At 43.4% G+C, this 103001-nt stretch overlaps 2 protein-coding genes across 5 annotated transcripts; one reads left to right on the forward strand and one right to left on the reverse strand.

Moving 5' to 3' along the window:
• Positions 1-31981: 31981 nt before the first annotated feature.
• LOC118302385 (semaphorin-4B) lies at positions 31982-82253 on the forward strand. 4 transcript variants are annotated; one of them, XM_035628461.2, is made up of 15 exons: positions 31982-32226; positions 51692-52127; positions 64544-64704; positions 65078-65140; positions 65760-65858; positions 67954-68065; positions 68320-68436; positions 68930-69087; positions 73258-73439; positions 73904-74054; positions 74572-74782; positions 74993-75108; positions 76007-76164; positions 76980-77074; positions 77797-82253. In XM_035628461.2, the coding sequence occupies exons 2-15, from the start codon at positions 52007-52009 to the stop codon at positions 78567-78569; spliced, it is 2517 nt and encodes an 838-aa protein (XP_035484354.1). In that variant the 5' UTR covers positions 31982-32226; positions 51692-52006; the 3' UTR covers positions 78570-82253. The 4 variants fall into 4 exon arrangements, with proteins under 4 accessions (XP_035484354.1, XP_035484353.1, XP_035484355.1 ...); XM_035628460.2 differs by lacking the exon at positions 31982-32226 and adding an exon at positions 40231-40693; XM_035628462.2 differs by lacking the exon at positions 31982-32226 and adding an exon at positions 41634-41748.
• A 7151-nt stretch (positions 82254-89404) lies between these two features.
• serf2b (small EDRK-rich factor 2b) lies at positions 89405-91259 on the reverse strand. Its single transcript, XM_035629141.2, has 3 exons — positions 91102-91259; positions 90221-90329; positions 89405-89839 (listed from the first exon to the last, which is right to left on the reverse strand). Exons 1-3 carry the CDS (start codon positions 91106-91108, stop codon positions 89761-89763), a joined length of 195 nt encoding a protein of 64 aa, XP_035485034.1. The 5' UTR covers positions 91109-91259; the 3' UTR covers positions 89405-89760.
• Between the last annotated feature and the right edge of the window lie 11742 nt (positions 91260-103001).

The following is a 103001-nucleotide window of genomic DNA, read 5'->3' on the forward strand; positions in this document are numbered from 1 at the left end:
CTCCATCTTTGTCTGTCATTCTTTGTCTTTGTTTCTGCCAATCCCTCTGTCTGTCTGTCTGTCAGCCTTTATCTGTTTATTCCTTCAGCTCCATCTACTGCTGAGTCCCTTTTCTGTATTTCATATCTCTCTCTCTCTGTGTGTCTATGCCTCTCTCTTTCTCTCTCTCTGCCTTTGAATCTTTTGCTCTTCTCATTTATCAAGTAAGGTTTAAGAGTGGGGTAAAGTATTGGAGGATTGTTTCGTGCACAGACTCAGATGCCAGTATGGAGAAGAGAGAGGGGAGAAAGAGATGGAAGGTGACTGACAAGGAGATGAGCGAATAGAAGAGAGAGAGAGAGAGAGAGAGAGAGAGGATTGGAGATTGGAAGGAAAGAATGCTGAAGGAAAGGAGAGGGGAGGGGAGGGGAGAGACAGAGAGAGAGAGAGAGAGAGAGAGAGAGAGAGAGAGAGAGAGACTGGGGGATGGGAAGAGTGGAGCAGAATGCGGTAAAAGAATAAGAAGAAATGGAAGATGGATGAGGGGAAGGAACAGACAAAATGAGAGTTAACGGAAGAGAAAAAGGTATTGTACAACCGTAATCGTAATCAAACAGCATTATGAATCCTCTCTCCTGGCCTCTCAATCACACACACACACACACACACACACACACACACACACACACACACACACACACACACACACACACACACACACACACACACACACACACACACACACACACACACAAACACACACACAGGGCCCGCTGATTGACGCCTTCGAAAAACATCAAGGTTCAAGTGCGAAGAACTTTCATCTCTTTACTCAAGTCATCTTGTGACCGGCCTGCGAAATAAGGGATGCGTGGAGAGATGAGATCGCCGTGGAGCTGAGACGATGCCAGCGGTGGCGTGAGAGTCCACAAAGGTCAAACACATCCTGCCAATAATGACACTGAGACAACACACAAGCTGCAAAACGGCCAAGCTGCTAAAATCAATAATTCAAAAAGATGTATATTGAAAAACTATACATATGAAACATATGCTCAACCTATTGTCGTGTATGTTCGTTTTGAAAGAAACACTTTGGTGGTCTCGTCTTGCCTATAAAATTAAATGTAATACACTGCCCAAAAAAACAACTAATGTAAAGTCATAGAAGACAAATAAGTAGCACATTTTGCAGCTTGAACCAGTGATAAAAAAAGGGATTTTAACTCGTAATAAACAATTGTCATGACAAATTTTTCGACCGTTCGCGTCAGCAAAAAAGAAATTCATTTTTTGTGTCATTTTGTTCTCATTTCCTCAGACGATGGGATTCTTGTGAATGAACAGCTGATTGAAATTGTAGATGCTAATGCGCACTGTTAATCAATGTGCGTGTGCCAATGTGTGGAATTCTGTGTGTGGTTAGGTGTGTTCGCACTACACTGTAGTAGCCACAACAATAATGTCCATGACTTTATAGGTCAACCATGCATCCTCTCATCTCACAGAACACCGCTACAGTATTGGTAAGATTGTCATCATTATTGTATAATAAATCTGCGTTCACCTTTGTCTTTACATCTTAATAGAAAAGTAAAGACACAGCTCTGCATTTTACTATGGGTTGGCCACATAGCATCTTAGCATTGCCCGCTTTCCACCGCTCCACAGAGAAAAATACAGTGAAACACTTTGACTCAAGGTGCAGGTGTGTTTTAAAACAAAATGTTCAGCAAATAAAAACACACAACTTATCACTCACGCAAACAAGGGTTTGATTGAAAGACAAGAAGAGGAAAATGGAAGTGAGAAACTTGAATGAATTCATAAATAAGGAGCAATTAAAAAGTAAACCCTGGGAATTTCATAAACAGTACTGCATATGAGACTAAACAGCTTAACATTTTCAAAAAAAGAAACCGTGACAATGCTTTAGTCTGATTCACTGACTAATAGAGACTGAATTAGGTTTTGCTCAATTAGAATCAAACTTTTGGTTCTGGACAAAACAAGATATTTGCAGACGTCAACTTGGACACCAGGGAACTGATGGAAATTGCCCCTTTGATTAGCTGGTTGAGTGTTTTCTAAAAACCATGCACAAATAGTTCATGAGTAATATGTGGATTTTATTTGTCTAATAAAAGTCATTATTTTTAACCACAGAGCAACAGATATTTTAATAATAATCTCCGATGCAATTAAAAACATTGCACCTGATTTTCTCACAAAGTTTCTCACCGTTTCCTGTGAGAGCGCACATTCAGAAATACTGCAGGAGCTGAGATGTGATGAGGTGAGGGTATCATGGTCTCCACTTTCAGCTGCACTGATTTCCATGTTTCCGTCAACAAAATAAAACTGTCACAAATACTTTATGTTCTCTGTGTGGTCACCGCTACAAACCACATCCTGTCAATCAAAGTCACTCAGTCAACCTCGCAACAACACAAGATGCTTTGCACTGCATGGCCTGTAAAATGTAAAGTGGCAATCTTGGAAGATTTCAGAGCTTTGTTAATTGGGCGACACCTGCAGTTACTGGTGGTAACAGAAAATTCAGTTGGCCTTTTCTTATCAATCTGTGTGCAAACAAGATCTCACTTCATGCTGCACAGGTCATGATTCTGTGAACAGCGGGGAACAGTGAAAGGAGCTGGTTACCTCACTGACAGGTTGCAGCTCTTCATCAAACAGCCCCAATGTGGCTGCTCCTGACTGTCCCCTTACTCCCAGCAATATTTCAAACTCATCCAAAAACACTGAAATTGACTCACTTTAATGTAATGATCCATGAAAGCAAAAGTCAACGCAAACACATTTGGTTAGACTTTGTATCTGATGCACAACATACACACACACTAACTACTGCAAACCTCTAATCTAGCTGGATGACCAGCTACAAACCTCTTTCTCTCCCAGTTGCAGGTTAGAAGAGATAAAATCCAGTGGGAGCAGGAAGTGAAACATGAACAAATGTGGCCTGTGAGACGCTTCCTGATCGCAGGTGTAAACTGCTCTCCGTCCAGCTGGAAGCAGACCGGCTCCAGATGTAACTGGATAAAAGTCATGGCTCGGACAGAGGAGGCCGCCGTCGCCCTGTGAAGACTATCAGAGAGCTGGTGATAAACAGTGTGGCCGCAGCCACTGTGGGTCTTGTCAACAGAAAACTAATAATCAAGAATGGTGATATTTGCTTAAATCATTTATCACGCAAAAAATGGCAAACATTCACTGAATCCTGCTTCAGCAATGTGAGGATTTGAAATTCAGTTGCGATCAAGTGTTTCCCACATTTTTTTTAAAGAATATCCTCAATAAAAACACAGGACTCTCCCAGATGAGGTAACCATCTGACTGGTTTGTGTCACGACCACCAGTTCTAATTGTTGACTTAATTTCAGAGGAATCATATTCTGTCCGTCAATAAAGCCTGGCCCATCAAAATACTTACAATACCCAACAGCCTTGGTCACTGGCGTAAGAAGCCAGTAAGAGCCGCAATCTAAATATGTCTTTAAAGATGCGAGTGCACGCTAAATTCAATAGTAATAAAACTTGATCTGATTTCCGCTTTAGATGGTAAAACCACTTTTCCCAAAAGCATTTTCTTTAGCAGGGAATAATCGTATCACTGTTTGGATGTAACGTGTCAAAATGCACAATGGGAGCTGTAGTTAGTGGAAGTCTGCTCATATTTATATTAAGTCTGGCTTCAACTTTTTAATAAAAGAACCTGGTGTCTTCATCTAGTTCATCTTTTCTTGTTTTAACCAGGGGATGTTCACACTAATCCAAGCTGTAGAAATGCTCCAGCTGTGAGCCATTTTGCATTTTCTATTTTGACATTCTAACTTTGACATCCTGGACCATGGTCACCCGAAAAAGCCACCCTGCCACTCTGCAACTCTTAAGGAATGAAACATTTCCAAACCTGACCCATCCCAAGCAGCAAACGCTTACATTTAATGCCGAGTTCACACTACACGATTTTGAGCCATATTTTTGTCGGCCACGCAAATCGGCACTCGATCACTAGCTGAGCTACCAACGACGCGATCCAAGTGGCTCACCGAGGCCTCGCCGTCATTTTTCAGATATCTAGCAGGCTAAATATCTGGACAAGTCGGAGGAAACCATCTCCTGCAGCGTGAGCTGTGATGTGACAGGCAGTGAGTGCGTCAACCTGGAAAAACCCAGGGGAGGAAACGTGCAGTAAATCCTCAACCAAGGATCAAACGGTCGCAGCTTCCAGGTGTGCAGGAGCAACAGTGCACCTCATGAGGACATACTCTGAACCTGAGAGGTGAGGTGGTCACATGGTTATATTTCCCTGAGGATGATGGCTGCCATTTGTGGTCGCCTGTGGCCCAGCATTTAGCAACTTGTTGAGTATGAACAAACAGATTCAAGCGCCCTGTTGGGGTAAACGGCTAACCCCTAACCCTTGAGGGGAAGATATTTAGAGGTTGCAGGCAATTATATATCAGGTTAATGACAGTGATGGAGGCCAGGATGCACGGATTAAGTAAGAAACAAATATAAAGTGATGAGGAGGGAGCTTTTATTTGAGAAATAAAACTGTTTCTACCTCAAATGTTGTTGGGGTTTTTTGGGTCAGAATACAATTTGTTTTTTTTATAAAGTTTGTACCATAAATGTCATGGGGGAGTGTGGTAAACAACCGGATAGAGAGAACATGGAGGAAAGACCGAGAGAAAGAGAAACTGCAGAGGACAAAATGGGGCGTAATAGAGGAAGCAGAGAGAGAGAGAAAGAGAGAGAAAGAGAGAGAGAGAACAGATGATTGCATGGAATGAAAGAGGGATTGAGGGGGGAGGGAGGGGAGGAGATAAAGAGAACAGGGACGGGAGGGGGAGTGAGTGAGCGAGTGAGTGAGTGAAAGAGTGAAATGGAGAGAGAGAAAATGAGAGGCAGCAGTGGGGGAGGGGAGGATGTAAAGGGAGAGCAAGAGAAGCAAGAGAAGGAGAGACTGAGAGCGAGACAGAAAAAAGATAGGGAGAGACAGACAGGGAGAGAGAGACAGACATAGAGGGAGAGAGAGAGAAAGGGAGAGAGACATGGGGCAGTGAGCAACGTGAGAGCGAGAGAGAGGGAGGGAGGGAGGGAGGGAGGGGCAGCATGTGCAACGTGAGAGAGGAAGAGAGAAAGAAAGAGAGGGAGGCAGAGAGAGAGGAGAGGGAGGGGTAAAGCATGATGGAAACCGAGAGCAGGAGAGCAAAAAAAAAAAGGGAGAGAGAGACAGAAAGAGGGCGAGAGAGAGCGAGAGACAAGTAGGGAGGGAGGGAGGGAGAATGAAAGAGGGAGAGAGGAGGAAAGAGAAACAGAGAGAGGGGGAGGGGAAGAGAGCTAGAGCGAGAAAAACAGAAAGAGGTGAAAAAATAGGGAGCAAGAGAGAGGGAGAAAGAGAGCACAAAATCTATCTCGCTCTGTTTCATGGTTTCACAAACATGGATGCAGCAAAAGAAGAAGAAAAGGCCTCTCCCCCCCACACACACACACAAACAGTCACATTATAATACACCAACATCAGTTTTCATCGGCCATGTTAATCACAGGAGGGTGAAAGCTGCTTCATTCAGGTGTATTGTGTTTAAAGGCCGTAGTCCTTCACCCGCCACTCAACACTACACTACCACAGCACAACTGATGTATTGGTCAATTTTATCTGATCACTGATAGATTGATATCAGTGTATAGACAACCGCACCCCTCCATCACCCCCCTCATCTCTTCATCGCTCCCATGGGCAACAAGTGGAGTCACGTTTAAGCCTCTTTTCTTTTGGACAAGTTTGCTCGATTAAAATGATGCATGATGCCGATGCTGCCTGTGCTAACTTAGCATGGCTAGCATTGTTAGCATAGCCATGCCATAAGATCAAGGCTAGAGGTCTAAGAACGTATTTTTGTTTTATTTTTATTTGTTTGATGATAGCGTAGGAGCTGCTTCCTGAAGGTGACAATCATTGCCATGCAGTACAGTAATGTCACAATAATGTCATACATTTTTTTTCAGTTCATCATATTCGAGACCTGCCTCAATGCTGCATTCCAGTTTACCTCGGAACTCTGAAGTCAAGTTTATCGTTCCAGTATGATCTCGGAACTCCGAATTACGACCTCCGAGTCCAAATGGAACGCCCCTGCGAGTCGGAATTCCATCTTGGGATGTCGGAAAAAAAACACCAACCCGACTTCCGGGGTCCGAGTTCCGAGGTAAACTGGAACGCGGCATCAGTTTCCCATTTGAGGCTATTTTTGTTTGAGCTTTCCATTGGCATCCACTGTCAAAAGTGAATTAGCCACTTTTCAACGCCTGCGCACACAAGGGTGATAAACAGAAAATGTCTAAGGAAAGTAAAGTATTTTTATAATTTTTCCAGAATTTTGATTTCTTCATCATTATTTGTCAACATTGTCTTTGTTTAAATTAATAATTAGAGTGCAGCTATACTAAAGCGAACAAAGGCAATGCAGAAGTTAAAAAATAATCATGTTAAATAAATGTCCTTCTAAGTATGCAATATTTTAATAATTGTTGTTGCACTGTTGTATTATCGTTTAGTTCTTTTTTAACAGAGGCAAATCACCCATCAGCCAATCAGCCACCCTGTTCTCTAAATAACAGTATTCGCTTTTTGAAAAAAACACATCTGTCAACTATTGTTCTGGCTCTCACACCAATCAGCACCGTGAGGGGAAGAAGTCCTCTCATTATCAAATATGCACTCAACATCAACACCAGCTCTGGCATATGAACTGCCAATATGCCTCCAGTTTTAATGGTAGAATCAAAGCGGTGAGCACCAAGGTCGAGCGGCAGGTCAAACCATATTGACCTGTACTTCAGTGACCCATAAACCTCTTGAGCTTTACTTTATATTCCCCTGAATGAAGTAAACACAAAGTCAGAAGAATCAGGGCAGAGAGTCTAAGATGGTCAACTAATTGTGTTATATTTCTCTTTGTTTGTTTGTTATGGGAGCCAAAAATGGGAAAAACACAATGAAATGAACATTTGCAAAACTAACTTTTGATACAAAACCAAAATTGAATTAGTATCTATGATGCAGTTTGTGCCATCACAGCTAGCAGGTGTAAATAGCAGATTTAAGTTATTCAATTTGCAGCACTTGAGGCAAGTATACATTGTATTACATTAATGAGGAGCAGCCCTATGAGAATAAAGTCCCCAATTTCCCAATGTTAAAAATGTGAGCCGTTTCCGGTAATTCCTTATCTTTACTCTCCTCCTCCAATTTAAGAAAATCTGTTTCATGATACTGTCCGTCTGTTCAACTGCTCAGTTTCTTCATATGTGAAAGAACAGACTGATGACAGATTTAATTTAATGTTTAAGGGGTGGTCAATCCAAACCAAACGGCATTAAAACATCAGCGCCAGATGTCCTTTTATTCATACCATGTTTCAGCCTCATGCAACAGCTTAATTTGCAATAGCATAATAAAATATCATGGGCATGAAACTATCAAACAGAATCACATCGACTTAGTTTGTTGAATGCTGCTGTGGGCAGACTAGTTTGTTCCAGTGTTTTGTAACTTAAAGTCCAAAACTACATTGCTCCTTTATCCTCATCTCTCCCATCACTCTTTCCTCATGTTTCCATGGATACACAGTTACACATCCCCTTTTCCTCTCACTTTACCCTCTTTTCATCACTTCTCTGCATTGGAAAGTGGTGGTCGGCAATGTGAACCTATTAAGCAGAAAATAAGAGTTGTCTGAAGATCATGCTGCATACACCTCGTGAAGCAGACTTAAGATTTTACAATATTATTCGGCATACTTTATCAGCAGTAAACAGACTTTGCCAGGTGTCTGGATTCTCACAGAGAATTAACACAATTTATTTTCAACGAAGTGCAACTGATGCTGTTTGGACTGTATGTCGAAGTGACGGTCATAAACCAAGGTATTGGACTATTTTAAAAATGAAACCTGATGATGGCACAGGGTGAGAGGTTACTGGATTTCCACAGTAATAACTGTCCATCCTGAGGGGGGACATACTAGAATCCATGACAATCCATCCATTGGAGCCACAAATGTGAACCTCAGGTTGGTGCAGGAGGTAACGTCAGGGGATGATCCAACTCGACAGGATTCATCCTCTGAGAAGCAGGAATATCTGCCCAAGACTGTGCCAGTCCATTTGATAAATGTGTCAGTCAGGATTATAAAGAACGAGTGAGAGCGTAGACCTGCTGGTGGCACTGGAGGAAAAAGTCAGGGGATCATCAAAGTCACAATGCTTCATCCTCTGGGGACCATGAATGTAATAAATCTGCCATCAGTCTTCTTAAATTATCAGTATTAGTAGCACAGGTCAGTTCCCACCCTCTGTTTTCTTGTTGTTTTTCTTTTGGATAGCAATCATATGCAACATGCTTTTCCAGATGGCGTGATTATCGTGGCGTTTAAAAGGGCCTATACATTACACTCACACAGCACGCACAAACAAACTGGCGTTACACTCTAGAGGTCGTTCAGCATGGCTGTAACCAACAGGCTCTACACTACACATTAGTCCTTTGTGCTTCGAGAAACATCAGCCTCTTTTTCTTTTTTTCTTTTTTTTACCCTGCCTGCAGCACGACTGTGCACTGCAATGTGCTGACACCATCATCAGCTATTCTAAACCTTTTACCACAGTCACATTCCCACATCTAGAGAAAGAAAGGATGGGGGGGACAGAAAGCTTGATTTTCAATTATTTTACTTAAAAAAGATTCGTCTAATATTCAGCGTCTGCAAAGAGGATTGAATGACTGTGGATGTCCTGGTGTGCATTTTGTTTGGCCCTGCTGGACCTCGTTCACCACGCTCACCCTGCCACTGATGATCCATGGATGAACGGCTTATGATCCCCTGAGTAGCATACAGATCATGTCTTAGCAGCAGCAGTGTAATAACACAACATCGATCCAAACTTGGGGGAAATTCATTCATCACTGTATAACTCATGCTGACCAAGACATAAAAAACACACAGTTGAACTTGGAGGCATAAATTCTGCAGACAAAGTATGAGCCTGGAATTATTGACAACTTGCCAGATGCCTTTTTGATGGTCTTGACCAAATTTTCAGTGCGCTGTTATTAAATTAAGTCGTGGGATCGTCATACATAATGTCATCTACAATTATATCATCACTAAGCAATTTGGCAATACTTCGAACAAAGCAGTCTGGTCCAAATACAAACACCAAATGTGTGCATTGGTAAGCACAACGCATGGAAATCACAAGGGCAGAGCAAATTCAGCGAGATGGTCCACTGACACAAGGTTAACACAGAAGACAACAAATATAGCAGCCAGCCGAGAGACGGAAAGTTTGCAAAGCAAATTAAAATGTGCGCAGATGCCTCACAGCGAAAACAGACTGGAGATATTATCATCAAACGGGGGGAAGTCAAAGAGCCTCGAAACTAAATTCAGGGAGGCAGAGCACCGCGATCATGACAGGCCATTCACTAGAGCTGCTTGACAATTCAGGGAGGACAGCACGGTCCGAGATGAGAGATGCACACCACAGAAGAAATAGGTGGAGGTGGACACTATGCAGTGACAAAATACCAGGCCGGTATCCGGTTGACATTCACTCATCAGCCAAGAAAGGGAGACCCAAAATGACCAGGGATGCTCAGTCTTAGACCCGCCATGAAATAGGATCTTCTGGGGAAGGGGCTACTGTGAACGCTAGAGAAGGGCCGAGTTGGACGGCAGTGGTTGACGCCCTGCGCTCCCCCGGGCGCCGAGATATTTCAAGTCAGTTAAAAAGTGTAATTTCAGGACTCTCGTCTGTTCAAAGTGATATCAGAAGTGGGTCACTTCCAAAAAAAAAAGAAAGCCAGACAGCAATATCTGCAGCATGAATAAAAAAAGAATCGGCGTGGCAGTGATACCTCATTGAAGGACGCTGAGTCATTTGAATATCTCCATCTAAACGACCATCAATCAGACGACCTCAGAATATCCTTTTGACAGTTACAGTGAGGATGCACTGACACTGACCTGCATCAGAGAACATCTACAGTCCCCGTCCCCTGGGGTCGCCAACTGGTATGCAGCTGCCTCGCTGCTGCTGCTGCTGCTGCATGCGGTGCACCATGCACAATATACGATGAGAGACAATGCACGGCAGGTACAGTATATGCACGGGGTCAGCGGTCTTATCACTCACTCCGGCTTTGTGTTACATTACATTTTTTTGAAGAGATAAATGGCACATAAACCTCAGGACAGCCACAACCTCACATGCACGTCCCCCCCGCCCCCGACAGCCACGTGTTGTGGTGCTGGTGGCGGGCAAAGTATACCTGTGGCCTGTCAGTGATCTGTGGTGATAGTGTGCGTCTTCCCTCCACAGGAGCAGACGGGCCGGGGCTACAGGTTAAATGCTGCAGTGCATCTCACCGAAATGAATCCCTCTGTGCGGGATTGTGACCCCAAAAATAATAAATAAATGTGCCCCCCCCACACACACACACACACACACACACACACACACACACACACACACCACAGCTGACAGGGACGGACCTCATGTCAACATTGGCCACGTTTGACAGCTCAAAATGATCCCTCTCAAAGGAAAGGAGGTTGGGAGAAAAAAACGGTGCACTGTACCTTTAAATAAAAAAAAAAAAAAAAAAAAAAAAAAGCCAGAGCCGTCAAGTTAAGGGTGCAAACTTTAGTTGCAGACGGGCCTGCACGAGACACACGTCCCGGTGCCGTGGCTCGGGGAGGTGGGCTGACAGTTTGACATGGGTGATGGGCAGCCCCGGGCCCTACGGTGGCCTGGTGTCGCCCCTTCTCCTCCTCCTCCTCCATGCGTCCCTTTCCCCCTTTCCCTCCATCCCCCCCTTTCTCTCTCTCCCTCTCTCTCGACGCCATCTGTTTGTGGCATGAGAGAATGTGGAAGTAAAAAGAAAAAAGAAAAAAAAAAAAAAAAAACCAGGGGGAAAAGAAAAGACGACATTTTGACTGTAGTTGCTGACCTACATCGACCATTTGTTTTCCGCGCGCCACTGACAGCGCCGAGCCGGAAAGAGACAACCCGTCCGAAATATCACCAAAAACGCAACAACAACAAAAAATGGCCATACATATGACGCGTACGTTTGGTCCTGGTCAGGAGGAATTTAATAAGTTACGGTTGAAGCACCGCTCCTCCTCCTCCTCCGCCGCCGCCGCCGCCGCCGCCTCGCCGGGCCGGACGAGTCAACGTGCCGAACCCGTCCCCCGTCGCCGAACGGACAGAGAAAACACAAACAGCATATTGGGAACTCACCTGATTCCAAAATCGGTTTATGGTGGCGACGTGACCCGCGGTTGATTTGTGATGTGGGGGGGTGAAGGGGGGGGGGGGGGCAGTTTGAACGGCGGGTCCCCGTTGTGTGTGGCAGGAAGGAGGGAAGGGACGAGGGGCTGACGTGAATGAATAAACAAGTGAGCTCCTCCTCGACGCCACAAGTAAAAGGCAGGACCGCGAGTCGACTTAGTGCGAGTCGACCCGCAGCCGTTCAGCATTATTATTAATATCTACACATCATCTTGGGATGCTGCTAGGTTTTTTATTTTTATTTTTAATTTTTATTTTCAACTGGCTTCCAAACATTTCACATCCACCACTCTGCCCTGTATGAAGGTGCTGCATGGTTTTACAAATATATATATGTATATATATATATATATTCTCTGGATACTTCCATAAATCTATATTTGTGTCATTTATTGTTGTCGTTTTTCTTACATATCAAACAACAGAACACCCGTTTCGTAATTTTTGACTGTAAAACATCATGTTTTTTATGACGCTAACTAAAACCACCAGGTGGCGCTATGTCTGCAGCCTCCCGACAGGACCGGAGTTGATGGCCTTACTATTAAGACACATACAACACTCTGCTTTGAATGGTAATGTTTTTTGTCAGACGTTGTTCAAAGAAAAAAAAAAGTTTGATAAAGTACTTGTCCTCCACTTTGTGCAACAGAAACATTCTCAGAGTTTGTGGACTGGATGACTCAGACTTGTACAGTAGAGGTTTTGTACCCGAACACGAAAAGCTTTAAAAATCTGTTATAATCTTATGAGTAAATTCTTGACTTAAGCTCAGATTTAACGTGAGCATAGAGAAACTCTCCTGCTTCAACAGTCGAAGGTGCAAACAGCCTTACCGTTTTCAAACATGGAACATACAGCCAACCTTCTGCACACTGAAGGTCAAACATCCAAGTGAAGTAGCAATGAGCAAAACGTATTTTGGGGGACTTGAGTGACTTTAAAAAAAAACAAGCCATAACTCCAAAACTTAATCATTTACTGGTGTCCCTCAAATGGGATGTCTCCTATACCTCCTATATCCTCCAGTAATTCATATATTTTAACACAGATACAGAAACCTACAATTAAGAATTGAAGTTCTAAAAATGTGTTGCAATTATTAATTTCCTAAAATAAATGTACAACTCTGACACTAGAGGGCACACTCACTCCACTGAACTTGTGTGACTGACAGTTGAATATGTTTTTTCACTGCATGTCCCGAGAGGTCAAAGGTGTCGCGCAAAAACCAGCAGGAGCTCCCCCAAACATGCTCAGTTCACCCGTTATCTATTTACTCTGTATAGAGATGATCAAGTCCAATGTACATGAATTATTGAAGAAAATGTTGGATCCCATATCAGTTGGTAGTTCTGTTACCATGTATGGTCGTAACAGCAGAAGCCTCGACAAACATTCATTCGGCTTTTCCTTTTGGTTGTTTCTGCAAGATTATTGTGTTCATTTTCAAACATCACTCTATAACTTCTCTGCGTCCTTTAATGCCAATTTTATTTTAAACCCTTGGGGTAATTTTCATACTAAAAGAATAAATCAAAATATGGTTATTTAATGTTCATGTAAAACACACACACACACACACAAACACACACAAACACACACACATCCATTAGCCTTAGCTTTGTACTGTGGTTTGAACATGAAATTTGGAAGAGTGGTGACTTGTGATTAAACATAAACTTAGCAAATACATATGCTGTTTGCATTTTCTTGTGCAGACTGTGAGGAAACACTCACTGGCTGACTCTGTGGTCCAGTCCCGTGATACCCTGGAGGGTCCAGTCTTTACCCAGTGAGTGCGGGGGAGGATGTGACCCACATTGTCGGACCCACAGTGCCACACTAGAGAGGAAACATCACACAAGCAGTGAAGATGAACTAAAGAGCAAATTAATACTAAAGAATCTGATACGTGAAATTTGTTTTAACCCTGACATCTACTGGTGAACAGCAGAAACTTTACTCGCCATCTCTTGCCACAGTTGCTGTCTCTTGAAATAATCATAACAACAATATTATTATTGAGTCACTTTTATTTATATATTAGGCAGAATAGTTATAACTTACAACATGTATAGAATAATCAGAATGGCTGGGAGAAATGCTTGAGAAGGAAAAAAGGAAAGTGTGAGTTAAAAAATTGGCCTCTTGATATGTCATAATGCCTCGTGCCCTTCAATCCAATCAAAATGGTTTGACTTACTCCATTAAAAGCTATTTTTTCTATCCTAACACGAGCTGGTGTTGATATTTCAGTAAGATGAACGAGACGTTCGTGTCCCAGAAGAGTAAAATGTCCAACTCTGACCCCTAGAGGGCACAATCACTCCACTGAACCTGTGGGAGCCTCAAGCAGGGCCTTACACTGTCCAAATGATTAATTTCTCTCAATTAATTCATCGCTGTTACATCAGTGTTCCTGCTATAAACTGTCGGAGCAGATCGAGGCAGTTCGACTGCGGCAGCTTGAGACCATGCGATAGTGGAGCTCTTCACATGCAAAGGCACTGATACCCTCATCACGGGAGGTCGCTGATAAACCTAATGCGTCGATAAGGATCATCATTAATCATACAGGTTGTGTTATGTAATTGCAAACAATGCCTCTGGTATTTGCCTGTGTGTCCTAGCAGTGGCTTCCTCTCCTGTTGTGGCTACTACTGTGCTGTCAGTCCACACAGAAGGCCGTGCAGCCCCTGCAGCCTTCGATCATCCAGCGTTGTTAACAGACTATGCTCTTTTGCATGAAGATGCTCCTGTGCCCAGCAACTGTCCAGAGGCCCATCAAAACAAAATTCGCAGTGATTTTAAACGTTTGACAGTCGGTGGTGTCAAGCGAAGATGAGTTTTTTCTATTGATTGCTATGTAAAAGACTCAAGGGTACGGACTCACTTGTTTGGAGAAAAGTGCTGGAGCTTACAACAGACACCATGAGGGTGTTTTAGGAAGCCCTGCACTGAATAACAACCCGATCTTGTTAAGAAACCGGCCATTTCAGGCTCGCCGCATCTTTCCATCTATCATAGTGCAGGCGTCTGTCTGTCTGTCATTCTTGTCAGCAGGAAAAAGCGCTGCCCTCATAGCAGGCAGAGTATGTGTGGTAATATGCGGCAAATGCTGTGACTTACATTAAGCCATACTCCCCCCTTTTCCATGCGCACGTATTAATATTCTGGTCTGGTACTGTTGGTTCATCATGATGCGCTGCCATGATAATTTGAGTGCCGGCTTGAGTGCAGAAAATGTACAGTTGGAGTCTTTGAAAACAGCTTTATAATGTTGTAGCTGTGGGTGGTTGATTTAACAGTGAGGCCTATCTCTCCTCGCCTACCTCCTCTCTGCCCTGCCTGTCTAGACTGTGATTACCATCTGCTTCTTCACTTTGGATGGCGCTCTCTCTCTCTCTGTCTCTCTCTCTAACTCTCTCTCTCTCTCTCTCTCACACAAACACACACACACACACACACACACACACACACAAACACACACACAAATAAGATACTAAAGAAGAGTATTTTCTGCCTGATGTGCCCGTAAACCCAGACTCCTTTTATCCAAAGTGCATTTATCAAAAATACGTAGCGTTGGAAGCGGGTGTCCACCCTGTAAGTACAGTAATTCCAGCCTGAAGCACGAATAGTGTGATGAGTTCAGAATTTATGACTGCATTTGGAATGAGAAACATGTTTCACAATGATTAATCTGAAACAGACATTGACCGAAAGAGAGAACTGAGAGAGAGCACACACCATGTGCTGCTTGTTATGGCCTCAGCTAGCTGAGACCTGTTCCTGTGATCAAGTGTAATTTTCTTCTGAAACTACACATAAGAGGAACGGCGATGATGATGATGATGATGTCATCTGCAAGACAGTTGTGTAATGAGTTACTGACTAACTGCAGGGCAGGACAACAGGAATCTGGGCACTTTTATTGCACAACACCTAAAAACATAATCAAAGGAAGTTCAGTTTGATCACTTTGTGTAATTCTGAATCTACATTTCGAGCCCACAAACCCACTTGAAGTCTCTGCAGAGTTGCCCACTTTGTCCCTCATTTACATAACAAATCACGTCCTTGATTCGCATCCAAGCTTGGGACCAGACTCCCTGATATTTATCACATTTTCAAAGAAGACAGAAGATGAGGTTTGGGTTTGTAGCAACATGGCTGTAAGGATGACAGTGTCAGTCCAAAATATCTGAGCAACTGTTGGACAAACTGCATTGACGTTCAAGTCCCCACAGGATGAATCAAGCTAAATTTCCTCTAGCACCGCCATGACATCGATATTTGTGGTTTTGAATCATTGAAACATTGCGATGATTTTTAGTATAAATATTCATACCCCAATCAGGATGTATACTGTAATCACTTTGCTGATTGCAAACACGTAGAACCATCATTAGCTGAAAGGTTGCTACTGTTAATACTGTCCACGTGCAACCCTCACTGTGGTACTATCATGGCTGTAGACTCTATGTCTTGTGTTATGATGATGTATGAAGAAATTATTCTCATAATTGAGCTAAACCCAGTGGTTTCTGTCCAGGACTCGGCATATAAGGTTAATTTAACCCTACACAAATTATAGAGGGCATAGAAGTGACAGAGCCGAGCATGCGCCAAATGGACTTATACTTTGGACTGCCATATGATTGCTATCCCTCCAAAGCAATGTAATACACTGTTTTCCCATTCACTTGACAGCGTGTTTTTATTAGGGTGTAACAGTATTACCTCATGCGTCCTCTGACAGCTCGCTCCAAGCTTTCAGTGCTTTCCAGAGATGTACAGGCAGGGCGTGTTGGGGCAACTGAAGTTCACATGTTCAAATTCAAAACAAATCCCTGGGGAATGCACAAGCTGTTGTGCAAGACCCTTTTTTTTAAAAGAAATATCCACGTGTTGTTGTGAAGCATTCAGAACGCAGAGCAGTCCTTCTGGCCTCTGGACAGCTCTGCATGTAGGAGTAGTCACATGTGTATATTAATATCTTGTCTTTATGCGTGCTGTCTTTAAAAAATGCTAACATTTTGACTGCTGCACACACATTCCTCAGGGTTGCAGGAGGAGCACGTTGAACTATGACAACAGTGGGGTTGCCACAGTTGGGTCAGAAGAGTGTCTCAGGAATCCCACTCCAGTGAGGGGGTTTAATATAGCCTCAGTCTTTCTCACCCCTCGGTGAGAGAACAATAATTAGCACAGGGGCGACGCTCTCCTGCATGACACCCTGCCCCACAGCTCACCGGGACAACTTCTTGTGCCCACGTCAGGATACGTGGCTCCACTTCAGTTAGTTCAGGAGTGTGCAGTGGAAAACAAATGTATGAGAGCATGCAGACACGCTGTCCACAGACAGACGTCTTTGTCAGTAACTGGGTAGTAGGTCCACTGACCAGCCTCACGTTTTCAACATTTTTATTTGTATTGTTAAAATAAATAGAAACAGAAGAAAAGTCAGAGAACTGAATCTCATAAATCTACAATGTTGTTCTTAAAAGTGATTCTTCTTTGATGGGTACAGTCCACTCGCCCTGTGTCACAAGATGACTAACTCTTGAGGGAGAAAAAAATAATCACATGAACGTCCTTTTGAATAATGCACTTGATTTGATCACTTGAGTACAATAACACTTGATTTAGGATTGTTCTGCCAATTGTTCAGACAATGTGGTTACATCATTCACTTGGGGAGATAAATCAATTTATCTTCGTGCACTGTCGAAGACAATACGTCTGGTTTGAGCCTTTGAGTCCAGTGGAAAATGGGACAATCCTAAAGGACTCCTCTTAATCCTGACGAATGATCCGCCTGTATGAAGCTTCGAAGGGTGCATCCAGATAAAGACCACAAACTCGGCAAGTGGGCTACTGTAATATAAGGAAGCAGCACAATGCCAGGCAGCGTACATGTGTGTTTTTTAAGCTACTAAAATCCGACTGGCTGATACATCAACACATTTCCTTTAAATATTTAAATGAGAGCTTTAGCCATGGCCACACGTCCTACAGGTGTACTTGCATCAAAAGTCTCCCACCATGCATCACCCTCTCAGGGTTCAGTAGATCATTAGAGATGACGTAACAGCAGCTGCCTTCACATTGCTGGAGCACTTTGTTCAGTGAACACAGACGCTGAAAAGAAAACTGTAGAACAATAATCCAATCACTAAGTGCTCCCGCTATTCTCAAGACTGTCACCAACAAAAGTATCAGAAACTATCACATGCAAATGCATGGAATTACAATGCGGAAACAAAAGATCAGTATGCAAAAATGAGGTTTGAGCTCACACTAATTCTTTTTCCAAATGAAGTGTCTGCTGGTAGACTACTACTGCTTCTTGACAGACCAACAGTGTGCTGTATTACAGCTAATGTAAATGTCTCCTTCAAATGTGAATCTGAAGGATATGCTCATTACCCAGTGTTGAAAGTGGCACTGACCCATCAAGTTTCCTTGGAAACGGCACTTTTAATCAGCATGCGAGTGAGGCCAACGAATACTTCATTGTTCTCACGAAACTTTTCCCCTTTCCTTTCAGAGCCTTCTGGCTATTTTCACTTAAAACAAGCACAATAGCTCAAGCAGACCTGGGGGACATTGCAAAAAAAAAAAAAAAAACACATAACAGAGGCCCACAGTATCTTGATGCTCATACAATTTCTAAGAAATAACCTTCCAAAGGGATTATTCTAATCAGAACATTTTTTTGGGACCAAAGAGCGTTTTTAGAATTGTATGGAAACAGAGAAAAAAAATGGAGTGTGCTTTATCTCCTTTCTTGCCATAAGAAAAGAGAAAAACAAGAAAATCAGTATCTGTACTCATGTCACCCATTGAATCATTTAGATTTTGATCTATTAAATAAAACATAAGGAACTTAGTTTTTGACTCTGCTGAAATCATGAAACAGTGAATGTAGATGTCACCATCCAATCGATCAGTTGTCTATAACTGAGGCTGCCATACAGTTCAATACAATAACCATTATTTAAAATGAATCATGAATATACATAGCATTGCGCAGTGCTTTACCGTTCTGTGAATGTGCAAATTAAGTAGCAGAACAAGGTAAATAATGCGATGCATCATGCGCACTATCAGATTGTTCCTACTCCAGCTAGAACCCACAATGCTGACATGCTTGTTATGTGTCATCCAGCTGAAGATGTGGAGGAAGGTTGAACCCGGGGAAGCTGAGGCAAATACTGTGTTCAACGGTGCAGACGAGAGAATTCACTGAGCTTGTTTGTGGCTGTCCGGCTCCAGTACAAAGCCTTGATACAGCCCTCGTGATTGTGGTGGATGGGAGGATGGGAGCTGTGCACCTGTTTGGGGTTTCTCAGTGCTTCTTTGAGAAAAGAGTGTGCTTTGTAGCCCGAGGTGAGCAGCTAGCACAGGTGCTGCCTCCGTTTGATGCAGACACCCTGACACGGGGAAATCCACCGACCCGTATCCATCGTCACTGAAGTCTTTCTCTGTTCTGAATTCACACTGGGCCGTGTGCAGTACCTCCGCCAAGCACGAGTCTTTGCTCATGACAGAAAAGACGGAGGCTGTTACAGTTTGCAGCTGAGGTGACGTTAACCTGCCCTGACCTGAAGGTTACGTATACTGTAGTTCACAGGCTTTATTTAAAAAAAAAATATATATATATATATATATATCAAAGCTATTAAATCTCAGAAATCAGTCTCACTCTGGTGAAACTAACACTTTGATTGAATCCATAAATAGAACATATTGACCACACATTAAACACATTCATTTTTAGATCCATGAGATACCATGAGATGATGGGTGAGAAAACGGATTTAGGGCTTGAACTGGAATCAAAATGGTGCCAGGCCTCTACAGCATGTAGTGCTAACAGGCATTTTGTCTGGTTTGATTAAATAAATCAGTACCTGTTTTTTTCCCTTTACAATTTTCATAAGAAATGATTCCAATAAAAATGAAAATAGTAAAGAGACATTTAAAGTCATGTTGTTGTTGAGGTAAGTTGTTCATTTGTAGTTTTTCTTTGCTTTATCCACCACAACTATCACTCTGTGCATCCCTGTTGTACCGGGGGTTGCAGCAGTCTCAGCACTGGATACTTTATTTCCAATAATCATCAAATAAAACCTAAAATGTCTGCATGGTTTACTGCTATATAGGGGGAGGTTGGAAAGGGTATTTTTCTCATTATTTTACGCTATGGTCAAATACATAATGGCAGTTGTTATAATGTGAATTGAAAATCTAAGTTCTCAAGTGTCTGAAGAAACCTGTCTGTGCTGGGATTCAATGAAGAAGGGGCTTTGGTAAACAGGTTTTCAAACATTAAAAGCTGGACAAAAACCTTGAAGACTTTAACCTTCGCACTTCACATCAGCAAAAAAATGCCCATCCATTACAAGTCATTAAAGCACGACAGGCCATTGACTCATGTAACACAGGGACACAATTCTGTGAGACTGTTTCCCCCATGCTTTAATGTATCAATTAAATTGTCACCAGTCAAAGGTTATCCAGTATCTAGTGGGTCAAGAGATGAGCCTTGGATGATGCTTCAGCACATCCTGTTAACAGTGAGTCACTTTGGCACTGAAAGACCTATTGTATTCATTAAAGAGAAGCAAAATGTCCCAGTGGCCTTGTTGGTCACATATCTCTGACTTTATTGTGGGCATTCATGGCTTATTACTCTGCTCTTCTCCCGAAGGTGCATTTAGCCATTCTCAGCGCCTCACTTCACTGGGATGTTGAGTTTTTGATGTCAGAATTTGTGAGGTCAAAGATGCTTTGGCTGAAATGTGATTTTAATGGTGCCGCTGTAGAAATGTTTCCCGTCGAGTGTATGTACCGCCACTTTGCTATGAACTTGGGAAATTACATTTCCGCCGTGACAGCATGTTTTAACAAAAAAATATTTGCACTTTGCAGGCAAATGGGACATTCAATTTAACTGCAGGTTTCCTCCGAAAAAACAACAACAAAGAGAAACTTCCCGGCCTGTTGGGCGTTGTGCTAGAAAAACGTCCAGCACAGCTGAAATGCACTCGGTGCTTCATTCCAGGCTGCAACACTGGGACCCCTGCCATGAATCACACCATGTATGTTTTGACATGAATCAAGTCGAGATACATATGTTTTGGTCTTATATAAAGAGGTTTTGACCTCTGGATGAATAAATATAAACCTAGCGCTTTCTAAAGCACATCTTTTTCATCTGTTCTACCAGTGGAGGACAGAGGAAGCACAAAGCATCAGACAGGCAATGTTTATGGGGAGCTGCTGGTGACAATAATAGAGCACTGAGTAGCTAAAGAACTAGATCATTCAAGATTCTAGATCAAGTCAATATAGAAACAACTCTGAAAGAATACCCTCAGGAATTAAGTTCAAGCTGTAATCTGAATAGATAAGCAATAACTAATATGAAAGAGCAGTTGTTATTATTGTTTGGTCAATGTCGTAAAGATGCTGCAGTAGCAAGACTTTTCCTCAGAGCTACCGAGGAAGGTGTCAACGCTACATTGGCGATAGCGGAGATTAAGCGACAGCGTAAGCGTCATGGATAACTCACTGCCAGCAGTCTGGCCACTGTCCAAAATCCCAATTTGAACAAATAACCATGAGTTAAATGTCCAGTAGTATTAACAAGTATGCTGGTTGTGTTACTTTCTGATCTGGTAGAATGCCCGTCCGAGGGTCACTCTCATTTGGTTCCTTTGTCAACAGGATTCATTTTCTCATGCGTGGTTGAGTTGTTTTTGTCAATTGGGTTGTTCCGCCGTCTTTTCCATCTGGGGATAGATACTGGGAGAATGCTATTCGTAACCATGTTTTGGTTACACTTTGGGTAAAACTCTTGCTCTGTGCCGTAAACCGAGTCGTCATTTTACCACGAAAACCGCGCCCCCAATAGCATGTTGAAAGCAGGACTTATAGATGGTGTCGTTATTCTGTCGCCGTTACACTGTGCAACTGTTACAGTCAAGTTGATTTGACTTGACTTGACAATCAGTTTTTAACATCATTGTCAGGGAACAAGCACTCAAATGACAGACAAACACAGGATTCATTTAAAAAAAAATGTTTTTTATTCCACCCAAAGCATTCCAAAAAATACAAAGGAATCAAAAACAGGCAAAACTGAGTAAAAATTGGGCCCATTAAAAGAGGTCACCCAAACAAAACTGTAGTCAAAAAATACTGCTAAAAATGGCATTAACCCAAACAACTGAGAAAAGGGGGAAACTATATACTGGCCGATTAGACCAATTTGAAACAATAGAGGGAAAATAACATAGACCTCTACTAAATCTTTACACAAAGAAACCCCATCCCCCCCTGCTAATGAAGATCTCGGTCTGGTCCTATTACTGGGCCAGTGCATTTAAATTCACTCCAGCCTCATTCACACCTTTTGGCCAAACCAGGAAGGAGGATGATGCAGCGGACACAGTAACTCAAAGAAAAAGAAAACTGAATTACTACCACAGACAAAACGGTGTAAAGCAAATGTGCACGCCTCATTTAGATTACAGTGTAGTGTCAAACCATAATCAAGATACTAATGACTGCAAAGAAACTATCAAAACCTTTGATAGTGGTGTGAGAGTGTGTGAAACCTTAAACGTGTCTTGAATCTGAATTCTGTGTAGTGAGACTGAGTGAACGTTACTGTCTTTTATTTGAACTGTGTGGCTGTGGATACAGCCGTCACAAAGACAACTGTACCCCAAAAAGTTGTCTTGTCTGCTATATTATATATTCTTCAGTATCAATAGATAGATCGATAGATGATATGTAGTATAGTGTACACTCTCATGCTCCTTTCTTCCGACTCACCATGAGGCACCCAGGGACCTACTTCACAAAAGTCAACGTCTTGGCAGTAGAAATAATGTGATAGAATCACACTAAAGTACAGGATATGACGAGTGTTTCTGGAAAATGACTCAAAGCGCCTGTCATACGTTGCATCATATCCTTCTTTTCCCCTCTGGGCTGTCTGGTTTCAAATGCGATGGGCTCGGCCGGGCTGGACAGCGACGACTCTCCCACTCCTCACCAAGGTCAGAGCTCAACAGCGTTGGGAGTGTGAGACTGCCGTCTGCTCTCTCCTGGCCTACCTTCTGTTTCTCTCTGCCCCGTCTTCTCAGATGTGTCACACCATCAATGATTGATGTCTCCCCCTGGAACTTGACTCATCTTTCACCTGCAGCCTGCCTCACAGCTGCTCAGTGAGCTCAGCGCCAGCCCACATGCATGAACACAGCGCTCCGCACAGCATAATAGGAGGTGGTGTGGTTCGGGTCCAAAGACCGATGTATGACGTGCATCATGCTCTGTCTCTGCATGAATCATTTTGCATCCAGTATTTCTCTCCCAGCTGTGTTTCTTCCCCTGGCATGTTTAGAAATGATACAGATAGGGAGAAAATTCAGGAGGGAGTCCAGATGCTTTTTTGCCACTTGAATCTTTGTATGAGGATCAATGAATGTATTCAATATACTGTATGTCCCACCCTTCATTGCCATCATTAACACACAGAGAAAAGAGCACACTTCTCAGCTGCAGAGGCTGTAATTCCATGTTGTCAGAGCCTATTGTATTGCAGAAGCTGCATCTGTTCTCGTCTTGTATTGTGCACCGATGGTGTGGGTGCAGCAGATGACGCAACGGACACAATTATGCAGCCTCACAGACCAGCAAAACTGAATTTCCCTGCTTTTTTCTTTTCTTCTCTTTTCTGGAAGCTATAGGTGAGGAAAGGCTAAATAAATAATCTTATCCTCCTTGGCCATGGACCTCAAAGCTTCATGCCAACGTTCAGCTCCACATTGCCTACAGTAATATATTACATTACATTACATTCAGGTCATGTGGCCTCAGCGCTGGCTCAGTTCAGGCATCGTCTCTGTTAGTTTGGCCCTGGCTTTTTTGGTTTAAGGCAGGGATCATGCTTCCCGACAGATTTTAAACCAACATCCTTGAAACACAGAGAGCAGCGCGTGTTTGGGAAGACATCAAGAGAGCTGTGGAAGGGTAACTGTGTCTTTTAAAGATGTGAATGATTTATGCTTTATGCAAGTAGTTGTATTCGACGCAATTGTGCTGAGTTCAGTGACTGTTTCACAAAGCGGCCCCTTGAGGCAAAGCTCCACGTATTGCCATGTTGGAGAGCAGACATACGACAAAGTTGTATTGTCATAATGATGTCTGTATTCACACATAATACAGCGGAACATGTTCGATACTGTTACAAAGGAGAGTTATGATGTAACTCCCACCTCGTTGAAAGACAATGGGCCAAACATAGTGATTTACCCTGTTCCTGCACAAAACAGATGGCTGGCTGTTACAATAACAATGTTACATCTCCTCCACTGTTGATATGAAACAGGACACTGATATCCTGGTTGTTTATTCCAGCTTCTTTGGCGCAGCCCTCCTCCACTGTTTGGAAAAAATGCAAGGTTCAAAGACTCATAAAAGTTGCGACAATTATGACAGAATGAATTTTTCCTTGACAATAACTTGAAACCGCCAACAGAATCAGAATTGCTTTTCTGGAACAAGACAAACAAATGTCAGCAATGCATGTGAATTGAATTGCTTCTCTAGATGGCTGGTCCTGAATCAATCACCTCCGAGAAAACTGACGCAACCTTCTAAGAAACATGCTCCAACTGCTGTGCTCAGTCCCCGAAGACGGGTAAAAAAAAGAAAAGAATTAAACACTGCTTCACCTTTTCTTATACACATGTCACTCAAAATCGTTTCTCCAGATTCACGTTCAGCTTTTCCTCCCGAAATCTAGTTGTGTATAGTGTATCTGCTTATGTGTGCTGTGTGTATGAGGTGACATCTTGACTTTAAACACTGTTGTTGAAGTGATGCATACGAATCAAAACCTATTAATAATTGTTATGTCTACTTAAATCCTAATAAATGTGACGCTAGAGTAATGAATTTACTCATTTTGATGAAAACAAACCCTTTGTTAAGTTACTTTACTTTCAAAATGTAATCATCTTTATTGAATTTGATCAGAAACATGTTTCCTGGTTTACAGTTTGTTCAGGTTGTGTCCTGCCCTTGGACTTGAGATTCTGACACAAGTCAATTTTGCAGCGACTTGTTTCTTTTTCTTTATTTTGGCAAGTTAAAAAAGTGAAGGTATAGCCACATCAGATCAAAACACTTTAAATCACTGCATCGAAAACCGCTTTTCTCTCATAATTTTACTGTTAACTCGTGGAATGCAAGAACAGAGAATTAATGTCATCTTACTGCAATCAACAAACCAAGTAATGAAAACATTTATATAAAATGTAGCCCATGTCATACAGGAACATTTAGGTGGTGTGATTGAAGATTGTCAGAATAGTTGTAAAAAGTCGCTTGAGGACTTTGGTGCTGTAATATTGAATATTTTGAAGGTTGAACTCATATTGTTGAAGATGAGTTGGCTGCTACCAACTGTCCTCAGTTGAAATACTGGCAACGTGTGGCGTAAAGTTTCAAAAAAGAAATTGCAGCCATGAGTGAAATGAATGAAGTTGACCTCATCGACATGAGAATCGTCAGATGGCTGACATCATGGGGAGCCTATCCACCGCACTGATAAGCCCCCCTGTCACATCTCAAAGACTTTCTTCTTCCTGCTGTCGCTGTGTTGAGAGGTAGAATATACATGTATTCATTCCTTGACTGGCCGTTGCACAAAACACCATTGAGACACATCAGGGGCGTCCGCCTCCGGCTCCCCTTGACGTCACATTAGTAACAATAAGACAATCAATAGCCGGGCCGTCCCCTGTACAGGGCTGTGAATGGACGTCTGCCACCATTTGACAGGTCTTATTTGTTCTTGGGAGTTTAATGCCCTTAACATTTAACCAGACCCAATGTGGCCAGGCTGACATTTGCACATGACCCTGACAGATCATATACAACCAGTTACAGAGGGGGAACAATGAGGTTTTCACTCAGTGATGCGGACACCGAGGGGGGGTCGCCAGAGGATTTCCAAAAAAACAACTAGAAATAGAGTATTTTATCCATAATTAATTTAAAATATAAAAAGCAATAGTAGTTAGGTTAGGTTAGGTTAGGTAAAACAAAACCATGCAAATAAGACTTAGGTCATCAGCCGTTATCATCTTCTGTTTTCTTTGTACCTCATAAGCGACAGCATCAGATATGTACCAATGTCCTTTGTGTTCTTCAAATGTTTGAGTGGTTGATGGGGGCTCAGATTTTTAAGTGTCAGTGGTTGAAAAGTTTGGGAACCCCTGATATGCTGTATGTGATCCCTCTTGTTATTAGCTGTAAGAGTGGGGATAGGGTTGGACTTCTGCCTTTACAAAACAGTTTCCTAAATTCGCAACTCAATCCCCACAGGAAACAAATTTATAGATTCATTCATTCACTTATTCATTTGCGGCGAAGTCTACTCCTTCCTCTCTGAAATCCTGCTGAGCAAGTGCTTCACGTCTATGACAATATTTGTCCTCACTGAAGAAAAAAAAACCTTCGTCAGCATTTCCCCCCACTTTCTTTTATGTTCCCACTATGTCATCAGTCTTGTTGATGACTGGCTGCCAAGCTGTTTAATAGGCTGACAGGCTGGCTGGCCGGCTGCCTTGCAAGCTGACTGTGTTTGTGTGACTGACTGAGAGGCAGACTTACAGAATGAATGATGAACTGAGTGTACAATTAGCCAGCTCTCTAGCCGACTGCACAGCAAGGTGATCGACTGGTTGGTTTTACTGGCCGGTCGGCTGCTTTCACTCATTGCAGTGCCAGCTGAGATTAAAGATGAGGCTGGAGTCATTCTACATTTTATTGACAATCTATACATCTAATTAAATATCCAACCATGTTTTAAGCCTGTCAAAAATGTTCAGCTTCCACGGCTCATAAGTGGTTTTCAGCCCCAAAACAGTGGTTCCTGCTGAACTCATTTGTAAAACCATTAGTCACAAACATACTGTATACTCTTATGTTTAGAGAAGGGCAAACAATTTCCTAAGGAGGAAATGTTTGTTGAGGACTATTCTCAGCAGTGGAGTAATACACATGTGATGCTCCACTGAGCAGAACGGTGTATGTAGGACTGAACACTGAAGAATAAAAGTATATCAGGTTTTGGCCACACAGGCAGTACTTGAATGATCAATTCATAGTTGAATAGGAAAATACACAATATAACCAGAACTATACACTTAAATATGATGCAAAATTACTAACTTAGGGCAGTGCAAGTTCATGTGTATGGCCCATTTAACTGCAAGGCAATTCATAGTGCTTTACATGAAAAATGTAAAGCACTATGAAGAAAGGGGTTTGACGGGTTTAGGTCATGTACTGTATCTTTAATCTATTTAATCTGTGACACTCCACTTTCTTATTGCACTCTCCAAACAATAATAGGGAGTCATCAGTGCATCTCTGGGCTCAAGTCAATCAACTAGATAACATTATGTGAGGATGGGACGTGACTCTCAGGGTCCCATATAAGGTCCTGTTTGTAACTCTTTCGGAGCGGTTGTTCAGCAGAGCTTGGGAGTTCTCAACACTCGTGAAAGATCTGTCAGGCTGATGGAGGCAGAAGCAACAGGTCGGGAGGGGACAGATTGTCTCGTTTCCCCGAAGCATTCTACTTCAGTCGCCGTTTGCATGTATGATCGAGTGATTGTCTCATTAGCCTACTTTAGTGATTTGTGTCTTTCATTGCCATGTGCCAACAAAACAAGCTGTTCCGCAAGATCTGCCCCTCCGTCACCCCGGGGCAGTCACAGTCAGGGCGATCGCTCCAAGACAACTCCATATTTGTCTCTTTTTCTCTTCAGCTGCCTCGTGAGAGAGGGTTAAGTGATAGTTTAAGGCTGAGGGACATCCTGTTTCTCTCTTCCTTCCTGTCCATCTCTATCACTCACACATACACGCTCAATCATTAAAACAAGTCTCTGTTTCGAGGCTGTATCTGGGAAGGAATAAACAGCAACTACATTTTCTATAAAGAATCTATAACCAGTAACATGCCTGGGTATACAGTATCCCTCAGTGTGTGTCTGTGTGTGTATTGTTTCCTGAAAGGATGAACTTGAGACTGCACCTGCCTCTCTCTGTCTTTGTTGGCCTAAACTCTGAGAGGCCCTTGGCCAGAGAGGGTCCAAGAAACTGGAAGATCTTGTTAAGAGCAGAACAATTTGTTCTGCCAAAAGGGGACACACTCACACACACACACACACATGCACACACACACACGCACACACACACACACGCACACACACACACACACACACACACACACACACACACACACACACCAACTAGTAATTCAAAGACCCAACCAGGCAATTAAATCTGATGAGGAAGAGCCGAGGAGACTGACCACTCTCGCTCAAAACAGGACGTGGAAAAAAGGCCCCTCGGTCTGTACATATCACACCAAGTGATGATGGTGTTGTGGTGAATCGAAAACGACGACAACTTCTTTCCGGTAATCAACCTTGCATCTACTTTTGTTCGAGTTAAACTGAACAGGGATCTGGTCACAACAATTCTGCAATGCTCGAGAAACCTGTGTTGATGTAACAAACACCGTCAGACAAAGCGAATCTGTGTTGTAATTTTCTACTGTCACTTTTGAAGGAAGAAATCTTTATGCCGTCTGGAAAGTCCTGGCATTTCACTGAATCCATGATCTGAGGAGGAGTAGTGCAGACCTAATTACAACTCAGTTAATTCTCTTTTAGTCAGGCAAAGCTTGTTAAACCTCAAAGTAATACTTAAGCACTTTGGAGGGATGCGCTAATTCACTTTCTTCCACAGAAATGGATGAGAAGGTCGATACCACTCCCATGTCACCTCTAAAGCTTCCTAATTAACGTGCTTATTCCTGTTTATTCCGTATACAACTGGAAATGTGCTGGACCTCTTGTTTTGATGACCAACAATTTATCCATTGGTTGAGCGCTTCTCTGCCTTCCAAGTATCCACGTGACGTCACCAATATTGCAACAGCCGTTTTGAAGCCGCGAGTTTAGCATTTTGGCCAACGCCAACTTGTTTAAAGCAAGACTTCCCCACCCTGTACAACAAGCTTTGCTTGAATGAATGAGAAAGTGGGTGAACGCAAGAGAGACATATTTTCTATGGTCACACTTGATATTAATGTACCGTAATCTATTGTCAAAATGACACAGCACATTGATGTTTTCCCGCCTGGCCCACCCTTCAGGTTGGTCCACATTGCCCCTGAAACCCAGTGGAGTTGAGCATTGGACATGAGGTGCAGTTTTTACACCAACATATACGTACTTGAAAAAGCTTTCTTTGTTTTCAGAGCGGAGCTATATTATCCCGTTTGTGCTCGTGCAAGTGTCTCACCTTTTCCTCTGCACAACCTTAGTGAGACCTTCTCCAGCTGCTTGGGGGCAAGAACAGAAGTCCCTGTGTATCCAGAGAGAGAGAGAGATAGAGAGAGAGAGAGAGAGAAAGAAAGAGAGAGAGAGAGAGAGAGAGAGAGAGAGTGGCCTGCCTGGCCATAGGGTTGCCAAGGCAACAGGGAACAGTGCAGGCATGGTGGTGATAGAAGAGGGGGTTTGGGCTGATAGGGATAACTGGAGACGCCAGGGGACACCTTTGTGCATAAAGATACTCCACACTCCCTTCTGATGGGGAAAAGGAGACTTTTACAAAGCCAAGTAAATTAAACTATTAGGACTTCTGGTTAGGCAGTGTCTGAAAGTGAAGACCCCTATATCAGGAAATGTATCTCACAGGCGGAAACAACATTGTCCAGAGCAGGGTGAATTGGTACTTTGATTTATTTCTCACGTCTGCTTTATTCGATACAAAGGCTGCAGCGCACTGGAAATTAACACACTTGATCTTAGGTCTATTCCTCATTAATGCTATTTATGCTTCTACTAAAATACAAATCTTAACATCAGCCTGACATGCCTCATTTATTCAGAACCAACCAGAACATTATTGTGTCTGTGTCGCCAGTGAATTAAGTGTTGTTCTTACTTTTTCTAGGTTTTAAATGCGAAAATAATCACATAAAATGTGTGAAACAAATTGTCACATTGGAAAATATGTGGTTAATCTGTGTTATTTAATCTTACTGACTACAAACGATAGATCTGTCACCAACAACCACTGGCTGCATGAGCTTACTGGAGGTGGAAGAGGAGGAGGAGGAGGAGGAGGAAGAGGAGGAGGATGAAGAAAGGGTTTCATGAAATACATTTTACTCTACAAGTGTTAACATTTCTCCGTCCATCCACTCGCCTAGGCAACGCCAAGCAAATTTTGGTTAGGCTTTTATTTTTCGTTGAAGATATTTGCACAGTGGGAAAAGCACTGGAGTAAATCATTAAATTGATGTTGGCTGAATTCCATTTAGCTGCTTCAGATTCAATGTTCACGCTGGCCCATCATGTCTTACAGGGACACTTAAATAAGAAAATGAGTCAACACCTGGACTTTTCCTAATATGACAACGAAAGATGTTTGTTGTGGACCTAAAAATATTTCTAAATTTTTGAACGGTGTCTGTCTGAAAGTGCATTCTTTGTTTAAGAGGATCAAAGATTTAAATTGGAAAAAGCGGCTTGGCTTTCATTGCCACCCTCATGTCAGCGGTCTTAATAAGTGCAGCTGGTTTCCAGAGCCTGGGAACCCTGCCACCGTGTTGACTTTAGATCTGGGCACTTCCCAACAGGGCATGGTTTTGTTTTTGTAAAACCAGGGAGATACAGCTTCACTGGAACTTACGCACAACAGGCTTTAGTGGGCCAGACATGGTCACTCTTAAAAGCAATGAAAACGGTTCATTATTTGGAGACCATGCCAGATTTTGAATATTCATCCTATATTCCGACATCCTAATCCTCACTCCATATTGCATCATTGAAGCTAATCTCAGCAATACATGAATTAAGAAGCATGTTAAGATCACTGAACATCCCTCTAAGTGGTTCTGGTTCCCACAAGCAAACAGGCACCAGTGTAGGAAGTGCATGTGTTTGAAACAACATGCAGCCTAAATGATTCACTCACATGTGGACGCATGAGCCATTATCCTTTGCGGTGAGTCCAGAAGCACTTTAATGGCTCACGACAAACAAAAGGTCAAACCTATTTGGACCAGGTTGGAAAGGAAGAAGTGGAAAATACTGCAAGTTGATGAAACCAATGTATGCAAAAAAAAAACTGTTGCACTGTTACTCAACCTTTACAAGGAAATAGGTGTAATTGAGCTAAAAATCTGCAGCAGTACTACAGGAAGGGCATCTGATAATGATCACAGCTGCAGTCCAACCACAAGGCTTCGAATTTCTTGAAATGAGACCAAATGCGGATGATCTTTGACAACCCACCTCACAGACGATGACGGGAGAAAAGTCAACATTTGCCAGAACACTGTTGGTTGCCTTCTATTTAGAGGAGAGACGTGAGTTAGATATTGCCGCATCCCTAAATGACAAGTGCAACTTGACAACATGCTATAGGTCACACAAAAGCCCGCAGGGCTAAACACAGACACAACTTATGAAAATCAGCGAGGAGAGCTGGGACTTTATCATAGTGTTTCTGCCACCTGCACCCCTCCTATCTTGTTTTCTGCCCGTCTTGTGCCAGGGGTGCAGAGAGAGGAGAGGTGTGAGGATGACCCTGAGCTGTCATTGTTTTCCTTCCCACTGCCTCCTTCTTATCTTCCTTCTCCCGCACTCTGTTCCCTTTTTGGAGATGGCAGGCTGTGCAAAGTCAGGTGGTTGCTGCTGCTGCTATAGGGTGTGTGTGTTTTTTCTCTATTCAATTTAGAGATGTGCAATGTCACGGCCAGGAGAAAGTGTTTGGAAGCACTCACCTGAAATGCCAGTGACTTCCTAACAGGGTGTCCGTCAGTGCTTTTTGAAAATGACAAGGGAGCCATTAGCCGGCAGCTCTGAGTGTGTGTCCTGCGGTGAAAAGGGGAGGGATTGAGATTTTTATTTTTAAAACGCCCATCTGCAACAGACCGTTAGCCCTCATGTCATCCTTGTGACAAAAAAAGAAAGGGAACATAATTCAGCAGCTGGATTGCATCTGTACATGAAAGCTGTGACATTACTTATTTATAGTCACCAGAGGTTTGGGAACATGATCTATGAAATGTGGGGTGATTATTATACCTTCTTGATTATAGATGTTGTTTGTGTTCTGCTCATATAGACACACACACAACCACAGACACACACACACACACACACACACACACACACACACACACAGGTGCGGGCACCATGACGACAAGGCAATGTATGCAGCATGGACACAATCTAAAATCATCCCGTTGGTCTGCTGTAGAGGGAGAATGTACAGTGATGGTGATGCAGACACAAACACAAACACAAACACACACATGCACACACACCTTCCCCCACCAGTAGCCCACCCACTGCAAACGTACCTTACCCTAGTCCATGATGTAATGCTATCAGACCCCTCCTCTGCTGTCTCTCCCTCCCTCCCTCTCTCACACACTCCTCTCTCTCTCCTTTTCCTCATTCTATTGGTGGCTCCCGCTTGCATCTGCTGGATCAGCTCTGTCTCCCTGCACACACACACATACACACATACACACACACACACACACACACACACACACACACACACACAATCATACATACACACATCCTTGCATGCACACACTCACACACACATGCACTCATACACACTGCCACGCTCCCTCTTACACATACACTACCAGGGGGATTCCTCCGCCACTGCAGCCTCCGCTCACTCCACCTTGGCTGCCGTCTTCCGCCGTGGGGGGAAAGCACGGTGAGTCCCTCCCTTCTCTTACATGACAGCAGGCGATTGTGGCTCTCAATATAAGACAAAAGGATGAAAGGACGTTGAGGGTGGCGTACAAACACCAGGAGGCATTGCTGCTGTACTGCAGCCAGGGAGGAGAGGCTCACAGTTAAGTTTGTGTGCTTGGAGTAAGGAAGTGGTGTGCGGTTGCTCAGCTACTACAGATGCCGGTCATCTTGGTGCTGGGTGCCATGGCAATAGAGTGCATTCGGTCAGGGTCGTGGCTCATTGTGTGTCTGTGCTCTAGTGAGATGCTGGATGCTGGAAGACTTGCTGAGGTGCACGTGTGTGTGTGTGTGTGTGTGTGTGTGTGTATAAAATGCGAAATCTGTTTATATGCATAGGTGTGCATGTGCAGCCTGAATTATGAAGCCTAAATATGGTCCAGGGTGTTGTGTCTTTTCCGGTTTCCTCTTTGGAAAATGTCAGTCACCCTGCTTTGAGATAACACTGCAAAGGGAAAACGAGCTGAATCACGTGAATGTTAAACCAAAACTGATGCCGCATTAAGTTCCTGTGGTAGTTTGGTTTGTTCTGACTCCTGCCAGCTGGACAGGGAGGACATATTGGCTGCAATAAAGCCCTGACAGTCTCATTATGTTCATATAGATTGTTCCTGGTGTGTCACTAACAAAACAGGGTGTGTGCATGTGGCATGAACTGTGACATTTGGACAATGGCACCGCTCTCTCCAGTCTCCTCCTCATCTATTATGTGCACGGAGCTCTTTCACTGTAAGGCTCAATGACACAGGGTCTAATAAGAAAAGTAACTCTATTATTGCCATGGCTTTTAATGGCTAAATGACATATTTATGATAATGGAACTGGGCGAAGTCACTGGTGCAGTTTTCTTCCTGTGCTGACGTTGATCACTTTCCATTTTGTGAAGAGTCACACTGCAAACTAATCTTTTATACATCCAGCATGTTGAAATGTTAATATTTCATATGGCTGGTCTACTTCACATGTGGACACTCTCATAACTAATTCATCCAGATGTTTTTCCACTTCTATATTACATAGAGCCAGACATGATTCACTGCTTTTCTATTTCAACATTAATGCCCCAAAAAAAAGGTATCTCCATCTTGTTAAATTGATTAGCACATTGATGGGATCCATTATTTGAGCAAATAAGCCCGGAAAAAAGTGTGATCCATCAGATTTCCACCAGCTCGTTGGCACCAGACCAAACAACATATTTTCCACGCTAGATAATCTGCATGTCATTCTGCAATTAACCAACAAACAAATTAGCTCTGCTATGCCTTTCATCTCGCTCATTATTATCAATGATTGCAGCTCATACCACACACAGAAAGGAAGAAACCATATTTTGGAAGTCAGCTGGCCTTATTCAAATCCTCCGTATTCCCTCGTGGAACTGTGTGCGTGTGCAAATATGTTGGTGGATGTTTTAATCGATGATTAGCACATGAAACAGCTCTTCCTCGGGGCTGTTTGACAAACTCTCTGTCGGCATAAATGGGGCGTAATTAGGATGATGGTCAGACAACAAACTAATAAGCCAAGGGGCTGTGGGGAAGTGCAGTGGAAAGCCACTTCCCATTGGCTGTTAAAGCATTATTTGGGTCCTTAAAAGGTTAGCGTGTGGTCATACTGAGGTAGTTTATTGATTTCTCACTGTTCGGAACCCATTACAGCCGACAACAGACGCTCTGTCTCTCCACTGCCCCAACGGCCCTTTAAAAGAAAGACCAGGAGCTAACGTCGTAGTCACAAAAGGTGCACTTTGTGAACCTGGCACAGAGTGGAAATGTTAATATTGTCCCTGAAGCCGTTATTTGATCGTTCCCCGACCCTGAGAAGTCTCTCTTCTCATCTGTTTTGACGCAAAGTCTGACTTCTGAGCTTTGGAGAAGAGTAGCTGGTGAAACTTCTGTTGGCACAATTTTCACAGTGAGCTACCCCTCACCCGAGGCACTGACGTCAAACATCAACTGAGCCGAACGCGAGCACGCAAACTCACTCGAGATTAAATGGTGAAAGATTGGAAAGGCAAAAAGCAAAAATAGATCAATTCAATCAATATTGCACTGACTCTGCCAACTGTATAACCAATTTGGTTCCTGAAAACAGCACAGGCTTGGATTTACAAACCTCTTCCCTCCGATCTGTTACTGTTTCACTGTGCAGTCCACACACACAGGCTTCCACATGAACCGTGCCAGCTGTGGCTGTCTTGTTTTTAATCAGAAGTTGTGATTGTCTGATAGGTTTTTCCATTTGCTCTAAACAGAGGCACCAAACTGGGTATTCCTGAGAATAAGCATGTGATGATGTGGAGTCTGCTTATGGGGGAAACAGACACACACACACACACACACACACACACACACACACACACACAAACACACACCCTGGAGAGCTGCTCTGGTTCTTCCTTCCTATTCCATAATAACACCGACGTACACTTTCATCCAGAAAATCTCATGCATACTACCTTGGCACAGATATATTTTCTGGCTTCTAAATTTTCTCAGTCAATAAGTTGACTGGACTGAAAGAATAATGAACACTTGCAAAGTGCAGGCCCGTGTGTGTGTGTGTGTGTGTGTGTGTGTGTGTGTGTGCAAATGGACGCAGCTGAGAGCACAGGGACACCAGGCACTGGAAATGATGAACAGAAGGTTAAGAGCAATGGAAATATGGAGGATGATTCTCTCCCATAAGGCAATGTAGTTTGTCTTTTAATTACTAGTATTATTTTTCATAGTCTTCATGGAGTTCATACTTGCTGAAAACCAGGATCGCTAATGTCTTGCTTTGCTGCCCGAGCAGCTGATGGAAATTTCATTCTGTTTTCAATGAGCTGTTTTTCCTTAACATTCCACAAACCTCCACAGAGATCCACTGAAAGTGGAGTTGCTCCACGTTTTGAATTTCTGGTCTCTAATTTCAGGGAAAGAATCACAAAAACCTTAATGGATAAACCTGCCATCAGACCTCAAAAGCACAAAGACAATTTCCTACATTTAATGGTATTCCCCTTTAACCCTGCACCATATTTAATGTCAAGACGAGTAAACTGGTTTCCGCTGAAGATTTCATTATCATTTTTTTCTTCTTTTTTTTAAGATTCAGAAACTCATTAATTCATTTTGCGTGCCTGGAGGCTTTCTTCCTTCCTCCCCCCTCTCACTGTGCAGCTGTGCAGGACCTTCACCTATGCCCTCCTACTGCGGCATCCACAGACGCCCAGCTTCAAAACCCTGAAGAAAAGAGCCAGACAAAGAAAATCTGTGTACTGGGCAAACACACACACACACACGCGCACACACACACACACACACACACACACACACACACACACACACACACACACATACACACCAGTGTCTTCATTTGAACTGCACCACCGTCACTGATGTCACTTCCATCAGCCTCTGGGGGGAAACCACCAAACCACATGATAGGTGCATTCATCTCATGTCATCCTATAGTTATACGTCCTAGAATTCATATTAACACCACACGCCCTTCCCCCGGTGTGTGTGTGCACGGAGGCGGTCAGACTGCAGATATTGGCTCTTAGTCATTATAGAAGATGACCGAGACAGGCACACAGTTCGGCTGACTCTGGGACGTGCACGTGGCATCGAGGGTTCGAGTCCATTTTTCACGTCAGGATCTCGTCGTCTGTCTCCGTGTTCCTCTTTATGTGATTGTGTGCGTTCTTTTTTCTTTTCTTTCTGCAGCCTGACTGTTTACTAACACGAGGAGCAAAAAATGTACCACAGAGCTTATCCACAGACCGGCTGCACACATCATTCTTTCCCTCGGCATCTCCCCCCCCCACCCCCAAGCAGTTCACTACTCCAAACACAAATCAAAGAAGTTGGTCACAACATGCCACCCAGCACTCTGCAGAACCTCGCCGGTAGAATCCTCACAGCTCATTCGTAGTTTCAATCCTCCCGTCTTCAGCTCTCACTATTTTCTATGATAAGCTGTATTGACACGTGAGCAACTGTAACTTTAATTATATACAGGGACAAACTTAAAAAAAACCTAGGTACTCTGAGATGATTGAACATGTCAGGATTGAAAGTAGGAGACATGACATGATCTCCTGTTTAATTTATTTTCCCTGTCACCACGAAAACACAGGGACACTTGTGACGTGTGAGTGCCAGAGAGAGGGAGGGTGGCGGCTGTGAAGCAGCAGGGAAACATAGAAGCCGCCTCTCTGGACTTTGATATGGACATGCGCTATCATCTGTGGTTTTTTAAAAAAAAAGAGGGTGATATTTCCCTCTTCCACACTGTTTCTGTACTGTTTCAGAAATAGTACATGCGTGCAAACATGTCTATTCTCTCGCTTACCTTTAGTGGTATCTAACCATGCAAAACCTTTAAGAAATAGGAAGAAGTAGGAACTATTAGTTTGGTAGAAATTATAGTTCTAATTCCAATGGAGGCCCATGATGATTTTTTTATTTTTTTTATTTTTCTGCAGGGAAGGCAACATGGATGGGTGAGTGAGAAAATATGATGCTCTGTCATTCGGATGAGCTGACTCTGTAAACTGTATCAAGGTCCAAAGCATTTTACCGTGATGGGTTTGACAACCCAAGTTTGCAGACAGATGAACTGCGTTACCTTGGGAATGCAGCAACCATGCAGCAATAATGTACGATGATGTTTTTACATGTGCATAAAAGTTACTGATGTGCTTATTCTGATTACTATCTGGTCCGGGGAATATTGGTTCATGTCAGTTCACCAGGTGTGCGTGAGACGCGTGGCGAGAACTTTGATTTAAAGACATCAAAACAGCAAGTCATTCCTGTCCGTGGTGTGTGACCAACTTGTCAAAACAGACCAAACTCAGGATGATTTATAGAGGAGGCGAACGGGAAACTTTCAGATTGGCGTGCTGCCCATGGCTGGTCGTGATTCATCAGTGTGGAGAGAGAGAGAGAGAGGGTGAGTGGGATGTGGGGACATTTTTCTGGCTGTCGGAGCAGGACAAGGTGAGCACGCTGACATAAGTCGTCGTGTTGTAGGCCGTGCGTGAGGCACCAGCAGAGGGCTGCTCTGACTTCATCACACCGGTCAGGGAGTCGTGAGTTTGACCTTGCTGCATGTCAACAGCTCTCCTTCCTCTCGACCAGACACTTACTCATACAGCACTAAAGAGTTCTGCAGGTATTTGGTCATGAACCAAAGTGGTGGGATAATTGTGACCTGACTGTGGCTCCAGAGGAAAATCTATCAGATCACCAAAGAGAGGAGGATTCCTTCTCTGGGGATCATGGATGTCACAATAGTCACCGTGAGGTATTTCCGTCAGCACTACCTAAGCTGCTTTCCGACGTGCACTGGACATTTTCCTGAACTTTTGGGGCTGCGAGAACGCAAATGTCCGCAAATGTTGCTCCAAATATCATCCAGCACTTTACCTGCCAGAGTCTTTACCTGCGCCGGCCCTCGCCTGAATGTTCCGGAAAATGTCCTGCTGTTGTGAACACGTCTGACCCAGGCAATCCGCTGCCGCGTGCTTCATATCCACAGACCAGATATTCTGGACATCGTCCATAGTGGTGGACCTACCAGCTGACCCACAGTGCCATCCGTAGAGTCACACCGCCAGCATTCTGCAAAACCTATCAACCTCTTCTTGCTTTTACAAGGCCTTCATTTTTCTTGTCTCTGCTGGTAGCTCTAAGAAAAAATCATCATAATAGAATTGACAGACATTCGGGCCTTTCGAGGCTCGAGCAGAAGAAGACAAAACGTTGATATCATTGACATATTGGCTCTGCTTTGAGCTGCTGCTACGTAGGGATTTTGTTGAGTGGGTTAATCCACAAAACATTCAGGGGAGTCTCTAAATCTGGTGTTGTGTATTACTGAAAGGGTCTGTCGTACACTTGACCCCAATAAAAGCGCCGTGGGTGGCTGTGACCTTAATATGAATGGTTGCCGTACAGTGCGTTCGCATGCCACGACAGGGGCATATCAGATCAAGGGTGATGTGGTATATGACGAATCTTAATCTCCCGACACTGCCTTGACTGATGATTTATGTTTTTTCTGAGACAGAGATAATTTCTTTAAAGTGCAAAATAGTCAAAATAATCATGTCATGCTCATTACCAGGGGGTCACTTAATTCTTTGCAAAATGCTTAAGCCAAAGCTGCAGAGCTATTCAGCATCTTGTTGTGGCGCCTTCCGTTTTTTGAGTGCCAATGTCTGAGGACTGTCTGGCACTTTAATTGTGTGTTATCACAATTAAAGTGAAGTAATTTGGTTGTTGTGTTGTTGTGGTAATTTAGAGTTATAATGTTTTTCATCCATTTGTTTTTGGGGGGCACTGCAGAGAGAATAGAAGAGTATTTTTTCTCATCTTTAGAGGATTCCGTGCTGCTGAGTGGTCCATCCACCACCCCCGCTGTTCCGAGCCTGACTTTAGGATAAATTGGAAGATTTTAATCTTCTCAGAAGTAATCCATGATTTAATTTGGGGGATTACTGCGGGCTCGGCAGATAAAGGAGAGCGACTTTGATTTGGCGTCTGTCTATGAGATAAAATAGAGAAATGCATACAGTCAAAATAACGTCACACCTCCCTCTCTGGGGTGGGGGGTGTTGGCCTTTTGTCTTGTGGCACATTCACACAGGACCACTCAGACAGTGACAACGTTTCCAGAATAAAGCGCCAGTGCGTCTCATGATGTACAGCCTCAGGCCTTCATGCGCCTGGTTTGGTGACTGTCATCACATTTCTTGCTGTTGAAAGGCAAAATATCTGACAAACTCGCACATTGTCGCATGTCAGTGAAAACAAGAAGCCGCGGACTAATTATTAATATTATTTTCTCCCCTGCGGGTGTGAAGTTTTGTCTCATGCATGAGAGCTTGATCTGTTGCCCCTCCTTGTCAAGAAAAGAGGATGATGATTTAGTTTGGACGTCCTGAGCTGAGCAGAGGAGGGCAGCCATGCTGCCTTTTGTTTTGGCAGGCTGAATGAGATGACAACAGCCCTCAGTACTTGTTTATTCTTTTCTACTGGTAAAAAAAAAAAGACATTACATGAATGGTTGCGTCCGCTTGTGTTCAGGTCACTGCCGTTGCACATAATCCCCTGTAATTCTCTTTGTGGTGGACTCTGTCAGTTGTCATCCGTTGTGTGACGGCTGCAGGGGAAGAGGAACACTGTGCCAAGACAACAAAGCAAGAAAACTTTCTCTCTCAGCAAAGAAATCTGTCATTGCCTTCTCTCCTCTATTCTCCTCTTCTCTTTGCTTCCCTTCACTTCTCTGTTGGCAGTATTCTGCCAAACATCTAATATATTTGAACCACCTTGTTTTTTAGAGCCTTTAAATGTATTGCTAAGGCAATGCTAGCCTATACATTATTGATGCCCTACTCTTTACCTAACCCCAATTATGTGCAGCTAGCCATATGTTTGTTTGTCCATGATAACAAATTTGGCACCGTTAATGAACTTGTATAGGCTACTTTGGGCTCATATTTTGATGATACATACAACATATATTTATTTATTACATATATTTACATATACCTATATTTCATTTGGAGTAATTCTTATACTTTTTGAATAGTCTAACACAAAACATCTATATAATGCCATTAATGAAATACAAAAACAAACAATGAATAAATAGATTTTCCAATATGAGTTTGACTAATGTCCCAAGATAGTTTGGGGTCCTGTGCTTTATTACAGGAAGAGATGATAGACCTTTTTTCTTTTTTTTTGGGCCACTTTTTGCATGATTAACAATCTCCATTCTTTAATAGGATATTGTTGGTAAACCTCAAAGCGTTTTTGTGATGCAGATGAGTGACAGCAGTGTGCTGCGGGCCCCTCTGCTCCAGGCCCCCGGCTCGGGGCGCAGGCGGGCGGCGTGTGCTGTGGGAGGAGCTTAAGTTTGGAGGCTTGGAAGCGGTGTGTGTGTGTGTGTGTGTGTGTGGTGGAGGAGGAGGCTCGTCTGCAGGCGCACGGAGGCAGAGCTGCCTCACACTAACTAACTAACCGTGTCACGAAGAAGCCGATGTGCACTTTTGAAGGATTAAAATGACATTTCTGATTCATTTTTTTTCGACAATTGTACTTTCCCCAGCGGCTCTGGAGACCTGACCAGTGAATTGAGGCTTTCTGGTTGTTCTTCTTGCCCCGGCGGCAGCTCCGAGGCGGTGGAGTCTTTTCGTGCCTGCTCGGTCTTCTTCTACTTCTTCTTCTTCTTCTTCTTCTTCTTCTACTTCTTCTTCTTCTTCTTCTTCTTCTTCTTCTTCTTCTTCTTCTTCTGCGGATTGTTAAGGTTTTCGACACCTTTTTACAACGAGGAGAACCGAGCAGCTGGACTCCGTTTGGCTACAGTCACACTATGCATGGAGGGAGAAGACACTTTACGCATCGCTCCGGTCCGGCGGCACACACGTAAGTGTTTTACGCAGGCTGGGACTTCACTCCTCCCGCGCGGTGTGCGCCGGTGCTCACGTCGGAGAGCCGCGCGCGTGTCCTCCCGTGCGCGTGCTCACGGCTCCGGCAGTGATTTGCATCATCGTTGTATAAAGCGCTTAGTGAAGGTGGTGGTGATGATGATGATGGTGATGGTGATGGAGGAGGTGCAGGCTGAAGGACCGGCCCGTCGGCCCGGACCATGTGGACGAATCAGCTGCTGTTTTGCATCTGAAGAAACGACACGCGTGTGTTTTTAGACTTGTGTGCTTTATCTTCACCACACTTCGAGAAACCTTTGGTCCAAATCAAGCACACAGGTCAGCAAACACCACGTGGAGCCTTTTGGAATTGATTTCGTCCAACTTCTTTAACGTTTGCTTCCTGTCTGTTCCCTTCCAAATAGTCGCCTCTTCTTATCTGTGTTGTCCTGTTGACATATCTCCCATATTCATCATTCTATTTCTAGTAAACTAACAGTCCCCCCCCTGTATTCACAAGGAGGAGTGAGAGTGAATTTGCACTTTATCCTGAGCTGATGGAGCAGATCTGGAGGAATCCGTCCCGAGCCACAGCGCATAGTTCACTGTGTTTACACGGGTCTGCTTTGCCTTGCTGTGTGAATGACCAGTGGAGCAGTCTTTCCCCTCCAGGCCTCTGCTGTTCCTCTCCTCCCCTTTTCCAGTATGTGATGGTTCATCAATAACACTAATAACACCTGATAGTCCCATGCTCCGTTGCTGTAAACAAAGCTGCAGAACCTCCTCCAGTCCAGAGGCACATGCAAAAGCATCTTGACGCCCCTCTCCCCACCATCCTCCCTCTCTTTTTCTCTGAAACACACACACACATTATGCACCCACCCACACAATCACACACACACTCAAAACAAACACACAGGCTCCACCCAGCACTCCACCCACTGTAACAACTTCAGAGGACTGGTCAGCATGTGGAGAGGCCGTGGTACAGAGCTGGAAGGGAAGTGGAAACCAGGGAGGGGGAGACACTCTGATGCTTTTAACTCCCGAAAGGTTAGTGATATGCCATAAAGTGTCCAGAGGGACTGGAGGAGATCAGTGCAAGCTGATGGGACATGCGCAACTAGAGTCCCTAGTGCGCCTTCGCATATTGTGCTGAGACGTGGGAAACGGACGTTCCATTGGGCTGAAGCCATATTGTACCCAGCGACGGGGGAAGGCGCGGGGCCAGCATCGCTGTCTTTTCACCCGCCGAGTTCAGTTTGTGCACGGGATTTCAAAAAAAGAAAGGGTCTGTTGCCAGTCCCAAATAAAGAGAAGAGAAATGTGTGAAAATTCTGTGCGGATGTTGTTTGTTTGGGAGTTTTTTTTCCCAGCAGATTGAATATTTGTCAGTGAAGGCACATCAGTTCGAGGGACCTGTGAGAACTCTCGTTGCGTCAATGCAAACTCAACTGTGAGAGTTCACACGTCGCCTTTTACACATGGGCAAAGAGATTTTATGGTTCACATTTGCATTCTCTGAACCCCTGTTTGCAGACTGTCTCTGTCGTGTCTGCGCATAGCTGTGTCTGCCAGTCACGGGGGCCATTCATATTCAGTATGACCTGCAGGCCCCGTGGAAACGCTGGCCAGGCCCTGCAGGGGTCGAGGCGTCGGGCCAAAGAAAGGAGTGCTCTGGGGGCAGGTGATGTTCCTTTGAGGCCATGCTAATTAGCCTTAACATTCGCCTTCCTAATTTGACTCCCCGACTATCCCCTGCTGCACCCTGACATTACTCTCAGAAACAATCGTGATTTAGGATCAAAAACATCTGTTTTTGACACGTGCATTTGAACCTCTCATACCAGAGTGACTGGTCATGCTTGGTCAACCCCAATCTGTCACTGTTATCCCACACATAACACAGAATTACATCAGTGCTTATAGACAAACTGGAAAGATTTTTTTTTTAATTTACAGAATATCTATGGAGATAATATATAGCGTTTTATATATTTTATATATATTATTTATAGACTTTCCTATTGTCACCATAGGAATGTTATTTCCAAAGGTTTTTACAGTGTAATGGTTTTCAAGTAAGTGTGAGATTGAGCAGAGACATAATGGTTGAGAAGACCAGAATATCTTCTGTAAACTTAGATTTGTGCTATAATATTTACGTCATAAACCTGTAAGTGTTATAGAAAGTCGGCTTCACACACCCATGATACAGCTGGACAGTGACAAATCCAGGTTTGACTTTTCAAAACCAGGTTGGATACCACACATGGACCCATTCAGGTTTATTGGAAATGCAGGTTAACATTCACTTCACTGTGTCTGTCTGACAAGTGTTTTAAGTTTGTGTCCTCTGCATGGACCTGACCAGAGGTGGCTTGTCTTGGTTTGGAAATCTAATGTGTTCCTCTGCATAGAGAGAGAAATTAAGGTCTTCTCCTTTTTCCTTATCTTGTTTTGAAAGAAGCGGAGAGAAGAAGATAAACTGTGACTTTGTAATGGAAAACAGACTTTCCGTGCGCCTGTGTTTTTCCTGTTGAATCCACTGATAACCACATCTTCTGTTTCCGTGGGGACGATCTCCACACAGTGAAGGTGTTTTGATATTGTCTCGAGATTAGGTATGTACATGGGAAATTTCCAAGTGGGACCCTACGTGTCTTACATGTGGCATGTGAGACTTATAAGGAACTTGCAGTCAAATAAAAAGTGCTGCATTGCTACAAGCAGATAGAGATGCTGTTGTTAATGCTATAGTTTAATTCCTTTTATGGGTCACTACAAGGTTGTTTTGATTTTTGTGCAGACAAACCATTGGTATTACAGAATCTATGAAAATCATTAATATTTCAAATGCAAGAGAGTATTGTACATTTTTCTTTAGACCAAAGGAAGGTAGTGTAATTTTTCTGGAGAACATCATTATTTTTTTCCGTAACCTTTTTTTAGTGTGAAGGAAAAAGTTTAGGCCTTTCCCACCCAGATCATTTGTAACAGTCCTTTGCTCATGAAAAATAGGCCAATTTTGTCTTCTACTGCAGTTTGAGTGGAAATCAATTCATCGTAATGTTGGCAGTCTTTGTAATCATTTCCAATTACTTCCCTACTGAACTGTTAGAGTTGAATAAATTCATTATGACCCCGTTCCTCGCGGGCCCCACGCATCAGCTATTATCGGCGGGATCGTTGCCAGGGGAGACCACACTGTGGACTTACTGCTTCCTTTATTGGCGGCAACTGCTCGCGGAGACAAAGACGGAGCCCCTACCTGGCGGTAAACAAAGCAGAAGTGCTACAGCTGTTCCTTTTGAAGTCGACATGTTTGCCGAGCGTAAACAGCCGCCTGCCTTGAAGAGGCAAAACCCGACGAACAACTCAGACCAACTCTGTCATGTCTTCTGCTTGGGATGAGTAATGTGAACACTTCTGTGGTCAAGGCTGCGATGCGTTTACCGGCGTTCGTACTTGAACGCGCTGTGACCGCGGCGTCGGTCCAACGAGGGGAAGCCCGACACAGAAGATCGTCATCTGATATGCTTTTAAATCCCGTTGCCCTGCTTGTCGAATCCTGTAAGGATTGAGTCCTCACGTCAGTTAAACTGCGGGGATTAATCGTGCCCCCCCCCCTTCCAACTAGATGTTTAAGTCATGAGATGAATAACCTACTAGTCTTTGGATTTGATGGCTTAATTAGCGGATGAACTGTGATGCTAACACAGCGTGGTCCAGAGCTCACAAAGGCCTCTATTGTGTGATCGTATGGCTCTAAATCTTCGACTCTGCTTGGTCACACCACACACTTTGTTCACGGTGTTGACTGACTTCGTCCACCCAGCCGAGACGTAGTGTGTTGTGGCCATTCGCAGTTTTGATAGCAATTGTTCCCTATCAGTCACAAGGAGACACGAGGAGCCAGGAAATAAATGAAACGACTCCTTTTGTTTGTCTTCGGCCAATCATTCATTTGCATCCTGTCATTCTGCAGAGCCCTGAGGAAGGGGAAACTTCAATTCCTTCGTCTGTTTTTGTCGTGGTGTCCAATCCCGAGGCAAAATGTCCGACTCTAAACATGATCACTTCCTGATTCATCATCGGTCCAAATGGATTGAAGTTAGTTTTTCAACCCAGAAGCACATAATAAACAAAACGAGATTAGTGGAATCTATTTTCCAGTCAGTTTGCAGTCCAGTAGCAATTATTTTAAAAACCAGTAAAGTGATTTCCTCCGGAGTCGCTCGCACATCTCCAAAGGTTCCCACAGCTGCTCTAACCAGACTGTGATCTAGTGGAAGTCTGGGAAATGATGCCTCCCATCACACTGCGCCCTGATTGACATGCTCTGCTCATTATTGACGCTTTGCAAATTTTTGAAGAAGCGATCTCCCACTGTTCCCCGTCAGGGTTGAATAATTTGCGGCGAGGGCAAGTCTGTATCAGAGGGAATAGGGTGACCCCAACTCTCCTTTAAGTACTTATCTCCTCTGCCAGTTGTGCTTCACTCACCCGTCTGAAATGATAATTGCTCTTTCCTGAACGGGAAAAGCTGAGCAGTGTGTACTCTGTAATGTAAAATTCTTCAGATCACATTTGTGCTCATAGGATTGCACTCTGACGTGTCACTCTCTGCTCCTCCTTCCAACACTGTGTGGATTGAGCATGTTGGGATGGATGTCACGGAGACACCAGTCCTGTTGCTAACCTAAAAAGTACCATAGAGGAATGTAAAGTCTGAGGTCGTCGCTGCATTTTAATGAACACCTTTGACTGCGAGGCACGGACAGGATGGGATCACGGACACAGTGCAAGTACTGTAGTTAAACAATTAACACAGATCTGTCTGGAAGCTTAGGGTCATGCAAAGCCAATTACGGCATATTCGGTGCCCAGCCTTGGCCCTGATCACCAGGGGAGAAGGAGGCTTGATGCAAAGAGGCAGATTAGCCAGTGAGTGTGATTGTATGGACTTTACTAACTTCATTATGAGGAGATTAAAACATGGACATCAGGACATTTAGTCCGGTGCACCTTCTTCTCTCTTTTTTTTCAAAACTTTTTTTTTTTTTTTTTTTTAATTGTTTGAAAATGATCATCAATGCATCAGGGGAGCACCACAGCAGGATGCATTACAACCAGTCATCAATAGAAACAGGACTCTGTGAATAATTAATAATACTTGCAGGGGAAAGTCTCTCTGGGATCATGAGAATAAATAATTAAGCACTAAATCTCAAAGGTATGCAGAAGTGCATTCAGGGGTTGATCATTTAAAATGATCAGACAATGTCATTTTTATTTGCATCAAAATACTTTTTACGTCTCTCAGTAGCTTCTGATATCTTCCAACAAGCAGTGGATGTAATATTAAGTAAATCGCTCATTTTCTTTTTCACAGTCATTGCGACCCATTGGAAAGTGATCCAGTGTTCTACTCTCTTGCAGCTTATATTGTCAGCTACTTGCTATCATTAAGAAAAAACTCATTTGCATAGAGGAAAGAGGGATATGTTAAATCAATGTTGACTGATTTAGCAGTCAGATCTGTTTCCTTTTTTGTGCCATTTGTACAAATTTATCTCTTTGAGGAAGTTTGCCTTCAGGCAATGGGATCCTGACTCTTCAGTGTGCAGCTGTTCCATATTACAGACCTATAAGTCGGCGCTTGCGTCACGGTTTGATTTTACCCCGAGTCAGAATCTCTTCTGTTGTGTACTGACACAGAGGCCTCGGTTTCAGAGCCAAGAGAAAATCGCGTTAGAAATGATATTGAAGAGACAATATGACAACGTTTTCCTCTGTGTGTGTGCGTGTTTTCTTACAAACTCTAACCTGTGTGTGAAAGCAGATATCAAGCTGCTTTTGCTATAAAAAAATAATCTTCTTAAAATGTTTACATTTAATCAGCATTTCATTTCCGGCGTTGTAGGGATTTCCTCAAAAGAAGCAAAAACAAAACAATATCTTGATGGAAAGATGTTTTTCCAGGACCTGCCTTGTGTGCAGCTTGTTATGAGTTATGACGATGTGGTCCATATTAAAAACTACTAGGAGGCTGCTGTGAGAGGATATCCTGGAGATTTGCCCCTGATAGACGCGTTACCCATAAGCCGCTTGACATTCCTCAGAAAGCAATTAGCCGTTTTAGCACTTCTAGATAAACTTGAGATTTCAGCCATATCACATAGTGTAGTCTTCCTGTTTTTAAAATGTTTTTCAATTCCTTTCAAAGCTTTTTCCCACAGTTATTGGCCTGACGGCATTAGACCGGTACAGTGACCAGCGTCAAACACAGGCAAAGTAATTCACATGCTGGAAAATGATGTTAGAAGTCATGGTGGACAGGGAGCCTGGTCTGATTTTCTATTCTGTCCTGTAGTTTACAGTCAGTGACGTAGATTACTCCTCATTTGTCTCGCATCTTTCTCACTGAGCTCCCTCTACCCAGACATGCTGATTCATGCATTGACGTTGTGTTAACGCACTGAGTCACTGTGATGATGAATTCACTATGAGCTCTGCCAGCTTAGTAAAACAATTGCTGCTGCCTCGACTGCTATTGGGGCCTTTTACAGTTTATTTTTAACCCAGTCTTGATTTATTTAGGAGACCTCTTCCATGGTGCTGGGAACAGTCTGCTCAGTTGATACTTTCGCCTTTACTCCCTCCCCCTGTCTCATACGCAGATGGGCTGGACGAGAGCAAGTGTGGTACCCCGTGTACACACAATGTACCATACACGATGCTGTAACTTCCAACCCTGACATGGGGACTTCACTGAGGATTCAAACAGACTGATGTCAAAAATCTAACAGGGCCTTTATTTGATCGAAATCATCTATATACTGGTTATTTATCAGATGGACTGAATTGTCTTCAAGATTAGTTGGCAGTAAAGTAAACTTCAACTAGTGTTTCCAAATTTCCATTGTCGGTATACAATCATGAGAGTTTTGCTGGAGTTGAGGTGCGCTCGGGTACCTAGTGGCTAAAAGCTGCTGGTGGCTGGACTGCGACTAAAAACTCTGTGACTCGTTGGCCATGTAATCTTTTGAGTAATTGCTTACAATCTTCAAGGACTGCTTTTGATATATAATTCACCAGTAATTCCATCCAAACTGTGCAAAAGCTCAATCTGGGACAACTAAATATTATCATGAACATACTTAAGATGAAAGACAACGGTAGTCAGTCAATCATTTGATAGTCAACCATTGATTTTTATGTTTGGGGGGTTGTATTGACTCCCTCCACCCCATTCCCCTGCTTTAAAGCAATCATGCACTGCCCACTCAGCTAAGCAGACTGCAATAAGTGTGAATTATAATGACAGACACAGCATGGAGTCTCTGCCTTGTCAGTCACCTACTGAGGTCCTTTATGTCCAACATAATGGCTCCATAAATCCTCCTGAATACTCATCTAGACCAAAGGGGCCATGTTGTTTTTAGGGTCGAAGATGAACAAAAAACCCCCAAACCTTTCAATTTATTCCAAGACAAAATTGGTTATCTGGCCTTGTGAAAAGGATTAGTTTTTGGATGTTTCAGATTTGATTGCAGACGGGCGTTTAAACTCAAATGCTTTCATTTCACCTTGGTCTAAGATGCACTTTTAATACTGTTAATGGATTAGACTGTGGCCTTATCTAGCCCCATGTCAATATCTGTGATTGTTCTCTCATCACAGGATCCTGCCTGGCTGCTGATTTTCTTCATAAGTGCCTTGTTCTCAGACTTAAACTCACTTTTAAGAGATGAGTTACCGGGAGCTGGTCGTCAAGAGCAAAGCCTATAGTCGTTTACACAACGCTGGCCAAGTGGTTAGCGTTCTCGCTGCTCCCTGTCCAGTGAACTTGCCGTGACCCGGCAGAGTGCATCGTCCTCTGTATCCGGCACATCCTTTGTCTCCCTCAACAGATGCAGGTATTAATAGGGATCCTCTGGGTTGGGGGGCTCGAAAGGTTAATGAATCTGTAGCCTCAAGCAATATGGTACCAGATTCTTCCTTCGTGGATACAAGGAGCAGCAGACCCTCTCCTAGACAAGCAGATGGGTCTTGTGGCACTGACCATAGTGGGTCGTCTGTACCAGCGAAAAGAGCTCTAAACCTGTAAATCCTGCAACTGTTGATTCTAATAAGATCACTTTCTTTGCCAGAGTACTCGCTGTCAAATATGATTAAATGCTTATTAAATATTTCATATTTTTTCTTCAGATCCATGCTTCATTGGTCTTTAGAATGGATTAAGACACCATGATTACTAAAATACATGTACTTGTGACATGGTTGTCAGGCCAAAAATATTTAATTTGTAGTAGTATTGCATCAGTTTACTTGCCCTGCTTGCCCTCGCTCAGCCTGCACACGCCCCCTGGATTTTGGAACATCCGTCTTTTCCTCCTCAGGTGCTGGCGTCAGTTATATGAATATTTAGGCATCACACCCAGGAGTCATCCTGTTGTTGGATTCCCCAAATATCTTTAGTTTCCCAGTCTGCTGCAGGGAACTCTTTATATTGACAGAACTAATGTACAACTGAATACCTCAACTTTTTGTTTCATTGGCCCAATGTTTCTGTGAGGAGGAGGGCTAAGGGAATTTTCCTTAGCCGGCATACATGTAACTACAAAAACTAGGATTTATCAGGTAACAACTGTCAAAGTCATATGACATTAAGAAAAAGTTTTACAATGGAGGCGCAACTTAAATTCGTGGACGGATGATTTGGTTTATACAAGTTACCTCACCATTTGTACTTGGATACAGTAGAATTGGCAAAGTACTAAGGATGATTTATATGGTAATTTGGACCAAACCATGAAAACCAAATGTGGCATTTATCCAGGCCTCTGTTAAGTTAAGCACCTCTTACCAGGATATCATGTTCGTGCTATAGTGACCACCAAAGTCATTTTGTTGCCAAACTGCTTTTTGGGGCACTGAAAGGTCAATGTGTTGAGATACTGCCCAACAGAATTAGCCGACAAGAATTTGTCATTCACAGAAAACCCTCCCTAACAGCACCTGTCTCTTTTCATTAAAATTTGAAAGGCCTCTGGAGTTGCATAAGGACATGCCCTGGGCTGCCACGCATGTTGTTGTAGTCTCAGCAGGCATGAGAGGGACAAGGGGAGGAGGAAGATGTTACAGGAACATGGGTCGATTTTTTTTTTGAAGCCTCCCGTGACTCAGCAGTCACTGGAGCAGTTGGAACCAGAACAGGAAGGTAGTGAAGCAAAAAGTGACACATACAGGTTGGTTCACTGCTCGAGGACCTGGCAATGGTCAGAGACGAGGGTGTGACAGCGAGACACGAATGCAAAGATAACAGGAAAAAAGGGGCACCAATGTTTTATTCTGTGTTGCCATGCCAGAGGTGAGACGGATGACCTGCCAGCTACCCTGCAAAAAACCCTTCCCAGTAAGAGACAGTGTTGTAAACCTGTTTATGCTGCATATTGTTGTAGTTGAACATGGTTTACCAGAAGTTTAAAGCGGTCCACCCCAGCAGGGCTCCGTCTCACCAGACAAGCAGGGGCCACTCGCTGACCCCCGCTTGTCATGTGCTGTTGTTGGATTTATTAGCTACCGTAAATATTTGAAAGAGGCCCCGTGGGAGTTGTTGCAGTGAAGCAGGCTCCCGACCAGAAACGCCATGTGCTCTCCTGTGTTTACTTTATCAACGTCACCACGTATGTGGGAGCCCGGGGCGAGACGTGCAGCGCTGTCAGCCGAACAAGGAGTAGTGGGTTGTGTTCCATCGCAGGAGGAGGCCCTGTGTGTTTTCACGGAATTCACAGTCTGTGCTTATTTGGGATCCTGGTGACTTTGTAATATGTGACCGTTAAGTAAGTGTTTCTGCAGCATTTTGAGTTAAACATGGACTATGTTTTCAACTTAAGATGCTCCAGCTCAGCTGTTTGCGGAGACAATAACTGAGGTGGAAAATGAGTGAATATTGACACAAATTTTTGCCTGGTGGCTAAAACCATCTCCACGCTCCAAGTGGATGCTCACACGGATAGTGTGTGGATGTGAGCAGCTGTTTGCGAACAGCCTCTGGTCCTTGTTGTGTTCACAGTTGCTGGTTTTATGTTCATTATTAAGTTTCAAAAAAGGCTACAATGTTTATGTCCCTGTATTTCTTTTTTAGCAAAAAAGGAAGACGCAGATGGGAAGTGTTTTCCAAGAAAGCTGACCCCCTACTAAATAAAAAAACAACTCGGCATATATATCTTCATAACAGGCACATTATCTGCACACTCGCACTGAAGCCAATAAGAGTCAGAGTCAAGTTCATTGCGCCGCTTTGAAACAAATTACAGAGTCGTCTTGGGAGTCACTGTTCTTTCATTTCCCCACATAGCCGCAAAATTAGAGCCAGGCTCCCATACTATCGTCTCCACGATCTCTTACCAATTGTTGATGATAGCATAATTAAATATAGGCATTAAAACAAAATCAAACGGGCGCTTTATCGCACAAAGAAACTCTGCGGGCTGCAGTGCAAACAGGGAATCAGACATTCACTTCAATCATAAAGTTTCGAAACCCTTCAAGCCATACCATGTGATGAATGTGTTTACGTCAGCTGGCTGCTGGTCCGAATGACCCGTGAGCCAAGTTTTTCTTTGGCAGTGTGATGACAGTAAACGCTTTTTAGCACAAATAGTTGTTTTTGTCATCAGGGCTCACGCTGGAGCCACCGGCGTGCCACAGCTAAATACTGAAGTGTCAGGAGGACTGAGAGATGAGGCGGGTCATCTTTAAGCGAGAACTGAAAAAGGCAACTCCTGTTTGCTGTAAAATCCACAGCGTCCTCCGGATGAACCCGGAGCCACGAGTATCAGCTCTTTTGCTTTTGCAGTTGTTGGTTATTGCGTTAGAAGTTTGATATGGATCTGTTATTCAACCTTGTGTTTCATCTTTCATTTTTTTATGACTTGTTTTTGGATCAAACCTAAAGACACGGCTTCTCTCTCCTCTCTCTCCGCAGATGACTTCTACAACGTGGCCACTGGTCGGAGCTTAGCGCTGATCCATCGAAAGAGGACTACGAGTGGATGAAAACAAGCAGCCTTCAATCCAGAAAAGATTCCTCCTCTCTGCGATAAGAGTCGACTAACCGCGTGTAAGGACCACTGGGAGTACAAGAAACAAGTCAAGGACACGTTCACTCCCCCCCCCCCCCCCAGCCTGCATGAAGATGAGTGAAAAAACGATCCTCTTCAGTCGAGGAGCCTAATGAATACCAAGGAATCTTGAAAAAACAAGCAGTAAGAGTAAGTCTGTGCGAGAGGATCCAGCAACCATGTGGACATTAGCTCTGACTGTCCACTCGCTTCTCGCTGCTGCACTGCTATTGGCTAGCTACTTCCAATCAGCGATGGCCACCGAGGAGGATGTCACGCCGCGCATCAGTTTCCGACACAGTAAGTCAATACCCGTCACTCTTTTGTCAGGAATTTGCAAACATCGCTCGAAACATGACATTCAAATATGATGACAGTTTCAGAAAAATAATCAATGGCCTCAGCACAGTGTCGTATACGTCGCGATCAACTGCACAATTGTGATCACTTTCCATTGGTTGGTGTTTAAAATGAAGCAGCCTGAAAAAGAAAGTCATCCATGGAATGTGGTTTTTACCCTAAATTTCAGCAGAGAAATCCGCTGCAGCATTTGTAATTTCAGTGGCCGGCTAGAATTGAGAAGCCTACTTTTGTCTGTGTCCCTCTGAATTCAAGGATCCATTATTTAAAATACAATTGTGTTATTTGAGGGCTAAATCTGCCACCGTTTCCCCATGTGCCGTGCAAGAATGTGATGCTTGCAGGTGCAGCAATAATAACTAAGGGGACTGGGTCTGGCCGAAATAGCGATTCCACACAAAAAACATAATTGAGGTCAACGTTGAAGAAATGCAACAAACACAGCTGTGTGCAGTGTGTAGTGAAGCAGCCATTGCGACAGTGTATTCGCAGATACACAAGTGCCCGCAGGCCCCGGTGAACACACGGCAATTTGAAGACTACAAACACCACTTCTCATAAGTACAGGCAATTATTGGAATATTGTGGTCACTTTGTCACAATTTTGAGCTGTTTTTTTGTTGTTGTTTCGACACCCCGAGCCGTCACGGGATGTGCAGTATGTGCGGCAGACAAATAACATATAAGTACCAAAAAGTGCGACAGCTTGGGGCCACACCAACCGTTGTACCGTCTGGTGTCGTGCCTTCAAAATCACTCGGCTCCTCCTCCCTTTTCGCTCCTAATTGACCTTTTTGGTAATGTTCAGCTCGGTGCAACAATGGACCTCACAAATACAAACCTCCCGCTGAATCGACTGACTGAATGGACGACCTTTTTTCCCACCTGAATTCATCTTTGCCCGTAGTTAGTCACCACACGCTGCAGCGCTCGTCTTTATTATAATGGCCGTGGATTAGGCTTTTATAATGTAAAAGCAACTCCGCTGTTTCCCTCTCTTTGTTTAACTGGCAGCTTTTTTGGTGATTGATCGATGTATAAGGGGAGCTCATGACAAATGGAGGAGAGGGGAAATCGGCCTGCTGTTTGGCACTCGGGGGGGAAATTGACTGCTTTTCAGGGACGCGTCACTAAGCACTTAGTTAACATCCTGTGTCCTAGCTGTAAGAAAAGCACTGTTTATCATGATGATTCTTGAAATAAGCTCTCCACTTCCTACAGTGTTTTTAAAAAGAAATTCCTCCTGTCCTCGGGACTGTTTGTCAGAACTGTTCATACCGGCAATCAGGATAAGATGGATGTAGGGGTGTTTTGGCTGCTGTCAACCCTACCTGTCTCCCTCCCTCTGAAAACAACAGCCCGATGTTCCCTTCACTCCTCGGCCCAACGCGCTGAAGCCCACATGCACCATCTCACATTGGCGTTGCTCGTCATACCCAAGAACAAACCTTTCACATGCTGGAGCCATTGAACTTTGTTTTTCTCAAAGAACTAAATGGATTAAGTTGGCCCAAAGCCGGCTCCAGGCAACTAAGTGTTTAGCAAAACACTGATGTTTTTCTTCCCCCTGCTCACTTTGCTGTTCGCCATTGAGCGTCCCTGATCTAAAATTCATGATTGAGATCACTGCAGCTTGAGAGCAGAAGTAGTAGTGTGGCACAGCATGCTCTTCAGCTGATGATATGGTGTCGAAAATCCTACTTAGGCGTCGCTGACACTGATAGTGACCTGTTTTCATGAAGAATACAGCTCAATGTTATACATATAAACTAGCCTCTGCTCTGTGTACACACACACAAACACACAACTGATATGAAAGCAGGTCACCATTCTTCTTTCTATAGTCTGCAAGGAAACGAGGACCTGAGCTGGTTCCTCGAGAGATCGAGAGGACTCTTTCCTCAACACAACCTTTATTCCTGGACCGGCGTCCCTTTTCTCTTTGCCCGTCTTCCCTCTCCTCTCGCTCCTTCCTTCTCCCCTAATGAGCAGGCTAATCTCTCGTGTGCAATGAGTGGAGGTTTTTGTGGTCGCTGTAGTGGGAGAGCTCGTCTGTTTTTCATTATGGCTCTTGTGCAGAGAGGCAGCACAAAGGATCATGGGACTTGAAGCAGCGAGCATTGGTTAGGCATGCGGCATGTATATCTGTTAGTTATCAGAAACTACCCACGCCGGATGTTGAGATGTGCCCAGGAGATTATTTGTCTTACTTCATTTCTCTTTGACTGTGAGCAAGTGAAGGAGTTGTTCAGATTCAGCACTTAATAAGAACACGTTACACTAATGAGCTGGGGAGAGTGTTTGGCCAGTGCACTTTTAGTGTTTTTCCAGTTTAAAGATTTGACCCAAAAGCATGAACTGTAATGTATGTCTCCCCGTTGTCGCTGTGAATAAAGATGCCTTTTTTCCTTCTGCCTTGCAGAGAGTTTGATGGGGAGAAACAATGGCTCTCTCACATCTGCCTGTTCGGTAAAAAGCAAAATGCCCCTTTAAGCCGAGCTATTGAGCACGCTGTGAATGCTCAGTGTACACAGTGTCCTTTCCAGTTTACGTTTGGTTTATGTTCGCCGAATATTGTGCGCTCTCTCTCATGCATGCTAATCCGGTGACCTTGGCAGTGTGTGGATTGCAGTGCAGAAAACAGAGGAGGGGCAGCGAGAGGGGGGGGGGGGGGGGGGGGGGGGGGCGTCAGGCCAAATACTCGTGAGGTTTTAGACATGCTCCGATGCCCACCTAAAACCCGGCAAAGGACACGCCCACTGATCCTGAAAGAAAAGCGGTCTGCGGCTTCCAGCGGAGGTGGCACTCACAAGTGCCTGCATATCACGCCATAACAGCCGCAACAATGGAGTATAATTACAGCACATCGACTCCGTCTGTTTCAGACGTTTTAATGGCTTCGTCGCCTGCACGCTCCAGGGAATGTACAGAAAAGTTCAGTCCTTGCAGATTTCCATCAGGGACATTTGATCTGAAATAACGAGAAATAACGGTGCAGCTGTTAATTGAGATGGACAGAGAGGAATGTGAGGTTGAAGTGTCATTAGGTGTTTTTTGGATTGCTGTGGATGCACTGTCGGTTGGTCCAAAGCAACTTAGTTTTTTTGCCTGATGGCCATTGATAAGCTCATAGTTTTATAATTGTTGTGACGTGAACTCTTATCTTATGACTGAATTTGACTGTTTAACAATGACTTCATGATGAAGCATTTAGCATTGATATGGTTTCTGTGGCGATGGCTGTAAATCACTTAGTACTGCTCTTGAATAGAAGTCATACAACATAACTTGATATTTTTTTGAAATGCAAATAACCACTCTTCAGTAGCTGCTTAAAAAAAAGAAACATTTATCCACACAACAGTCATAATTCAAAAAGGTGTCCTTTTCCACAGTGCACTGTATTTCCTCTAAAAGCAGAATCATTATCTGACTTAGTTGGTGTTAAAAAAAAAATAATAATCAGGTTTTTCTGGTTTTACCTACAGTAAGTTACTCACCTTTTTCCAGGAACTAAAAGTTTCCAGCAGATTGTGGTTTCCACAGAGTTTCGACACTTTCTAAAGACTAGAGGAGGTTGGGCAAATGTGTGAACCACCCACGGCTGAAACAAGCTGTTCCACTCCAGTCCACCAGGAGGCAGTAATGCAGAAGACTCTACAACAACACTGACGCAATAATGATTGAGCAACACAACAACAGTAAACTAGAAGAGATTCAAATTGTGCTGCTGTTGACATATTCAAAACACCTGAAATCCTTGACTTAAAATAAGAAATGGATTCCATAAACTACAGAGAGATTGACTGGTTTTGAGCCAACCAGGCATCACCATCAGCTAATCCCATCTGGACCCTGGTCCCTGTGACAAAAACAAGACCCTGCAAAGGTTCCTAGTGTCCTAGTTTGCGTTTCCACGGCAGAAATGCAGCTTTTTACGTAACTATCAACAGTCGCACGCTTAGAGGGTTTTTGTTTGTTTAGAATATAACATGATGGTACTTTTGGCTCTTGTTGCTATCGTGGAAGATTCTTTCAAGTGCTGAAAACCAGGTATTTGAAACAAAAGTGATTCAGTGATATGTGGTCATATGAACATGTTTTAAAATTTAAATTGAAAACTAGCATAAAATGTTAATTCCATTTAAGATATATCACTGTCGCACACACACACCACAATGTTCTCAACACAACACAACACTACAAAAATAATACACTACAATCACTTTTCATTTCAGGTTTCACATGTAAGTTTGGCCAGAAGTGAAGGGGTTAAGAGCAGCCGTCTCATGTATCTTTCATTAAAAGTCTGAACTTTCCTGATTCAGTTCCAGTATGTTAATACACTCCACATGCCTCGTATTCCTACTTGTGGGTGTGTGTGAAAAGGGAGAGGGAGGTGTGTGTGTCCTTGTGAGGCCTGGTTGGTTGCCTACTCTGTACACCGAGCTGAAGGATTCAGTTTTATAGAAATGCTGTCTAAATGTTTTTGATTAATTGACTGACTGTCTGTGCCTGCAGGTGCGGAGTAAAAGGTTTGTTCTTATTAGTACGAGAAAGATGTGTTGAGACCGAGAGAGACAGAGAAACGTCTGGGCCGAAATAACGCTTATTAGCCAAAATATGGAGGCTATGCAGAAGGTGTGGAGGTCTTGAGCTTTCCTAGCCTCCTTATAGCACCAGGGATGTTCCGATTAATACTTTCAGTTAAACGTTTTTTATTACTCTGTGCCTCTGTGTTCCAGGGACATTGATACCATCTGGGTTGGATTTACTGACGCCGCTACAAGGACAGACAGGTCAATGTGTTTGTGCGCAAGAGAGAGAGAGAGAGACGGATAGAGACAGTGGGGCAAAGAGCGCTGCACACAGCTCGAGTTGGAACGTGAAAACGTGGCAGGACAAATGACACTATGGCGGCTGCTACGTTGTCATTTGGGACCTTTGGGAAATACCCTAGGTAATTATCAGGGAAACACTGTGTTGGCCGGTTGGTCTTTTTTTATCTCGTGTTACTCTGTTCACTACAGCTGCTGGTACATGATGATGTGTGAATCATTGGGTGGATTCGGAAAGTCCTTCCTAACGCATTTTCCTAACCACTTTTCCTTAACCTCAATGGAAGTTGTCATGAAGTCAAGGAAAGGAAGATTCATAGGACTTACATAGGAAAAGCCAACAGCGTTGCCAAGATAATCCGACTCCCCTATACTACGTAATATTTAATGCGATGGCCGATGTTATTGACGTGCGTCTGCCGTGGCGAAACATTTCTATGAAGATGGACTACAAAAACCTCAGCGGCTCAACCCAGCATTTTTCAGAGTGTATTACCACCATGTGACATCAGATGGAAATGCTCAATATGCAACGGTAACTTACATGATGACTTGCATCCCTTCTGGTTCATATTCATTCTCTTCTACTTTAGATTTAATCAGTTTGTGCATGGCGCGTCACGTTGCATATCGCTGCTGCAATGACTTGTGGGGCGTCTATTTCTCAATACCTCTTGCAAAGGAAGGTCCAGTGTACCCAATGCTAAAGGAGATAGGAAAGGAAGCATTGAAGGACCTTTCCTAAGCATTTTAAGAATTCAAACAGCTCTTATCATGGCTGCCGATGAAATACTTCCGGGTCATTTCACTCCGTTTGGAACTTTGAGAAATAGAAAATTGACAATTCGACCGCAGACTTTGTTCTTGTTTATGCTTCTGTTTGCACATGTGCAAATTAACCTTTGCTATAGGAAACGTTGTGTTGGTATATTTTGTATTGGTATATTTCTTCATGTGTCACCATCACAAAAACGAACATCTCTGATAGCAACATGACTACAGGAATTCAATGTGACTGTAGAATCACAACAGTTAAGGATTGTACTCGATTTGATGAAGATGTTTGTGTGCATGTGTGTTTGTTATTCATAAAGTAACCGAGGAGGAAATGTGGTCATCGCTAATGGCTTTTCATGCACGCACGCACGCACACACACACACACACACACACACACACACACACACACACACACACACACACACACACACACACAGAGTGAGTTTTGTGTCTGTATGCATTTGTAGAATTGACCTTGCAAAATTACCGGTCCACATTGAGTGCACTTAGTAAACTGGTGTGCTTAAAAAAAATCAACAAGTGTGCAAACCGAGAAACGGCAGCAGAGGAGCATCGACGTGCTGTGATGGGGTTCTAGCTGTAACAGAAACCATCTGCAGGCATGTGCACGCCAGCTGGATTTGGATATTTGCAGTGCCAACACAAATGACATTTATTTTTTTTCCTCAAGTCCACTCGGCCGAGCCGCAGATACCATGTTATTTATCAAGCCGATCTTCCTTGGTGTGCATGTGTTTTTCTTCTCCGTGTACAAGGACAGAAGTAACTACCATATAATCAAGAAAACATTTGCCCGAATACCCCGTTAGAGCGATAACGCTGGAGATTTCCATCCTGTCGTGAACCGCGAGGGCCGTTTAATGCAGCAGCAGATGGTCCTTTAGCAGCTGCCTTGTCAACAAGACAACAGAACAGTAAATAAATAGTGTATATGTTGTGTGCACAAAAACACATTGCATCTTCTGTGAGTGCTTTTCAGTCAAGCTTGTTTTAGCGGAAAACTTCATACAGCCTTGACACGTGCATGAATTGTCTCCCGTTGATTGTGATAACAATTTGAATTTGTTATGGGAACGGTGAGGCCAGTCATTAATGATGAAAACTACTATATATATCAGAAGGTAATTAAAGATTATTACACACATATTATAACATGTGATTATTCTTTCTGAAGTGAAAATGTTCAAGTCTTTAAATATCCTTTCATATCTTTTTTTGGTCGAGCAATCACAGTAAGTGCAGCTAAATTCACCAAAGCATACATTGGCAAATTCCATTTGAAATCTAAAGCAATGTTGCTCTCTCTCTCTCTCTCTCTCTCTCTCTCTCTCTCTCTCTCTCTCTCTCTCTCTCTCACTCTCTCTCTCTCTCAGCTTTTGCTTTGGATGCCAAATCTGCTTGAGTACAAATCGATCAGTGTGTGCATCAGATTCCAGTGACATGTACTGTCTCTCGCTCGAGAGAGTGGGAGTATGATGGAGAGAGAGAGAGAGAGAGAGAGAGGCGGAAGAGTCATCCCACACATGACAAGCACAGGCACGTCTGTTTTGAATACTGAGTGAGGAAATAATCCCAACTATCTGCGTCGCTCTGTTCCAGTCTGTGTTTGAACAACAGTCTCATACACCACATAGTTTCCCTCCGTCTCACCCGAGCTCATATCCAGCATTTTCTCTCTTTTTTTTTAAGCTCTCAGCTGCGAGAGACCAGTGTCCTCCATCACTCCGCTTCTTTGAGTGTTGGGGAGGTGTGTGCCAATCCAGAGTGCATCATGACGATACCTAAGAGCCAATAATTACAGAGTAGAGCACCTTGTCTGTGTCAGCCCCTTGTTATCTGCTTTTAGAGGGATGCATCGTTTATGCACTGACCTCATCCTTGGTACGTGTGTGTGTGTGTGTGTGTGTGTGTGTGTGTGTGTGTGTGTGTGTGTGTGTGTGTGTGTGTGTGTGTGTGTGTGTGTGGGAGGGAGGTGTTGTTTTTTTCTTTTCTTCAGAGGATGAAGGAGGCATTTTTTTGTATTTAGGGCTTGTACAGTTCAGACAACTGTTCCACATTTCCATGAACGTTCAGTCATTTTATGGTTGTCTAGTTTTCACCACGGTGTGTCTCTGCAAATTGCACCATCAACAGCGTTTAGCTGCATAATCCTCGCGCACAGCGAACACTGTTGGGCCCTGGCTATTATCTTCAAGGTGCAGCCGTCGCTCAGTGTGATTTTAAAACACAATACACAGCGCACACACACACACACACACAAAGTTGCAGCAAAGCCTCACCGTCGTTTCCAGTGATGACAAACGGCATGACACACATGAGCCGGATGGCCTGGTCTCACCGATAATATAGATGTAACATCTGATACTGATCCAGTGTTGCCAGCTTTTATTTACTGTCAGATTTTCTCTTCCTCACCTCCCCTCTTCCTGAATCTGACAGAAAGTCCACACACGAAGCGATTTCTCCGTGGAAAGGTCAATTAAAACCTTTTTTAAAACCGAAAAGGAAATATGTGCAAAACAGTTTAAAGTTTGCCCCCAACCCCTCCTCTCCAGTCTGCCCTCTCATCAGAGGTCTCGGTCCTCTGGCTGTGGAGACCATGTTTCCGTGCTGACTTACAGCGCAGCAGCAGCAGAGGAACGAGGTTGCTCTCCGGTTGCCAGTAGTCATCGGGGATGAAAACAGCCACCGCTTTGCCCAAATAGCAGCAGGAGCAGTGCTGCAATGACCTTGAAGTGACTTCTGTCAGGAGCTCCGGCGCAGTGATCAAGCCCATTGTGAAATCATGTCAGATAGGGAGCCTGGAGGCTGTGCGCTGTTTAGTAGGTTCGGCTGGTAGAGATAGATTGTTGTCTTTTCATATATATGTATATATATACATACATTTGTGTCTTGAATATGAGGTAAGCAGAGCTCGGAGTGAGATTAGTATCAGCCGTGCTACGCACTCCTCTCCCTTGGATCGTCTCCACCCGGCTGCAAGTGAACCCCTCTGTCCCCATTGCCCCCACTGCTTTGTGACTTGGCTGCGGCTCCTTTAGTAAATCTGGGGCATGTTTACAGTCGGGGCTTTTAGGAGTTTACTGGGAGGCGGGTATCTAACCAAGCAGCCAATCAATCGCCCCCCACCATTGGAGTACTTTTAATCCTTTAGAAAAATGTGTTTTGACCCTGCTCCCATTTTCTCTGAAATATGATGCCTGCCAAAGTGCTGGCATGAATTTTATTCCTGGGCAACATTATGTCGGCGAGCTGGCACCCTGTGATGACATCTTAGCTGTCGCAATGCTGAGGAGGCACTCAGCTGGGACGTGAGTGAAGAGATTCAGAAGCACTAAATCTAAAACGGTGTCACTGTGTTAAATTTGGTTGTCTGGTCTATCAGCTTTTGTTACCAAAATGCAGGTCTTGTTCTGAAAATCAGAACAGATTGAACATATTTCCATTGTTTTACGTACTTTTATATATTTTACTTCTACTTTTACAAATGTAATATTACCGTATAGTTTTTTGTCACTGCTCTTCTCCTCTTAGTTGTATATGTTTTGATATGCACCAAAACACCAAAGAAAATTCCTTCCACGGGAAAACCTTCTTGGCAATAAACACGATTCTGGTTCAGATTTTTTTATGTTCATCCCATGGTATCTGGTTCTGTTAAAGGAGCAGGTCAGTCCTCGGTCTCTGTCTACACAGGGTCCTTTCAGGCAAAGTATTGAGCTATAGTACTATTTGTTGTCCTGCAAAAATGCTTCAGCTGTAGCAGGAGAAAACCAAAATGCATTTTGTCCATGGTGCGGTATTTGAAATGCAACGTTGGCGCATTGGCACCAGCATCTATTGTCCACGCAGAAAATATTGTGTGTTGTACACATGGAAAGGTGATTCAGGCAACAACTGAACTCAAGCAGAAGTGGGGATTTTACCCCATTCTCAGGCGCAGATGAAAGACTTCACCTTGTGTGTGTCAGTTATAATTCAAGAGGTGTGTAGCTGTCTATTGCGTGTGCAGACAGTCAGACAGATTCTCGCTATGAAGCAAAAAAAAAAAGTTTCTGCGATCACAGAGCAGCTGCTCTCTCAAATCCGGATATAATTTGTTTCTGCCATCATTACCTCCACTGATTACAAAAAGAAAAGAGAGAGAGAGAAACCACTGAGAATAAATGCAATGAATAGACTGCCAAAATTGAATTTCACCTAATTAATTACTGATAGGTTTGTATCTGCCTGTGGAGAAAAGATATTCACTTCTTTAATGTTTGTAGCATTTCCCAATGTCTCAAAAGTGATTTTCATCTTCTTTTTTTTAAACTATTCCAGATTTTGACAATGGCCAATTTCTTTTCAAGCCTCTCTGGCAGCGTGCACACTTTCACCAACACAGCGAATTGAGGCAAATGGGCCCCGGTTTGACTCTCACGCTAATTCAGCCTGTTCAGCCTGTTTTAGACAACAACAAAGCAGCCGCACTGGCGGTGGGTGAGATGTGGTGAGCATTAGCAGAGGTCGAGGGCTCGGCCTGGTGACAGCCAGCTGATTAAACAGCGGGGTGATGAATGGACGTCGAGGCTGGCTGCGAAGGGGTGGGCAGCTGCCGCCGCTCCCGGTGGATACCCGGAATTCTGCTGCCAGGGTGTCAAAATGCACGAGTGACCCGCTGCACCTGAGAGGGCAAAAAAGAAGAAGAGAATCTCCAGATGATCCGGGCTCCGAATACGCAGAAGGAGAGCGGAAGCCCGGAGTGTCTGTTTGAAATCACTGCAGCTCGACACGCCGCTGACATTTCGTCACTGCCCGACCATTCAGCTCTCACCAGTGCTTTGAAATTAAAAAAAAATGGTCTGCATGTTTCCCCATTGGTCAACATCCTAATCCAGACGTCCTGATTGCCACAACTCCCCACTCAGTACCAGACCTGAGCCCCCCTCCCCGATCAACGACCCCCACCCCTCCGCCCTCCCCGCTAGCCCCAGCTGGCTCTCGGAGGAAAAGTTTCATGACTTTGCTCTCCTCCGCTCGTTATTTCATTGTCTTGTCTAACAGGATGTCACTGTGATTTATGTCGGAGGGGTTTTAATATGCCGAGGGAAGGCCGTTTTTTGGTTCCAGTGAATAGCCGAAAACCCAGGGGAGTCGTTGACAGTCGAGCTATGATATGTCCCCTGTTGAGCAGTGAGATGGCACTCCTTTGTCTGCCAACTGCGGGGTCCACTGGGACCGAGCATCGCTCCCGTTATGAGCATTTAAGACATTTCTAACAGACTTAATTTACCTTGAAATACAACCGGTTTTCCTCCACATGTGAAAACCTGTATTTCTCCCTGTCCTGAACGACCAAAGGATGACAATAGGAAGTCTTTTTTCTATTTTGTATATTCCCCCTCCCCTGATTTTAATGACAGGCCCCTTCTGTTCATCGACTCCAGATGTCACGACGTTTTGAACTGAAGGAAGCGCTGTTATATCTGGAAAGAGCCTTAGATTTAGATTTGTATTTTGTTTTAGACAAGATCTAGCTCGTGCAGCTGGCGTTCACTCCCACAAGGGGGAAGACGATCATCTGCCAAAGTGCCCCGAGTGTTAGACGAGACATTTGTTTGCGAGCATATTGAAGAGTTTTAAGTTGCATGGTTGTAAACATTTATTGCATTATGGTCCAATGCACCACTTGGAGTGTTGGAGATAAATGCACCGCTGCTTTCCTTTTCTGTTTTTCTTTTGCTATCAGAAGTGTCTCAATTCAGTTTGCCGGTCGCGCATGAGGGGAAAAGGCTTTAAGTGGTTCAACTGCAGCAAATATTAGTGTTTACACCCCCCAGATACGAGCCACTTATTTGGACAAGCAAAGGGGAGTGTGTGACCCTTGGGAGCGCATCCAAGTGTGTTCAAAATGTTGGGAATGGAAGGCGACGGATAAACATTCACAAATATGGTCAAAGAGCACAGAGTATGAAGTACATATGGTACAGTATGCACTGTATCCAGTGTCTTCGGTGAACAACATTGTCAGTCCTGCTGTGGGATATGAAGCGATAACGTCCCCCTCAACCAGACACAGACGGAGCCTGAAGGTCTTATACAAATCGTGTCCCAGGACTTCTTGGACCTCGTGTTGACTCTTAAATTAGATTTTTTTTTTTTTAAAGCAGTTCATCGCCTACTAAGTCAAACCGAAAAGTGACCAGCTCTCAGACCTCATGCTGCTTACAAAACCTCTGAAAACGTCACTTTCACAGTGGAAAGCAGCGGAAAGCTGCCGCCGAGTGGCTTTGCGAAGCTGATGGGGAAATGCAATAAAATCCCGTTCTCACGGGGCGACAGTAGCTGCTGGCTGCCGCTGGGCAAGAGGAGTCAACGGGGAGGACAGTGGCCTTCTGGGGTGAAGGATGGGGAAATGACAACATGCTCAATGATCGGCTCATGGGCCGGTTTGACTGGTGCTCAGCAGTTTGTGTTGTCAGGTACAGTAGTTGGATGTAATGTCACGTCTGTCCACTGTTCGCTCTTGTGTCCTGCTTGATCCGTGGATCCCTATATTAATTACAGGCAAACTTCACAACTTAACGTTGCAATTTGCGACCTCTTTACGTCCCCGAAGCAAATTTACGCGCGTCCTCATGTTTTGAGCATCGGGAAGTATTGTGCACCCTGCTCTTCCTCTCCGCGCTGTCCTCCTGATCTGCTCTGTGTGTTTATTTCTCCCGCCGTTTCCCCAGACGCAAAGGAGAGGCAGTCCAAGAGATTCTCCGTGGACGGGGTCTTCAATTACACCTCTCTGCTGCTCAGCCAGGAGGACGACATGCTGTACGTCGGAGCCAGGGAGGCGCTGTTCGCCCTCAGCCTCTCGGACATCAGCAAGACCAAGCTGCAGAAGAACGTGAGCATGTCGAGAGACTCAACGCTTCCACGAGCTTTTTGCTTGGAAACGTGCAGAACTGGGCTTGATAATTCCACCTTCGCCAGAACCAAGGTTGCAACTGGTGTCTTTAGACTCATTTCAGCAACAGTTGGAGTAATAATGCTGTTAAATACTTGTGAAATGCAAAATCGAATGGTTTACTGAGAGATAGTTTCTTCATTGGCTTCACACCACACACACACACACACACACACACACACACACACGCCAGTTGGTTGTGTACATTTTGATCTTTAAGAAGCAGTCCCCCGGTCTTCCCTCAGATGCAGCAGAGTCCGCGCGGTTCCCTGACGTTCACATGACTTATTCAGGGCTTCTCTTTCATCCGCAGCTGACGTGGGGCACTCCTGCTGGAAAGAGAGAGGAGTGCAGCTTCAAAGGGAAGAACCTGGAGGTGAGAGGCATCTTTTTACAAATGATAAATACGTACCAGCCCAAAAACATTTTGAAAATGACTTTTGAAGGATATTGTACGTGTGCTTGTTCTTTCCCTCTTCCGTAACTGGCTGTGGGAGGAGAACATGGGCAAAGAGTTTCATGTTGACAAACCTTTCCACCGGTTCCAAATAGATTTGTCAAGTGTGCGGCCTCGCCAGGGAATTGCTCCTTTCTCTTTCTTTTGCACAACTTCTTTCTCTCCGCGTGTCTGTTGCCCTGTTGTCATGCCAGCTGTTGTATCCCCGGGCGACAAGCCTCTGTAATCTGTGTTCTGCAGTGTTGCCGCTCTGGCCTGTGTATTCCAGGGAGCTCACCAGGCTACTGCCGTGTGATGCTGGGAGGTTCACCCAACAGTGTTTGAGAGAAGGGAATCTTTTTTTTCAGTTTCTGAAGTATTTGTGTTCTCTGCGCTCTCAACGGTTTTCTTATGACTACAAGTGTCTCAGGAGCAGATTTTCAGGAGCTTTCATGAGAAGCACATTCAGTTGTAATAATCTCTTGTGGATTCATGCATCTCTCTCTTTCTCTCTCTCTCTCTCTCTCTCTCTCTCTCTCTCCATTTGTTCCCCATCCAGACTGATTGCTTCAATTACATCAAAATTCTTCTCCGGCTGAATAGCACTCATCTCTATGTGTGTGGCACCTTTGCTTTCAGTCCTATCTGCGCCTACATAGTAAGTAAAGACCTCTTGATCTAACCTTTCTTCATTTCCAAGGGTGAAAAAACCCATCTTTTATTGATATTTCTCTCCAATCTGCGTGGAATTTTGGTATATCTCTTCAATTTTTTGGGAAACTCTTCATGAATCAGGCTCTTTTTTCCACCATGTCAGTATTGGATCAGCTGTTATCCAAGCGTAACCAAACCCCGCTGAGGCACTTTAGCCAGACGAGTCGACGGGGGGCACAGGAGATGTGTGGTTTCCAAAGAGGGAAGCAGAAGACCTGTTTATCTAGCGGAGGAGTACATCTGCAGCGAGCGCAACCGGCAGCAGGATGACATTGAATTCAGTGATGGGGGTGAGGGGGCGGGGGCTTGGCGACGGCGGCTCAGTTCTTAGAGCGGGGCAGTAAACTCTGGGCTTTGACGTCAGAGGGAACGAAGAAACACGGGACGTCTCAGACTGAAGACGACTTGGCAGGACGTTAGGCCCTGAACTGGGATTCCAAGCAAGTCTGAACCCGGCTGGTCTGGATGAACACTCATCACGTTGATAGAGTCCAGTCAGAGCGTGCGTGCGTGCGTGCGTGCGTCGACCCGGAGCATTTTTATCTGCCAGACCCTCTTGGAGATGCATAATATTAACATTAATAAATGTTTTGTTTTCACAACTCTTCTCTAAACAGTCGCAGAGGGTTTTAGGGACTGTGTAACAGGACACTGAAGTGGAGACACTAGACAATCAAACACGAGTTAAAACAAGCTCTGAGTCAAACAGAATCTTATAGTGATGAACCATGGGAAGATTTCCCGAGCAATACGGGCCCTTGATACTTTCCTGTTTGAGTTGATTATTAGAAAATGGAACAATGAATAAAAATTACTGAAAATTGCCCACATACATTATTGGTGGTGGGGGACAGAATCTGTTGTCTTTGTTCTGTTCTGTCTTTCAGTTCAGCTGCAGTTAATATGAGGCTTTTGCAGCCCTGACTTGACAATGATGGTCTTCTTTTCAGTGCCAAAATTGTGTTACTGTCCCTCCACTGCAGTTCAGCAAGGAAACACTGTCTGCACGACGTCCCCTTGACCACCTCACATTGATAACACGTCATGTTATCTTCAGTTGAGCTGTGAAAGTCCTAGTTCTGTTTTCTGTTCTTGAAAGCACTCCAGTGATTTCCACTAAACTGCAGGGCTTACAAGAGGCAGGTTTGAAGATGTGTTTTGATACATGATGTGTGGATTGACACATTTGTTCGGAAAAGAAAACAATTGCTATCAGTTTCATATTCCGTTCAATTATCTAAGTCAAAGTTCTGGGAAATCTGCTGGTTCTTGTTTCTCAGATATGAGTGTATGCTGAGTTTTTTTATTTTTTTTAAATGTATGTATATATATTTGTAACCTTCAGGTTTTGGACTATTGGTCAGACAAAACAAGCATTACAAAGACGTCACCCACACTTGCCATAATGTAACACAAGATTGTAATTTTTTTCCTTCCCCTCCCTGCCTGGTAAATACGAACATCCTTCAAGCTCCATGTCAAGTGTTCGTAATGCCACATTTTTGTTAAATTGCTCTCTCAGATATGGCAAACAGAGCCAAAGACACATTTTACATTAAACAGGATGAGTCATTGTCATTTTATCATTTTCTTATTGCCAATAAATTCCACGACAAGACCAAAACCAACAGTGCGTAGTTTTGAGTGAACATTGGGTTCACTGGAGTCAACATTGAATTTGAGGATTATTTTGAGGAAAGGATTAATGCACATTAGCAAACTTTATGACAACAGGACTCACAATGATCAAATAATAGTGCGTGCACAGAGGAATGAAATAGAAAGCTATGGTTACAGAGGAAATACTTTTCAGTAGATCAGTTTATTGTTGTTTTTTGTCTTTTTCGCGGGATGTAAGTCTTTTTTCACTATAGAAATAACATGGTCTTCCATACTGTACTGTATACTATGGTTAATTTGTCAGACAGAGCTACTGAATGTGTAAAATCACCGAAAAAGTCAGTGTTCTCCCTTCACTCTTTACTAAGAGGAGAATTTCAGTGGACTGTGCCTGAGGGACATTTGCTGTCTGTCTCCAGAACACGTCAACGTTCGCACTGGAGAGAGACGAAGTGGGCGAGGTGGTGATGGAAGATGGGCGCAGCCGCTGCCCCTTTAATCCAGAGTCCAAATCCACTGCCATCATTGTTGGTATGCTGACATATAAGACTTTTCTTTCTTTCTTTCTCAATGCTACAAAAAACATCTTGAGTCATACTACCGTGCAGCGACAATAGTTTGTTTTCATCATCCTTAACAAGCAATTAGAAATTGATTGAACTGAAAATCCTGTATAATATTCATAACTCTCACTCCAACTGTCAGTATTACTGCTCTAAAAGGCACAGGGGTCATTATTGCATTACAATGATAGTTCATAGTTTCAAATCCCTGTTTTCTTCCAGATGGTGAATTGTACACGGGCACTGTCAGCAACTTCCAAGGGAACGAACCAGTCATCTACAAGAGTTTGGGTCAGGGAACTGCACTGAAGACCGAAAACTCTTTAAAATGGCTGCAAGGTAAACGCCGCTTATCCCCTTCCATCATGTACCCAGCAGAGCAGATAAGCTCCAAAAAGTCGGGATCATTAACGAGGCACAGTCGCTAATGCGTGTAGACCGAGAGCAAGGACGAGCGCTGTGATGTTGCATGAGCTCAGTCCTATCTCTCGCCGCACATGCACATCAAAACGGCCTCAGCCGGCTGCCGCTGGTTTTGCCAGTGTAAGATGCACTTTGCGCACAATTAGGACCGCTCTTGTCTTTCGATCTCTCCCTAATTCAAGCGGAGTGCTCCTGATGAGACATCTGACTACAATTACACCGAGGAGGCTGTTTTCTCTTCTCTTCCTGGGTCGCATGACACGGCTCTTCTGCGTCGACTCTGACAAAAATTCTTTCCAAAATTCTGCTCCACGATCCGCTGAAGAAGTGATGGAGCTGCTGGAGAAACGGTTGTGATTATAACAAAGGCATAACACGTTTCCTTTTGTGTTTTTTCTGTTCACGACAGATCCCGTCTTTGTCGGGTCGGCTTACATTGAGGAGAGCCAGCCAATAGGCAACCCCGTGGGCGGCGACGACAAGGTTTACTTCTTCTTCAGCGAGGCGGGAAAAGAATTCGACTTCTTTGACAACACCATTGTGTCGCGGATCGCTCGCGTGTGTAAGGTAAGTCACCTGGGATTGGGGCGAGGTCATTACGCAAGACAGCCGAGCAAAAGTGAGAGGCACGGTTGGGCTCAGGCCTCCGCTTCTTAATCCTGGTACAATTACCTCAAAAGAAGGCGGGGCACTCCTGTGTCAAAGCACGTTTGGTAACATTTAACTGCACATCATGCCTTTGAAGATGCAATGGAAACATGTCACCGGTGCATGAAAGCTTCTTTTCTGTTTGACTGTACACACATGTTTGCAACAGATTCGGTTTCCCCTCGCCTGAATCATGCTCCCTCCCTCCCTCCTTCCCGTTTCTCTGCGGTATCTTCTCCCCGTCTCCTTCCATCTCCCTCACAATGTCAGCTGCACTCGTCCATCCCTCCAGCTCTTCGCCTTTCTCTGCCAGCGCATTGAGCTTTGCAGGCAGTATTAGTATTCAAGGGGTGCTTCGCAGCCATATGAAATGTGTCTCCCCCTCTACTGCTATTTGTTGCAGGTAAATGCAACTGTAGCAGAACGCACGCGGATCCTTGATGGATGCTGTTGACGTCCTGGCCTCCTCCAGAGTTTAGTTTGGTCAATCACCCTGAATAATCATCCTCAGACTTTATCCCTTTTCACCTGCTATCAATTAAATCAGCAACGAAGCCGCCCGATGCACATGCACTCAGCATCCTTCCCTGACGTATGCCTCTTGTTCACGGAGGCAGTAATGCGAGCATTCATGGGGACAGCATGTAATCTTAAGTGACAGCTTAATGACTTAGTCCTGCTCGGCTCTGGCACTCGGTGCTGTGACACCTCTCACAGCCGACGGAGGACCTCCGGGGTTCTATATATGGAAATCAGTGACAGAAAGGCCCCCCGTCTGTCTATGGCAACTTGCTGCAGACGAAGTGTGCAACACAGTAAGAAGAATGGCCTTTTCTCTGCTTTTATAAAGTGCCTTTATTTCACTGGAATGCAGCAGCAGTATTCCGTGTCTTTTCAGATGATTCTCTATGGCAGTACAGTGGCTGCACATAGGGTTTATTCCCCAATTTACTGGGTAAAGGCTGAAGAACATTAACACATCTATGCATTAAGATGACGCATAGGAATTCTTATTATTGTCCTGCAGATGTTGTCCATGTCCCAACAAAACGCCTCCTGCTGCTCCTCATCAGTTTATTATGAGTGAACAACTGATATTATCAAGATCAAGGCTTAGTTCTGCTACTAGTCAAACTTTAGATAGGCGTCCTAACTTTAGTCCTCAACAATTATTATTGGGACTGATTTGCCATGAATTCTGGCTGAAATAAGATTATTCTTTTTCAAATAATAATAATTGGGCGGAAAATGGCTGAATAAGCAACTACAAACATTTTAAAATTCCGGAAAATTTGGTGAAGATCAGTCAGTCTGGTCTGTTGTTTGAATGTTTAACTTTTTAAGCTTGAAATAAGTCAGTCTTTAGTTTTGTGGTTCTGACACTGCGGGCCCCCTTACACGATCTTCTGATAACTGAACAGGTGCTGTTATCTAAATTGTAAGGCTTATGTTTTGAAAAGCAATTTTTAATGCTCTTGTTTGTTTACATTGTGGCAAATTGTCTGAATCATCTCTCAGCAGTTCCTCGTTGCGGTTTACTCTAAACACACAACTGTCACTGGATCACTTTGATACTAAAAAAACATGATGATTATGATTTCTGTGCAGATTTCTAGATGTTATGTGGAGTGCACGTCAGAGATAAGGATGTCCTCGGAGTGTGTATGTCACATCCAATTTTAACCGTGTTCATATTGTCTACGTGCTCAGATCTGATTTCAGTTTTGAGTTTCAAAATAGTTCCAGCAATCAGAAGCTACGGGCTTTAAGCCGCATGTCCCGGCCGCTGCTTCCTCTCCTGCTGACCGTGTTTGTGAGCGGAGCACACCAGGGGTCCAACCTGCAACAACAAACTGTGGTTTTCAGAACACCCGCATGCACCTGTCCCCGTCACCTCACCTCACCGTCTGCACACCGCCTCTGCATCAGACTAATGTAGTGGCAACGTTGAGACTGGCCAGTACTGACAAGTCTCAGACATCCCTGTTAAACCAGCCGCTGATTCACTTGCAGGCTCCCATCGTAAACTGTTACAACATTTACCTTTTATTTCTCCGTCAGTGAGCATGAGCGTTCAGTAACACAGAGGTATGAAGGCCCCTCCCTGCAGGCGGGCTCCGTGTCTATAAACACTTTAGTGGACTGACAGGAAATATCCACTCCCCTTTTCCCTCTGCGCACCAGGCCAAGTGCAAGTAAATGTGGTTTTATTTTAAGGTTTGAAAGGTTTTTTTGGTGTCCAGCACTGGTTCTTCTTTGCAGACATTTTGCTGCCTCACAAAGAGACGGTGTTTCATGTAGGATGAGATCGAATGTGCGGACGTCTCTTCAGGTTTTTCCTGGTGTTCCAACTACTGTTTTACTCGTGTTTGCCAAGCAGTGCTGCTTCCGAGTTGCTGTTTTTTCTCTCCCCCTCTTTCCTATCAGCCCCCGCTCCCTCGTTCCGCTCCCTCCCTCTTGTGTTTATTCAGGTGTGCACTCGGAGGGGCCGTGGAGATCGGGCAGATTATGAGCATTGAGCGGCACAATTCTACTGAACTTCGCGTTCATCGTCTTTGTCATGTTGGCAAAAGCGAGGAATCTGAATGTGGAAGGATAAAATGTTAGGGAGCAATGCAATATAGCAACAACAAAAAAAAAAGAAAAGAAGAAGGAGCGAGCTTATTTTTGGAGGGGCAACCATCAGGGCGAGGGGTCCGTGCGATTGAAAGTACAAGCTGTGCGGCGGAGCGCGGCAACAACGGCGGTGGACAGCTGAGAGAGCAGGAATGTGCTCTCCTCATTATGTGGACAGGCGACTACCAGAGCCCAGTAATTGGCTCCCAGGCCCCGCATCAGTCCCGCGAGGTTTCACCCCGACGTTGAGCGGGCCGGTTGTCTGCGTGTACCAGCACACGCAGGAGGGAACGGAGTCAGTTATAGTCTTTGCATTTTATTATCTCCTCAAGGGTGATTCACTCCTCCGTGCTGCAGTGGAGGAGTTTCTCAGGGTTTTTGAAGGCTGATGGGATAGTTTGGATCCGAGGCAGGAACTGTGTCTTGAGATTGGGCGAGGCCACTTGTTTTGGTTCTGGTCTTCCTCTTCCTCCTCCAGCTGCTGCAGCACGCTAGGGGAGGAGTTTCTCCCTCCGTGTGTTTCTACAAGCTTTTTGATAATTGCTAGTCATAGCAGAATCCTCTGATAACCGTTTATGTGAGCATCTTGTGACAAGTATAAAGAAGAGCAAATGCCAAATGTTTGTTTTCCATTGAGAGCAAGTGATTGCAACTCATTTTTTTCACGTGGAGAGCCTTACAACATTTTACTGGCAAAATATCCTTTGTCGTTCCGAATATACACATATGCTGCACCACACGGGAAAGGATCTCAACACAAATTCCAGTTGTTCTCAGTTATTTGGCCATCTGAAAAAAAAAGACAGGGGTCATGTCAGTCACTGTGACCGCTTTTCGATTCCCTTATCTGACCTCAGCACATCCCTCTAAAGCAAAGAGGAGGGATTGCAGCTGTGATACGACACGAGGACTCGGAGCGCTGTAGGTTTTTCCAACAGCTTGTAAACTGCAGCATTTTTTAACTCAAACATGGGTTTTGCTTATTGTTTATTCCCTCGGATGTTTGACCTTCACTGTGCAGAGTGATGTAAGTGCAGTCAAACACCAGAGGGCTTCTGCAAATATTAAACTCACAGAAGTGTGATGAATAAGTTCTGTTGACATTGTGCATTTTTACTGAGGCTGGGAGTGGCCCCTCAGAGGCTGAGCTTGCTCTTGTCTTGGTTTGTTGTCCAGAGGTGACTCTGAGGCCACGGCATCGCCCAAGCACAACCACAACCACTCCCACGTGAAAAACACGTTTGAGGCCAAAGTGGAGTTAAAAGTTTCTGTTCTCCCGTTGCTCCTCCTCCTCCTCACCGTGGTGTCCCCTGCACCTTCTCTGCGACCCTCCTTCCACTTCTATCAGTGGATCAGCGTTTCGCATCAGCCTCAGTGGCCTCAACAAAACGGAAACACCGAAGGAAGCGCTCGTCATATGTCATACGATAGATAACTGAGTCACCTGTAACTGTCATTACCAATTGTTTGCAGGGTGATAAGGGGGGTGAGCGCGTGCTGCAGAAGAAATGGACAACATTCCTGAAAGCCCAGCTCCTATGTTCCCTCCCCGATGACGGCTTCCCCTTCAACATCATCCAGGACATGTTCGTCCTGAAGCCCGTGGGAGACAGCTGGGAGAGCACCGTCTTTTACGGCGTCTTCACCTCACAGTGGTAAGCGGCGAACAGAAGGACGGCGATGTACAGACACTTCAGTCTGTCTGATTTATGACACTTTTACAGTTCATGTTTATGCACAAGCACAGTTTTTTTTTATTTAATGTCTGCACTCAGACTTGGCAAGCTGCCTTTTCTCACTTGGCTCCTCTGAATTGAGAATTTGTAATGAGCTCAAACACTAACACAAGCTCGTGCGACTGCAATGTCTAATTAATGTATCAGCAAAAGAAAGGCTTTCATATGGAAATCATTCGAGTACACACTGCAGACGATTTCAAGTGAGAGTACAGAAAGGATGGACTGGGTAAAAAAACAAAAACTGTACCCTGCCACAAGAACACGGGTGCAAATGTGAGACTTAAGCTTTCAGAGTCACAACACAACAGTTTCATAAGCTACAGTGTTACAGGCACACAAACCTTTAAAGAAACGAGATGACTGTTTTTGTCTGTTCACAGGTATAAAGGAGCCTCAGGCAGCTCAGCGGTGTGCGCCTTCACCATGGCCCAAGTGGAGAGAGCCTTCAGCGGCCGCTACCGAGAGGTCAACAGGGAGACCCAGCAGTGGTACACCTACAACCACCCTGTGCCAGAGCCACGTCCCGGGGCGGTGAGTAGTGAAGTAGCAATATCCTGCGACAAGCCAGCCAGTTCAACTGCTTTTTGCTTTGATCTGTGCAGCAGTTCACTCAAGTAGCATCGGCCTCTGTCCAGTCAGAATGATGGACGGTCATGTAACAGATCAATTAACAGAAATCTTTTAAAATCTCATATCTACTTTGTAATGACATTCATTTGACAAAAAAAAAATCCAGGATAAGCTGTAAAATGGATCTTCGTGTCAAGCGGAAGCTCCGCTCTTGGTTCCTTTTGCCAATTCAAAGACAGAATCTAACAGCACTGTCTCTCAGAAGCTCAAAACAAACGCCTAAAGACTTAGACCTGGTAGATATTTTTTTGAAAGCCTTGTTAAAACCTTGTATATGAGCCAACACGGCAGCGTCAAGGTCTACTTTTGGATTCAGTCTTTGTTTCCAATGGTGTCTTTGCTCTCCATAAGTAACACCTACAATCACAAATAGGACAACACCTTATCTCATGTATATTTGTAATTTACTCCCATACAGTGTGTGACAAACCACGCCAGGCAAATGGGAATCCAGTCGTCCTTGCACATGCCTGATAAAGTGCTCAACTTTGTCAAGGACCATTTCCTGATGGACAGTGTGATCCGCAGCGCCCCCCTGCTGCTGAAACGCAGTGTTCGCTACACACAGATCGCCGTGCACAAGATCCAGGGCATGGAGAGGGCTTACGACGTGCTCTTCATCGGAACGGGTACAGATCGTTACACAACAAAAACCTTTATCCTAATTTGTAGTTCATCTTTCAGGGTAAAAAGGTTTATTCCTGCTCTTTGGACCACGCAAGACACTTGTGTGGACTCGATTTGTCATTTGAAAACGCCAGACGTTGCTTCTTCTTCCTCCAACAACTGTCCCCTGTTTTTAAGTGCAGTACCTTACACTTGTTTCCTCTGCCTTCCAGATGATGGAAAGCTCCATAAGGCCATCAATGCCAACGACAAGATGCACATCATCGAGGAGCTGATCCTGTTTCCCGAGCCTCAGCCCGTGCAACACATTGAACTCGATCCTCAGAGGGTAAATAACAATTCTATCATCATGTCATTCAACCAGTTCAAACACATTTATTTTCAACATATCTATTACGAATATCGTTATACTGGTTTGTGCTCATAATCACATTCGTTCTCAAGAAGAAGAAACAAAAAGTGGAACAGCTAGAATTAGCAGAGCACAAAGTGACTACAGACATTTTCTTTCCGCAGGGACCATTCCACTGAGTTTTACCCGTGAGTTATAGCACCGCCAGGAACTGGGTTTATGGTCGTCTCTGGCATTCTACACAGAGCTAAATTTCATTACCTTTAACTCTTTATTACATAATGGCCATTCCCCGGGCCAAACTGCAATCTTATCTAAGATTATGTAATTCTAATAAAGTCCAAGATACTTTCTGTGAGTATATTCCTCGCTCCAAATAGGGATATAAAAGACTATGACAGAATCAACATTATGTCAATCTAATATACTGGGAAAATAAGATGGGCTAAATATAGACTGCACTTGTGGGAACTCGTGGAGCACAGTGCGTCGGTGATAATGTTACAGTGGAAAGTGCGACACATGAAGATGTGTGCTGTGTGAAAAGTGTTAGAAGCACAATAAAAAAAATGCATTAATGAATAAATAAAAAATTTAGGACAGATCTTTGCAGCAACTATTGTGAACATGGTTGCCATGTGTTTTGACCTCAATCCCGCAGTCGAAATTACTCAGCTGGCCAGAGTTAGTTCTTTGTTCTTTGTTTGGGTTATTTTGCTCTGTTCATCTTCAGTAATTGTTGTAGCATGGTTTCCCTTTTTGGAATCAAAAAATCCACAACCAAAAGCAGAAGATCTTTTCTGCCCCGCATTCACCTTTTTGAAGATAAATTTGTATCGCACACAGTCACACATGGTGTTAACTGCGTCTGCAGGGTCTGTTGTTCGTTTCGTCCTACTCTGGGCTGGTGGAGGTTCCTGTGGCCAACTGCTCCAACTACCTGAGCTGTGGAGAGTGTGTATTGTCCAGAGACCCGTACTGCGCCTGGACCGGCCGGCTGTGTCGGGACGTTAGGATGGCTCCGCCTGACAGGTACAAGTTCACATACAAATAAACTCGGTGGCAGAGTTTTGAACTAAACTGCAACACAGGGGCAAAGTTTTAAACCCTTATTTTGAAACACCCACTTTTAATTTGTTCGTCTGCCCTGGTTAACAGCCTGTATTCGTTTATTAAGACTCCTTCATGAATTCACTTTTTAAATGTATTTATTTGGTTGGTTTCTTTTCTTCCAGCTTCTTTCTAGCATTTTAAAACTGCTAGACAAGTAAATGAAAGAATTTATTGTGTGGTTAAACCTATTAACTTACGTAATAACTACAAAATATGAGCAAATGCAATTTGTTTGATAGAAGAAATTGAGGGGGGGAAAATACACAAAAATAAAGGTCTGTCGGTCAACATCTTGGTGGGGCTAGACACACGAGTCTTTCAAATTAATTCTCTGGGAGCCATGAATATTATGGCAATTTTATGGCAATCCATCAAATAGTTATTGAGATACACACACATAACATAACTGAATATGTAAAATTATGGAGGCAAATATATAAGATCAAATCCTGTCGCCATGAGATGAAAATCAGGAAAATATGTTAAGAATAATTCTTTTGGTTTGTGCCTCGGAGATGCACCCAAACAAACACATAAAATAAACTTTGCCTGCCCACAGCACTGGGCAGGCAAAGTATCTTTTTAAAGAAGACAGTTTTCTGTAGTCAGACTGATGAAGCCATGCTCATAATAACAGACTTGGAGAGAGCAGAACGAGTGCAGCCGCACAGGGCTCCTCTCATTACCGCTGCTAACCGTCACCCTGTTGTTTTGTCTGCTCTGCTCCGGCTCAGCCACTGGCAGCAGGATGTGGAGGAGGCCGATACCTCAGCGATTTGTAACAAGACGTTTCCCAGCACCAGATCTACCAGACCAGCAGCAGCTCCTCGTGAGTGGGTTCTCTCTGTGTGCAGTAGTCTTTAATCAAGTGCTGTTCCTCACCTCATCGACACCACAACATCGTGCACAAAGAGCTGTCTGAAGCTGCTTTCAGACATGCACCGAAGTCTGGACTTTTCCCTGAACTCTTCCATAGTATGTGAGAACGCACATGTTGCCGCAAATATTTCTGGAAAAGGTTCACGGCGAGCGAGCGGGTCGCTCTATCCAGGCACTGCCCCTGGCCTGAAAGTTCAGGGAATTTCCCTGCAAACCAATGAGCCCTGGACTATCTCCTGCTGCGTTCTTCATATGTGAACGGCAAACTCCAGAAAATGTCCAGTCCCAATTTTCTCCAAGAGTTGGAGTTCATGTCTGAAAACAGCTATACTGTATACTGTCATAGATTTGTATGATGGGACTAGGTTCTGTGTAAAAAAAATATTTGGAGGTACTGTCACTTATCCATGTAAATTATAATTTTAACTTAATTGTACAATATGCAGTGATATAGTGAATCACTCTTGCAAATAACCTACCGACCAAATCGTGGAATAGTTCAGCATTTTGGGAAATTAGCTTTCATTCCAAGAGTGACAGTAGATGAGAAGGAGCATTAATCGTCTCATAATGTTGAACTATTCCTTTAAGCTGGGCTTATAGTACAATACTAATTCCATGAGATGTTTCAGTGTTTTGAAGTAACATTTTTTCCCCTCTGATTTTCAATAGGTGGCTCCCATTGCCAGCTCATTACAATCCCAGCCAGCACATTCAGAGTCCTGCCCTGCACGCCGCGGTCCAACCTGGCACAGAGGCGGTGGCGTTACAGTGACAGCGCCAGTCAGTTCGTCTACGCTACTCCCGAGGGAAACCTGGTCGTGGTGGCTCAGGCTGACAGGATGGAGACCTACGAGTGCTGGTCAGAGGAGGAGGGCTTCCGCCAGCTGTTGGCCAACTACTGTGTGAGGGCGGAGCCCCGCCTGGAGAGCACCACTCTGATGGGCCACTCGCGCACACCACACGTTAAGCTTGAGGAGACCATCATCCTGCCCGGCGAGTCTCGCTCTGAGCAGGTCCACACGAAGACGTACTGGAACGAACTGATCGTGGTGTGTGCCCTGCTGGCGTTCTCCCTCGTGGTGTTCTCCTTGTTCGTCATCTACAGGAACCGCGATCACATGAAGTCCATGCTGAAGCAGGGCGAGTGTCCTAACATGCAGCAGAAGAAGCCGAGGATAGTGGGGAAGCCTGCAGAGAGCCTACCCCTCAACGGAAACCCCATCCCCGTTTCCACTTCAGATCACAAGGGCTACCAGACGTTAAATGACAACTACATCTGCAGCACGCCCACACACGAGTCGTCACCAGACAACAGCAAGAGCTTCTCTGAGTCCTCTGACCAGCGGCCGCTCAACCTGAAGGAGAGTCACGTGGAATACTCCCCGACCTGCCCTCGGCCCAGAGTGAGGCTGGGCTCCGAGATCAAAGACTCTATCGTATGAGAGCACAGTGCCCCCGAAAACATGCCGCCCTGTATCTCTGTGAAGAATACAGGCCCGCTGGGCGAAGGAGAGGAGATGCTGACGTCCTCCCACATCGCAGCACATCTTTTATTTTAGCCATCTTTGTTCTGTGATCGTGCGCGGAGGTCATTTCATTTAATCATTTCCACTCCGAAGCCAGAGATTGGTCTGGTCGGCTGCATGAGGCTGGTGAAGAGCGCAGCACAACAATCCGGTCTCAACCAGGATCACTAAGCGTGGCAGCTGCTATGAATAGTTATAATAACACAGTCTTTATTTTAAGTCAATGCCACGGCCACTAACAGCATATGTGTGTGTGAATGTAGGGCTGGGCAATATTGGGGAAGACGAAACAAAACAATAAGCAGAAGATCTTCCTCCTACAATATTTATCAAAGTATCTCTTTGGATGTGCAAGATCCAACATTAATATGTCTAGTCGATGTCCATCACATGCTATGATAAAAACAATAGACAATAAATATATTGTCCAGCTCTATATGAATGTCTTGGTCTCTGCACATGGCGGCCATACACACTGTTATTATGCACACTAGAACAACGCTACAGCTACATGAAGACCACGTGTTCAGGTTTAGGAGAATTTAACATTATGAGCCACACAATATGAAAGTAGGTCAGCAGCACATTTGTTCCATTTGAATAAATGTCATGACTGTATGAGGTTAAAGGCAACGAAAGACGAGGCAGACCAGGAGAAAACACCACACCTTGGTTCAAGAGATCCCTCTTAAACCTGTGGGAACAGTGGAACGGACTTAAAGAAAGTCAAAAATGTGATCGGAGATAATGCTCCAAGGCCTAAATACTGGCGTTAACTCCTGGATGTATGTTGTTCAAAGCAGAGACCCGCCTCATTTACACAAAACTGCACCAAGAGGGAACCGGTTTTCCTGTCTCTGCTCATCTGAGACAGCACCTGTTCTTCAGCGTTGACCTGCAGGTCCCACGATGAGGCAATAAAGTGACTGAGACCCAGATATCCTGTTAATGAGGTGAATATGGAATAGAAACTTGACATCACAAACACAAAGAGCCAAGCAAAGAAAGAAAAAAAGGGTGGGTGGGGACATTCACACCTCTACCGTGTTCAGGGCAGCACCAAAATCATCATGTGCACTGTGCCAAAAAACCCCCACAAAAAAACACTTGATTGTCTTATCCAAACGCAATAGTGCCATTCTTTTACAACCACCCCCATCTCATCGCATTGTGTTCGCATTGATCACTGTCGAAGAGAGACGATGGAGCCACAGCTGGGTTTCGCAAAAGTGAAGCGGCACCAATTGTGTGTGAAATGCAAGTGGAACTTTTTTTCAAGACTGTTAGCTCATTAAAAAAACTAAAAAACACTTTGATCTGTGTTGGGAAAAGTAATTGACCTTCATGAGGTGAAAATCAGGACTGCCCGAGCATATGATGTGGAGATTATCTGCCATGTGGTTGTCAGGCAGGTGAGAAAGTGTTCCAGTTTTCCCTCATCTGCCTCCGTAGTGTCCACACTGAAGTATACAGGTGTAACTAGTTTCAGACTAGACTGAGCTCGATGAGCACTAACAATAACAAAAATTAAAATAGGCCCACTCAGAATCGCTGTAGTGAAGAGATGCTTATCAACTGGTCTCTTGTCCAGACTGTAGCAGCACTGTGTAGTGATGTAGATGCACAGTATTGGCTCAGTACAACCTCCACCGCTTCATTTCTCCCACACACGGCCTCCACCACAGTCCATCGTCGACACGTTGTTAATGTGAAAGCACAAGTAATCAGGGTGTTGCATACTTACAGGTTTGCACAACTGAGGGACAGACCGAGTGGCTGCTAAGGAAAATGTTAGTTCTTTTTGGAGCAAAATCACTTTATCACAGGGACCAGTGCAGCCATTGTTACTCTTGCGCCCACATAGTTGCTTAGACTTTTGAGACTTATCAAGCAGAATTTTCCAAAGATGTTGGTGGCTGATAGTGTTGTGTAAATCTGAATGAGAAACATGCACATGGCCGTAGGGACAAAACGGCACCACGTGTCTTAGAATACATCACCCGTTCACTGTATCGATCAAGTAAGCCTACAGTATATATTCCAGTGTCACACAGAATCAACATTTTGCTATTTCAAACACTGAGCAGATGACGAAATGCTTTGTAACACTACAAGTGCTACGAGTTGACAAATTGCACAGTGTGCTGCGCAACAGTGGTCAGTGTTTCCCTTGTTTTCCTCTTTAGTTCATGTTGTGTATATACAGTATCTGTGTGTAATGTTGTGTGTTTTTAAGGGACTTGTGCAAGATGTGTTGTAGAGATAGTCTTGAAACTAGAGAGTGAACACTGCTGATATATATATTTTTTTCTTCTTCCCATAATTCTTTACTGCCTCCTTCAGCAAACATTTCAACTCTTGCGCAGAATGCAGCATATTTCTCAGCACGCTGTTTGTTCAGCACCTGGACTGGTTTTTATCAGGCACATCAGAGCAGATATTCAAGTCATGCTAAATTACATGAATAGTTATATAGTAACCCCCCCCCCCCCTCAAAATGTCTACCAATAGATATAACTAGATATAAATCCGACTCTAAAAGCCTCACTGCTAAGACTGATCATTTAATAAACTGTACAGTGTCTGGAAGCTGAATAACCTGCTTTGATGTGCGTGATGGATGACCTCACAACATTGTATCAAAATGCCTTTAGACAACACGTAGTTCTGCCTTTAGCCATGTGCTACACTGTATACTACCCAGCAGTGACCTCGCCAACAGAAATGTGGTGAATGGCGTGATTGTATCCCCCCGTGGGCACACTGTACTCCAAACGCAACACGGGTCTACTATAGGTTTAGTTTTACCCAAGCCACCATTAACCTTACCTGGGAGCTGCTCAAAATCTTGTACCATTCTGTCAAAAATGATGCTATGCACATAGATTTAAAAATATATATATATATAAATTCAGTGACAGTTCAGTATTTAACAATAATACCACTTTTTGATCTCATAGAGTAAAGCAAAATGTATCAATACCATTTGACCCTAGTAGTCAACAATGCCAAACATTGTGTATATGCATATTTATTAATGAATAGCTTTTTGTTAAAAAGTAAATGATCCGTTGGTGTTTGATGCTTCATTTTGAGTGGCTCCTCAGTAATGCAACATACTGTACTGGACATGAATGTAGCCAACTACATCTTATTTTCGGCAGTCGATTTTCCTAAAATGGCCTAAGTAGGTCATCCATTGTGACATCTTTTCAGGGTTTTTGTTGAATCGGTCGTGTCACAAAGAAACAGCACAGGAGTAGTAATTAATCACCCGTGCCCCACAATGTGGGTACTGCAGTAAGATGCAGGTACAACTCCTAATTCTCCGTATTGGCTCAGCCATGACATGAGACACAGCAACAGCGATGCCTCAGCATATACCGGACTCCATAAGCTTAGTTGACTGAATAACTACTAGACAAATGTGGTCTTGCCTGCATGATTTCTTTTTTTTTTTTATCTGTTGTGTACAAATAACATTGTGACCTGTATTTTTTTGTATCATTGAGATTGTGACTGTTGTTTTTATTATATTGTACATAAAAAGCACTTTATTTTAATTTTTTAAGATAAACAAATAAAATACATGTTTTGACACGCATGTGTCTGTTCCCCTTTATGCTGTTAAATTGATGTGTCTGGTCTTTGACCACTGACTTTAATTTTAATACCAATCAGACTTAAAAATACATAAACTAATGCATGTGGACTAAATCTGGTGGTCACAGTGTATCAAACTGGGAAGGGAACTTGCTTTTTTAAAAACAAACATATTGATTAATTTGTTTTGTAGATTAAAATGGCATTTGTCATTAACCCTGCTTGTTTCCCATGGGAATCTACATATATTTTGGGGGTGCATGAATAGATGGAAGTCATGAAATTTAATTTATATAAATCATTTATATTTGCCACCACATTTTTCATGGGTTAATTGAATCAATGCTACTCAAAAATGCAGGTAAAAAAAAAAAGTTAATTCAATTTAGTCTAAATTGAGTCTACACTATTCTTTTTGAAAACCAGTTCAAATTTTGCTCATTTAACAAAGTCTTTTCCCACTGTCATATAAACTCACAATTCATTCATAGAGACATCACGATGACTTCATTCCTACCACATGATCATAAATAGTTCTTCGATCTACATGAGCTCGGTTGTGTCTATAGTCCTACAGGGTGCAGAGATATCTCGAAAAATTCATATGTCTGACTTCTTCATGACATCACATATATGAAGGGGAATAATTATCTGGCCAATAAAAGCTTTAGTTTTTTCTCTCTAGCCCTGGTTTTTGTGCAGATCTCTCAGAAAACTTGTCTTTCAGACCACGTTTTTCTTGACCTTGACCTTTGACCAGTCCCTTCCAAAAGTTGATCCCACCAAGTTTGGTGAAAATCTGTCGCTGTGTTGTTGAGTTATATTGCACGCGCGCGCTCACGCACACACACACAGGCAAAAACAACACCCTGCTTCAGGCTGAGGCCAAGCGCACAGGGTGATTAAAGCTCTGATAGGTCAGCTAAAGAAAGCCCAGAGCTCATTACACCCATTACGGCTACTGCACACTGGTCATGGATACACACGATTTCAGAGGGCGGCCCTGTCAGAAACATCAGCTTTGTGAATCAATAGGAACAGTTTTTTTCCTGTGTGCCGCTGGCGCCCAGGACTGACTGATCTGTTCTGATTTCTGTCCACTTTACTTGTGGACTTTGACCTCAGCACAGGCTCATCAAACTCATGAGATCTCACTTTTTTCCCTCTGCAGTTACACTATTACACTCGGTTACTGAGGCCACTGCACATGGTTATCCCATGGCCTTTCTGTGATCACTCTGTCAGCTTTGCAGTCATCAACAATTGTAAGGTTGTACATCTTCAACTGAAATCTCAGGAATTCTTTTTTGGAACCTTTAACACACGTACAGGTTTTCTCATCTATTCTTGGCCCACAGCTGTTGCAAATATCAAGCAACACTCCACATCCTCTGACAGTTGTGCAGAGCACATCTCTGACCATCATTTGCATGAGACATCTGCGAGCATCCAGCCTGTTTGGATGGCACACAATCTACTATATTTATTATAGTAAGACCGCATTGCAGATGGTCTCTTCGGAGAAAGAGAAAAATGCCTCATCTGTCACTGTTGTGTTATGACAGATGCTATCTGACCATTCAATCATGTGCAGGCAATGGTTAAACGCTTAAAAGAAATCAGAGTGCGTGCAGTCTCTGAATGTCAATTTTGACCATCTGGCCTCGTAAACAACAACCAGCCTCTCACTGGAACATGTTTTGTTCCGTTTCTGATGATGTCAAAACCAGGTTCGTTACTACTTCACAGATATTTGCACATGCCTGTCGAGTGCAACTCATTAGGCTCTGGAGCAGCAATATTTGGGTATACCAGGTACTACAGAGTTGAATCTAATAAAACTATGCAGAAGTGAAGCTTGAATTTGTGTGAATATCAAGCAGATTCGGGATTTGTGGAAAATGTTAAGTGAGGGAATAGGAACAATACTGCATATAATAAATGGTAATGTTTCATGAGCTTGATGCGCCACTGACTAAAGCTGCTTATACCATGAAACTGTGTCATAATAAACGCGTCGTTATGACTAATTTTCTGACTGATTTCAGTCATTTTAACTTTAATGAGGTTGTTCTTTTCCATAAGATATTTGTCCAAAATGTGTTTCTTTAGGCGTCCCACAGGGCACCTAACTTAGTCCCATATGCAATTAGCCAAACCTGCTACATTGACAGGAAAGTGGATCTGCACCAGCAGCTCTTCTCTGCAGTACTATCTATGATACAGCCCACTCTCTTTACAAATTTCTTTATTTATTTAAGTGTAACAATTGAACTGTACTGGACCGATATTTTCTAAGAGCTGTACATAAAGTGAATACCATTCATTCTTCTCTATTCAGATCTGTTTACCTAACCAACAATTTAATCATCAACCGTCAGAATAACATTTTTTTTCTTAAAATGTTTAACCTTAAATCTATACCCAAGCCTGAGAAATAATGAGACGTGGGACAAAAAGAAGTCTGTTTTTGTGCTTGCATCAGGCTATGTAATTACAGATCAACTCACTTAATGCACAAATGGGGAAGTCTGTTTTCATGGACATGCCAAGACTGACCCCAGTCAGTATTAAGTCGAGCCTCAGTGCCCTAAAATTATTCGGCAGGAAATTGTGCTCATGCAGGACAGAGCGCTGTGAATAAATCTCACCTTATTCATGTCCTAGCACTCCTGCTGAGACAGAGTACAGCTGCCGGCAGGAACAACAGGCCTCTTCCCTCGCAGACTGTACATGTCTGTGAAAGCTCTGATGAACACATGGATGTTATGGAGTGGATACCCGGTGCCGGCTGTGGCTGTGCCGAGGACTCAATGTGACTCAGGGTTAACAAAATCCAAAAGAAGCCTGTCCTTTCTGCCCTTGTGTGTCTTTCTCTTTCTTGTTCTGAATCCTTCCGAACCTCAGTGTGTTCTCTCTCTCTCTCTCTTTTTATACCCTGCGTCAGATCCCATTTACCTTCAGCCAAAGCCGCTCATCTGCCGTCAGCCAACGTTTGATGAAGAGCAAAGATTGTAATTTGCTATTCATTACTAACAAATCATCGCACTGTGAAAAGTGCCTTTTATTTCCGCCGCCTTGAAAATGATTACACTCACCTTGCATTTGAGCTGTGATTGCATTGCACATTTCATGGCGACGCTTCGTCGATGGCGAAAATTGAAAAGGCATATTTACTTTTCACAGTCAATGAATGGAAATGAGTCCCGACCCAACTCCGCAGGTCACACGCACCTCTCATCTCTCTTCAAAACTGGAGGGTCACATGTTGTTTGCATGGATGATGATTTCAACTCATCTGGTAATAACCTGGAACATCGCCTCTCCATCTCCTCTCATTTTGGTGAATCGGGAAGAGGAATTTGAGTGTTTGTGTACAGTGTGCTGTACAGTTTTTATTGTCCCGGGGGGGAATTCTTTCCACACAACGTGCACAATCTTGTGTCTTAAGCACATGCAATTAGACACAAGCTCGTGCTTGTATACTAAGCTGAAAATGGGAGAGCATGGTTCAAATTCCTCCTCCTTTTGTGTTTCTTTTTAATTCATGGCAAATTAGAGGTATCGTTTTAAAGGTTGGGAAATACACTTCATTTGCTCTCGATCAACCAGTCTCATGTCTGTACAATAAAATGAAGCCACAGCCAGCAGACGGTTCGCGTAGCACAAAGAGGGGAAACTGGAAAAAACTCTGTCCAAAGGTAACAAACCCGACCAGCACCCTGTAAACTCACAAGGGGATCATGTGCTGGATTAGTTACTTCCCGTAGTCTTCATGCATTCAGGAGGCCTAGAAATGACATAGCACAAACGTCAAATGATGCCTTCAAAGTACCTGTGATTCTGTTAAGGACAGCTTCTTTTTTTCTTTTTCCCTTTTTTTGCTCCAAACAGTTTTGTGTGTAAAATGTGCTCTGGGACGTTTAGCTCCAAAGATCAAGATCAATGACACTTTTCATGTGGACAAGTTCACACAATTACACCCATGCTGTACATGTGAGCATGCGCACTGTTTTCCAGCACTGTCCTGGAGCTCAGCTGACTCGGGTCCGGTGTTGAAATGATCGTCAGCTTCTGGATTTCCATCATAAGAAGCAGTCATGTGCAAGACCGTCAAAAATCAATGGAGCAGAGCAGGAAGAGTACATTTTGTGTTGTAGGTCAGTGTGATATATGGGGCTGTGATTTTATGATATCATTGAATTAATTGATATCTACAGACATGTCAGATTCCATACATACCAAGTGAAGCCGAGTCACAAAACTGCAACACTGTACCTGAGGATTTTAGCTGTGAATGTGTGTTCCTCCTATCCCATCATTATCTACAGTGTAAGCAGTGTGAAGACACAGTCCTTCTGTTAAGGAATTGCACAGCACACACTAAGTGCATCACCATTATGTGTCATTGTGTCATTGGTTTAAATCAATAGACTCTACTCTACCAAGCTCTGTGTTTCTCTCACACTTCCTCAGAAAAAGCAAAGCGGGAGTATCAAAAGCTAGATAGTGGGACATCCCACCTTTAGATGTATCGCTACTGAACCCTCACACAGATTTAATGTGATTGATCAGTGAGGTCTAGGGGCGAGACATGGACTAAATCTGTTTCTCTTAGCCTCCTACATGTCCCACCTTTATTACAGATCTCCCAGGGAATTAACAATTCTGACATATATGGGGAACTAATATCTACGAGGGTGCAATTTGTGTGCGGATTTATTTGTGTTGTCATAAGGGGATTGTTGGACCTTGGCGGAGGCATGCGCTCTACTGAGTGACATTCCAGTTGTGTCTGTGTTCTTATATTCTTCGAATTTCACCCAAGTTCACTTGGGATATGCGCTGAGAGTTTCCCTCACTGAGCACAAACAAATGCTCCAAACAGGAGTTTGTGTGGCAACAGTGCAATCTGTAAAACGCCACAGATAAAAGTTAGGTGCTTCAGTTAATGTTCATATCAGACATTGGAGTGGGTAAAAAAAAGAAGTGATTTCTGAGACTTTGACTGTGGCATGATAGTTGGTGACAGACGAGCTGGTTTGAGCATTGATGAAACTGCTGATCTCCGGCCATTTTCATGCACAACAGCCTCTAGAGTTCAGAATAGTGGGGGAAAACAAAAACCTCCAGCGAGCGGCAGGTCTGCAGATGGAAACGTCTTGTTAATGAGAAAGGTCAGAGAAGAAAGGTGGTCTTTTCTCTCCACACCGAATCTCTCATCACCACTGAGCTCCTCTCTTAGGCCCTTTTACATACACCTGGCAGAATCCACAGACAAGTTAGTCTGTGAACCCTTGTGCCTGAATGTAAGTGAGATCTACCCAAACCTGAGAGCAGAGGATCGTGGATGGTGGCGGATATGGTTAGAATTTTGTCGAATTTAAGCAACCTTGCGGATTCTGCATTTTTTCCTCATCACTATTCAGCTCCTCAGTTACACTGCCGCTATCTGAGATGGAAGAAAGCTAAACTGGACTTAATTATACGCTCTGTAATCGGAGGACACAAACTTACTGGATTTCAGTAAGTAGACAGACAGCTTATTGACTATAAATAGGCTGAGCTGTAGCTTAGTGGCTCAGTGAACACTATAAAATGTCAGAAATATGTATTGTGTGCTCATGCTGGTGGATGATTGTCATAATACAAAGGTTCTGTGACAGCAGGGTGCGTGTGTGTGTGTGTGTGTGTGTCTGTGCGTTTGCTTAATTTCACTAGAATATAATGTTCATGCAAAACCTTCCGACGGACTCATAATCCGTCACACTGTGTGTAGTTGGTAAATGGCTCGAGTCTAAAGAGCTCATAATGCAACATGACCAAATCAGACAAACACAATTTCTCTCCATTACCATTCTGAATAATTCCAATGTTCACCATCAAGAATTGAAAAAAAACTAAAACCGTGGTGTATGCTTCCACCCAGTGGTCAGTGTGTTACAACAGCCTTATGTTGTTACTGCCTGCTGGCTGCTTGGTTTGATTACAGAAAACCTGGCAGACCCCAGTGTTACACAACACAGACAGAGCAGAAGCAGACACAGATGTATCCTCAGCTTATGCTGGCAGGATGATATCTTGCATTATTAAAGGAAAGAAGGATTTATATAAAGAGCTACTCTCTACTAGATTAAACAATTTAGGGAGGGTGTTGAATTTGACAATAAATGGCGTTGTTGAGAAATTGATGTTAACAACACTGCAGTTTAAAAGGCACAAATGCTGTGTTGCTGGAGGAGTTTGGTTTTGTGTACATAGTCGTTTACCTAAAATGTCTGACCATATTTTTCAGAGCCTCATTATTTATGGTGGGCAATGAGCCATGAGCATTATGTACTATACTCGAACCACGGATACAATCACAATTCATCTTGTAACTGCATCATGTTGATAGTGCGCAGTCACAAAGAGGCTGGGGTGAGACTGCACCGGCAATTAACTCATTATGAACATTTCTTCATTTTCTTTAAACTGACAATTGTTTATGACAGAACAAAACAACTTTTGTTTGTAGAAAATGTTTAAAGGAAAATTAGTATTTACATGGCTGCATGGTGTAGTGGTTAGCACTTTCGCCTCACAGCAAGAAGGTTCTGGGTTCGAACCAACCAGGGCCTTTCTGTGTGGCGTTTGCATGATCTCCCCGTGTATGCGTGGGTTCTCTCCGGGTTCTCCGGCTTCCTCCCACAGTCCAAAGACATGCAGAATGGGGTTAGGTTCATTAGAGACTCTAAATTGACCGTAGGTGTGAATGTGAGAGTGACTGGTTGTTTGTCTCTGTATGTGGCCCTGCGATAGGCTGGCGACCTGTTCAGGGTGAACCCCGCCTCTCGCCCAATGTTAGCTGGGATTGACTCCAGCCCCCCCGCGACCCTTACATGGATAAAGCAGTAGACGATGGATGGATGGATGGATAGTATTTACAAGTATTCAAATTTCTTTTCAATTTCTTGTCAATCAGAATATGAAACTCAAATTATCCAAATACCAGTGTTCAGAGGAAATGCCTTTACATTTTTTTTTTTTTAAAAAGACCAAACTAACAATCAGAAGGTAAAGATTTGGCGTTCAGTGTTCCCACAACAGAAATACAGATCATTTTGAATTATTAAACAGACGACCATTAAGAGTAACTCAAGCAAGCATGAACTAAAAAGATCCACTTTATTTGAAACCAGCAGGGGACATTATTGTACAAAAATACACAAGTGTTACGCAGATGCTTTGTGTCAAGACTTGTTCATCTTTCTCCTGCTGTGTACACCACTGATGGTCCTCTGCATGCAGCACCAACGTGGGAAAACCACTAACTTGCTCAGACATAATTTCACCGAGTAAAATAACAGATCCAACAAGCAATGTCATTTGCCAAAGGGAAGAGTGAAGGATCGTGGGTTCTTGAGTCTAGACAAAAATGACGGATCCATGATTCTCATAAATATCGGGAAGAATGCTGAACACGAGGTGTTCTTGAGACACCAGGATGCGCTAAACTCCGACTTCATTGTTTACTTGTGGACTGGCTTTCTTTCCCAGGGTCATTCGCCTTTTTCTGCTTCTGCTGCATTATCTCGGCATCCCTTGAGGAGATTTGGGGAGAAAGAAAACACTTCGTCAGGGCAGATTCCACTGCATTTCATCCACACCAGTGACATCTGTAATTTTTTGATACTGGAACAGAGTCTCAAGTAAAAATACCTTTGCTTGTTTTTATGGGGAGCACTGATTATACATTTGGTTATATACTGCACAACTGTACCATAGTGGGCTTTGGAGAATTTACTTGAGAAGCCACAAAACTGCACAATCAGCAAGGAGTGAAATAGCCCAGAGCCATATATTCAAGTTGTTATAAATTTTTACAGTGCTGCAAAAACATTTTGCCCAAGTTTGAGTGTGTGTGTGTGTGTGTGTGTGTGTGTGTGCTCCATTTCTTAAATGCATCTACTGATGCTGCCTACCTCTGCTTCCGTGCAGCAGCCGACAGGCCATCGTCGCCCCTCTTCCCTTTACCATGGTCAGTCGCCTTCTTGGCATTCTTCTGGCGTGCAAGTTCACGTTGGTTTCCTCCTGCGTAGTCAAACAAAAACAAAAAAAGGTGCAACAATAACAATGAAGCGCGCTAATTGTGCATATTGATGAGGAACACAGCAGGTATGTGACGTACACCCTTTAAAAACAACACATTGCACTATGATCTAATGTCACAGAGGACCAGGGGACGTGGTCACACGACAGCACCGCGTCTGTGTTGAGGCATCGACAGCACCGGTGCAACACACGAGAGCAGCCGACGTGGCAGGCTCCAGAACAACAGCACAGGGGGCGGCAGAGTCTCCTCCACCGCGGTCTGTCGCATCGGACACGTCAAAACGAGGACAAGCGACGCCGCCAGAGCCACGAGAAGAAATAATAAAAACACTTAACAGCTGATCAACTTGACGTGCTGTACTGCCACGAGCAACGCGGATACAAAGACTAACGCGCTGTGACGCTGCTAGCCAATGGCTGAGCGGTAGGCCGAGGCTCAGACTAACAGCTGGACACCGAACAACCCAACGGCCGGTCGTTGATGACGAACTTGACAATAACACGCACGTAATGCGACACACACACACACACACACACACAAGTTCGTCAACTCCAAAGCGACGACTTGCCGTTGTAGCCGAATGAAATGTATTATTATTATAATCCAGTCAAATAACGTTCCGTCCGTTCCAGCAACTAGACGGCACCCGGGTCGACCAGTGGCCGGGGCTAGCGAGCGGCACAAAGGGCCCACATGCAACCGAATGCAGTACACGAATGCAGTACAGTCAAAGTACGTGTAGATACTCACTGGTCATTTTAGTAGTCGACGCTTCTTCTCGCCTGAACTCCAGATACGCTCAGCCTCAGGGCCGCTGGCTCCCTTCTCGTCGCTGTTGTTGCGGCTCTTCTCGGTTGCGCCTCTGTTGTCGCTGCCAAATATGCGCGAGACTTCCGCACGAGAACCAGAACCTTCCAGCTCCCGGACTCCGCTGCGCATGCGCCAGTGTAGGCCCCCGACTCAATTTGAGATGAGAAATGATACAAAACACAGAAGTTATCCTATAACAAACTTTATACATATAGCAAAAGTCAGAGTGAGACGTATCCATTGAATTGAAAACCATGTGCTCTTAATGTTAATATTAGTATTAGTATTATTATTCATATTAGTATTAGTATTATTAGTAGTGGTGGTAGTAGTAGTGTAGTAGTAGTAGTAGTTGTTGTTGTTGTATATTGTTCTTATGCTCTGTGTGTAATTGTTCTATATAGTTAATTTTTCTAGTCTTATTGAAACCTTCAAATCTGTCTTTGGTCTGCTGTAATTTCCAGATATCCCCCATGAGGATCAGTAAACTATTATCTTATCTTATCTTATATGGGTATGCAGTATTGTAGAAGTAGTATTTTTATTATTGTTGTTACTATTATCATCATACGATCAATAATAATGATTATTATCATTAGTGGTAGCAATTTGTTGATGTATATTGTTCTTGAGCTCTAGTTTTAAATGTATTTCTATTTTATTTTATTCCATTTTATATTATTCTATTCTTATTTAAACCTGTACTCAATCTGTCTTTGGGCCGCAGGAATATCCAAATGGGATCAATAAAGGATTATCTTATCTTATCAAAAATAGTATAGTGGTACAGTAGTAGTAGTAGTGGTTTTATTACTATATGGGATTTGTTTCAACTGGACGGAATCAAAACATAATTTGGACTCGTTTGATGTTAACATAATGATTATGCTGTGCAATGATCAAGTGACTTTTCTTCTCCTCTTTCAGCGTACTGTCCCACATCAGAAAGGGGACATGTGCAGAAGGACACACCGGCTTGCCTGCCTTCATACAGACTTGCTGTGTATCCAATGTAAAAGTGCACGTAAAATTAATTTCATATACATAAAATTTTGTTTCACTTCACATCCTTTATATGTCTGTGTGTCTCTCTAGTTGCTAACTTATAATTTGGCACATTTTACTTAAATTTGTATTGTAGATTCAGTAAACCAATTGACTGTAACTTCACTCACAATTCTCAATTCATAGTTTACTACTGGACAGCCAGCAGGTGGCAGAGTGTGCTCAAGTAAATTTAGAAAGGACACCCCTGTGCCACGAGATTATCTACTGTCTACTCCCATTTTTGACACAGAGGCTACAGCCTTTTTTTAAAAAAATGATACTGGAGGAGATCCCATGTAAAACATTCCAAAAGTAAAGTGATTTTCCTTGCAGTTTTTGTCGAGTGATTTTAATGACCGGCTGGTTATTAAATATGACTGAGTCATGTCTGCTTAAAACTGAACTTGTACTCAGACACTGACACTGACACTCTGAATAGAAAAAAAGAAGCATACTGCACACACCTGAACTTTAATGTGCTTAATGCGCTGTAGATCAGGGCATCGTGGACGTTTTCCAAGTAAGTACACGTTTCACTTCAAGATAAAGTTATGGTTGTCTGCTAACAATGTCATGAACATGGCAGGTTTGGTTGAAAACATATAAGTATTAACAAGAAGCAAACATTCACAAAGTACCTGTTGTTTTTAAAGGCAAGCTGGAAACTGAAGTCCATAGTTGGTAGGAATAAAAGTGTTCAGATGTGGGACGAGAATGAAGACTGGGTTGGGTTTCTTGCTGAAAGACGAATACTGTATTTTAGGGACATAATTACTGGCTGAATACAATGAGCCCACAAACTACGGCTGCGATTGTCTGGCAAATAGTGTGTTTGGGTGAAGAATAGGATCCCTTTTTTGAGTTTGATTATGTATTGTTAGTTTGTTGTGGTCTGCAGGTCTCTGCAAACTAGTCTGTTACGTGATTGATGTCCAGCAAAAAACTTTTAACTAATAAAAGTCCGAGCAACATATATATATATATATATATATATATATATATATATATATATATATATATATATATATATATATATATATATATATATATATAAATATATAGATAAACTGTATATATATTGCCATGTTTCAAAGCGTTGAAGTCAAAATACGCTTTGAGTATTAATGTAAGTGTCTGTGACATGTTCATGGAAATGTTTGGGTTTCATATTTATATTGTAAATTAATGTATGTCCTTAAAGTGGTGTTTGGCAATTTCCTGTGCACTTTGTGGGGATTTTATTTTGAAAGAACAGTACTGGGTCACATGACCAGAAATGCCAACGCTAAGACTGACAGACTGTGGCTTTGGGCCCCTGGGCCTGACAGTCAGCATGGATGCAGAGGTGCAGTCCTAAAAGTATTCCACACGTGGTCCAAAGGCGCACACGGTAATTGTTTTTAATTTGTTTGGTTTGTTTGGTGTTGGATTGCTTTGCATGGTCAATGTTATGCTTTTTTTTGTTTGTTTTCATTTGAATTCAGTTATTTTATAATGTGCTCATTTGTTTGTACAGAATGTACATCTTACAACGTTTACTTATGACTATGTTTCATACAGTTGTCATGGTGTCTAAAGAGGAAAGAGAGAGAGACAAAAAAAAAACCTTTAAAGACAACTGTTTGAATCAACGCCATTATTCCAAAGGCCCTGTGTAGTTACAATGAGCGATGGTCATAAGTGAACAGATACAGTATGCTGCTTATCTCTGTATTTTTCTGTAGATGTTAGTGACAGCAAATTAATAGTTGTAATTACAGTTACAATATATTTTGGGTGCTTTGAGATAAAACCTTATATTAGCATGATAACATGCTCAAAGCGACAATGCTAAAATGCTGGTGTTTAACAGGTATAATGTTAAATTTTTTCACTGTCATATGTAAGTATGCTAATGTATGCATAAACTTTCATGGTAATCCATCCAATAGTTGCTCCGACTTCTCAGTCCAGACCAAAGTGGTGGATCAACCTAGCGACCGAAAGCTACTTGAGAATTGTTCACCATGTGTCAAATGGTTCATGCTTTGGACACAAAGGATATAAGACTGAAAAACTGTAGCGGTTTGTGGATCTTGCTATAAAAGAAAATGGTGTCATTTGTGCCCGCCCCCATACAGATTGAGCAACTGCGATCTAAATGTTTGCAAATCGCAAACAGAGGATTGAGTGTATAAACAGCCGTGTGCCGGAGCGTGAAGACTTTAACAGTGTGTAGAACAGCACGTCTAACACTGCGGTCAGTTTATTGGGCTGGTGGCGACACAGAACAGCCCAGGATGTCTGACTCCCGACTTGTTTTCCCCACAGCTGCTTTCAGTGACATCGTCCTGCCTAAAGCAAGAGGCTATTTTTGTCACCCAGTGCAATTATAACTACCTGGTAATTTTGACAATGTTGACTGTTTTTACAAAGCCTCTAAATGTTAATGCTGTCCTCGTGTGCATGCTGCTGCACTGAGCTCAGCAGCTCCTGATCACATTGCCTGTCGTGTGTCCAGTTAAATCAAACTTCATACGATATTCAGCAGTGGGCTTTTGTATTAACCCTAAGAATCCTCCAGAACATTTACACAATGTCTGCTTATTCCCCGACATCCTTTTACAGGATCACATGTAGGCCTATAAGTAAATGGCTGAGTTTGTGTGTTTGACGGTTGTTTGTCTATTCGGTACGTGCTGCGGGATAGTAGTACTGCGTCAACAGCAACGGGTCAACCCCTGTTGGTTCCTCCTCCACCATTTCGATTGCAAAGCTTTTTCTGCACAAGCGACGCTGTTGAGAGCAATCTTTGCTGTAACGCTGATCATGATGCGCCGGAGCACTGACGTGTGCCAGCATAAACTTAGTGTGACAAACTGGATGGTGCATTCCTCTCTGTCTCGTTTCACCGCTGTCATCCATCACACCGCCAGAGTCCTGCCTGCTGTCGTGAATGATTGATGGGCCTTGCGGATCCCATCTTCTGCATCGCCCTAATGTCCCTTGTGCCCAGATTGTTGGAGCTAATTTTGACATGGGCCTGTGAAATCATTATGTTGTTCACACTGTACACGTGTTCGTCTTTTCTTCTTCAAGCCTTCATTTTGTGACAGTGAGAGCATCTCTTACAAAAACAAAACAAATGTAACACATATGTCAAAGGTTTCTACCTGCATTATGTCCAGCAGTACATGGCTTACGTGAACCAAGCTAGAATTAGCAAACTTGTTATTAATCTATTACCTGTTCTCAGATTTGAAAACATTTTGAGAAAAAGTACATTCCTATATACAACAAGAACATTTCTATTGTCAAATTTGACCCCAAGAAAAAAAAACTGTACTCATTTTCATATATATATAATTCCAGGGGAACAAAATTACTATTCTTTTTTTCCTAATTTAACAGTCACAATTTTAACTCTGATGGCTACATAACGCAACAGTCGACTTAGTTGTAGAACACAAAACCGTAGCCAGTTATTTGGTCTCTTTCAGAAACCGTCGCTGGTCCTTGGGCATGGATCCATAGATTCAAATCTGTGACTATTACACAAACTGCCACAAGACTGGATTTGTTGTACAGGGTAAAAATCCTGGATTTTCAGGGTTCATACCAAGTAAAGACATTTTCTAATTTGCTGTTCCCTGAGGCCAGAGTAAATGAGTTAGATGTGCAGCTCCCGTGGGTTTCCACACATGCATTATGCAATGTGGCGATTCATTTCACCTGCACCTTTGTCCTAATCTGCACTGAACATAAAGCTTTCAGCGGGATAAAAATCTCTTTCATAGTGGAAAATAACACAGAAGTAGGTTAATGTGTTCCATTCTCGGGGGAAATGGGGAATGTTTGCATGTGTGTTGGCTTCCCAGTCAAACTGAGTGACATTCCTAATGGGACGGAAATAGGCTGTTGTGTGGGTTTCACAGCCTCAATTTTATTGATTACACAGAAAAAAATGGTCTTTAACCTTCTCATACAATTTGCGATTTTCAAGTAACTTGCATTTACAATTCATGCATTTGGCTGATACTTACATCCAAACCGATTTGGGGGACAACACTGAACCTTAATGTAGTGTGCTAAATATATACTGTTGAATCTGCTCTACAAGACAAAGTGTGGGAGATCAGTTAAAGCAATGCAACAAATATGATTGCATGTTAGATGTTAAAGGTGCATTAGAGGAGGTGCCCTCAGAAGAGCCGAGCCTTTAAGAAGTTCTTGAAGATAAAGATTGATGCCCCTGCTCTGATGAAATGTGGCTGTCCAACTCTGGGTTACCTTGTGTGCAGGGATGGCAGTGCCAGACGATGTTGCTTGGAGGAACGCAGGGGCTGTGAAGAGCGTAAGCCTGTATGAGTTCAAGTAGATGCCTGGAGACCCAGAAGTTGTTCTGTGGGTATGTGTTAGTGAGTTGAGTTTGATTCCAGTAGACAGAAACGAAGTGCTCAGGGATAAATCAGATTGTTTACCTTGTCCGCGGCCTATAGGTCGCTGGACTTGCACATGCGGACTCGCTGGTCTATTTCCAAGGAGGTCTTCACATGAGGGGGGCTGCACCTGAGGGCTGACACTTCCCTCAAAAACTAAAAGTTGATGACATGGAGAATCGTGTTGTAATTTTTCTTATTATTTTTTCTCTTTCTGGCCAAGACGTAACTGAAAAAAACCCCCGCTGCCAAAACAACCATTTGAACGATAAATCATCAGCGACTCAGACTGTTAAGTCCACCTGTTTCTTGCATAGACAAAAAGGGAGGTGGAGGAGGGAGAGATCAAGTCAGACAAAGAGAATCTCTCTTCTTTAGACTTTTCAGTCACCTGATTTGAAGCCATTTCGGTCGACCCATTGTTTCACCTTTCATCTGACGTCTAAATACTGAGCCTAAGGGGAACTTGTCTACTAGATCAAAAGTTATTTGGGGACAAAAGATGGAACGAAGCAAGTCAAGGTAATTTCTCCTCAAGTGCAGATGTTGCACCGGCTGACCCTGTGCTGTGGAAATACTGAGCACAATCCAGCAGGGGTGGAGATTAGGCTGGATTGAATTTCACTGACAGGAGCATGGAAGTACAATTTTTGAAAGCACAGAGAAATCAAATCTTAACCTTTCCTAGAAGTCAAGTCAAGTACACAAGAAACAAAGGGTACACACACACACATACATATAAACAGAGATACTGTCTAAACAACCTGAAATAAAAGAATCATCACTATTCTCAGTGTAGCTTCAGACACTGGGTGTCCCTCAAATCAGGCTGCCTCCTCATGTAATGTCCGGCGATACACAGTGATGTTGCAGTGTGCACTTGACGACCTGACTTTAGTTCTCTAACTTTAAACCAGACGTATACCTCTGGTGTCTTCTAGTCTGTTTGTTTTGTGAATGAATCATAGTACAACTAACTGTTATGTCTAAAACATTTGACTAGGAAGAACAAAGCCCGCAGCCAGATCCGCAGTGCTGTTTGAAGCCTTTTCATCGCTCACGTTGTCAATATCCTAAGCAAAAGGGGCCTACATCGAGACCAGTCTTATTACAATAATGTAATGAAATCATGACATTGTCCAGATGATGGGTTTTCAAATGGTTGCCAAGGTAACAGCCATTTTCTCAGATAATGCATTCTGTCCAGAATATAGGGATGACTAGATAACAGTGTGCTGGATCATACCAAAAGCTTCTGTCGAGGTGAGATGGTCCAACATCAAACTGATTTTGGAAACAGGAGCATTGCACCCGAACAGCAGAAAACACACACACATGCATCTTCTGTGTCGATGTGTTATTGATTTCCAAAATGTGGATCATGTCCTTCTTCTTTGTTTTGTAAACATATTTGATTTCTGTCTGTCTCTTGGTCCTGCTGTGGATGAACCCACCACTGTCCCCTGGCTGACTCTTCTTGGTTGGTTCCAGCATCAGACAATCTGACTGACAGTTCCCCACTCTGCTGGGAAAGTACAGAGGATGTACAGTCCAGGCTCAGTGACAGTCAGCTAAATGTATTATTATTTTATCATTTATTCCTCTAAGTTGTCAAACCGCTGCAGTGGTTGTATTGGGGCATCTCCAATTGTGCTAAGAAGAAATAATACATATGGTATGTCATTACTGACTTGATATATCATGGATGGAAATGTCACTTAATTGGTGTGCACATTTTGATTCAATTGAAGTATCTCATCAACTGTTGTATACATATGAAGTATTGTAGAGACACTGGGAACCCAGATAATGATCCTTAACAGCTAAGGTGATCCCCTAATGTTTCCTGTAGCACGTCCTGATTTTGCCAAGTGGCCGATGTTTTGAGACCAACAATTTCATTGGTTGCTGGAACAACGACTTCCTCAGCCAATCAATGTTTGTGATGTCATCACAGAGAACAACCCTAAGCCCTTAATCCAAACCTGATACAAAATGTTGGTCTCAGAACAGTAGCCACTTGGAAAAATCAGGACGTCCTCTCCTGTAGTGCCACCTTTGGATTCATACTTGTGTTTTGTTTTTTTAATTAAATGTCTGGATAAGTGTTGATTGAAAATGAAATTTAGAAAATCAAGTCAATTTTTTTTTTGCATTTTTTTAAAAAGTCTCTCCCGTTCATAATACTCAGAGTTGAACACGAAATGTGATGTGACAAAGTGGTTCTCTAAATGATAATGAGAGAGAGAGAGCTCTAGAGAAGGAGGCTCACCTCCACAGCTCTGGCTCATCATGGTTTAAAGTTTGAATATAGGATTGGTAATTTTGGAATTTCCCAAAATCCCACCAGTTTTGTTTAGACAAGTTGGAAGTTATACTTCAAAATATAATTGTACTTGGTTGTAACAAGGAATAATACGCTATGAATGTAATACAATCCCTTCACACAACAAATGGAACATTTCTACTGTTCCCCTGCAAATATAGATATAAATCAAGTATAAACGTTCAGCATGAACCTGCCCATGTTCCCAAAAGAGAAACTCTAAAAGTAGCATTCCAGATATGGGAGTCGCCTCCATGGCAACTTGCCTTTACCAGGCCTCAATTAGCTGAAAGGCAGGACACATGGGAACCTCTTACCCATCTTGAGAGAGGGCTCCCAGGACCGGGGCAGAGGGGAGTGTATACAGCAGACTGTTTCTGTTCAGTGAAGCCCATTGTCATTGGTCTGAAGAGTCACAAATATCCACAGTGCCTTTTCCCCGAGAGAACACATGGAGACAAATATTATGAAGGACGCATGGTGCTGCTTTTCCCTGTTCCCAGGGCTCTTCTGCTCTAAAAGCCAGTGCAATGTGGATAATGATTAATACTCAACATGGTTTCTGTTGTGAGAGCTGATTATTGTACTGCCTTTGTTTCAAAGCATCATCATTTGAAATCTGCAAAGCAAGTTTCAGACATGGCAAAGCTGACAGCATATTATGGTTGCACAAATAAACAGTGAAAGAGTGAAATGTTGAATGAAACTCAAAATGGATATGGACAACTTTTTCGCTTAAACTTGTCATTGTGATGTTAAAATTCCACAGATTGCACAGTGTAATGGTGACAGAAAAACAATATCTGATGTTCCTTCCTCTTTTAGCGTTTTTTTTTGTCCATTCCAGTGAACATTTTTGCTTTGATTATGACCAAAGTAACTGTGTCCAGGTTGACAAAAGTAGTCAATCATCAGTGTTTTTATTCTTAACTGCTGTTGCCATTGACTATATTTAGCTAGCTGATGGCAATAGGAAAGTCGGATGCAAAACAAGGTGACCTTAATTCATCTGCTCATTTGTCACAGGCTGACCATGGAAGGAGAGGTCGGGGCAGGATAATGCGTGCTCCACCCTGCCTCAGAAATCCACCAAACTCGAACATATCGTTCCCTCTGAGTCATCCACGGTACCAAGGAAGTTGTGCTGCATGATGCCCTGTGTGACCTTTGACATGGTTCTCCAGCAGCAAGATCTAAACGTTCACATGCTGACTACTGTTTACTACAAATGGTTTAAGCACAAAAGGAATGACCTAGAATAACCTCCCAATTACCTGTTTCAGTGGCCGATGCCATTATGTTTGTCTTTGTGTGTAGTGACGTTGAGCTGGTCCAGCTGGACATAGACCAGATAGCAATTCTAATCAGAAATAGTCTATTTGTGCAAATCATGCAGTAAAAACACAGAAGGCATCCTACTACCACTGGGATGTTTCTGTACGCAGAATATGGTGGAGTGATCGCAAACACTGAAAACAGGGAATTAAAAATGAGATGTATGGATAAGAGACTGAAATAACGGATTACATTAGGTAGCGGTGTAATATCCTATAGGTGTAGTATCTTTTCACTACCACTGTGCAACTGTGAACCTTGTCAAGTGACAGTCAATAATCTTTTTTCTCCCTGAATAGTCAACAGCTTTGACTCCATGCAGGCCTAAAGACTCGTCAGAACACTGATGTTATGGGGAGGTTGTTCAGGTCAAGACAACACAGGGCAGCTCTTGTTTGACTGCCGTCTTTTCATAATGCGCGGAATGATCAGTCACACCTGCACAGTCACTGTAAAAGTGGTGGCTGTAAAGGGCCTGGGATCTCAACAAAACACCAAACACCTGGGTCTGCTTGGCAACCAGCGTGTGTGTGTGTGTGTGTGTGTGTGTGTGTGTGTGTGTGTGTGTGTGTGTGTGTGTGTGTGTGTGTGTGTGTGTGTGTGTGTGTGTGTGTGTGTGTGTGTGTGTGTGTGTGTGTGTGTGTGTGTGTGTGTGTGTGTGTGTGTGTGTGTGTGTGTGAGAGAGAGAGAGAGAGAGAGTGACGGTACATACACAGAGGAACACACACCACTCATGCACACAAAGGGAATGAAAAGCAGACTCCTGCGCGGTTGTGTTTCTCTGTGGGAAAGTTCGCAGCCACCGTCACTTTGAAGTGAAAACAAGTGTGCGAATCTCAGCTGTGAACATAATCCACCGACTGTGCTGAATCAGCCTGCTGCTCTGTGGTTACAGACTGATACCAGGTCCAGATATTTTTCTGCTTTTTTTTTTCTCCTCTTCAATTTCTTTGGGGGGGAGGAAGGAGGTAGTCAGAGACTACACCTCACAGCCTGTGAAATCATCAGGTAGATAGTTTTGATGTGACACTGTGGTTTGACTATTCATTTCAGGCCACGTTACCAAAGTAGCTCTGACTCAGTCTGTTTCTTTTGCACAGCCCATGCAGAAGAGAACAGGATATTCATTTTGTCACGCTTAACAGAGCAAAAGATAAAGGTAACTAGTGTTATTTCACTGTTTGTTCCGAGAGCTACAGTACAACACATCACAGCCTCTACAGGAAAACCACCCCGACTATTAACTGCAGATCTTAGTGAAAGACGGAGAGGTCTTCGGACCTTTCTATTGCCAACATGCCTTCCAAGTAGCACGCAGCCTTGAAATTCCTAATCTCCTGAAGCACAGAAACCTTGAGTCCAACATGATGCAACAATATCAGCATTCCTGACCGATTTTTACTTTCTGATACTCACAGTTCAGTTAATTATATTAGCATACAGTACAGTAACACAGATAATAACACATTTATCATAATATGTAACATGTTACGTGCTTTTGTACTTTATTGTTGAATGAATCAAAATGAATATACATTTATTACATTTATTATTCTTGTGTTTTTTATTAGTCCAATATGTTGCTATATTATGTCATAAAGGTAATATTGTGCTGATTTTGAAAAAAGATACTGGATATTGGCGATGTAAACATTGATGTGGAGTATAAAGGCAAAAAAACAGCCCAAGACTCCTGAGGGTTCAAATGCTTTTGTTGCCTAAACCTAACCACAGATGAGAGTGTGGGTACGAACCCCAGTCTTTGGTGAGACAGTTGAGCACTTTGTACGCCCGTCATCCAACCAAACCACTTCCTGGAGACTCTACTGCCATTAATGCATATAGTGCTTCATTCATTCAAAAAAACGTTGCCCTTGAACAAAATCCAGCTGGTCATTGTGTTGTTTCCTATACAAAACATATGTGACATGTCTGTTTTTTCACCATGAACCTAACTGTGAGTTTATTATTGCAAAACTGATGATGAAGGTCTGCAAACTTCAAGGAAATACTCAACCTTAAACACCATCTTTTCCTAAAACTCACCGAGTAGTTTTTGTGCTTGAACGAAATGGTTCCACCATTTACATGTGTTTATTATTGTCATCATGATGACTAACACCCTTGTACTAATATTACAGTATTTATAGCATAAATACTGTCTAAGGGTCATATCCAATGGTAAGAACAGACAACCTGTATGGTCATTGTTGAGATGCGTGAAGTGTCGATCTTATACATGAAAGTTTGTTTACAGGTCGTGGGAGTACAACTGCAGAAAATCTGATGAATTGCCTCAAGTGATTTTACTTTAGTGCGGGTTGGAGCTCAAGAATACAAATTTGAAAAGTAAAAAAACCAACTCTGCAGCCTGCTCCTCATCTCTGCTTGAGGCCAGTGGTGTCAGGCTATATTAGCTGCTACTAGCAGAAGAAACCCAAATCCCTAATCGAACTGCTGGAGCTTGAGTTCCCTTGTAGCATGGCATTTAAAAAAAACAATATTATCTGTTTTTGCTGCATTGAATTTGAAAGCACACTCTCCCGATCTGCGTCACTGAGATGGTATGAAATTCAAAGAAAGTAAACATAGACTGCAATCATACAGATAAATGCATGTGAATCTAAGTTGCTAAATCTATATCAATGATTAGATTTAACATGACTCTGTGTGTTCTAAGACTTATTAAACTGTATTACACTCTTCTCACAAAG

Source organism: Scophthalmus maximus, chromosome 4 (genome assembly GCF_022379125.1).
Source record: "Scophthalmus maximus strain ysfricsl-2021 chromosome 4, ASM2237912v1, whole genome shotgun sequence".
Classification (NCBI taxonomy): Eukaryota; Metazoa; Chordata; class Actinopteri; order Pleuronectiformes; family Scophthalmidae; genus Scophthalmus; species Scophthalmus maximus.

What these genes read in the sequence shown, in the direction of transcription:
- serf2b (XM_035629141.2), bottom strand. An exon ending in GCTGCTGCACGGAAGCAGAG is followed by an intron (nt 89,840 to 90,220) that starts GTAGGCAGCATC and finishes AATCTCCTCAAG; the next exon opens with GGATGCCGAGATAATGCAGC.
- LOC118302385 (XM_035628459.2), top strand. Translation starts at nt 64,108, where the DNA reads ATGGGGAAATGCAATAAAATCCCGTTCTCACGGGGCGACAGTAGCTGC. An exon ending in AGACCAAGCTGCAGAAGAAC is followed by an intron (nt 64,705 to 65,077) that starts GTGAGCATGTCG and finishes TTTCATCCGCAG; the next exon opens with CTGACGTGGGGCACTCCTGC. An exon ending in ATCCACTGCCATCATTGTTG is followed by an intron (nt 68,066 to 68,319) that starts GTATGCTGACAT and finishes GTTTTCTTCCAG; the next exon opens with ATGGTGAATTGTACACGGGC.